The sequence below is a fragment of the Lepidochelys kempii genome, chromosome 10 (genome assembly GCF_965140285.1).
Source record: "Lepidochelys kempii isolate rLepKem1 chromosome 10, rLepKem1.hap1, whole genome shotgun sequence".
Lineage (NCBI taxonomy): Eukaryota > Metazoa > Chordata > Testudines > Cheloniidae > Lepidochelys > Lepidochelys kempii.
Window position 1 is genome coordinate 15,538,951 of NC_136389.1, and position 123,936 is coordinate 15,662,886.

The following is a 123,936-nucleotide window of genomic DNA, read 5'->3' on the forward strand; positions in this document are numbered from 1 at the left end:
TTTAAAGAGATAGAGGTGTGTGTGTTTGTGTGGGGGGGAATTAACAAGTTTTCCTTAATTAAAACAAGCTGTTAAGCTTGAAGACAAACTCTTTCTAATTGAGAATATCATTTTCAGAAAGTCATTTGCAGGAAGAGAGGCTCGTAATGGGACTGAGTCTGCAGTCTAGACTATAGAAGGGTCAGAGCAAGTTTCAGGGACATGAAAATCACTCTTGAGACCAATGAGCCCCACCACCCCCAATTCATATGACCTCTAATATACAAGAATCCTGAATACAAGTAGAACTGAGGAGTCTGCCATTGTGTTAATGTAATGATAAGAAGAAGGAAAAAGAGAACAATAGTGTCAGCTTTTCCACTGGTGTAAATTGGCATATCTTGTTTGACTTCAGTGGAGCTATGCTGATTGGAACCAGCTGACCAGAAATTCTAGAAATAGGAGTATTAAGTTATTCAGTCCAATGTCTTGCCAATGCTGCCTTGTTCCCTATTGTACATTTACTACAGTTTCATATAGTCTAGTTTTAAATGTCCAAGGTTATGGGGTTTATGTCACTTCTCTTTTGAGACAGTTTATATTGCTCTATCAGGAAGATTTTCCTGGTACTGCCCTAATCTTAATTTCATCTCAAACCTGCCAATTACTTTTTATGAGTCTAATATTCTTCTCCATCCTTGATGTTTACACACTGCAAATATTTGTAGACTGTTCTAAACCTTCCTCCCTCAAGTTAGCCCTCAAGAATAACCTCAGGGTGGAGAGTGAAGCTTAACCGTTTAAAGAAGAAATGTGCCTAAAGTGGATGCCAGTGTCTTAATCCCATTCACTCTGCAGAAAGCTTCCGCAATGAACCCCCAACCCTCTCACCCCTTTCTGTTTTGAAAAAGCTCCCTTTATTGCTGCCACTCCAGAGCCCTTTACCTTAGCTATGGGTGGAGGAGGGTATTATGTACCATTGCAGTCTTTGCACAGCCCTAAACTTAACTCCGGTCTCAGGGACGTGCGGGGCGTGGCCCTGCTGGACTGGGTAAGGTACTGGACAGGGACTCAGGAGATCTGGGTTTGATGCCCAGCCTGAGTGACTATGAGCCAGCAACTCACTCTCGTTGTGCCTCAGTACCACGGGCAGAACTGGCAGGGGCTATAACCCTTCCCTACCGCCCAAGTGCTGTGAGGATAAGCCCATTAACCTTCCTGAGGTGCTCAATTACTGCAGCGACGCGGGAGAGTGGCCCTGCCGTGTCGTGTCGTGTCCCCCCGAGGGGAGCTCGCCTGGCAGAGTTGTTCGTAGCCCTTCGCTGGCGTGGTGCCCGTCGTGCCCTGGGGCGACTTTCCCTTTTTCTCACGGCACCACACAGCAGCTCAAAGCTCGCCCAGCACGAGGGGATGGGCTGCGGCTCAGGTGAGAGCGCGGAGCCGCCCACCCCACCCTACCCAACCCACCGCCGCTCCCGGAAGGCCCCGCCCCGCCAGCGGGCCCTGCCGCGTCAGACGGCCCCACCTCGCTGGCTCCGCCCCGGGAGCGCTGCCGGGCTGGGCTGGCTGGTTCTGCAAGTTTGACAGTTTGGGCGAAGGTGGCAGCGGAGCTGTCTCTGGCGGGACTTTTCTGGGGCGGCGGCCGGGCGGAGAGCGCTGCCCCCCCCCCCCCCCGGCCCGAGTGAGGGGCAGCGGAGCAGCTCCCTGAGGAGAAAGTTTTTCCCGCCGGCCCCCTCGGCCTCTCTGCCGGATTCTCCGGGGCCGCAGCCGCCCCCTTCCCCTTCTCTGCTGCCTGAGGCGCTGCCGCCGCGTCCGGGGGCACGATGTCTCGGGATCCCGGTGAGGTGAACAAGCTGACAGAGAGCACCTACAAGGTGAGTAGGGCCGGGCCGGGCCGCGGCGAAAGGGGGCGCTCAGGGAGTCAGCGACATAACCCAGTCCAAGGGGCAGTCCCCTCCCAGGGCAGCTGGGGCACCATCCCCTGCCTGGGCGCACACGTACTCCCCTCCCTCAGGGGAGAGAGCAGCTGGGGTATCCCTGCCTGGGCGCACACGTACTCCCCTCCCTCAGGGGAGAGAGCAGCTGGGGTATCCCTGCCTGGGCGCACACGTACTCCCCTCCCTCAGGGGAGAGAGCAGCTGGGGTATCCCTGCCTGGGCGCACACGTACTCCCCTCCCTCAGGGGAGAGAGCAGCTGGGGTATCCCTGCCTGGGCGCACACGTACTCCCCTCCCTCAGGGGAGAGGCCAGCTGGCACAGTAAAGGTCACCCTTCAGAAACACATCAGTATAAAACTGACTGGTTCTCAATCAGGGGTACACTTACCCCTGGGGGTACGTAGAAGTCTTCCAGGGGGTACATCCACTCATCTAGATATTTGCCTAGCTTTACAACAGGCTACATAAAAAGCACTAGCAGAGTCAGTACAAACTAAAATTGCATACAGACAATGATGGGTTTATAGTGCTCTATATACTATACACTGAAATGTGAGTACAATATTTATATTCCAATCAATGTATTTTATAATTCTATGATAAAAATGACAAAGTAAGCAATTTTTCAATAAGAGTGTGCTGTGACACTTTTGTATTTTTATGTCTGGTTTTGTAAGCAAGTAGTTTTTAAGTGAAGTGAAACTTAGGGATACACAAGACAAATCAGACTCCTGAAAGGGGTACAGTAGTCTGGAAAGGTTGAAAGCCACTGATGTACAGCATACTTGCATTATTCTTCCTTTCTAAACAATATAGGAGAACTCAGCATACCCAGGATAATGATTATAGTCCTTTCATATGCTACTCCCAAACTGTCAGGATCTTTTACCTTGATCAGGCTGCTACTAAGCAAGTTTTTTCCATGAGATGTTTACACATGCCACAAAAAGAAGAGTGGGGGGGGGAGAGTTTAAATAAAACAAAAAATTTCAAAAAACTTTTATGGTAACACTAAGGATATTTGTTTGACTCCTTGTAGTTTCACGTGGAGAACAGTATAGCATTAATTAAAATATTTTGTGCCATAAGTGTTCACTTTTTTCAGCTAAGCTTATGACTCTTGCACTGTTTTGGGTTTTGCTTTTGTTATTTAATCTATGAAAACATTATGGTTGTGGGGTATACATACCCCAATATGACTACTGTTAACCCAGTTTATGGCAAGTGTGTTTATATGTATGCTTATACACATAACACTGGTTTCAGAGTAACAGCCGTGTTAGTCTGTATTCGCAAAAAGAAAAGGAGTACTTGTGGCACCTTAGAGACTAACCAATTTATTTGAGCATGAGCTTTCGTGAGCTACAGCTCACTTCATCAGATGCATGCCGTGGAAACTGCAGCAGACTTTATATATACACAGAGAATATGAAAAAATACCTCCTCCCACCCCACTGTCCTGCTGGTAATAGCTTATCTAAAGTGATCATCAGGTGGGCCATTTCCAGCACAAATCCAGGTTTTCTCACCCTCCACCCCCCCACACAAATTCACTCTCCTGCTGGTGATAGCCCATCCAAGGTGACAACTCTTTACACAATGTGCATGATAATAAAGTTGGGCCATTTCCTGCACAAATCCAGGTTCTCTCACCCCCCTCCCAAAAACCACACACACAAACTCACTATCCTGCTGGTAATAGCTTATCCAAAGTGACCATTCTCCCTACAATGTGCATAATTAAGGTGGGCCATTTCCAGCACAAATCCAGGTTTTCTCACATCCCCCCCACCCCCATACACACACAAACTCACTCTCCTGCTGGTAATAGCTCATCCAAACTGACCACTCTCCAAGTTTAAATCCAAGTTAAACCAGAACATCGGAGGGGGGGGGGTAGGAAAAAACAAGAGGAAATAGGCTACCTTGCATAATGACTTAGCCACTCCCAGTCTCTATTTAAGCCTAAATTAATAGTATCCAATTTGCAAATGAATTCCAATTCAGCAGTTTCTCGCTGGAGTCTGGATTTGAAGATTTTTTGTTTTAAGATAGCGACCTTCATGTCTGTGATTGCGTGACCAGAGAGATTGAAGTGTTCTCCGACTGGTTTATGAATGTTATAATTCTTGACATCTGATTTGTGTCCATTTATTCTTTTACGTAGAGACTGTCCAGTTTGACCAATGTACATGGCAGAGGGGCATTGCTGGCACATGATGGCATATATCACATTGGTGGATGTGCAGGTGAACGAGCCTCTGATAGTGTGGCTGATGTTATTAGGCCCTGTGATGGTGTCCCCTGAATAGATATGTGGGCACAATTGGCAACGGGCTTTGTTGCAAGGATAAGTTCCTGGGTTAGTGGTTCTGTTGTGTGGTATGTGGTTGTTGGTGAGTATTTGCTTCAGGTTGCGGGGCTGTCTGTAGGCAAGGACTGGCCTGTCTCCCAAGATTTGTGAGAGTGTTGGGTCATCCTTTAGGATAGGTTGTAGATCCTTAATAATGCGTTGGAGGGGTTTTAGTTGGGGGCTGAAGGTGACGGCTAGTGGCGTTCTGTTATTTTCTTTGTTAGGCCTGTCCTGTAGTAGGTAACTTCTGGGAACTCTTCTGGCTCTATCAATCTGTTTCTTTACTTCTGCAGGTGGGTATTGTAGTTGTAAGAAAGCTTGACAGAGATCTTGTAGGTGTTTGTCTCTGTCTGAGGGGTTGGAGCAAATGCGGTTGTATCGCAGAGCTTGGCTGTAGACGATGGATCGTGTGGTGTGGTCAGGGTGAAAGCTGGAGGCTTGCAGGTAGGAATAGCGGTCAGTAGGTTTCCGGTATAGGGTGGTGTTTATGTGACCATTGTTTATTAGCACTGTAGTGTCCAGGAAGTGGATCTCTTGTGTGGACTGGACCAGGCTGAGGTTGGTGGTGGGATGGAAATTGTTGAAATCATGGTGGAATTCCTCAAGGGCTTCTTTTCCATGGGTCCAGATGATGAAGAGGTCATCAATATAGCGCAAGTAGAGTAGGGGCTTTAGGGGACGAGAGCTGAGGAAGCGTTGTTCTAAATCAGCCATAAAAATGTTGGCATACTGTGGGGCCATGCGGGTACCCATAGCAGTGCCGCTGATCTGAAGGTATACATTGTCCCCAAATGTGAAGTAGTTATGGGTAAGGACAAAGTCACAAAGTTCAGCCACCAGGTTAGCCGTGACATTATCAGGGATAGTGTTCCTGACGGCTTGTAGTCCATCTTTGTGTGGAATGTTGGTGTAGAGGGCTTCTACATCCATAGTGGCCAGGATGGTGTTATCAGGAAGATCACCGATGGATTGAAGTTTCCTTAGGAAGTCAGTGGTGTCTCGAAGGTAGCTGGGAGTGCTGGTAGCGTAGGACCTGAGGAGGGAGTCTACGTAGCCAGACAATCCTGCTGTCAGGGTGCCAATGCCTGAGATGATGGGGTGCCCAGGATTTCCAGGTTTATGGATCTTGGGTAGTAGATAGAATATCCCAGGTCGGGGTTCCAGGGGTGTGTCTGTGCGGATTTGATCTTGTGCTTTTTCAGGAAGTTTCTTCAGCAAATGCTGTAGTTGCTTTTGGTAACTCTCAGTGGGATCATAGGGTAATGGCTTGTAGAAACTCGTGTTGGAGAGCTGCCGAGCAGCCTCTTGTTCATATTCTGACCTATTCATGATGACAACAGCACCTCCTTTGTCAGCCTTTTTGATTATGATGTCAGAGTTGTTTCTGAGGCTCTGGATGGCATTGTGTTCTGCATGGCTGAGGTTATGGGGCAAGTGATGCTGCTTTTCCACAATTTCAGCCCGTGCACGTCGGCTCAACTTTGTGACTTTGTCCTTACCCATAACTATTTCACATTTGGGGACAATGTATACCTTCAGATCAGCGGCACTGCTATGGGTACCCGCATGGCCCCACAGTATGCCAACATTTTTATGGCTGATTTAGAACAACGCTTCCTCAGCTCTCGTCCCCTAAAGCCCCTACTCTACTTGCGCTATATTGATGACCTCTTCATCATCTGGACCCATGGAAAAGAAGCCCTTGAGGAATTCCACCATGATTTCAACAATTTCCATCCCACCACCAACCTCAGCCTGGTCCAGTCCACACAAGAGATCCACTTCCTGGACACTACAGTGCTAATAAACAATGGTCACATAAACACCACCCTATACCGGAAACCTACTGACCGCTATTCCTACCTGCATGCCTCCAGCTTTCACCCTGACCACACCACACGATCCATCGTCTACAGCCAAGCTCTGCGATACAACCGCATTTGCTCCAACCCCTCAGACAGAGACAAACACCTACAAGATCTCTGTCAAGCTTTCTTACAACTACAATACCCACCTGCAGAAGTAAAGAAACAGATTGATAGAGCCAGAAGAGTTCCCAGAAGTTACCTACTACAGGACAGGCCTAACAAAGAAAATAACAGAACGCTACTAGCCGTCACCTTCAGCCCCCAACTAAAACCCCTCCAACGCATTATTAAGGATCTACAACCTATCCTAAAGGATGACCCAACACTCTCACAAATCTTGGGAGACAGGCCAGTCCTTGCCTACAGACAGCCCCGCAACCTGAAGCAAATACTCACCAACAACCACATACCACACAACAGAACCACTAACCCAGGAACTTATCCTTGCAACAAAGCCCGTTGCCAATTGTGCCCACATATCTATTCAGGGGACACCATCACAGGGCCTAATAACATCAGCCACACTATCAGAGGCTCGTTCACCTGCACATCCACCAATGTGATATATGCCATCATGTGCCAGCAATGCCCCTCTGCCATGTACATTGGTCAAACTGGACAGTCTCTACGTAAAAGAATAAATGGACACAAATCAGATGTCAAGAATTATAACATTCATAAACCAGTCGGAGAACACTTCAATCTCTCTGGTCACGCAATCACAGACATGAAGGTCGCTATCTTAAAACAAAAAATCTTCAAATCCAGACTCCAGCGAGAAACTGCTGAATTGGAATTCATTTGCAAATTGGATACTATTAATTTAGGCTTAAATAGAGACTGGGAGTGGCTAAGTCATTATGCAAGGTAGCCTATTTCCTCTTGTTTTTTCCTACCCCCCCCCTCCGATGTTCTGGTTTAACTTGGATTTAAACTTGGAGAGTGGTCAGTTTGGATGAGCTATTACCAGCAGGAGAGTGAGTTTGTGTGTGTATGGGGGTGGGGGGGATGTGAGAAAACCTGGATTTGTGCTGGAAATGGCCCACCTTAATTATGCACATTGTAGGGAGAATGGTCACTTTGGATAAGCTATTACCAGCAGGATAGTGAGTTTGTGTGTGTGGTTTTTGGGAGGGGGGTGAGAGAACCTGGATTTGTGCAGGAAATGGCCCAACTTTATTATCATGCACATTGTGTAAAGAGTTGTCACCTTGGATGGGCTATCACCAGCAGGAGAGTGAATTTGTGTGGGGGGGTGGAGGGTGAGAAAACCTGGATTTGTGCTGGAAATGGCCCACCTGATGATCACTTTAGATAAGCTATTACCAGCAGGACAGTGGGGTGGGAGGAGGTATTTTTTCATATTCTCTGTGTATATATAAAGTCTGCTGCAGTTTCCACGGCATGCATCTGATGAAGTGAGCTGTAGCTCACGAAAGCTCATGCTCAAATAAATTGGTTAGTCTCTAAGGTGCCACAAGTACTCCTTTTCTTTTTACACATAACACTGTATTGCAATATGATCCACAATGCCTTAAAGCTCTTTTGCCGTAAAGAGTTTAAGATTTATTTTTTCTTTAGCAGAATCAATAACTTTAAGTGACCAGTAATTCATATAGCTCATTTTGATAATAGGGTATTTTACTGCTGGTGTTTTATGAATAGTGATTCTCACTCTGGGCTGAAGCCTAAAAATGTTTAAGCACTTGAGTAAAGTTATTGGCATGGGCCCCAGTCTGGCAATCGGATTCACACAGGTCCACACATGCGGTGATCCTGAGCCCCAGCTAGGCTACAAATCAGCAGAGGAGTCAGTCTTTGTGGATCTAATTTCATAAATGGGGCCATGCTTAATTGTAGGTCTGGATGCTGATTAGTTATGTATAAATTCATGTATGGGGTGTGAAATTTTTCTTCAAAAATTTTTTAAAATTTTACTTACATCATAAGTATATGCTAAAGCTTGTAATAAATCAACATCTATAAGATACAAAATCCATTTTGTGAAAATGTGTACACACAACCATAAATGAGCCTCATGCAGAAGTATATGAACTATGAGTGACAGTCCAACTCTTAATTTTTTAAAAAAAATCACACACACCTGTGTATTGCTAGTTGCAGAACGTTTTATTTCTCTACATTAGCTGTACATACTTATTTTGAAACTCTCTTCTCCAAACTCAGCAACTACCTATATTAAAAGTCTCTATACTTAGAATTTCTGCATGTGTCTTTATTTAAACACACTGAATTTAATCATACTGAGTCAAATCCTGTAATCCTTACTCAGGAAAAACTCTTTAAAATCAGAATTTTGGCTGAGAGATGAGTGCAGTATTTGGCCCATAATCTTAGTTTTGCATACTATATTTTACCAGACAAAGTGCTCAGACTTGCAAAAAACACTTGTTAATCAAGTTACATATGTGCATTTGCAGCTTTGAGCCCAAATGAAGGATTTCTAGGTTTCATACAAGATAATATATAATAATAATAATACATTGTCAAGGTATGTTTTCATAAAACAGTTTTAAAAATTGACTGTTTATAATCCCTCAAACTGTTTCTGTAAGGTTATTCCCCCGCCGCATTTGTTTTGTTACTCTCACACTTCAGGCTGATCCTACAACCTTTTTTTCTTGCAATTAGTCCAGTTGTGTTGGAATCATGTTGTGTTTTCTGTTTGATCACTAGGGGCAGGAGTGCTGGAACATTTGTATAGTGGGGGTGCTGGGAGCCACTGAACTAAACTGTAAACTCTTTTTATGAGGGAAACCGCTTCAAGTCAGACAGGGGGTACTACCGGACCCCCCAGCACCCCTAGTTCCAGCACCTGTGACTAGAGGGCTTAAAAATACCAAATTTGGGCAAAATTACCATTGACTTTATTGGAAGGAAGATGAGGTTCTTTGTGTATAAATAAAAGCTCTCTCCTCTACACTCTATCTTGTCCTGTCTCTTACATAATCTCTAATATTTGTGATATCACAGTTACCAATATGGGCCCTAAATCAGCAAACCCTTTACTCACACAAGTATGCCTATTGCTAATAGGATAATTTTCTTGAGTAAGTTTGCAGGAGGAAGCTCTGAAAGTTAATTATAATGTTACAAATGCTGGATTGTGACAGGATTACAGGAACTGAGGAATGGTAGGACATAGGGCTAGCAGGACCAGTTATCGGCTTTCATCCTTAAAAAAAAATCCTAGCTTGAAGGGGAACTGAAAGAGATTGGAAAAGAAAAGGAAAATTAAAGGTTCTCTTGCTTGTCTGTTTCCCACCTTGCCTCCCTTGTCGTGCATTAATAGTACTATCCATGCTATTGGATGCCCTTTAAATACATATTTATTCACTCTGTTTGAAGTTCTTACACATATTTACCCAAATAATCAGATTGGCTAAAAGAGGAGTTGACAAGGTAGACTGTAAATTCATGTTTCTTTGGGGTATTATTTGTGTGTTAATTTAGCAATATAAAAAGAAAAAGTGAACACCCCAAAACTAATCAATATTGTTATTACACCGCCACCCTAAAGCCACAAATCAACAAAAGCAAAGAATTTCAAAGTTAAGATTGACACTTAATCTTGCCCTCTTATTCTTTACATATTACATAGCTTTTGAGTATATGATACACTGGCACATGCAGGATGAAACTTGAGGGTGTGGAAGTTCGTGATTTAAAGGCAGTCACAACCTTCCTCAGAGCACACAACCCTAATAATTTACTGGAATGATGTTGTACCTATGAATCAAGAGGCTCTGCAGTGAGAGTAGATACTGTGTGACCCCAGGTAGACTGCTAGGCCATTCACTTGTTGGAAGGCCACTACAGTCAATGTGACTTCATGCTAGCAGCAATATAGAGAAAAACTGCCCGTGAATCATCTGATTGCATACTATGCAAAATGATAACGAAGAAAGCATTGAATTAGAAAGTTATAATTCCATTTCTATGTTCTTGTGACTGCACAAGACACTCACGATGTGCTCTTGTGGCTTACGAGGTTTCCAGAACTCTTGATGGGGTGATAGTTCCTATAGTTCAATGGTGTTTGTTATTAAGCCTTGATTTAAAACTGCATATAACTGTCCTGAACGCTATAGCAATAATTCTAAGTGCATATTAGGCAGTTTTTAAAATATCCTGTTTACTTAGGGAAGTGTTAGGTTCTTCTGGTAATGTATGGAATTACTAAATAATACTTTCTTGTAGACAGTCATGGTTTGTCATGTAAATATGTAATTATATATGCATAGTTAAGAATCTTGACAATAGTTACTTTAAATTCCTTTAAAAGAAAAAAGGACCAGTGACTAGATTATGGACTGCCTGCCATATTCATTTTAAAAACAAATTAAAATCAATTTAAGAACCTTAAATGTGTTTCATCAAACCAATTGTCTTGTACTACTGAAACCTAAAGTAAATTTGTTTTAAAAATGTGTTTAAAAAGGTAAAAGACACTCCCAGGTTGAGATCTGGAGTGCCAAGAGCCAAATTCCACCTAAATGTAAAATATGTATCTGTATTGACTACAATGGAGTTGTGCCTACTTAATGCTTCATTTGGACCTAGATTTCATCCTGGGTCACATGTTCATAACCTCCTGAAAAATAATTTATATTTGAAACATACTGATGGACAATCGCTTTAATGTGTTTCTCCTTTAAATGGTAAATGTTTGGCAAACTGACAATCAATCATAAGATCTTACCTGGTTTGAATAAACATTTGGATCTTAATTTTTTCACTTTGTTAATTTTGTTTTACACCACTGCAATTCTGTTCATTAGAGTGGAATTATACCAATATAAAATGGGTTTAGGACTTGATTCTGCACCCATTGACATCAGTGGTAAAGCTCCCATTGCCTTCAATGGAACAGGTTGAGACTCTTAATGAAGATGAGAACAGGCCTAATTTTATTTGTTTTAGAGATGTAGTATGATCACGAAAAAAAAAAAATGTTTTGAGCCCAGTACACTATGACTTGTTTTATGTATGTTTATATATGACTCCTATTTGAGTCAATTAAAGAAATCTCAAGGGGATTTCCAAACATAAAATTGTTATATTAAAGGATTCTTCTAAATGTAATTTGCAGTTATTTTAAATATGAAATAGTACATGTAATCAGCCCAATATAAATATTTAATAACTACTAAGGTATGGCTCAGTCTTGCTATGACTGAATATCTAACACTGTAATAATATGAATAGTAAGGTTTACTAAATATACAGCATGTGTGTTTGTGTATAATCTATCGATTTTTTTGTTGGTTAAAGTGTCAGCAGGATGTAAACCTGAAGCTACAGGGACTCTGAGTATTGTTTAGCTGTGTTGATACCTGCTGAGCTATTGTTTTGAATAGGTGCATTACAAAATAAAAAGCAAAGCTGAGCATTTACAGGAAAGAACTCCCACAATGGGTCTCATTTGTTTTGAAGGTTAAAACTGTTTATAATAGTAGCAGGAATTGAGGAGTGAGTGAGTGAGTGTTTTATATTACAGAGAGAGAGAACACGTGTGGAAATGCAAGGTTAGTTCCCTTTTAATTCTGGAGAGTCCTAAGCACATTCAACTCCCATTAACTTCAATAGGAGTTGAAGGCGCCCAGCAGTGGACTCTATTACAACTCCATATAATTGTTTCATGAATGACCACAATATATTTCTCTCAAACTCTTTCATGGCAGGTCGTTTTGCCTTTTTGCTGTACTTTGCATAAAAAGATGTTTCCTGATGGCTGTTTTGAATAGGTGTTTCCTCTTAATTTCCATTCATCGTAAAGCTCAGAGAGCTGTATGAGATGGTTATATGCCTGTTGTTCTCTTCTATATGGTTATATGCCTGTTGTTCTCTTCTAGTTAAGTATTTTTATGAATAGATAAGAGGCATTGTGGTACCAGAGCATAGGGCACTAGACTAGCACGTAGGAGACTAGGGCCTGGTCTACACTGGGGGTGGGGATTGATCTAAGATACGCAACTTCAGCTATGAGAATAGCGTAGTTGAAGTAGATGTATCTTAGATAGACTTAGAATCACTTACTTTGCGTCCTTGCAGCACAGGATTGACGGCCACGGCTCCCCCGTCGACTCCGCTTCCGCCTCTTGTAGTGGTGGAGTTCCGGAGTCGACGGCAGAGCGATCGGGGATCGATTTATCGCGTCTACGCTAGATAAGATAAATCAGTCCCCAATAGATTGAGCACTACCCGCCGATCCAGCAGACGTGGCCTACATGGGTTTTTTCACTTCATTTGTTTCCTTTCCCATCCTTTGTGCATGTTGCACGCTAACTGGCCCATGGAGCAAGCACTAAAAGATCTATAGTGCACATTAAGGTAGTACTGTTTGCATGTTAAATGCAGTCCCATTTCATTGGGGGATTTTTAGTGCATGCCAGAGGGTCCACATAAGCCAGTTAGTGTGTGATGCGGTGGTGCACATTAGAATTTACACTCCCGCTGGTGCCAACAAAGGCCACATCGAGACTACAAACATATTGATATAACTACGTTGCTCAGGAGTGTGAAAAATCCACACCCCGAGCGATGTAGTTATACTGACCTAACTCCTGGTCTAGACAGCACTGTGTCAACAGGAGAGCTTCTCCCGTCGACATAGCTACTGCCTCTCACGGAGGTTGGTTAACTGTAGTAACAGGAGAAGTGCTCCTGTCAGCATAGTAGTGTCTTCACTAAAGCACTACAGTGGCACAGAATATCTTGGTCTGAAGGAAAATGCTGCTGTTCTCCTTCCACTTTTAGAAAAAGAAAAACAGAAGTGATGGTTGTACTTGAAACCAATTTTAACTCATTCTTCACTTTATAAATTAACTAGGTTTCATTGTTGATTGATGCTTTGTAAAAAAGGCTTCTTTTTTTTCTTTATGTTGTCTGAATAGCCTTAAGATGACAATCTGGGTTTTTTTCTTCCCACATTTTTTACATTTTAAAATGTTCTTATCACATTCTCTTGGTCCATGCATATACTAAACAGACATACGTTTGCTAGTATATTACCAGTACAGCACACAAAAGTTTAAGACTTTTTCATTGCCATCTGGTCTTTCTGTTAAACAGAAGGTGTTTATTTTGAACACCTTGATTTTCAAAGTAAATCTATTTGAATAACATCTAAAAAGATGCCAGTGCTTCAGGTCAAACTCCTTTATTCAATTACTATGCAAGTTCTCAAATATGTAATGATCCTTGTTTGTTTCTGGTGGTTTATAATGTAGCACTGTGGAATTTGTAGATTTACTTTGCAGATTTCAGAGTTTATTAGAAGGTCTTTTTTTCTAGGTTCTCTCAGAACCCGTAATACTTATTTTTGTAAAAGCCTCTATTATTTTTGTATTTGATGTACCATATACGGAAATATGTCAGAAAATGGAAAGGTTGATTATATACAGAAAAGAATGGACTTGCAGAACAGATTTCAGTAACATATGTATAAATTGAAGTTAAAACAATTAATAGAATTTGTTGCCAGTATAAGATCCCCCCTCCCCGCCCCCCGGCCCCTGCTTCCAGCTTCTGGGTTTCCTATATAAGCCATCACCGAACAAAAAATCTGAAAAAGATGGGAGATTTTACATTGAAACTGCTTACATTTTAAAACTGTTCAATTTAAATTTGATAGTGCAGAACTAATACAATATAATTTTATATTTCTCTCCATTTCATTTTCCTTCACCTTTGATATTTGAATTCTAGCATTGCTTTGGCATAATAAGTGCTTGTAGAGTGCTTGAGGTAATTTGAAATTATAAACATTGCAAAATCTCAGTGATTCACAAAATAATTTAGCACTATATATATATTCCAAATAAAAGTATATATTGTGAAGATTAATTGCTCAGTATTTGTGGATATCAAGAGAAAAATCCTTTAAAAGGGGAATTGTATTTAACATACAAGGGGAAAACAGTCATAATATTGAAGCTACTTAGCTTAAAATGACCAGTAATATGATAAATGTAGCCAGTCCTGTGGTGTTTGCTCAGGCATAGTCCTGTTTACATCATTGGAAGTTTAGCAAGAGTAAGGAATGCAAGATCAACCCACTCCTCTTTTTGCTTCTTTACCTTTTCTTTTTAAACATAAATGGGGTAATTATCTGAATTACAGCTAAACCACAACCACATAAATCCATAAGACTATCGTTCAAGCAACCTACCAAGTAGCTAAACACCGTACCCAACTTTTTCAAAAGTAATTAGTAATATTGCATGCATTTTATTACCCAATTTGAGACACTTTTAAAAGGGCCAGATTTTCCAAGGATGGATGTTCTGAAAATCAGGCCTCTTCAAGGTGTCTCAGCTCTTGAAACTGAAAAATCAGTGGCCACTTTTGAATATCTTGGTCTGAAGGAAAATGCTGCTGTCTCCTTCCACTTTTCGACAGAGGGGAGGCATTTCTAAAATTTGGAGTGTTTAAAACTGGATCTCAATGGATGGTTACTTTTTCTAAATTGGACCAATGCAGCTATTTTCCTGAATTGTGAATGACAGTTTCACAATCTCTGCCACTTCACCTGTTATAGAATTTGGTGGTTATGAAGGCAGACATGTAATGTGATTTTTGGATTTCTAGTCTTAGTTGCTCCAGCCAAGATAATTGTAACAATATTCAAAAGCAGCTGTAGTGGGAGTTTTTTTGTTTCATTTTGCCTTGAAGGAAGCCAGTAATTCTCATTTTACTTTTCGGTGGAAGTACTAACGCTCAAATTGGGCTGACACCATACAGTATATTGAGCTTTCAAATTGAATGTGTCAACTGGTCTTTCAAAATACCATGCTGCAACACACGCACGCACGCACAAAAAACAACCTTTCAGCAGGCCCATCACTATATTGTTATTGATTGGAAGGTGTTAAGTCATCCAAGTCACTTGTCTAGTCAGAAAACTCAAAAGTATTTTTTGTTTTTGAAGGAATATCCAAATTCTGAATAGTAGCCAGTATTTTTTCCTTGTCTTAAAATATTTAGGTAGTAGTGGAGAAAAGGGATTTCCCTTCTCTCCTATTTCTCCCTCTCTCCCTCATTAAAGAAGGATCTGTGTAAACTTTAGTCTTGAATATATGAGCACTCTTACCAAGGTTAGAGAAAAGGTCAGATTCATCTCTGTTTTAAGTGAGCACAAATACATTGAAATTGGAAGTGTTACACTGCTTAGTCCAGAGGTTAATTTTGCACCGATATCCTAATCTAACATCCACAGTAGCAGATTTTCAATATCTGCCTTGCACCTGAAATTAAAATCTGGACCTGTATGTCTACACTGCAATTAAAAACCCACAACTGGCCTGCATCAGCTGTCTTGGGCTCACAGGGCCAGGGCGGTTGTTTCATTGCAGTGTAGCTGTTCAGGCTCTGGCTAACGCCCAAACTCTGCAACGCTCTTCTCTCTCAGGGTCCCAGAGTTTGGACTCCAGCCCAAGCCTGAATGTCTACACTGCAGTTGAATAGCCCCCTAGCCCAAGTCCCACAAGCTCAATTCAGCTGACACGGGCCAGCCACAGGTTTTTATTTGCAATGTAGACAAGTGCTGGCTTATGCTGTGGTGACTCAAATCAGCTTTTCTGTGTACTTATTGCCAGCACTGAGTTTTCTTTGTTATAATATGGCTTTTTTTCTGATCATCAGAATGTTATGGAACAGTTCAATCCTGGGCTACGGAATGTAATAAACCTGGGGAAAAATTATGAAAAAGCTGTTAATGGTAAGTCTTGCTCATTTTTAAATTCAATTATAAATTTAATAACTTTTTATTTAAATTTATATGATATTTCAAGATATTAGAAACTATATATAAGCCTAAATTCAATTTTGCATGTTAAAATCATAATTTCTATTAATTTTAGGTTTTGTATTTTTCTTTAAATCAGTGAAAATAAGATTTAGGCTGCAGTGTTTGCATCCCAAACATTTTACCATAGTACTACTGCATGAAAAATAAAGTGAAACAGACTAATCAATTTTCATTATCCAGGCTTAGTGGAAATGTAAAAATAATATCAAGGTTAAAAAAATTAGATGTTTTTTGATATTTTAAGTATCTTTAGAAATACATGGAAAAACGACCTGTTCCTGCCAACTCTTATTCACATAAGTATTCATTTCCCATGCAAATAGCCCCATGAGTTCAGTGGAACTACTTGCATGAGTAAGGTTTGCAGGATTGGACTAGATTTTAAAAAATTAGACAGTGTCACTTTTAAAATCAGTTAAAATTGAAATAAGTGAATTAGTGTCCTCGGACCCTATCTCAAACTTTTTCTCAAGTGACATATATCCATTGACTTTAGTGGAACTATGTGTATAAGAATTGGTTTACAAGAGTGTTCTCTTGACCCTGCGAATTTGCTTAGAGGGACCCTTTGTGGTTTGCTCCACTTCTTTTACGTGGACCTATGGAACAATTTGATACCATATTAGAGAGCTGTGGACTCCCTCTATAATATGACCTGATTCAAGAGGCTGAAGGTGTCTGTTGCTTGTCCTTTTCATTTGTCACAGTGCTAGACTTCATGAACATGTCAACTAATGCTTTATGTCGGTTATGCAGTTTCTTGAATGGAGGCAGTACCATATATGACAACAATATTTAAACATTTTGAAAAGGTTTTCGTACTTGCTATTTTGATTCATTGTGTACTGCTCACTAACACTTTGAAAATGCAGCTCAAACTCTTACTGCTGCCAAATTCTACCAGTATCCATTTTAACAAAATATCTGTTTGTAACAGTGGTATAAAATGTACCTGGTTTGTACAGCAGAACTGGAGAAGTACATTGCTGTTATGTACTGTGTACCAGGAAATGTGTTCTTAAGAGCAGGTTGATGTACCAGGTCTTGTATGTATCCTCAATTTAATTTGAATGAATGTTTAATCACAACAGCTGATGAGCAACTAGCACATTATGGGAGCCAACAATAGAGATCTGATAATTGTTGTTTTATGTAAGCTGTAAATGGTTTAAATGGAGCTGTAACAAGGAGTAAATATTCTGTTCCTACGCAGTAAAATGTATCATGACTTCTCACATAAATCAGAATTAAACGGACAAAGAGTAAAACTTTAAATCGACACACAATGTTTCATTAACGTTTTTGTGGACACTGTGGGGTTACATAAGTCTCCCTTTCTTTTCTGAATTACAAGTTACCAGTCATTAAACAGGTGAAGAGATTATATAGTATGTTTTCCTCATTAAAAACAACCCAGCTGTACAAGCACAGAAAAACCTTACTTTTAAAAAGGAACATTAAATAATTTAGATTGCCTGTATTGCGATATAATTTAACAAAAGGCAAACTCCTGTTCACATGCTCAGTCTGCTCCAAATCATTCAATCATATCTGGAGAAAGTGGTGGAGAAATTTTAAGTTATTGCTCGAAAACAGAATTGTGGCTTCCAGTCTGAGAATATTGGATTTAGATCAAGCACCATACTGATCTCTTGGACTTCTGTATCCTGTAGTCCAGTCAGTGAGGCTAATTTGGCAGCATGTATTCAGAAAGTTTGAATACTAAACCCCTGTGAAAGATGGCCTAGAAAGGAGTGAGAGACTGCAGGGACCTGGACCACAGTGAGAAGTTTCTCATTTTCATGCAAGAAGCAGGAAGCTTTTGCCTCAGGGCTACTTCTGTAGCCCATGCCCTCAGGATGCTTGATGATCCAGTGCCTCACTAGTCCATGTGGTGAAAAGAAGTTGAATCTATAGCTGGTCAGAGCTTAGCACAGCTTGTAATGTGTCCAGTTGACTCAAATCTAGCCCTCAGGATAGTTTTGCTTTCATGGAAAGCCATAAATAAAGAGATTGGTAATGGGGCAAGAAAATTGGCTCAGACCCAGACTGTGAAAAGTACTGATCAACTCCATCAAGAGTTGGAAAGTAATGGGCATTACCTATCAAAAAATTAAGTTGTAGTGTAGGGGAGTGAGACCAGGAACTGAAGGGGATCCTGTAACCCCTTCAGGGCTTGGCTCAAGGACAACTAGCCAATGTAAGGACAACTTGATGTACTATGGGATAGGCAATGACCTCACTTTTAGCTAGGGTTGCCACCCCTCCAGGATTGTCCTGGAGTATCCAGGAATTAAAGATTAATTAAATGTGATGTGATGAAACTTCCAGGAATACGTCCAACCAAAATTAGCAACCGTACCTTTTGGCAGTAAAATTATGATTGGCTGGCTGGCTCACTGCCCTGTGTCTTCTCCCTGGTGTCCCCAACAAGAGTATTCTGAGGTCAAAGGAGATGGCCTGCTTGGATCGTACTTGGGGGATGAAAAGCTTACTACAACAAAAAGATAAAAGGAAGATGACTTTCTGTCTCCTTCAAAAACAAACTGCTCCTCAAAGCACGTGCATCATTTCCACTTGTAAGAATATGACCAATTCTTGCCATTTCTTCTTAACCTCATGACATAAAAGTCTGATCCAGAAGCCCTGAAGGTGCAGCGAAATCAGATTTGTATGTTATAAACTACTTCTACATGTGTAAGCAGTTGTTCACTGCTAGCCCTTCTCCAGTCTGAATCTTGCTGCTTCAGTGTTCAATCTGTCAAAACTGGCCCTACCATTTAAATCAAATGCACATAGTAACATGGAAATCATTAACAGGAAATAATTGAAACCACTGTGACTTTATTATTATGCTTAATGTTTCCTGAAAAACCTGAACTCGGTTGTGTTGTTTCCAGCCAATATGCAATAAAAGTAATCAAAACATTGTCTTAAAATCAAGACAGTTAAAACTTTGTCACATCTTCTCAGAGAACAGGAGTTTTCTTGTACATTAGGTCAGTCCTTGTGTCTTACAGCAATGAAAGTTTTCCAGCTTCGCCTTTTAAATTTCTATAATGCCTGTTGCCTAACAAATGTGATCATGTCAAACATGCAGGATGCGGTTTGTTTTGGAGTTGTGAATTCACTGACCAAGAAAAGGTGAGAAATGTTAATTGACAGAATTTACTAAATATCAATAACAGCCCTCTAGCTGAATTGAAATGGTTTGAGTCCAGCTTTAGTGCACTGTAAGTACTGCAAACCTGGAAGAATTTATAGTATATGCTCACTTTCAGGTTGCTGTTGCATCCTGATATGCTTTGTCCTGGGAATCTACATTTTCCATAGCAAGTTGCAAAGGAGAGGAGTTTTCAAGGAGCTTGCCTTGTTTAGACTAGCAAATGAAGGGTCAGAGGGGATATGATTGCTCTTTATAAATACATAATAGGGGTAAAAATCAAGATAGGAGAAGACCTAATTAAGCTAAAGGACAATGACGGCACAAGAACACATGTAAAAACCAGCCATGAATAAATTTAGACCGGAAATTGGAAGAAAGATTTTAACTATCAGAGAAGTGAGGTTCTTGAACAGGCTTCTAATAGGACCGGTTTGGCAAACAAACTGATTAGTTTTAAAATGAAGCATGATAAGTTTGTGAACAGAATTATGTGATGGAGTTGCCTGCAATAGCAGGGGACTGGATTTGGGACTGGTAGGGACCTCCTGGCTCATCATATTCCTGTGTAGGAGAATTTACATATGAAGAAAGAAAGAGTCATTGTGGCATCTAGAGTCAATAATGGGACAGTATTGTAGTCACATAGATGTTCAAACAGGCCATCACTTGACACATTCTTCCATAGGATACCGTAGATTTGTAGAGTTTCCTGTTTTTAAAAAGGACCTAATTAGCAGCCAATAGCTGTTGGGTAACCTGTATGATATGAGTTGATAGTCTCAGTCTAGTTTCAAGTGAACCTTAGTTCCGACTAGTTTCTGTGTGTTCATGAGTAAAATAAGATCTAAACACATATAGATATAGGTATTTTTTTGGAGACTGAAACTAATTCTTTATTTGACAAAATCCTTGATTGACAAATTATACGCAGACAGTACTTCATACAAATCTTCCTCAGATCTGTCCAAGGAAGTGGAAATATTAACTTGAAATGTTGGTAGATATTATGCTGTATGGCTAATTCAGGCATCTTACTTATTGTCTCAGAAGTGTTAGTGTCACCAGTTGAAAATAAAGATGATAATGCCAAATCTGACTATCTAGCATTCCAACTCTAAGTAGCATAAATCTCCTTAACCTGAAAGATTAAGTTCTTGAAAGATTTTTCAAGTCCTATAATTTAAAGACTCCAGAATGCCTTACCAGTTAAAATGAAAAACATCAGTGGCATTATAGTTCTGGAACTATATTTGGTAACCTAATTATTATTCTGGCCATAGAGAATCCTTCAGACATTTTCTAAATGCTTAGTGACATTATATGAGCTGGAAGTATGTGATGATTGCAGGTTAATATTTGTAATATATTAATCTCTATGAGTACCAGTCCATGTGCTACAGAAAAATTAAGAGTAAAATATAAAGGTCTAGCAGATTGTTGTGACAGTCTGCACCCTTATGTTCATCCTTTCTACAAGAGGATGATAAATTTTGTACAAAGTATGCCTGTGGGGTATCATTTGAAAACTCAGTCTGCTGAACACCATTGTCCTGGTAAAATGTGACAACATTGTACGTAAAGTTATAAGATTCTAATGTATGATATTGCTGAGATATGTTCCATGTCTAGAAAAGCAGGCACAAACCAGTTCCTTAGAGACAATAGGCAAACTGATGCCTTGGCATAATCAGCATAACCAAATGGAATGTTAGCATAATCAAATGGACCGGCACCTGGTTAAGTGGACACACTGGCAGGAAGAAGGATGTGAGCAAGAAATTTACAGCTTGGCAATGGAACAGCTGGAAGTTCCCATCTCCCCAGATCTGCTGAACCCCAGCTGGAGACGATTATCAAAGAGGAGAAAAAGATATAAAAAATGAGGAACAGGGGCCCCAAATCACCTCTCACCTTCCTTTCTCTCTGCCCACGACATCCACAATGCCTGAAGGACAAGGAAAGGAGCCCTGGACTGGGGGATGGGTTGTGGCTGGAAAGCATCCCACCAGGAAGTCTGCAAATGAACATGGGTTGAGAGAGACTTTTGCTTTGAATTCATTTAACTTGTCAAGTATTGGTTTGTGTTTTACCTTTATTTTTTTGTACCCAATTTGGACTTTTATGTTTCATTACTTGTAATCACTTAAAATCTTTCTGTAGTTAAACTTTTTATTTAAACTAGTGTGTGTTTGCATTGAAGTGTTTGGGAAACTTAATTTGAGATAAGATTTATGGATAACGTTTTCTGTAAACGAAATGACGGACTTTATATGAGCTTGTATTGTTCAGAAGGAAAAAGCTGGACAGTACAAGATACACATTTCTGGGGGAAGTCTGGGATTGGGAATTTGCTGGTGTCACTCTGCAGTATAATTCAAGGGTGGCTGGCTGGCTGAAGCACTCTTGCAGCATACCTGGGGGTAGTTCACATGTTGGAGGCTGTGTGAGCAGGCTAGGAGTGGTTGCTCTCGCAGCGAAACAGTGTAAAAGGCACCCCAGGTTGGAGAACTGAGGGGACACAGCTGTCCAACATTCCAGATTGTATCCTGGGGAATGGCACAACTACACTTGTCATTAATATTGGTAGTCAGTACTGTTGGAAGTTAAGGGTGCCATTGTATTGCCTGTTAATAGAACAATAACCTTGATGTGATTTCATAATAGTCCATATGTAAAACAATGGTTTTCCGTGAAAATCCTACTTAGAGAACTGGTTGAAGAAAGTCCTCTGAGCACAAATTACAAGAGATTATTTGATGGTGTTTCATTATTTGTGTATTAAAAATGTGCAGAATTGTATCTATGGAACCTCCCTTCAAATGAGTAAAAGGTTTAGGATGGATGGTTTGGTTCATTCAGCTACTCTTGATAAACACATTATTAGTTGGATGCTTCAGACGTACTGAGTAGCAGTGAAATGGTAAACATTTTCCACTGGTAGTTTGTAATTCATGCTCACTTATCATAGGGCAATTACAGACCTCTCTTGGCACTGATTTAAATTATGTGGGATTAGTTCTTTTAAGAAGAGTGCCTTGCTTTTACTGTCATCTGTTTTTTGTGCTATTCTGTCACAGCAATTTAGGTGTCTGGAATAATTTACATAATAACTTTCTGTTTAAGGTAACTGCGTTTTATTCTCCATTCCTAAATAGCAACTCTGGGTAGCCAGGTTTAGTTATAGGGAGGTTCTGTGAGGGTAAGAGGAGAAGTAATCTTTCCATGTGCCTGGTCACGCTTGTGATGCCACTTCACAGGGCATCACTGGCTGTTGAAAACACACAGCAGCAGATCTATCAGCCTTTCCCCAACACTGGCACTCCGGGATTATAGCTTTCTTGTAGATTTCCCTAAAGCTTTCACAGCACATCTTCACTACATCTGGGAACTTCTGCAGCCATGGAGAGGGAGATGTGGGGGGGGGGGCAGAATTTGTTCCTAGAAGACCAGTTGTGTCATCTTCAAAGTATTGCACCACATTGTGAGTTGTCAGTAAGAAAAGCTATTATTGGTCACCTTGTTTACTGATTTAATTCATGCTGATCTTTTGTTTCCCTATGAATTTTATGTATTTCCAGCTGATACAGTGTTTGATTTTTTTGATAGGTGATGGTTAAGCTTTTCTGTCGAATCTTAGGGTATGTCTACACTATGGAATAAGGTTGAATTTATAGAAGTCGGTTTTTTAGAAATCGGTTTTATATATTCGAGTGTGTGTGTCCCTACAGAAAATGCTCGAAGTGCATTAACTCGGCGGAGTGCTTCCACAGTACCAAGGCTAGAGTCGACTTCTGGAGCGTTGCACTGTGGATAGCTATCCCACAGTTCCCGCAGTCTCCGCTGCCCATTGGAATTCTGGGTTGAGATCCCAATGCCTGATGGGGCTAAAACATTGTCGCGGGTGGTTCTGAGTACATATCGTCAGGCCCCCCTTCCCTCCCTCCCTCCGTGAAAGCAAGGGCAGACAATCGTTTTGCACCTTTTTTCCTGAGTTACCTGTGCAGACACCATACCACGGCAAGCATGGAGCCCGCTCAGGTAACCGTCACCATATGTCTCCTGGGTGCTGGCAGACGCGGTACGGCATTGCTACACAGTAGCAGCAACCCATTGCCTTCTGGCAGCAGACAGTGCAGTATGACTGGTAGCCGTTCTCATCGTGTCCGAGGTGCTCCTGGCCACGTCGGCTGGGAGCGCCTGGGCAGACATGGGCGCAGGGACTAAATTTGGAGTGACTTGACCAGGTCATTCTCTTTAGTCCTGCAGTCAGTCCTATTGAACCGTCTTATGGTGAGCAGGCAGGCGATATGGATTGCTAGCAGTCGTACTGTACCATCTTCTGCTGGACAGGCAAGAGATGAGGATGGCTAGCAGTCGTATTGTACCATCTTCTGCCGAGCAGACATGAGATGTGGATGGCATGCAGTCCTTCTGCACCGTCTGCTGCCAGCCAAAGATGTAAAAGATGGAGTGGATCAAAACAAGAAATAGACCAGATTTGTTTTGTACTCATTTGCTTCCCCCCCTCTCCTGTCTAGGGGACTCATTCCTCTAGGTCACACTGCAGTCACTCATAGAGAAGGTGCAGCGAGGTAAATCGAGTCATGTATCAATCAGAGGCCAGGCTAACCTTGTTCCAATAAGAACAATAACTTAGGTGCACCATTTCTTATTGGAACCCTCCGTGAAGTCCTGCCTGAAATACTCCTTGATGTAAAGTCACCCCCTTTGTTGATTTTAGCTCCCTGAAGCCAACCCTGTAAGCCGTGTCATCAGTCGCCCCTCCCTCCGTCAGAGCAACGGCAGACAATCGTTCCGCACCTTTTTTCTGTGCGGATGCCATACCAAGGCAAGCATGGAGGCCGCTCAGCTCACTTTGCCAATTAGGAGCACATTAAACACCACACGCATTATCCAGCAGTATATGCAGCACCAGAACCTGGCAGAGCAATACCAGGCGAGGAGGCGACGTCAGCACGGTCACGTGAGTGATCAGGACATGGACACAGATTTCTCTGAAAGCATGGGCCCTGCCAATGCATGCATCATGGTGCTAATGGGGCAGGTTCATGCTGTGGAATGCTGATTCTGGGCTTGGAAACAAGCACAGACTGGTGGGACCACATAGTGTTGCGGGTCCGGGATGATTCCCGGTGGCTGTGAAACTTTTGCATGTGTAAGGTCACTTTCATGGAACTTTGACTTGCTTTCCCCTGCCCTGAGGCACATGGATACCAAGATGAGAGCAGCCCTCACAGTTGAGAAGCGAGTGGCGATAGTCCTGTGGAAGCTTGCAACACCAGACAGCTACTGGTCAGTTGGGAATCAATTTGCAGTGGGCAAATCTACTGTTGGGGCTGCTGTGATGCAAGTAGCCCACGCAATCAAAGATCTGGTGATATCAAGGGTGGTGACCCTGGGAAATGTGCAGGTCATAGTGGATGGCTTTGCTGCAATGGGATTCCCCAACTGTGGTGGGGCTATAGACGGAACCCATATCCTTATCTTGGCACTGGAGCACCAAGCCGCCGAGTACATAAACCGCAAGGGGTACTTTTCGATAGTGCTGCAAGCTCTGGTGGATCACAAGGGATGTTTCACCAACATCAACATGGGATGGCCGGGAAAGGTACATGACGCTCGCATCTTCAGGAACTCTGGTCTGTTTCAAAAGCTGCAGGAAGGGACTTTCTTCCCAGACCAGAAAATAACTGTTGGGGATGTTGAAATGCCTATATGTATCCTTGGGGACCCAGCCTACCCCTTAATGCCATAGCTCATGAAGCTGTACACAGGCAGCCTGGACAGTAGTCAGGAGCTGTTCAACTTCAGGTTGAGCAGAATAGTGGTAGAATGTGCATTTGGATGTTTAAAGGCACGCTGGCGCAGTTTACTGACTCGCTTAGACCTCAGTGAAACCAATATTCCCACTGTTATTACTGCTTGCTGTGTGCTCCACAATATCTGTGAGAGTAAGGGGGAAGACGTTTATGGCAGGGTGGGAGGTTGAGGCAAATCGCCTGGCTGCTGATTACGCGCAGCCAGACAACAGGGCGATTAGAAGAGCACAGGAGAGCACGGTACGCATCAGAGAAGCTTTGAAAACCAGTTTCATGACTGGCCAGGCTACGGTGTGAAAGTTCTGTTTGTTTCTCCTTGATGAAACCCCCCGCCCTTTGGTTCACTCTACTTCCCTGTAACCTAACCACCTGCCCCTCCTCCCTTCGATCACCGCTTGCAGAGGCAGTAAAGTCATTGTTGCTTCACATTCATGCATTCTTTATTCATTCATCACACAAATAGGGGGATGACTACCAAGGTAGTCCAGGAGGGGTGGTGGAGGAGGGAAGGAAAATGCCACACAGCACTTTAAAAGTTTACAACTTTAAAATTTATTGAATGCCAGCCTTCTGTTTTTTGGGCAATCCTCTGTGGCGGAGTGGCTGGTTGGCCAGAGGCCCCCCCCCCAGTGTTCTTGGGCGTCTGGGTGTGGAGGCTATGGAACTTGGGGAGGAGGGTGGTTGGTTACACAGGGGCTGTAGTGGCAGTCTGTGCTCCAGCTGCCTTTGCTGCAGCTTAACCATACACTGGAGCATACTGGTTTGGTCCTCCAGCAGCCTCAGCATTGAATCCTGCCTCCTCTCATCACGCTGCTGCCACATTTGAGCTTCAGCCCTGTCTTCAGCCTGCCACTTACTCTCTTCAGCCCGCCACCTCTCCTCCCGGTCATTTTGTGCTTTCCTGCACTCTGACATTATTTGCCTCCACACATTTGTCTGTGCTCTGTCAGTGTGGGAGGACAGCATGAGCTCGGAGAACATTTCATCTCGAGTGCGTTTTTTTTTCTTTCTAAGCTTCACTAGCCTCTGGGAAGGAGAAGATCCTGTGATCATTGAAACACATGCAGCTGGTGGAGAAAAAAAAAAAGGGACAGTGGTATTTAAAAAGACATTTTATAAAACAGTGGCTACACTCTTTCAGGGTAAACCTTGCTGTTAACATTACATACATAGCACATGTGCTTTTGTTACAAGGTCGCATTTTGCCTCCCCCCACTGCGTGGCTACCCCCTCAACCCTCCCTGTGGCTAACAGCAGGGAACATTTCTGTTTAGCCACAGGCAAACAGCCCAGCAGGAATGGGCTCCTCCGAGTGTCCCCTGAAGAAAAGCACTCTATTTCAACCAGGTGACCATGAATTATATCTCACTCTCCTGAGGATAACACAGAGATAAAGAACGGATGTTGTTTGAATGCCAGCAAACATACACTGCAATGCTTTGTTGTACAATGATTCCCGAGTACGTGTTACTGGCCTGGAGTGGTAAAGTGTCCTACCATGAAGGACGTAATAAGGCTGCCCTCCCCAGAAACCTTTTGCAAAGGCTTTGGGAGTACATCCAGGAGAGCCGCGAATGCCAGGGCAAAGTAATCCTTTCACATGCTTGCTTTTAAACCATGTATAGTATTTTAAAAGGTACACTCACCAGAGGTCCCTTCTCTGCCTGCTGGGTCCAGGAGGTACTGGCTCCAGGTCCAGGGTGAGAAACAGTTCCCGGCTGTCGGGAAAACCGGTTTCCCTGCTTGCTTGCTGTGAGCTATCTTCTTCATCCCCAAAACCTGCTTCTGTATTGCCTCCATCTCCACTGAAGGAGTCAAACAACATGGCTGGGGTAGTGGTGGCTGAACCCCCTAAAATGGCATGCAGCTCATCATAGAAGCAGCATGTTTGGGGCTCTGACCCAGAGCAGCCGTTCGCCTCTCTGGTTTTCTGGTAGGCTTGCCTCAGCTCCTTCAGTTTCACGTGGCACTGCTTCGGGTCCCTGTTATGGCCTTTGTCCTTCATGCCCTGGGAGATTTTGACAAAGGTTTTGGCATTTCGAAAACTGGAACGGAGTTCTGATAGCATGGATTCCTCTCCCCATACAGCGATCAGATCCCGTACCTCCTGTTCGGTCCATGCTGGAGCTCTTTTGTGATTCTGGGACTCCATCATGGTCACCTCTGCTGATGAGCTCTGCATGGTCACCTGCAGCTTGCCACATTGGCCAAACAGGAAATGAGATTTAAAAGTTCGCGGTTCTTTTCCTGTCTACCTGGCCAGTGCATCTGAGTTGAGATGCTGTCCAGAGCGGTCACAATGGAGCACTCTGGGATAGCTCCCAGAGGCCAATACCGTCGAATTGTGTCCACAGTACCCCAAATTTGAGCCAGCAAGGCCGATTTAAGCTCTAATCCACTTGTCAGGGGTGGAGTAAGGAAATCGATGTTAAGAGCCCTTTAAGTCAAAATAAAGGGCTTCATCATGTGGACGGGTGCAGGTGTACATCGATTTAATGCTGCTAAATTCGACCTAAAGTCCTAGTGTAGACCAGGGCTTAGAAGGGACAGGTATATCTGAATCTACGTAGCTGCTCTTCACTTAAGAAATGAAGAGAAGGCCTTTTTCTCCCTTTTGATACAATTTTTGGAAGTCTAAAAATTGAGAAGTTACAGAAAGATGTTTTCAAATTAGCTCATTCCATTCTCTCTCTCACTTGATAGGGTTGTCTAGTGAAGCTTTTTTTTTTTTTTAAATTTTACATAGAACTGGAAAGACCAAATATAGTTATGTACTGGGAATTTGCCACACACTCACCTTTTAGCCAAACATATCCTATTAAAGTAGGATGGCACAACAAAGACAGTCTATGGCAATCTTTAGTATGTTGTAAACAATATCTAGTATAAAGTGTGGATATATAGACTCTTTTCCTGCTTGATTCATAGAATGCCCATGACAAGAGATTTTCATTCTTGAACTTCTATCCTTTTAAAAACTACTTTGTGGCCAGTATGCCAGAATCAAAGACTTGAGAGGGGTTTACCATGATCTTAATATGCAAGAGTTTAATACAGAAATGGGGGGGGGGGGAGGGAGAGAATATTTACTCTGTACTAAACTCACATCCACAAGAGTATTTCAAATTGTGGTCAGAGAACTTGCTGATCATGAGTTGCTGGTGGTTCTTATTTCTAGCTGTTAAAAATCACATTAAACATCTGAAAGTACTGTCTGAGGACTGGAGTTTGCTTCTATAGGATCTTTCACCCCACTCAATTTCATTTTGTGCTTCTTTAGAAGTACTTTACCTGAAATATCACAGGCCTTCTCCCATGTAGTTTCAAGTATTTTGTTATAGCTTTTGACCTCTAAAACTACTTCTTCATTAGGAGTTGCAAGGGAGTGGTTAAAAATTATCTTCACTCTTGATATTTGTCATATTTTCAAACCTTTATAATTCTTTCCTAGCCTGAAGTTCAAGAGCCCCATAACTGCTTTTAAATGCAGGTTTTCTGTGTGGTAACATGCTTTGCTATTTACTGAGTGATGAGGCCAGTCAGCTGCAATGCTCCATACTCATAAGACTTTAAAATCCATTTCAATTCAAGTTGAATAATCCAGTCAATGGAGTATAATTTTTCCATGTGTCCATTAATATTAATAAGAACTAAGAGGGCATATGAATCTAAAGAAAGAAAGGACCTGTGTTTTTTGGTTGTACAGTTATGTTATGTCATTTAAAAACATATGCTTTCTGGGAATTCTATATCCTATTAATAGGTGTGAGTCATTTACTATTACTGGGGGCTGATCCCGCCCCTGTTGAAGTCAGAATTTTTCCATTGATGTCAACAGGCGCTGGACTGGACTCGGAGAATACCCTAGAATAATTCCCAAAAGTTAGAAAGCCAAGTTTGTGCAACCCATTTGAACCCCAGGCAGGCACTGTGAAAATATCCACCCTTTCCTGGTGGATGGTAATTCATAATTTACTCAATTTTTTAAATGCCACACAAGCTGAGTACTCTTGTTTTCCCTATAGCTATGATACTGGCTGGAAGAGCATATTATGATGGTGTTGCAAAGATTGGAGAAATAGCAACTGCATCTCCAGTTTCTAAAGAATTGGGTAAGTAAAACTGTATATCACATTTCATTAAATTACAGCTTAGGATACTTTTCCTTCCCAACTGGGGGCTCACTGAACTAATTAGATTTTAACAGTTAGGCACTGGAAGGAGCTGCTGGGATGAGGGAGCTTGTAGAAGCCTCTTACTGAAGGGAGAGTTGGGGTGACTGCTCTGCCTAGAATCCTTCACCTTGATACTGCTAAATTACCCCTCTCAGAGACTTATCAGATGGGCTCACAAAAATACTTCTGAAGAGCAAAATGTATCTTTGGAATGCACTAGATCAGGGGTTCTCAAACTTCATTGCGCTGCAACCCCCTTCCGACAACAAAAATTACTACACAACTCCATGGGGGGGACACCAAAGCCTGAACTATCCTAAGCCCCACTGCTCGGGGTGGGGGTGCCAAAGCCTGAGCCCCACTGCTTCAGGTGGAGTCAAAGCTGAAGCCAAAGGGCTTCAGCCCCAGGCAGGGGGGCCTGTAACAGGAGCTTTATCCGTTGGCCCTGGACCCCAGCAAGTTAAGCCAGCCTTGGTGACCCTATTAAGATGGAGTCACGACCCACAGTTTGAAAACTGCTGCACTAGATTGTACCAGTGTCAGGTAGTTTCAGTCCTAGGAAAAATGCCCATCCACCTCAATGTCTTCACACAGTCCCATTTCAAATTTCACAAGCTGAACACTTTTCTGTGTTGCTAAATTCAGTATAACTCTTTGAAGGAAGTACACTTAAATTTTTTTGCCAACTCATGTTGCTTCCCTCCTTGGTTATGAGTTTAAATGGGAAAACAAAAAACTACCTTCTCTAGTTCTTCACTCTTGCTTTTTGCAGGCACATACACCTCTGAAAGAGTTGACATCAGGCTAACCAGGAAGCCTTTTGTAGGACCCTCTGATTTTTATTACAGAGGACTGAACAAATCCCAGAATTTTACTGTATTGTGATACATGAATTCCCTGTGAGTCACCTGATTATTCACCCAAACATTGTTGAAGATTTCAATGTTCCTCTCAAGTCTGTTTCTAGGCTAGGTCATGCTATTATCTGACTCTATATCTTATAGAGGAGCAACTTAAAAAAAGTTCAGAAGCAGGAGGAAATGAATTAGGGATGACGGACAAAGATTACCAGTAAGGAAAAATTAAATTTAAAAAAAAAAAAAAAGAGGAAATCCCCAAGAGTATTCACTTATTTTATAAGGGAAATCAAGACTAACTAAAGGGTTAGCCACAATACATTAATCTTATTGTATATGGTGGGTAGAAGGAAGGGTCTACATAAACTTGAGACTTGTATTTAAATTTTAGATGTACTATTTTTTTTTTACTTCGTACCTTAGCAAAATGGTATTTGTTTAAAGAGGTGTTAAATTTTAAACTCCAAAGATAAGATGATGTTTTTATAAATGTCACAGTTCTTCCTGGTCTTGTGTACCTATAGTTGTGCATAAATGTATTTTTCAAAGTTTGTAGTACTCTGTTACATAGCAATGGGAAAAAAATTTCATATTAGATATGAATGTTGGATTTTGGATAACAAGATTGGGGGTGTGTTAGCACATGATACATTAAGAACAAGATTTGATAGTCATCTGAGCAACATATATTTGAAAATCTAAACCCTACTTTAAGCTTTCTTCCATAATCTTATATAGGTATTAACAATATTCTTTTTGAAGTTCAGCCTTTGAAAGAGACCTAAAACTCCAGGAAATATTAAAATCTGTGGTAGTATTATTATAAGTTTCATAAGATTCCTGCCATTTGAGCTAAAATTCCAAACACCCTATCAGTGTTCTCCTTGTTCTGCTAGCAGTGAAGTCAATACTAATTCTACGAATACATCACCACAAATATTTCCATGACAACTGTTTGTTTTCAACAAAGGATTATGACTTCATTGCAGAATCAAGCCAGAGAAGGTGTGTGGTAAGAGAAGCACTATGATACCTCAATATCCTTTAAGCAATACAGAAAACTAGTGACAGAATTGGTCTGTTTTTTTAAACTATGCTGTAATAAGAGTCTCCTTCTCTAAAGTTCTATATATAGAAGACAAACAGGGAACTCATAGCTCTTTCTCCTGTGATTTTACTTGTTAGTACAAGGATCCAACTGGTGAGAGGAACTGAATTTTTTTTTGTAATATTTCTATGGTCTAAGATGGTAAGAGTTAAGCTGTTCTTGAGAAGTGAATGTTGGTTTCTTTGTGTTTGTTCATATTTTCTTGATTTGTTCTGAAGCCACCATTGTGTGACTCTTCACATTGTATGTTCAAACTGAGGGAGTGGCAGAACAGCAAACAGTAAAAAGCAAACAGTTCCTGATATAGTAGTTTTCTTTTATTTGCTTTGTAAGTAAGTCTAGTTGTTATAGTTTCTGTGCTATAGTACAAAACCACAAGAATTTAAAAATGCTATTAATTGTGTAAAAAAGCATATAAAAAGACAGTAGCTAATAAAAAAAACTTAGTTATGCCTTTGCTAACTTTATTCCTTTTAAAGAACTGATTAGAAGGTACAGAAAGTGTGCCTCTACAGAACTTCAAATGGCTTTTCCTCCTTTTAAAAATATCATTGCTAGGTATTCTAGGGCTAACTACAAAATTTATTTGCAGTCCTTTCTTTAGTGGAGGAGAGTCTACAAAAGATCTGAGTTTTGAGCGCTCCTTATTGACACTGAAATTATGTTAATCGTTGGACTAATAGCCTATTCCAACCAAGTAATTATGAAATGTGTGTATTGGAAGTAGGGTTTAAGAAGTTCATTCTGACAGTCACCAGATTCAAACCCCGAACACTGCACACAAACACTTTATAGTTGGTATACAACATCATCTTTATTTTCATTGAGAAGATAGAAGTCAAACTGGAAAAAATTCAAGTCTGATAAAGTACATGTTGTAGAATACAAAAGGTCAGAACACTGGAAGAAGTACTGTAATACTTTTAGGAAGTCTGAAAAAATAGTTCTCACATTATTAAAAAGCCCTATAAACAACACTGAACCCTTTCAGAGACAAAGGAGTATACTTTTTTTTAAGCGGGTCTCAGGTGATGTGGTATCTTAGCCTTTAACTGTGACACATTCTTCAATAATTGCAAATATGAGAACATGTATAAAAAAGTGAGGTCAAATTCTGCTGTAATCTACCCTTTTGTAAAAAAATGTTGTGCAATTCCACAATTTTAGTAGCTACTCTGGACTTACACTGATGTAATACAGAGAAGAACCAGGCCTCTTGTGAGCTTCCTCACAGATTTGCCAATACACTCTATTCTTGACCTGCAGGACCTCTACCATACAACTTTTGTTGTCTTCCACAGGCAAGGAAAGCCAATTGTGACTAATTGTGTTGTGGTTTGGTAACGTGCGTGTCTGTTTGTGAACTGGTTTCTCAGAATTTGTTTCACTTGATTAGAGGTGAACTGGCGTGGTTTATTAAACAAATAAAGCTGTTCTAAAGGTGACCTGCAAAGGTAAAGGAAAAAATTCCAGTAACTTTATCAGCATGTGCTGGCTACATCCAAATGTCAGCCTGAGAGGTATTCAGCACATTTTACTTTCAAGTGTTAAAGGAAATACTGTAAGGCCTTCTCTGTCTTAGAGAATGGCAAAATTCCCACTTATTTCTGTTTGAGCTGGTCTTCAACATAAACAACATTTATCAAAATATGCCTCATTCACCACCAATAGATAGGATAAAAATAACTTTAGTCACTTCTAAAATTTTGGTTTTAGGTGCCTCTGTACAGAAGCCCAACTTGGCACCTTAAAGGGGCCAGATTTTCAGAGGGTAGGTGCTCAGGGCTTTCTAAACAAAAATATCAGAAACTTATAAAAGTGTCTTCAGTAGGGCACCCAAATATTGAAACACCCAAAATTAGTCACTACTAAAAATCTTGGCCAAAACTACTGAAATTTTGTATTTGAATGTAAAAGGATGTTTTTACGATCCCATGTCATAAAGAAACAGCCCTGGTCCTACTACCAACTCTTAGTAAATGGAAGTTTGCTTCCAGAGGGGGAGGAGGTGGTTTTGCTTTTCTTCTGTGGTTATGGCATCACCTAGCATCTAAAGGGATAGTAATGTCATCAGATGATGTAGGAATAAAATAGAATTCTAAACTCAAGCACTGGCAGATAAAGCCTTTCAGATAATGTTTTAAATGGTTATAAAATGGGCTTTTCTAGTTCTGCTATATCCATTTTGATATGGGGCAACCAGAACTGGATACTCTATTTTAGGTGTGGGTGGACCATGGATTTACATAATGGTATTATGATATTTGCTGTCTTAGTATCTGTCCCTTTTCCAATAGTTCCTGTTAACCTTTTTGACCACTACTGCACATTGAGCTGAAAAATGTTAGGCTCCCTGGAATGGTGCAGAAGACTGGACTTACAGTAAAGGGTATACAGTAAAGAAATTTAGTGACAGAGTATAACCAAAACTACAGAAGATTTAGGGAGGACAAAATACACAGAGAAATGAGAACAAAAGACAGAATGTAAGTGAAATCAAACTTGGAGGTAGAAAACAGCTGTTTTCTTGAGATGAGAGAACAAAACGATACAGAATCTGGGGAAAAGCTGGACAGAAGGTATAGAGGCTTCATACTGAATATTTTAGCACTTCTCAAGTCAATATGAAGCTCTCAGATTCATTTGCTTCAGAACAGTTGAAGTGAAACACCACAATAGTATGCACTGCCTTCTTACTTTACAGTTTAATTACCAAGGCCTTAAAGGTGATCAGTACGGACCAGATCCTGCAGTTTTTGCAAATTTAACCTGAATTTGTACCTATATCCAGTATACCTCGAGGTATACTGTAAGACGAAGAAAGGAACCAACTCTTGAAAGCAATGTTGAATTAAAAAAAGAAGTCACATGAACTCTTCAAATTGTGACTTTACAAGTACTTAGAGAAGCTTTGAGAATTGAAACCTGTATTTAAAAAAAAAAGACACAGCAGCATTTGTTCATTCTGTTCCTGAAACATAACAGCTGTTTCTCTGACAGGTCTCTTGTTCAGACCATGAAATTATCCTTTACACAACTGTGCTGCATTTTAGTTTTTTAAAACCAAATACTTCAGTATTAAGCTTGGTATAGTAAATATTTGGGCTGGTCAATAAAGAATATTGCTTGGAATTGACAGTTTTACATAGTAATTTGTATTAGTGTTAAGTGTGTGGATATACTGAGGGACACATTTAATATTTTACTAAAAACAAACTCTTTGCATATCTTATATGTGCTAAAACTGTTTCCTGGGGGTAATTGTGCAAAGTACTATAAGAAGCAATGAATGATTCTGGAACTGTGTTATTAAATTACATACTTGTTTACACTTATGATTTAAATGAACATTCCTCAGACTCCTTGGCCTTCTACAATCTCCAAGTTGTAGTTCCCTCAGAGTTTGGCTGCTCGCACTAAGGGCCATAACCTTCCATTGTTACATGACTAGAACCCACATTGAGCCAATGAAAGTTTTGTATGAAGATTGATGAAAAGATATGGTGCTTTTATATTTAGAGTGAAGCTTAGTTTGATTCAAGTGAGTTTTTTAAAAAAATAGAACTATTTGATCCTCTGGCTTATTATAACTATTGCAATAATTTTCAGTTGAAATAGAAGCAATAATATTTTTAGTAAGATAGTTTAAAAAAGTGTGAGTTGGATACTTCTGTGAAATCCAGATTACAATCTTTTTTAAAAATCTCTTCTCAGATCTAACTAATCTGGGATGTTAAACAGCACAACAAGTGTTTATCATTAGCGAATGAAGATTGTGTGATTCTGATAGTTTCACTAATCTTTCAAAAGTGAATAGGATTGTATTTGCTAATATTGTAAATTCAAACTTTTATTGTAGTCTGTTGTGATGTCAGACATGAAAATGATACACTGAAAGGAAAGTTCTTGAAAATCCAAATACATGTCAGTTCTAATAGGCTTTGTTCTGCCTCATCGCTTGTAGCGATCAGGAACTTTACTTACAAGGAATCTTGAGCATGTAGAGAAGCAATTCCTATCCAACAATTTTAGAAATAGTACAAACTAGAAAATAAGTTGTCAGGTTTTCTTTGTTTGTAAAAAAACACACACTAAAGGGGGTATCCTTAGTTAAAACAAAGGATGAAGTTTATCCTTGAAAAATTCCCATTTTACACCTTTAATGGAGGGCATTAGCTTCTTGAAACATTTACCCAAAATGTTATCTTGCCATTATTTCCATCATACAGATGACTACTTTTTTCCTTTCCTGAGTAATAAGCAAGACAGTTACTTGAGCTCTAACCTAAAAAGCTGGAGAGTTAACTATCTCCACACCTACCAGAATACACTGCTTAGGTATCACTCATTAGTGAGAGAGCCAAGCAGAAAAAGAACAGTTTGCTTACACAATTTGGGCCAAATTCAGCCCTGGCTTAAGTAGGTGCTTCTTCATTGATTTTACTGGAGTTGTGCCTCATTAAGCCAGGGTATAATTAGACCCTTTGAACTGTAATCCTGTTTCACCTGCCTTAGAAAGCTAAGCACGGAGTGCCCTTTTCTTTATTAGCTCATTGACTCTAAAGAAAAGCCTATAGGTTATCTGGCCTCATCTCCCTGCTAGCACAGGACTTCTCTTCTGTTGTATAATGACAAGCATTTTACTATTTGAAATAAAATGAGTTGTGGACAGACAGGCAAATGAAGTGATGCCAACAAAAACTGAAGCACTCCAGCACCTCAGTCAACTGAAATTTCTGGAAAAAAAAAAAAAAATCAAAAGTCTACCTGCTGCTGTAGCACGAGTTACTATATAGGACCAGCTCTTTTTAAAAAAGGATTAGTAAAACAGAGATTAAGGAACACTCCTAACTCAAGTTAAATTTAAACTAGCCACTAACATTTTTCTTAATTAAAAAAAAATTAAGGAAGCTACAGGAAGCTATCTTGAAAACGAGATACAAAGTGGGTCTGAAAGAATAAGTTTTACTGTCAAAGTGTTTGAAATTGGAGTTTCAAAGTGGTTGTACAGCAAGTTTAAAATTTTTTTATTAAGTTAAACCAACTGTGTTTACACATTTGCACTCATCTTAAAGTCCAAAAATTGTGTCATTTTGTATTAAATTGTGACAAATAATTGTCAATAAATTCCCTATTGGTGACTCATTAATATGAGTCACCCAATATTTGTACTGTGTTCTCTGTTTTTTCAAAAAACAAACAGTGCTATGGATAATTATTTTCTTTAGAAAGAAAAATGTGTTGATGTAAGTGGCATATTATGGAGAATGAATTACTGGGTTTTCGAGAGACTTTTATTCCTCTATGGTTATTTGGCTCAAATGTTGTCAGATTTTTGGCCAAACAATAGTGTGCAGGTGTAGGGAGAGAGAGAGAAAATACTTCATCCAGACAAGTATGTGTCCATACACCACCTACCAGTTAGATATCCCATCATCATCGCATGGCTGACCTCTGTTTCTGTAAGGATAAGCTCTTCATTTTGTACTTAAAACACTCTTGTCATGACTGATCTGGTATCATACTGTATCCGCTTATAACTTCCAATCCACAGTAGATAATGCAAGGGGTGGGGGGGGAAGAGATGCAGGCTTCCTAGATCTTGTCTTCCAAACATGGAAGCACAGCTTGGTTTTTTCTCTTTTCCTTTTGAGGGTTCTACTTTACTTGGTCATTCAGAATGTAAAAACATTTTTTTTTTTTATAAATAGGGCTGTCAAGCAATTAAAAATGAATCTTATGATTAATCACACTGTTAAACAATAGAATACCATTATTTAAAATTTTGGGATGTTTTCTAAATTTTCAAATATATTGATTTCAGTTACAACACAGAACACAAAGTGTACAGTGCTCACTTTATATTTATTTTTGATTACAAATATTTGCTATGAAAATAGTATTTTTCAATTCAGCTCATACAAGTACTGTAATACAATCTCTTTATCACTGAAAGTTGAATTTACAAATGTAGAATTTATGTACAAGTAGTAACTCCATTCAAAAACAAAACGATGTAAAACTTTAGAGCCTACAAGTCCACTCAGTCCTACTTCTTGTTCAGTCAGTCCCCGAGACAAACAAGTTTGTTTACATTTGCAGGAGATAATGCTGCCCACTTATTGTTTACAATGTCACCTGAAAGTGAGAACAGGTGTTCACATGGCACTGTTGTAGCCAATGTTGCAAGATATTTAGGTGCCAGATGTCTTAGATTCATATGTCCCTTCATGCTTCAACCACCATTCTAGAGGACATGCTTCCATGCAGATGATGCACGTTAAAAAATGTGTTAAATTTGTGACTGAATTCCTTGGAAGAGAAATAGCATGTCTCCTGCTGTTTTATCTGCATTCTGCTGTATATTTCATGTTATAGCAGTCTCAGATGATGACCCAGCACGTTGTTCATTTTTAGAACACTTTCACTGCAGATTTGACAAAACGCAGAGAAGGTACCAATGTGAAATTTCTAAAGATAGCTACAGCACTCGACCGAAGGTTTAAGAATCTGAAGTGCCTTCCAAACTTAGAGGGATGAGGTGTGGAGCATGCTTTCAGAAGCCTTAAGACCAATACTCTGATGTGAAACCTACAGAACCTGAACCACCAAAAGAGAAAATCAACCTTTTGTTTTTGAGTGCAGTTATGTAACAAAAATCTACATTTGTAAGTTACACTTTCATGATAAAGAGATTGCATTACAGTATTGCATGAGGTGAATTGAAAAATACTATTTCTTTTGTTTCTCATTTTTATAGTGCAACTATTTGTAATAAAATATAAAGTGGGCATTGTACACTTTGTATTCTGTGTTGTAATTGAAATAAAAATATTTGAAAATGTAGAAAAACCTCCAAAAATATTCAATACATTTCAATTGGTATTCTGTTGAACAGTGTGATTAAAACTGATTATTTTTTTAAAATCACGATTAATTTGAGTTAATCATGTAAATTAACGGTGATTAATTGACAGCCCTAATAAATACACCAATTCTGGCAAAAAAGTAGTATAGGTATTTTTGCTTGGAGCCTTTCCCTTCCTCCTTTTTTATTTTGTATATAACAAATTGATGGAAGTTTGTGTAGCCGTAGGGGTTATGTGCAGAATTTTCAAACCTGCATCTTTAAATGTAAGCAAATAAGTCCATATTTAGTCACCTAATCATTGCCCTGAGTTTTAGAGATGCTGAGCACCTAGTGGGAGCTACACATATTCAGGAACTGTGGGAAAAAAAAAAAATCAGACAGATTGTATTTCAGCAACTAACCAGATTTATGTACTTAAATTAAATCCATGAACAGGTTTGAGAGAAAGTTATTTAAGATTAGCTGTCTAGAGGAGCTGAAGTTTTGCATTGCTCACATGAGGCATGTGCTTTGTAAGAACCTTAACAGGTCCCTACATTATATGCCACCGCAGAACTGGAATGTTTCTCTTTAGATAGAGGTAGCTGTGTACATTTCTGTCAACTAAAGGTAGCACACCCAAAAGGAGCCTGCAGATGGTGCCCATGTATATCCTCCAATGATGGCCCAAGGAGCCTACTGTTCAAATCCTAGCAGCCAATTTCTCAGATTTCAGAAGTTTTCTCCAAAATTGCTGCATAGATAGACTAGGAACGTTTCAACCAAATAATGACCAGAAAGCAAAAGAAATGCATGATCCCTCATTGCATACAATCATTGCTAGCAGGATGAGATCACAAGTAATAGAATACAGCCAGTGAATAGTCAGCGAATCATACACTGCAGTTAGCACTGGAAGCTAGGAAATAGCGTCAGCCCTCATGTTCCAGGCTAACATCCGCAGCGAAGCAGGACAAACCACCACTAATTTAAGCCTAAAGTACCCCTCTTCTTCCTTCAGATTATGTAATCCTTCCCTTCCTAAAACACAGAGCACAAGAAGTTCTGCAATATGGGCACCACAAGTGATAGTGGGGAGGGCACTTCAAGGGGTGCACATGCTTAGAAGCTTCTGCTACTACAGCTGGTTCTTTTAAGGTTACAGGAGAATTATGTTTGTTCCATACACAGCTGCATTGTTTTAACTTCAGTTTTAAAACTTCCATTATGAAACTTGAATTTTATAATGTTGGTAACTCCTACAGCCATGAGAAAAAAAAAAACAAAAAGCCAAGGGATAGACTGTGTCCTTCAAGACAGCCCACTGAGACCAACTCCAGGGACACTGATGTTAGGGAAGAGAGTATTAATAGCAGAGAACACAAAAAGAAATTGGCACTGCTACTCAATATGAGAAGGCATGTAATGGACTGCTAAAGATTTTATTCTATAATGTTAAACAGATAACTGGAAAAATGTGCTAGCTTGAACAACTTCTTAAGAGCCCCTACAATCCACACTCTAAAGTGGGCTTTCCTGGCCCCAGTGAGAGTGCTGTGGGGTAACGAGTAGCCTCACCGTATACTGTCCTTTGTTTAGTGTCAGGGTGGTTAATTTAAAGATATGCAGATTTCTTAGGCTGTACTAGTTAGCATATTCACCCCTTTCTGACTCATTTCTATACACACCACATCCAAGCACCTACTGTACATGCACTCATGTATGAACCCTGACTGTACAGACCACAGTACAATGCATCTGTAACCATATGTGTGAAAAGAAAAGGAGTACTTGTGGCACCTTAGAGACTGACCAATTTATTTGAGCATAAGCTTTCGTGAGCTATGCTGTAGCTACGCTGTAGCTCACGAAAGCTTATGCTCAAATAAATTGGTCAGTCTCTAAGGTGCCACAAGTACTCCTTTTCTTTTTTCCTTTTTCTTTTCTCTAAGGTGCCACAAGTACTCCTTTTCTTTTTGCGAATACAGACTAACACGGCTGTTACTCTGAAACCTGTCATATGTGTGACGACTCCTTGAAGGTAAAACAACAAAAAACCTTAACACACCTGCAATGGTGTATATTAATCTGATGCCTTGGGCATGATTTGTGGGTAACAGCAAAGACACTGAACGGGTGCTGTCTTGTAGTGTGTCTGGCTGTGCTGGATAATTGTGTTATATATGTTAGTCTTGTAGGCATCTTGTTTGCTTGGCATGTAAACCATAGGAGCCAAACAAACCTTTGGTGTGTTCCTTGCTTGCATATATGTACAACACACTGACTGGCCAGTGCCCAGGTCTAGTATATTTAGATGCAGGTTTTCACATTGTGGCTTCTGTTCCCTCTCGCAGCTCTTTGAACTGTGAGGCTTGTCCAAACGGGGTGTGGTCACATATTTAGATTGGGGTATTGAGTGTCATATGCAGCGGGCCACTCCCACAGATCTGTACATATGTCCATTGTTGGCCACATCTGATAGTATGCGTTTCCTTCCAACATTATTCTGCTAATGCATAAGGGAGTAAGTAACTAATTACATATACATATAGAATGACATTTGAGCTTTCATTATATTTGTGTGCTATTGAAGCTTCTCTTGCAGGGGAGAGTAATAGGGTAAAAATAGGAGACCTAGATGACACCAACTAGGGTGCCAATTTTGGCTGGATGTATTCCTGGAGGTTTCATCACATTACATAATCTTTAATTAAAGGGTAATCTTTAATTCCTGGAGACTCCAGGACAATCCTGAAGGGTGGGCAACCCTAACACCAGCCCTGGAGAAGGTCACTGAATATATGTATGTGATTGTCCATATGTTTTATTAATAAAGAGATGACAATATTTTAAGGCCTATACAAGACACAAAATATAGACTGTTCTTGCCTGAGGAATATATGATCTAATCAAGAAATTGTGGATGTCGGCCATTACTAATGGAAGGCAACTTCTTTAGGACTCTACCAGTTGAGATTTTACAATATCATTTGTGTTTCATTAATTTCTTCATTTTAGAGTTAAGAGGTTTCTGACAATGCTGGGACTGAGAAACTGATAAGATAGGCAGAGAGCTCCAATATTAAAAATTGGACCAGACCACCCAGAACAGAACCACATTATAGCTTATAGGTACCATTTCTGTTTTATTTTTTAAGCACCGGAAACCTTCAGTTCCAGCTATTAACTATGCTTTGCCTGTTCTAGTCTTCTTGCAAGAGTAAAGACCAACTCACATGTTTAGTATTCCTTTACTATCTGCCTAAAGAACAGCATGGCTTCATGCAGGCATGTTCAGACCTATAGTGGTGTTGTAACTTTATTTTCTATTTGTGCCTGATTTGTGTAATCATTACAGCCACAACAAGATTAGAACTCAGACATTGCTCAACAAAGCCATTACATATAATGTTTTCAGGGCCTTATAAAAGGTCAGTCTTTTATATACACATGTATTAATGTAAACTATTTCCTGTACACTTTAAAGACTGCTACAGGCATATTTTTGATCAAAGTTATTAGCAATGGTGTGACAGGTGGAAAACAAGTTTGCCATTTTTCATCCATTATTTATAGTGCACCTGCTTTGTTTGTTTTTTTTAACATTAAAATTAATGCAAACTTACCAATTGTTTAAAACAAGTTTAATGTTCATTTACATCTGGTTGATTAACATTAGATAAAAAAATATTAGTGTAAAACTGATTTTTTCTTTTAAAAGACATACTGTGGAAACTAACATAGGCCTGGTCTTGCTGCGTGGTTAGTCCATCAAGCAGTTTGTCTGAATAATGATTGAGAGATCAAACCATAGTGGCAAAAAGCTGAGTTAACAGAAAATTGACAGAAGGAAATAAAAACATTTCCTTTTCAGAATGTTGTACACATTGTTGTGTACACAATGTTGTACAGAATGTTGAATGTTAACAAGTATCTTTCACTGATATTTAAAAGTAGTAAGATTGGTTTGGGGACAGTGTTCTTAAATTGGATAAATGGAAAGTTTAGTAAAGTCTTCATTATAAATATTTTATTTCTCTTGCGAGTAGTTGTGTGGGAGTGACTATTTGTAAGCAGTTCATCATGATTATATTGTATGTAAAGCATATTAGTTAAGAACTTTCATTTTCTTTATTTAAACCACTTAGTAGGTCAGGCCTAATGAAGTTAGACAGAAAAATCCATAAAATGCACATTCAACCCTTTCTTCAGCATTGATTTTCATCTGTAACTTATGTAAAATATTCTGATTGATCTGTCATGTAGTACCAACTGAGTTTTATTAGTTACATGTAGCTGTATTAAGCCCCCTATAAGCTTCCCCAGGTGGTAAGTCATGAGCAACTCCTTGGGCCATTTAGAGTATGTCAACACAGCTGCTGGGAGTGAGTTTCGCAGCCCAGGTAGATGGACTTATGTTAGCAGATTTCAGGCTAGCGTGTTAGAAATAACTTTGCAGAGGTAGTTTCAATGTTCAGGCTCAGGCTGGAACTTGGACTCTGAACCCCACATTCCTCCCTATGCTTTACAGCCTGAGTCAGAACATCTACATTGTTATTTTTAGCATGCTAGTGTAACCCACACACTTCCTGGGTGTGGTGTTCTGTCACATCTAGTGGCACCGAGACCACATAAAGAAAGAGATTAATGAGTCTGCTCTACAACCTAAGGTAACAGCCAGTTGGCTTTTAGCTCATGCAGTAGAGGCTCATGTACTAAGCTCCAGAGGTCCCAGATTCAATCCTGCCCACTGATGACCAGGGTCTGTCAGTGTTACACAAGCATAAACCCTGCAAACAAAAGCTTGTCAACCCAGGCTGCAGGACTTGCTCCCAGCAGCTGTGTAGTCATACTCTTAAATGTTGAGAGCATTAAAGTTACAAAGTCAAAGCACGCAGAACTAAAGAAAAGCCAGAATTAAGGTTAGTTATGCAACTTTAATTCTGCCCTTTTAGGCAGATACATTAGGATACTCTGTCATTGTATACTGTTCCCCAGCCACCACCACATGGTCATCAGGGTTTGTACACAGGACCTTCAAATCTACAGCCACTTCCACTTGAACTATAGGAGTAACTGGTAGAAGAAGTAGGTTGTAGTCCCCTGTTGGGATCAGGCTTTAGAGTAGATGTATAGCCCACTGGTAAAGTGTGTGTCACAACAATTTGAGAGACAGCAGAAGAATTTGGGGTATCAGGAATCCTTGGCTGCATTCATAACTCTTAGAGCAATGTGTAATCTAATTCCTAGGAGTAGTGGTTAGAATCAGTATAGTCAATCAGACCTGTGTGGTATGAGTGAATTCACAGCAACTCCAGTGTTATTTGGCTGTGTGGCCACTCTTACTCAAGCTAGGCTACCTCAAGAGAAGTAACTAGAGTGTAGGTAAGTCAATTTTGCAGTGAAGACATTATCCTTAGTCTAGTCCCCTTCAGTCTTTTAAGGTAGGTCTACACTGCCATTAGACACTCCTGGCTGGCCTATGTCAGCTGCATCAGGCTTGCAGGGCTCAGGCTAAGGGGCTGTTTAATTGTGGTGTAGATGTTCAGGCTCTAGGACCCTGTGCAGTGGGAGGATCCCAGAGCTGAGGCTGGAGCTCAAGCCTGAATGTCTACATCTCAATTAAACAGCCTGTTAGCCCAAGCTTCATGAGCTTGACCCAAATGGCACAAGCCAGCTGTGGGTTGTTAATTGCAGTGTAGACCTACTCTTAGAGGTGTAGAAATTCCTCAAGACAGCAAAAATAATAAAAATTAAGAATTGTAAAAACAGTTGTACTTCTGTTTTTTGTACAAGATATTGAGAGTTTGGTCAAATCGGGCATATGAAAAGGGGTGTATGTGTGCACAAAGAGATTACTACTCCCTTTTGCTAGAAGAATTTATTGGTGGGGGGAGGGGTTTAATGTGGAGGATCAGCCTTTTACTCATCTCAATCAAGAATGAAACTCTGTAGAAAGAAAAAAAGAATAGCAACAGGAGCTTGTCACCTCCAAATAACACTGGAGCCCTACCCACAAAACTAGTAACAGTAGCTGTTACAATTCTGCTTGACTTGCTGTTGAATACTGTAGCTTTGTCTGGACATTGAGCCAATATGCTTAGTCCCAGGCAGCTTCCAGGGCCTTATGGATTTAAGAAGGTTGTGGATCTTGTCTTCTGAACCAAATTCAATGAGATTTCCAAATATTTTAAACGTTTTAGATTTTTTTGTAATAAAATAATTACCTTACTAAAGCAACCCACAGCTGATTAAAATAATTCAAAAATCAGAGAGTGTATATGAAATTAAAAATGTCTGAATTTATCCCTAGTTCAAAGGAGATGAATTGTCTGAGAGTTAATAACTTGTTAAACAATTCAATTTAGAAATACTTATTTGAAACATGGTGGCTAATGTAACTTGAGAGCAAATTTTGAGAAAATTATTTGTGAACCAGCTCAATACAAAGCTCTTCTACAGTTAAAGGGATGCTTTCAGGATTTTGAGATTTATATTTTAAACCAATAATTATTGCAGCATTCTTTAAAAAATGAAGGCCACCTACTTGTATTATGTGTTCAACTGCAAACAAACCAGACAACCTATGCTACAATACAATAGGATTTTTATACCAGTTTGCATTGAATGAAAAGGATAGTAAGGCTTGTGTATTTGACTCCATTTTAATTTACTGTAATTTTGCCAACATTGAAGAGACTTAAAGGGCAATTCCTGAAAGTGCTTCAGCACATTATTAAGTTTACTTTGATAAAAATCAAAACTTTGTTGATTATGAGAATGACACTGTAAGAGAGTCGGTCATTTCTAGAGTGCCCCCCTGCCTCAACCCCATGGCTCTGCAGAAACCTCCCTTCCTCTGCTCTCTTGGATTCATCAAGAGCTCACAAAAAGCTTTCATAAGTCTAGTAAGTACTTTCCTTCTTGGGGTCTGATTTATTAAAGTTGAAAACAATTCAGACCATTCTCAGAGTCTCAAAATAATTCAAGCAGCCATTCCTAGACACTCCTACCTGGAATTCTTCCACCAGCCTTTGCCTACCTTTCCAACTCTCTGTGGTTCAAAGAGGTCACGGGGCAAACCTTGTCTTCAGGCGCTCTCTTGGTTTTTCAGGGTCTCTGCAAGAGCCTTGCTGTTCCCTGGAGCTTTCTTTGTACCAGTTTCCAACTAGGGTTAGCCTGGACTAGCCCCTCCTTCATAAGGGGTCACTCCTCTGTTCTAGCTCTCTGCCTGTCTTGCTTTTGATCATCCACAGCCTCAGGCCTCTCTTTTTCTCACTCCTAGAGGCCTGGTTTTGTCACATGACCATATGTCACATGATTAATTCATTTCCTCCACCTGTGGAGGCAAATAGGTTGGGGGGAGGGGGATGACAAGGGCCCATTTCCCCTTAAGGAGCCATCTCCCTTGTGACAGGCACCATTATAAACTAAACTATGGCCCTCATTCTGCAGTAGAGTCTGTTAACATGTACTCTATTGCTTCAGTGGGTTTCCCCTTGGGCATATGGGATTTAGGGTTGCCAATTTTGGTTGGAAGTATTTCTGGAGATTTCATCACAAAATATAATCTTTAAATAAAGCGAAAAAAACAAGGAGTCCTTGTGGCACCTTAGAGACTTAACAAATTATTTGGGCATAAGCTTTCGTGGGCTAGAACCCACTTCATCAGATGTATGAAGTAAAAGATACAGGAGCAGGTATAAATACATGGAAGGATGTGGGTTGCTTTACCAAGTGTTAGGTCAGTCTAACGAGATAAATCAATTAACAGCAGGATACCAAGGGAGGAGAAATAACTTTTGAAGTGGTAAGAGAGTGGTCCATTATAGACAGTTGACAAGAAGATGTGAGTAACAGTAGGGAGAAATTAGTATGAGGAAATGAAGTTTAGATTTTGTAATGACCCAACCACTCCCGGTCTTTATTCAGGCCTAATCTGATGGTATCTAGTTTGCAAATTAATTATAGTTGAGTCTATTATACTATTATATACTATATACTCTATACTATACTAGTGTGTGTGCGTGTGGCTATACTAGTGTGTGGGATGTGAATACAGTGGTCCTTTTGGTCACACCATCTTCATGCAATAAATCTTTCCTTTGAAAGGGTGACAAACTTAACACAGTTAGTAATAACATTTGTTTGTTTAGTTATATTTCTTTGATGCACCCTTTATCCTATCCACATTTTGGGGGACTAATGGCTTCAAAGGACTTTACTTTCAACTTTCTTTCACAATAAAATTCTTCCTCTTGGACAAAGAGTAATTTATAGAAGGGACTGATCCTAATATAAATGGGACCTAAAAATACTTGTTAACTTTGTTGTCTCCCATTGTAGCCTATGACTTAGATACAGCCTCTTCTTCACATGTCTAATGAAATAAAAATGGTGAGGTGCTTCATATTTAAGGCACTAGAACTACCATGGATGAAACAACAGGAGATGGATGAATGAAATAATTTAGGTACTTGAAGACCACTCCCAACATATTGGAAAATATGTGTTTCCAGAATGGTGTTTCCAGAACAATCTGCCTTTAATAGAAATAATACTTAAGTGTTCTCCTCAGCAAGTAACATATATAATGTGTTTATTAATTCTGGTGTAGGCATTGGACATTTTCAAAGCGTGTTCAAGTGGCTTACATAGTTTGCATAATATGAGTATTTGTTTATAGGTAGGCTCTTTAGTATTAAAAATGTTCCATTTTTGTCTTTCAGTCAAACTAATTCTCATATTAAGAACAATTAACATAAGCTAATATCATATACAAACTTTTAAATCAATATGTGTGACCACACCAGGGGATTGCATTTTAACTAAATCAGCTTGTTTAATGGTACAAAAACAGTGTGTAGACCAGCCCTAAAGAGGAGTGTGTTTATCCATAGGCTCTTAAGGTGAGGCTCCATTTGTCTCTTCTAAGAAAGTTTCTTTAAAGTGCAGGTCTACTCTGAAAACGAAGTACAAATGATTCAGATTTTTTTTCTTTTTGTGCATAGAGTCATATCTGTTTGCTTTACTGAAATAAATAAGTGTTTTTCATGCTAGCTTTGCAGAACCAACACAGCTAAGATTAAGTTAATGGGATTCTATTCCATTTTGTGTTTCATCAAGAGAATTGTTTACTGAGTTCCGATTCACTGCACTTCTGTAAACCCATGTGATGGGAATGGGATTGCACAGGTGTTACTAAGGGAATGAGATGGAAAGAGGCCAGCTTGATTCTCAAAAGCCAAGATGAGTTATCAGAAGTAATTGTACATCAAGCACATACAATTCACAAATTAGCACGGTAGTGCCATTCTGACTTGTCAATTTTCAGAGTACAACTACATTTGGTGGCTCGGTTCCCCCACCTATAAAATGGGGAAAAGATTGTTTCCTTTTTGTGAAACAGTTTGAAATACTCTGGTAAAAGGTACTGTTGTACATTTTTTGAGGTAGGGATTATGTCTTCCTCTGTCTCCTGTAGAGCACTCGGCACATGCTCTGTAAATATAATGGCTTTTAACTTTACCAATTTTCATCTGCAATACTAAGAAAATGGGGCAACTACATGTGAGCAGTTTGAGTCCATATTTTTTCCCCATGTAAATATCCATAAATCCTAAATTTTTAAAGGTATTGAGGTGCTGCTTTGCTCAAAGTCATCAAAAGTTACTTAGGCACTTAGGAACCTAATTCCCATTGACTTTCAAATTATTTTAATCGATATTGTTTTTAATCTAAAAGTATGCCAAATTCTTTTTAAAGTACCCTTTAAAAACACAGGGCCAAGTTTTGAAGTTAGTGGAAGTACTCCAGATTTATATCTGAGGTAGATTTTGGCCTATAATTTGGCCACGCATCTTCTTAGATCACAGTGCACTTACTATGGGTTTTTGCTCCAAATGTTGACTCAAAACATGAAACAGGAAATGAAATGGGTGAGCCAATACATATGAGTGATGCTGGATTACTGGAAGCAATGAGGGGATTCTAGCATGAAAACTGGTTTTATATCTGGAGTGAAGAATACAAGGATTTGCTTTGGTTGAATTTGCTTAAAAGAGGAAAAAATGTTATACAACAGATGGTCACTAATCTTTAAAAATATTAATTTAAAAATGTACTCGTGTATTTTGTAACCAATACAAATATGAAGAAAATAAATTTGTAAACTAAACTAGTGCAAGCTTTTAAATTAACATGTAATTTTTAAAATATTTTTTATTTCAAGATAAATTTTGGCAAGATACATGTTGTAATAAGGGTGAAAAAATGTGTTTCTAACTAAGTATTCAGACCCTAAAACTGAGGGCTTACAGTCAGCCTGAGTGCTGTTTCAGACAAGAAAAACAACATTCACATGTCAGGTTTTCCATTCTTGACACACCAGGTGAAAGGGTTGTTTTACTAAGCATTTACACTGTGGTGGGAGGGGAAACCCAGAGGATGGGAGTGTAAAAGGGTGATGAGAGAGTGAGCCAGCACCTAGTGTTGTTGGATAGCTGTCAGTACTTGGAGCTCCAAGGTCTACTGCATTAATCTTTACAACGCCACCAGCCATTAGCTGTGGCAGCAAATTCACATGCTGTCCGAGAGAGTGGAAGTAAGTTCTTAAAAGAAGTTAGCACAGGCAAGTTTAAATGCCCTTTAAAGTAAATGTACTGTCAGTTCTTTTTTTCCCCCACCCCTTTCATTTATATGTTTTCAAACATTTAGTTTTAAGTGTAACCTTAAATTTGAATTTCTTGTTTTTAAGTTTCTTTTAGCAATATTCTTTTCCCTTTAAGTTATTGATAAATGTCTCCAGGCTTTCTCCAGTTTAATCTAGTTTTTTGTTTGGGATTACCAGTCTAACATGTACAATATCTTTGTGATGATGGAGTTCTGTTAACAGGAATACTACAGGAGAGTGCATCCACTCCTGAAGTCCTAAAATAACAGGCTCACTTGCTCATGCCATCTACTTACCAGACGTGCTTTTATGCAACTGCACTGTATTTACTTTTTCTATTGCATATAAATAACCAGTTACTATAGCAACTCTCACTTCACATGGTATTTACCCCTGCACGCTGTATTAACTACAAACAGAGAATACCCAGAGAAACAATCACAGCATTCTGTCAGGTGGATGTAATGACCCAGAAAAACAGATACATGAAAATCCCCTTAACGATAGCCCAGCTCTCCCACCCACAAGATCTGGGCACAAAGGGGATCCTCCAACTGGGGATCTCTTTCCTTCCAGGAGGATTGGAGCTCAGCTATCTCCATAGCATTCTTCTCTCTCCTTTTTCCAAATCCCATGAAGCAATCCGTGCAGCGGATGGAGACTGGGTGGGATGGGGCAGACATGGGCAGTCCAAGAAATAGGGGGAGATGCACATCTTTCCCCCTGAAAAGATTGTACACCCCATATTTTACATTATTTAGCACCGGTTCCATTGTGCTCCGTGTGCGAGGTGTTTTACAAACCCAAAAGACATGGTTTCTACTTCAGCCTGATTTAAGACAGACGTAAATTGAGCATGGCAAACAATAAGGAAGGGAGGATAGGGAGATAGGGATATGAACAATACATTCACACACTTACATAGGCTAGCTATGTCTGCAGCTTGATGGTTCCAGATCCCTTAAATGTAGTCTGGGGAGAAAGGTTTGTTTTGTTTTGGAGGTTGTTGTGGGAGGGGGTTGTTTGTATTTTTGTTCTCTTTTGAGAGGGATTGTTTTCTCTTGAATGCCTTTGTGGATTTTGCCCTGGTTGGCTGATTTCATGTAGTTACAGCAGTTATAGAAGTGGGTCTAAAGGAGGAAGGACGAAAGGACAGTGGCTTTGCTGACTAGTCCAAGGAGGGAGTTCCATGCATATAGGGCAGTAGGCAAGAAAACATGGAGACAGGTTCAGTGTTGCTTTCACATAGATAATTGATTGTTCAAGTCGTGTGTGTAAGCTGCTTGGTAAAACTGTGGCCAGATAAAATTATTTTGTTCAGGATAAGATTGCTATGATTAACAATTGCAAGAAGGTGCCCTGCTTAAATTCTTAGTTCACTTTATAATCTTAGTTATAAAAGTATCATCCCACGTCTACTGTGTGTTGACAACTTCAAACATCTGTAAAGAAACAAGAAAAAGGGGTGTTTGTTTATCCACAGGACATGTTCTTATAGAGATTTCAAGCACAAACAAGATACTTAATGACAGCCTAGAGGAAAGTGTAAGTATTTTTTTACTCTAACCTTTTTGAAATAAAAAAACAGTTTTACTTTAATTTTAAATAACCCTATTATCACTTGCTTACTTTTAAAGTTCAAAAAATTTCATAAAGAGATTATATCTGAACTGGAGAAGAAAACAGAACTGGATGTAAAATATATGAATGTAAGTACACTGAATTAAATACCAGAAAAGATCATATATTTATTTGCATTGTGTGTAGCCATAGCAACTGTTTGTGTCTTTTTAAAATGATAATTTACAAAAGGAGCATACATAGAATTTGATCTTTAACTACTGAGGGACGTTTTCAACTTCTTTGGTTTATTTTATAAGTTATTTTGTAATGTACAACTATATATTAGAGAATATTATCTACATCCTAAATTTAAAAAAAAAATCTGTAACATTTTTCATTTATTTTAATTGTAAATGAAAAACCTGAGAGTGAATTAACAGTGGAATTTTGTTTTGAACTAGATTCTCCAACATGAAGAAAAATAGTTGATACATTTGTAGCTTTAATGTTAATCATCATAACAATACAGTGGATTTCTTAGCTGCCCGCATAAGTGCTCTGATAGTTGTATTGTTGCATGCACTGCAAGATACTTCAATGCTTTGATTGCAGGCAACTTTAAAGCGATACCAAACAGAACACAGAAGCAAGTTAGATTCATTGGAAAAATCTCAGGCTGAGCTGAAAAAAATCAAAAGGAAAAGTCAAGGTGGAAGAAACGCAATGAAATATGAGAATAAAGAATTTGAGGTTAGTGTACTCACTTCTCTTACTTATTGGCTTTTCTCTTCTATCCAGTTTAGGGAAACTGGTCAACAATAGAAAACTTACAGCTGTTAGTTCAAGTTTTCCTGAATCCACTTTAGTGCAAACTGACCTTGATTGCTAAGCCTGCAATATATTTAGTTATCATATAGCAGGGGTGGGCAAGCATTTTGGCCTGAGGGCCACATTGGGTTTCCGAAACTGTATGGAGGGCCGGTTGGTGCCTCCCCAAACAGCCAGGCCCGACCCCCACCCCCTATCCAACCCCCCCTGCTTCTCGCCCCCTGACGGCCCCCCCCCCGGGACTCCTGCCCCATCCAACCCCCACTGTTCCCTGACCGCCCCCAGAACCCCCGCCCGTGACTGCCCCCTGTCGCCCCATCCAACAACTCCTCTCCTTCCTGACTGCCCCACCGGGACCCCTGCCCCCATTCAACCCCCCTGTTGCCCACTCTCTGACCGTCCCAACCCCTATCCACACCCCCACCCCCTGACCACCACCCCAAACTCCCCTGCCCTCTATTCAACCCCCCACCGCTCCCTGCCCCCTTACTGCACTTCCTGGAGCACCGGTGGCTGGCGGCGCTCCAGCCCGGCACTCCACCGCACAGCACAGAGCACCAGGTCAGGCCGAGGCTCTGCAGCTGCACTGCCCGGCAAGAGCTCGCCGCCCCGCCGCCCAGAGCATTGCGCCGGCGGCACAGTGAACTGAGGCTGTGGGGGAGGGAGGAACAGCAGGGGAGGGACCGGCGACTAACCTCCCTGGCCAGGAGCTATGGGGCTAGGCAGGAGGGTCCCGTGGGCCGGATGTGGCCCATAGACCGTAGTTTGCCCACCTCTGTCATATAGAATAATTCCTATATTAGTTATTTGGCAGCAGTTAGACAGAAGAACTTCAAAGCAGTGATTGTTGCTTTTGATTTTTCCCAAGTTATTTTGGGTTAAGGAGATTACTAGCATATGTAATAAAAAAAAATGACATTGAGGTTTATGGTCCAATCCTATACTCCTTACATGGAGTCCCACTGATTGCATTACGCTTTTGTAGAATCAAGCCCTGGATTTTGTTTTTAACGTAGCAGCTTCTGTTTTTGTACTAGCAATTAATTATGGGTTGTAGTAATGGCATTTGGATTTCTGACTACTGGATTTATAATCAGCCTCAAATAGTAGGACATCTGAATACTATTACCTGTAGCCACAATTAATTGTGACTTATTATGTATTCCAGTACATACAAGGGTGAATTCTTCACTCTGCCAAAGCAAGTTCAGACACAGTGAGGGGCTGGGTGGGTGGGTGCGGGGAGGGTTGACAGAGGGCCAGTCACAGCTCCCTGATTCTGTTCCAGAAGCTGTGAAAGGCGACAGGATGGATCACTTGGTGATCACCTGTTCATTCCCTCTGGGGCATCTGGCATTGACCACTGTCGAAAGACAGGATACTGGGCTAAATGGACCGTTGATCTGATCCAGAATGGCCGTTCTTCTGTTTTGCCTGGCCTTGGCATAACATAAAGCTGCAGGGGGACAGCTTTAAGTGATGCTGTTGGCAGAAGACCATCTACCAGCAGAAAATCAGGACTAGTGGCGCCTCACTTCATCGCACACCCCTCCCCTTCCTTCCACTGACAAACTCCCTCTCTGCCATTCTATCTCCAACCCCCACCCCCTTTACACAAATTCCAATGGAGCAGGTGGTGTCAGCAAGTGGCAGAGTAGGTGCAGGAGGTTCCAGTATGCTACTGGGGGACATCGTGCTGCCATCTTCGAGGGGAGATGTAAAACTTAGGACTGACTATTTGTGTTCATTAAAGATCACCTGGTAATCTTTGTAAAAGATAAACTTTGTAACTCCTTTGTGTACCAAAACAGTTGCCTGTAGTAACAGTAGTGGGTGAAGTTAGACCTGTGTGTAGTTGATCTATCAGTTGGAGTTTTTGAAGTGCTTTGGAAACCTTTATTCTGAAAGGTGTTACGCTAAACATAATATATTATCACTTAGTAGTACCTGTCCTAGGATCCTATAAAAAGCCTTGCCATTTTGATGCAAAATAAAAAATAGTAACATTGTTAAAGTAAACACGTAGATTGTGCTGTTGCTTCAAATAATGGTACAAATTTTAATGTAAATGTTTTGTATGTAAAAGATATACACAAATACTTGTTTATTTGCAGTTTTCTTTGCACTTACTTCAGTCTTCATTTCATGTTACTTATTCTTTTAATTTTTTTCTTTATCTCCTATTTTCAATGTTTTTTCTTTATAAAATAGTTGAAATTTTAGCCAAGTATATTGAACATAATGTTTAGCTACAGCTTCTAGTTATTTGTACAATAACCTACATTCAGTAGAGGAAGGATTGTCTTGTGGTTAAGGTACTAGACTGGGATTCAGAAGATCAAAGTTTAATTCCCGCCTCCAACATAGACTTCCTTGATTACCTTGGTGAGGTCTCAATCTGTCTGTGACTCAGTTCCCCAGCCATAAATTGAGGTAGTGATAGTTCCATACTTCACAGTGGTTTTATGAGGATAAGTTTGTTAATATTTGTGAATCACTGATGGACTATATTGATGGGAGCCCAAAGACAGGACCTGTGGGATTTAAAAAAAAAAAAAAAAAGTCAGATAATAGATAACATCTGAAGTTTAAAAAAAAATACACAAATTGATTTGTTCTGCTCACTTTCTGCTACTCTGAAGTAATCTTATGACCTATTTCAGTTCTGTGTAGAGGCTAGAAGTTCTTTCCCTTTGCTACTGCACTGTATGGATTTTGGTTTTTTTGCCTTCTAATACGTGGAGGATTACTGGCAAACAGTCAATTTTGTCTACTTTGGTGGGCATACTAAGGATAAATAATTATCTGAAATGTAAAAGATGTTTAAAGCAAAAGTTTCATGTTCCTTTACATACAGGAATTTAGGTTACTAGATTTCTTAAAATAATCCCACAAAGGAACAAGATATGCTTAGATAAGTAGAGTTGTGTAAGAAAAGTCAAGCTCATGAGTAGCCTATGCATAATTCATTATTAATTTATTAATTATTATTATTTAGTATTTGAAAACTGTGAGTTCTCGACAGAGTGATATTCAAAGATTTATTGCTGAAGGTTGCAGAGAAGCTCTACTTGAAGAAAAAAGAAGATTCTGTTTTCTGGTTGACAAGCACTGCAGTTTAACTCAGCACATGCACTTCTATCATAAACAGGTCAGTGTGGTTGGAAATCTAGGTAGCATGAATGCAAACAGTCATAGGGCCTAATCAGATGAGGTAAAACTCATAGAGCATAATGAGGTGAGACAAAACTCATTTCCTTAGTGTATGATGAGGTCCATAAATGATAAAGATAATATAAAATACATTATGTAGCTCATGAAAATTTTATTTATTTAATAGAAAAATGTTTTCAATGTAGTATTTTCGGTTAGTAATCCATTACCTCTTGTTGTAATAAATTATGACCAGAAACCAAATATTATTGAAAGATCTATGGATTGACAGAATAAATATTCCAATATCTCAGTCTTGAAGTAGGGCAGTTATTTCTATCACATAGCATTACTTTAAATTTGTATCTAAAGACTCCCTAACAAGAGTATTTATATTAGGCTAAGAGGCTATTTATATTAGGCTGAGACACGTACAACCCCATATACTTCAAATGAGTTTGCACTAATGTAATTAAAGGCAGAATGTGCCCCTTTACAATTCAAACGTTTTAACCAAAAAAGACATACATATTATGTAACTTTTTTTATTGGTTACAGTGTGCAGATTTACTTAACTCCAAGTTGCCTGGATGGCAGGAAATGTGTAGTGATGCCACAAAAGTGCCAGAAAAAGTTATGAATATGATAGAAGATATGAAGACGCCTGGTTCCACTCCAATCTCAGGAACTCCACAACCTTCACCAGTGACAGAGAGAAATAGTATGGTATGCATTGGTTACAAGTTCTCAAGGTTGGATTGATTTCCCTGATCTCTTCATGTACAAAAATATTTGGACTCAAAAGCCATAACAAACAACCAGAATTATGATTCTGGAATGAGTTACAAATTGGAACCTCAGTCCAGTAAATAGATGCATCAGGTAGATTCTTGTATCTTCACAAAGCCCCATTGACTCCAGTGAATTCTGGGTTGCCAGGAAAAAGAAGCCATAGGCTCTCATGTTCAGACCCCTATTTGTGGGGAAAATAATTTTTGGAAACACTTGAGTTCTCAACTAAATTGGTAGCATACAACGGTCATAATATACTTGGAACAGAGGACACCTATGTGTACTATAATTTACTTTGAGAGTATTTTTTCTGAATTAAAAAGAAACCTAAGTTTCTATTTTCAAATGATTGAAAAGATAATGGTGATTATATATCTGATGAAATATATAGCAACCAGAATGTAACTGAATGGAATACTTACGTTAGAAACTAGGCCCCAGTCCTGCAACTGGTTCTGTGGGGGAAGGTCCTTGCACCCATGTGGGTCCAGTGGTAGAGGACTCTTTCAAATTTATTTTTTTCCAATCAAAGAAGTTGGGCAGCTAAGGACCTTCCAAAATTTGAAGCTTGTATAATTTAAGAATATTTGGCTATTACCTTTTAGAATTCAGTGCTGCAAGTAATCTAAGAGGTCCTTGTCATTTTGTTACTATGATAACATTATCTTAATAAAACTTTGTGTCTGTAGGTTGGAAGAGTGCCCCCTGCTCCTACAGTTAGAGCATTTACTAGTCCTTTAGTTGACATGTTTAACGATCCACCAGCAGTTCCAAAGGTTCCTTCGGAAAGATTAAGTAATTCAGCAGGTGAGTTTTTACTTGTTGAAATGTTATTTTAATATAGAAAATGGGCTTCACTTTTGTTTTGCTACTGATATACAATAAATACAAATGACATACTGTGCTATCTAGCAAAAATTAGTGTTGCTGTCTTGCTGTCCAAAGTAGTCACTATACGATATATCTTTGGAGTTCCAGCAGGAAAATCCTAGGGGAAGGAAAAATTGTCTTTCCAAAATTTTAGTGATATTCTTGGTAAAAAGATATTGCAGTAGGTAGCTGTCTAATAAGAAAAATTAAAATACTGAAGGGGGAAGAATGTTTTGTGGTAAAAGCACAAGTCAAGAGATCTAGATTCTGTTGTACTCTCTAGAGCCATGTACAGATACAAAATTTGTATCCACATCCGATCCATGATCCACAAACATGGTCTGGATACAGATATCTGCAGATATAAAGTGGATATCCGCAGATTTGTAGGGCTCTATCAATCTCTGCCAATTACTTCCTGATTTATTGTGATCAAGACTCAAAGTGGGATTTTCAAAAGCACTTAATGTTTCACTTCAGTGGGAGTAGATTTAGGCTAACAGAGTCTTTGGAAATCCCACCTTTAACCTTCCTTTGCCTTAACTTCCCCAACTATAAAATGGTGAAAAATAGTAGTGCAGTGCTGTAAAACTCTTGAGATTCTCTGATGAAAGTGTTTTAATATCATCCTCATGAACTACAGTATTTGGTCAGTCACATGACTGTCACTTTGCATTTTTGGCATATTGATGTGCCATTTTGTAAAGCCAAATGAAAATGGCTAGCATTCTAATTTAGCTTGTTCTCTCTTAATCTGAGTGATTATTTCAGTGCATCCAAGTAGTAAAAATGAACAAATATTGCATTGTTTAAAAAGGGTTCCAAAAGTAGTTTTGAAAAACAAGTGTGAGGGGAAAATGGGTCTACTATTTCATTGTTTCTCACTGCTCAAATGGAAAGTCCCATTAAGATTTGGGAAATCCCATCAAGATTAGGGTATGTTGTAGTGGTGTTAAAACATTACCTCCAGATTATATTCTGCTTGTTAGAAAAAAACCTAGGGCAAGAGCTTAAGTTAAGGAATGCACAAAATTCTCCAAGATAATCAAAATAATGCTTGGCTCTTCTGCTTTGGTCAAACACACACAAACCATTTACTATGTATGGTAGTTATGTCATTGACAAAGATTTGAGACATCCCTGTCATCACATTAATGGCCTGATTTTTCAGTGGTGTCAAACACCTGCAACTTTCACTGACTTCAACTGAAGCTGAGTTCTTGTTACATCTGAAAAGTCAGATTTTATAGGCCTTTAATTTCTGAACACAGTTAAAATCTTCTGGAACCGGAAATGATAGCATGTAAGGTTTCTTATCAATGTATACTTTAGCTACATCCAGTCACTAGAGGAAACCAGTCATGGTCATTATATTCTGTACATGTTTTACATTTACTAATTTAGAGTTATTGCACTAGCCATAGTATTTCCTATACTTAGCAGAAGGAATATTGTGGTAATGTTAATTATTTGCAAATGGCAGTTGTGAAGATTTTACTGTAACAGGACAATAGACAGTTTGGAAGTGCTGTTTGGTGGAAATTTTGGTGCTGCTGCTTTTCTCTTTTTAGGTACCTGTTTCACTCGGTTACCCTGTGGTTATTGTTATATTGATTTTTTTAACAGATAATTCAGACGATGCCAGTTTATCACATTCAACTTCTGTTGCCACAGGACTGAACATAATGAAAAGGCAGAAAGTAAAAACTATCTTTCCGCATACTGCTGGAACTAACAAGACATTACTTAGCTTTGCACAGGGAGATGTCATCACACTTCTTATAGCTGAAGAAAAGGATGGATGGCTTTATGGGGAACATGACTTTACTAAAGTGTAAGTCAGTCAATGTATTACCTGATTCCAGCATTAGAGGGACACATGCATTTTATTCTATTTTGTCTATTTAAATTGTCAAGTCGTTTTTTGCTTCCCTGCTCACTGTCATTGATTGGGAATTCTGAGAGAAGTGTTCAGCAACCAGGAAAGTGTTACTGTGGAGGCAAATTTGTCATACAAAAAGTAGTATATATACAAAATCCCCTGAAAACAATATCACCAAAAGCCACACATAAAAGCTAAGTCTTCATCCAGCCTTGTTGAGCCTGCTCTTCCATACAGTGCTATCAATTTAAAAGTATAAATACTCAAGTAAATATATCAGGTTGTCCATTTTTTCCCTTTTTACAGGAAAGGATGGTTTCCATCATCATACACAAAGCTACTAGAAGAACCAAGTGATGAAACAGTACATGTTCCAGTGCGAAGGTAATATTATGGGGTTTGTTGAACTGCTTAAAGATCTTTAAACTTTACAGAAACTCTTTGTCCTAGTGATGCACACAGCCAGTTACCTAGTCCTGCTCTGTTCCCAGAGGTGGAAGGGTGGGTGCTGCTTGTCGGCGACTGATGAAAGAGAGAGAAATCCTTCCAGAATGCACTCGGTGTAAATCCTCCTGTCTTCCCCACTCTCTCCTCCCTGGTGCACATGATGGGTTGGTCTACTCTGGTCACTTCCTGTTCTCCCCCTGGGCTCCACTCAGTTAAATCCATCCCCCTTTCTCCTCTCTCATAATCCAAATGCAGTAGGAACCATTAAATGAGTCTCTCCTGCTTTTTTCTGCTGGCTAGACAAAGACCCACCACATTCTGTTGAGGTGTTCAGTTTCTAATAAACTTTTTTTCTTCTTAAATTAATTTCTCCTAGAGTTTTATTGTTCAGTAATATGATCTATACTATACATATTTTCGAACATTATATGTTCTTTCTCATATGCCTTGATTACACACCATCTTCTTTCACCAAAGACCCATATCTATTAAAACACTTTAAGCGCAAGTAGTCCCACCGAAGTTAATGGAACGACTCGTGTATTAAAAACTAGGCACATGTTTTTATGTTCTTTGCTGGACTGGGGTCCAAACCAGTATCAGTTGTTGTTTTAATTAAGCTATTATGTGCTTTTTTTTCCCTTTTAGCGCTGCACCAATCAGAAGTATCAGTTCTATAAATATAGCAGAGAAAGGTGGTGTTGTACTCCCCCCACCAGATTATCTGGGATCATTGCAAAGAGGCACAACTTCAGATATGAGAGTAGATTCTTCCAAAGGTACTACTGTGGCCAGACCAGAAAGCACAACTCCTGTGAGTAAAATGGCACTACATTTAATCAATTATATGGGTCCAACTGTTCTTTTCCATCCTTATCATTTGTCTGGCCATCTGACTGAACTCCTCAGAGGCTCAGTGTACTGTTTACTCTTGTTCACTCTTGAACACCATGTATACATGTGCCTCATCAGCCAGCAAACCTTTTTTGTCCGGGCATGGTGTAGCAAGCACTCCTCCTTTAGCACCCCCTGCTGACAGCCATTGCAGTCCCATGGTGGGGTACTTCTTGCAACTCAGCCCTCCAGCCAGATCACAGACATTTCCACGCCTTATGGGATAAACCAATAGTCCAACAAGTAATAGTCCATCAGCCTTACACTGGGCCTTCAGTCCAACTCTGGACTCACTAGCCCTGACCACTGGTATCCAGAAGTTTCAGTAGTCCTGACCTGTGCACCTTCTTCAGTAGGCTAGTAGTGGGGACAACAGTCCCACTCCCTCCCTCCCTCCTTCTCCCCTGGGTTCCAGTCCTGTGCCTTTTAATAAACAGTCACAGCCTGACTACACAGACCCCTTGCTCCATCCCTAGACCACTTCCTACCCTCTTCCCCTGTTGAGAGCCTTTGCCATAGCTTCTTCCCAGGATTAAAGTGTATCAGCTTCTCCCTCTCCAAATCTCTTCCACAGGCTCACTGCAGAGCTTGTTAGAACTGTCTGTCATCCAACTGGTTCTGTTGCAGGAGAGTTTGCTCTACCCCCCTGACAGGGCAATCCCTATCCCAGCAGGAGTCTTCCTGCTCCCCGCAGGCCTCTTCACCAGTACCAAGAATCCTGGGCAGACTTCCTTCCTTTCACTTTCCTTCCAAAGAGCCTTGGACTCCCAGCAGCAGCTCTACCTTCCTTCACGGAGGCTCTGTCTGTCAGCAGTCCCACTCACCTCCCTGACTCCAGCCAGGCTTCTCTTGTTGAGAAAGCCAGAGATCTGCCAGGTTCAGCTTTTTTAATTTCCCCCCACCCCACACGCACACTGCAGGTGTAGCCGGGTGAGGCTGATTGAGCCCACAGCTTACATTAACAACATCTGCCCCCATCACACACCCCTGGTGTCAAAGTCTCAGCAATTGCTCTCAACAAATTTTTTTTTTTTTTTTTTTTTTTGCCAAACTGTCCCCACTGTAAGAATTATTTTTCCTGAAGTCTAATTTAAACCTTTTCCTTTGGAAGCTCAGGCTACTACTTATTAAACTACCTTTAACCACCTGAAGTAATTTTTACTTTTCACTGTTGTTATACAATACATCCTCTAATCTACATTTACAAGTTCATCTACTTTTCTCTAAAACAGACATACCCAGTTTCTCTTTGTCATGCATCCCTGTCATTTTATCAAATTGGTTACTCTTTATTTAGATTGTTGCTAATACAAAATAAGCATTTAATGTAAACAATTCTGTGTTGTTATTTCAGTTCAGAAAGTGGAGATGCTTCTTAGCATGTGTAAAAAGGATAGATAGATTAGACAGACAGACAGACCCATTGTTTTTAATACATTCAAAAAATAACAATGTAATAAACGTTAAAAACTGACATCTTATTTTAATTGCTAATCAATAGCAGACAGGCCTAAAAATAACAATGCCAAAGTTAATGTGTGTCCTTGGAGGCCTGATCCAATGGCCACTGAAGTCAGTTGGAGGCTTTCTATTTAGTTCTGTTGACACTGGATCAAGCCTTTTTAGGAAACACCACTTTTTTTCCATTTCAGTCCTTGTCTTTCAGCTAACGTTAAGAAGGGAGAGGAATTGTTTAGGCGCATACCTAGGAATAATATGATGATTTTTTGGAAGTGAAATTGAGGCTGAATGTTGAAAAAACTTCCCAGCACTGGAAGATATTAAACACTTGAATAAAATCTCAAGGAAGGTGATGGAAAACTCATCACTTACGCCATTTTAAAATTATAATAGTCCAAGCAATTGAGAGTAATGAGCCACATTCTGCCTTCAGAAAGATCTGTGCAACCCCATATAAGTAAATGGTATTGGGTGGGTATAACTGACAGCAGAATATAGCTCATAGTCTATAAAATAATGCTACACTGGCCAGGGGGAGTATTTAGACACACACATTAAGTCCCATACCCTGCAAACACGCACGACTGAATGGACTGCATTTTTTACCTATTCATTTGTAAGCCTGGTAGTTTAGCCATTAAATCTGAATACAAACGATGCATGCTGATTGCTGTATACCTAACTCTGATAAATGATTTTGCGCAGATTGTTTCCAAAATTCCTGAAACAGAATACATGCTTTGGGGAGAAAAAATCTGCTTTAATATAACAGTCCATAAGGCAGTAGTTGAAACTCTGCTAAAACTGAGATGCTGTACCACAGTAAGATGCCAGACTTGATAAGTGTATAATTCCAGAGTGAGTTTCTTTAAATTCCATATTGCATACCATTCTGTCACAAATGACTAACTAAACAGAATTCACATGTAGTTACTGCACCAGAAATAAACAAAAAACTAGTAGGACTGAATTAAATATTTTATAACTATTGTAAATTTAATTAGCACTTTAGGTGTCATGTTTGTGCTTGCTAAGTGATCTGTTGGCATATATAGTAGTAATGAGAATGCCCTTGTAAATCTCATACTGTGGCAATGTGAAATATGGAAGTCTCAGAACATCCTGCTGGGAAAGTGAAAAGCAGAAACTGAAAGTTTGTTACATCTTTTTGATTAATATTAAAATATTCAGTTAGTGATCAATAATATGTACATGATAGTACTTGAGAGCGGTGACTTTCAGGTGGCATCAGAAAACTATAATCTTTATCAAAGAGGTCTCTCTCTCTCTCCTTTTTTAATTAATCTGTTAATATAATTAGATATGTGCAAGTCCTTAGATATAATGGTGGTAGGCACCTTTTTAGATTGGACAAAATAGATTAGCCTATATATTTGTGTCTGCATATATATATTTGTGGTTCTCTGTCCACGTGTATCTCAAAAAGTGGAGAATGAGCAATATTTCTGGAGATTTATGAACTAGTAAATGCTAGTTTTAATAATGATTTAATAAACACTAAGTAAATGTTATAGTGTTATTTTGAAGATATGAACTCAGGCAAAAAGATTTAAATAAAACACGTTAACCAGTTATAAATACAAGTTATGATGACGTATCTGAAAGTTGGGTTATTTCCTTTAAAAATAAAATAAAGGAGGGAGCATTTACATATGAAATAATGAAGTTTGACAAGCCCAGAAGGGGAAAAATTTATCTGAATTCTCCTTGAGGAAGAAACAATATTTCTTTGAAGAATTAATTGTCATAACATGCTAATCCAAATTTTGATAATTTTTTTTTTAAATAAAACACATGACCTACAGTATATGACTGATTCCTTTAAAGAATCTAAAGATTTGCCAGAAGTTCAGCTAGCTAGGTCTCCTGGAAATGTCCTCTCTTACTGCATATAGTTTCCAATGCAGTGAGCTTCCCTTTGATGTCTTGCTTTGGAGTTCCACAAGAATATCCATACATGCACAAGAAGAATTACTTGTAGTGACAAGCCAAAATATATATCACTTGCAGATGCAGAAACTCAAAGATTTACTACCAAATGAGAATGTTTGATAAATAATTCAATACTTCCCATGAAAAGTAAATGTCTGACTCTTGCAAAGGCTATGCTATGAGCTGGGGAGTGATTCCCCCGGTTGCGTATGCATTCTTGCGCTAGCTCTCAGCGAGATAGCAGTATAGTCACGGCAGCAACAGCGGAGTCTTTGGTCTAAAATAGTGCTTTTTTTTGAGAGTATGGATTTTTTTTTTAATTGCTGTTAAAGGGCTAACTGATTATTGCCAGTACATGGTGGCATTTGCTGCTGGTTTTGTTTTTCTGATGTGGTTTGTGTTTTATGTATCAAAGATGCCTAGACCTTGGAATAAGCACCTTTATATGGTATTTATGGATTTATAAAGGGAAAAATTTAAAACAAATGGTGCCTCATTACAGTACACATACTGAAACTGATCTTGACATTAAAATACTGACCTATGATATGCAATTAATAAAAGGGAATTTTAAAGCCTATATATTTAAAATATTTTAAAATGTGATATATATCCACTTGTGCATGACTCTCCTACCTATGTATTTATTGATTTTCAAATGTTAATTTGTTATGTGGGTATAAAATAGGGGACAGATCCTAGTCTATCCACCAGAACTACAACCTTAAATAGAAAACAGTAATTGAACATATTATCTGTTTGCTTATATGTCACTTCTCACAAGGCATTTAAGTGTAATCTTAATGTTTACATTTCAAAAATATTTTCAGACTGGGAAACAGAATTAGTTATTTAAAAAAAAAAATCCAAATATTACTTCTCCTTTCTCCTGGCTTACATGTTCCTTTAGGGCTGAACATTGCTTTTTTGGGGGTGCATGACCATTCCTTCAATGTAGGAGTGATGGTGGTGCTACAGCACCCCCCAGGCTTGAAGTGGTTTCCATCATCTACAGGGTTTAGTTTTCTTCAGTGGCTTTCAGTACTCCCACTATCAATTGTTCCAATGCCACTGCTTCAATGAGCAAAACAACAATTTATACACTTAAGCATGGCTACAGCTCCGAACATTGTACATGTAAATGTTCTTCCAATAGCCATAGTGCATTTGTTGTTAAACTCTGTAGACAGTTATGCTATTTCTTTGTTTGCTTTTGGATTTATTATTAGATGTGGTAAACAGCTGTTGCCAGTGGTGCAAGTAAAATCCATTTCTTACTGGTATGGGGTGGGGTCACCAACTAAGGAGGGCGTGTGACCTCTGCACGTGACCCTCTGTGTGACTCACCGGCCCACCCCCAGCCCAGGGCCCCCATGCTTTCCCCGTCCCCTCCCCATGATCCATCCCATGTTACCTGTCCTCCTGCTGCACTGGGGCAGGGCTCTCCCAGGAACCACAGCGGGGAAAGGAGCAGAACCCCTAACCCCACCCCCTGCCCTTCCACGGAGCTGTCTCTCCATCTGTGTACTACAGGCTCAGCAGCAGCCCCGCCAGAGGATAGTGCTGGGGAGGCGAGGCTGGGGGCGGGCGGTATAGCCGCCGGAGCAGTGCCGGGCTGCCACTGCTGCCCCTCCCAGCGGGGAAAGGAGCAGAACTCCCAGCCCTGTCCCCCAGCCCTCTTCTCCAGCGGGGCTGCTGCTGTGTCTTTCCAATACTCCATACCAGCTATAAACAGCTTGCTGGTACGGTGTACCAGAGCATACCGGCATACTTGCACTGCTGGTTGTTGCTGACCTGCCAGATGTTTTCTTTATTTGGAACAGAAGATGTGACTAGCTGCTATATATTTCAAGGAGGAAAAGTCATTCATAAATTCTATGGCCCATACATACTTGACGCCTTCTTACTAAAAGAGTACATCCAGATTGTTCATTGAGTGCTCTGAGCAAACCATTTTCTAAGCTACGTTTGAAGCCAAACTTCAATAAGTGGTTTTACTTACTTACAATGATAAGTAATTAGTTCTATTGCATAGAACTGTATGACCTCACTACCATGCAGGGTTTCTAGGGTAACTTGCTCCCGTGAGAATAAAACTTCTTACACTCCATAAAATCAATTTCCAAAATAATAAGATTTATATTCTAGCTTTGGGTGAATTTGTAAATCAACTACAGTAGAACCTCAAAATTATGAATTGATCAATCAACACACACCTCATTTGGAACTGGAAATATGCAATCAGGAAGCACCAGAGACCCCAAAAAAAGCAAATATGGTACAGTACTGTGTTAAAAAAAATACTGGGAAAGTTTTGAAAAAAGATTTGACAAAGTATCTAGGAACTTCCAAAATGATGATGTGAACAAAGCATTGACATTATGAAACATTTGCAGTTTTCATTTTTGGATAAAGAATAAATGAGCTTTAACAATTATATAATGTCAGAATTATATATTGGTTCATTTATTCTGTGGCTAACTGGTGAGTCCTACTAGATCAACGTGTCCTTTGACGATAATCACGTTTGCAATAGTTTAAAAGATTTATTAGCCCAGGGGAAGTTGCTAAGCAAGCTGTACAGTGAGTTCTTTGCCATGACAGGGAAGGAGGTGACTTACTGTAGTTCTGTTAAATTATTGCATCAGTAAAGTTGTCTCAGCAGCATTGTGCTGTGTAGTTTTTCATATGGTTAATTTACCTCTGGTGACTTTTAGAGACCATTCATTTTAGGTGATTTTTTTTAAAAAATCACTAAACATAACGATAGTGTCCCCTGTGCTGTCATTGCATGGAAAAACCCAGAGGAAGAGCAAAATCACCTGTAAAATTCTGGTATGTTCCCCTTGGGTAGTTAGAGCTGCATGCTCCCCTCAGAGGAAAAGATGGGTTTATAGCCTCTTAGAAAGGAGAGAGGGGCACTACAAGCAAGCTCTGTAGATACTAAATGTACATAGGGAAAAGTGAGTTCCACAGTTCCTGAGGATGTGATCTTCATCACTTCTGTCTGGGGTGCCCCTAAGGCCTGGCAGCAACATTTCTGCAATGCCCACTTGCTGTCCCCAACCTTTTCTACTCCAGAAGGGATAGAGTTGTAGAGAGAAATCACCGCCACTTACATTAGAAGGGAAGCCAGCTGTGGAGAGTCATGCCTGCTCTATACCCCTTGCCTACTCCAACTCCTTCCCTTAAAAGAACCCACAAAACCTCAGACCAAGTGGAGCTCACACTGAGGAGCTTGCACATATTCAGGGAAAAGGAGAGCACTTACTGCCTGTCCCTCCCACTTCTGTGGCAGTTTTTTTTTTTAAACCCCTTTCCCTGTGAAGCCATAGAAACTGGCTCCATGTAACACCAGGCTGATCTAGAATGTTCCGCAATATTCAGTTAGTGTTCAAATGGAACAATATACAACGGTATGCAATTTATACTGAAGCACAGTTTAACTCATTGAAGTATTTTGACTTACAAAGAGTGGATAGCTTAGTGGCTTAAGTATTGGGGTTTTGCTTCTGTGTTCTTGGTTGAAAGCTGAGGCAATGAAAGTTACTTTCACTTCATGAAAACTCTCACAGACCTTGGGAGGCAAGCCAGTGCTCGCTTACAGACAGCCCCCCAACCTGAAGCAACTACTCACCAGCAACTACACACCACACCACAGAAACACTAACCCAAGAACCAATCCCTGTAACAAACCTGTTGCCTACTCTGTCTCCAAATCTACTCTAGTGACACCATCAGAGGACCCAACCACAAGCCACACCATCAGGGGCTCATTCACCGAACATCTACTAATGTGATATATGCCATCATGTGCCAGCAATGCCCCTCTGCCATGTATATTGTCCAAAACGGACAGTCTCTATGTAAAAAAATAAATGGACACAAATCAGACATCAGGAATGGTAACATACAAAAGCCAGTAGGAGAACACTTCCATCTCCCTTGACATTCTATAACAGATTTAAAAGTAGCCATACTTCAACCAAAACAAAATTCAAAAACAGACTTCAAAGAGAAACTGCAGAGCTACAATTCATTTGCAAATTTAAGACCATTAATTTGGGCTTGAATAGGGACTGGGAGTGGCTAAGTGAGTGAGTAAAACTACACTACAAAACTACAAAAGCAATTTTCCCTCTCTTGGTATTGACACCTCCTATTCAGTTATTGGGAATGGACCACATCCACCCTGACTGAATTGGCCTTGTCAGCACTGGTTCTCCAGTTGTAAGGTAAGTCCCTTCTCTTCATGTGTCAGTATATTTATGCCTGCATCTGTAATTTTCACTGCATGCATCTGAAGAAGTGGGTTTTTTACCCACGAAAGCTTATGCCCAAATAAATCTGTTAGTCTTTAAGGTGCCACCAGACTTCTCATTGTTTTTGTGGATGCAGACTAACACAGCTACCCCTCTGATATTTCACTTCATGGGGCAGAAAGATTCCTTACAGAACGATTACATTTAAAAGGATTAGTATAGCAGTTCAGGTTTTAAAAATACTTCATTTTGATGGGAGGGGAGGCATGGCGTGTTTGTTTCATAACAAGCAACCCATGATTCAGGCTATGATACACCAAGGTATTTAAACACTTCAAGGGTGTGAGCAATCGCATTGACTTCAATGGGACTGCTCATGCACAGAAAGTTAGTTATATGCCTAAGTACCTTGCTGAATTGGGGCCTAAATGAGTATGGATCCCTAAATACCTTTTCACCCATACTGGTGAAATCAGAATCCATACATCTAGATTTAACTATGTTGATACAACTGTTTAAGGTTTTATAGACCCTTGTTTACCAAACCAATTTTCTTTCTAACTGTTGTATACTTAAAAAATTAAACACCTAGAATAGCCATGCAAAGGAAATGCTTAGTGTAAACCAAATGAGGACTGGTTGACAATCCTGTATTCCTATAATTTTATTCAAGTGTGTGTGTATATTCAAATATAAAACAGTAATTTTTCATATTAGTAATGGCAATTTTTCATCATCTTTGAACTGCTTTCGTTCTTCTGTTGACAACTGTTACAAGCAACATGATTGTTTATTCTACAGTATAAATTTATTGAACTGATTTATGCATTGACTTATACAGTTGATTTAGTATAATTTTTCTCCCTAATAGGCAGTATAAAGGGGAACAAGTTTAATGGCCTCAAGAAAACATTGCAGATTTGTGTCTGAAATGTCACCGCTATGATAGCTTTCCTTATCTCAGCTGTAAAACTGACTATTGTAGTAACATTATGGCAGTGCAACACTGCCATCTTTTGGGTAATTATCTGAACTTCACAACTGAATATGGATTTCAGGAGGAAAAGTAATGTACAGTACCAGATAATTTTAGCCATACAGTAATATTTTTGTCTCATATTTAAATGTGACCACGAATAGTAATGAAATGGTAAAGATATGGCTATTCCTTTTTATTGTCTCACACTACTACAGATAGTAGAGAAAGCACAGATCCATGTAAAAATTATATTTTTTTCAGTGCAAAAGTGTAATGGAAGGGTCTGATTTTGAACTCAATCCATTGTAACTCTGCAGTAGCTACACTGAAGTAAATGCAGATAGACTAGCGTGCAACCACTATAAAACAGATCAGAATTGGTGCCCTACTGTTTTTAATTTCAAACCTGCAGTTAAATTGGGTGATGTCTTTATGTTTTACATGATTTCACAATGTATCAAGCAGATATATCGATTACATCCTGTTTATAGAAATAACATTTAAAATATGCATTTGTATTCTTACAACTGAGCAGGTCCAGACCAGCCAGTCATGCATTGGTGTCTTATTGAAATCACTAGCATTTTACAAATTGTGTGTTATGTTAATGACTGCTGCAAGTAATGAGGCTCATAAATTTAGAGGAATGAATTGTAATATGCTGCGATAGATAGATATAGCATCTTGGGATTCTTAACCTGTCAGATCAGTAGATTTCTCCCAACCTATTTTAGAATCTTCTTTTACTTGATTAATTGTTTTTGTTCCAATGTGTTTTTATAACTCCTGATTTGATCTATAATATGCAGGTAACCCGTGCAGACCTTACATTTGAAAACAATAGAAGGGTAATAGGGTGAAGATCTCTGCGGGTCTCCATCATGTATTTGACTTTTTTATTTAATGTTCTAAGTTTGATATTCAAGCATTGGTCTTACTGTTTTTTCTTCTCCGTACCCCTCTGCATTTGAACTGCTATTGTCCCTTCCTGTTAACTGAGTATTTCATTGTGCAGCCAGATAATGTGGAATGGTGAATGTTGGGAATACTTAATTTGTTTAAATATAAAATTATTCTTGACTATCAAACAACTGCAAGCAGATAGCATATCTTTCTAAACAATTTTCAGAATTGATGTGGTAAATTGTATAACACTGATAATAGCCTCTCTTTTCCTTTGCAGAAACCGGTTATAAATGGCATTATAAAACCACCTTTCCTAAGGTATGTTTTGTTCAGCTTATAATTTAATAAAACAAATGTTAAAATAACAGGCTAATGCAGTAATAGTTGGTCGTTATCTTAAAAGGAAAATAGATGTCCATTTTGCAGTTTCCCCTACTGGGCAGCAGTAAAATAGCATGGCACACATTACAAATCAGGCTTTCACTTAGGAGCAGGCTGATGATCCCTTCTGAGGGCAAGTCTACACTGCAATTAAAAACATTGTGGGGTCCTCCAACATAACAGGGTCCTCGAGCCCGGGCTCCAGCACAAGTCTGAACATCTGCACTGCAATTAAACAGCACCTTAGCACAAGCCTGCATCAGCTGGCACAGGCCAGCCACAGGTTTTTAATGGTAGTGTAGACATACCCTGAGAACCTTTGCAGTGTAGCCATATTACCCCCCCTCCCCCGGCACAGGGGATTGGTCCTTCTGTGGGGAATTAGCCCCAGTGAAGCCAAGGGGATTTTTCCCCTTACATGAAAGGTAGCAGGGTCAAGCTCCTAGTTTGGGGTTAAACAGAGGAAACAAAAGATTGGAAAGAAAAAGCAATGAGAACATCACTCCTGCTTCAACCAGTTTTAAGAAAGTCCCAAATACAGAAAGTGAAAGCTTCTTGGGCTACACAGATGAAAAAGAGTTTGCTCTGTTAAGAGTCCTCAAATTGAACCCATAAAAATATTTTTCATTCTAGTTAAGTTAAAAATAATTGTAAAGTGTCTTGGAGTTGAAACACTCATTTCATTCTTCACGTAAGGGTCAGTGCAGAGAAGGAAATGTAAATTTTAGTCTTAAATTGTTGCACAATACCATTTTACTGCAGCATTTAATTCCTAGTGTGTTTTCTAAAAAATTCAACCTTGGGGAAAAAAATCCAAATAACTCCCTGAAACAAGTGCATGCATACGATAGCCTCCATTCAACCAAGTACTCAAGCATATACTTAAATCCATCCCTATTCAGTAAAACACATAAGCACAAGTACATACTTAAGTGTTTTACTGAATGGTAGCTTATGAGAGTTACTTTTTAGTCATGCTACCCATACACCTTGTCTTGCCCTCACACCTGTAGTAATTTCATATTTCTTTTCACAGCGGAGAAAATCCTTTTACCACTGTGAAACTCCGACCAACAGTAACAAATGACAGATCAGCACCAATAATTCGATGAATATATCATTCATGAAAATATTTTTACTCCCTGTAAACACTATGTTTAGCAATATGATTTACAAAGGCTGTTTATTTAAATGTAACTAGTGTACATTAGGAGAATATTGAAGTGGATTTCTGATTTTAAAACAATCCATCTGCATTCTCAATGAGATAATTGCTCTGGGTTAAAATGTTTGAGAACTTTGGCTTGATTTTACACTACATGCCTTTTTTAGGAAGAAAGTTGTGAAAGTCTGGGGGAAGTTTGAATACTGTAATTACCTGCATACTTAATATTTTATCAAAATGCTCTGTTATATGGAAAATACCACAGATAAGTTTGTGTTTAAGTCTGCATATATGATTTAGTAGATATATAAAAGAAAAAACTGCATTTTTTTAATAAAAGGAACAATGCAACTGTTGCCTTAATAATAAGAGTATAAGTTTGACTGTATAAAATGATTATGTATTCCATTGTTTTGTTTAAGATAGATGCCTTAGGTTATAAATAAATATTTATCCTCTAAGAGCTTAGACAAATGTAGTATGCTTTGCTTGATGTTAAAATGCAAATTATTTATCTGAAGTATCAGTATAAAGCTACTAAAATTATACAAAGTCTGACTTTTAGTTCAGTAATGTTCTACTCTGAAAAAGGAGTATTATTGTTCTCATGAAATAACTATTTAAAGTGTGAAAAACACACCCATTTGCAGTATGGTACTATCCTAGTAATATAAGTAAACATTTTGTTGCCTACACCTAAATAGACAGTACACCTTCAAGTCACAGAAATTCAAAATGGAAGAAATTTAGTTATCTTGTCCATTCCCCTGCAACTGCAGGATTGTTCTGAACATTGTATTTAAAGGGGTATTATTATATGGCTATATTTAATAATGTTACAGGCTTGGTGGTCTGACCACAGAAAACTGAGTTTTAATCATGGTGATATTGATACTTTGAACCCTTAAATCCTCATCTGTGCCTTTCACCCTACTGCTCCAAAGTCTAATCTCCTAAAAGAGGCAGAGTCGGGCCTTCTCATTTCTGGTAAATAATGACCAAGGAAAAACCCTAGTGCTGAAAAGTCAGTAGCCACCTACTGCGTGGTTTGTTTCACTCTAACTCTGTTGACCCAGTGATCCACCACAGTTCTAAGCAGCACCATACTGTCAAGGTGCCATTTCCCAGATAAGTAAAACAGATTTGACTATTTTTGGTCCTTAAAATCCCATTGTACGTTTTGCAAGAGTAGGGAAATCTGCATGAGAGTACTGGTCCAATTCAAACTTATTACATTTTGCTTTGTGTTCCTATGTTAGTCTTGTTGTATCACTTGGCTACCATGTTTAGTCACTCCCTTGGAGAAATTGGTATATATTGTTTCTGTATGCTGTAAATAGCCAAAATTTCAGAGTTAAGTAAAGTATTCTTGTATCTAGTTTGTAAAGTGCTTTGCAATCCTTAAGCATTAAAAGCCCTATAGAAATGTAAGATTTTGAATTTGTACTCATGGATATTGACTCATCAAGGTTCCCTCCCCACTCTGAACTCTAGGGTACAGATGTGGGGACTAGCATGAAAGACCCCCTAAGCTTATTCTTACCATCTTAGGTTAAAAACTTCCCCAAGGTACAAACTTTGCCTTGTCCTTGAACAGTATACTGCCACCACCAAGCGTTTTAAACAAAGAACAGGGACAGAGACCACTTGGAGATGTCTTTCCCCAAAATAGCCCCCCAAGCCCTACACCCCCTTTCCTGGAGAAGGCTTGATAATAATCCTCACCAATTTGTACAGGTGAACACAGACCCAAACCCTTGGATCTTAAGAACAATGAAAAATCAATCAGGTTTTTAGAAGAACTGTAATTAAAGAAAAGGTAGAAGAATCACCTCTGTAAAATCAGGATGGAAAATACTTTACAGGGTATTCAGATTCAAAACACAGAGGATCCCCCTCTGGGCAAAACCTTAAAGTTACAGAAAACAGGAATAAACCTCCCTCTTAACACGGGGAAGATTCACATAAAATAAAAGATAAACTAATCCACCTTGCCTGGCTTACCTCTACTGGTTGCAATATTGGAGACTTGGATTAGGATGGGTTGGAGAAGATGGATTTCTCTCTTGCCTCTCTCAGTCCCAGAGAGAGCAAACACGTAAACAAAGAGCACAAACAAAAGCCTTCCCTCTTCCCCCCAAGTTTTGAAAGTATCTTGTTCCCTTATTGATCCTTTGGGTCAGGTGCCAGGCAGGTTAGCTGAGCTTCTTAACCCTTTACAGGTAACAGGATGTTGCCTCTGGCCAGGAAGGATTTTATAGCACTGTATACAGAAAGGTGGTTACCTTTCCCTTTATATTTATGGCAGCTCTACTTTGGAAAGGTCAGGTACAGTGATCTGGAAAGAGATTTGTATAAAAAGCCATCTAACTATGAAACAAATAGGTAATGATCATTTGAAAAGTCCGAGGGGAACAGGCAGAAAGGTAAAACGAAGAACACAAACTGCCATACTGAACTGGATCAGTGGTCAGTCTGTTCAGGTTACTTACTGTGTTGGATAGTAGCCAACTGGCAAATATTTCAGCAGATCTAAAGATGCTGTACTGCACCAAATTCTGCAATATTAGACCATAGAGTCTGACTTCCTAACCATATGGTAATCCACTTATGTCATCACACTTGAAAAACCATTGGCCCACATGAACCTTTTAAAGCTTTGTTAATAAGCAGCCTTATCCTTTTATCTGTGACACTCACCTGTGACCTAGAAGGTTGCTAGGTGATCTAGAAGGCAAGAATCAAGCTCTTGCCAAACACGGAATGTATTTTTGTACAAAGATGGCCCTGCGTCATCTCTGGTGGCTGTGAATGGGTAGTTATAGCTTCTGTAATTTTTCAAAAAGAAGGGACTAACGTGGATGTCCTGACCAATGCTCCCACTCTGCCTCTGAGTATTGGCAAAGGCCATCTCTGCTAGCATTAAACACACTGTTTGAGCTTGCATAATCACTGCCACCAGAATCTAGTTATTATGAAACACTTTGGAATTCCTGGAGTACAGAGTACTTTTTATAAAGTATAGTTTTGTAAATAGTGAACATGTCTATTCCCAGAGTCAGTTTCTCAGAAATGGTTAAATTATATAAGAAAAGGAAAAAAACCAAACAATTTAATGGAGAGTGAATTTGTGGGGGGGGGGTGGAGGGTGAGAAAACCTGGATTTGTGCTGGAAATGGCCCACCTGTTGATCACTTTAGATAAGCTATTACCAGCAGGACAGTGGGGTGGGAGGAGGTATTGTTTCATGATTTCTGTGTGTATATAAAGTCTGCTGCAGTTTCCACGGTAAACATCTGATGAAGTGAGCTGTAGCTCACGAAAGCTCATGCTCAAATAAATTGGTTAGTCTCTAAGGTGCCACAAGTACTCCTTTTCTTTTTGCGAATACAGACTAACACGGCTGTTCCTCTGAAACCAATTTAATGGAAGTAATCTTCACTGATCTGTTTTAATACTCAATTGGTGGTCTTAAAAAGTTATGGATGCAACAGTATATTTCATGGGCCTGAACAATGACAGTATGTTAATAAGCAAGAGAATGTGCCTCCTGCAGAGCTTACTGATTTCAGACACCAAATAAAATACAATACTGATTAGCCACTTTTTAAAAGAGCTTACATATTTATCAAGTAGCAACACAATAGGGGTAGCTTTAGTTGCTCTATCATATATAGTCAGCTTGATGAAGTACACTCAGACATTAGCACCGCTGCCTTGGAAAATACATCACTGTAGAAGACTTCTATTAATATCTGGTCCATTAACTCCTTTCCCACTAAGGCGAGATTTTTCTGTAGTTACTTTCAAGAGTATTGTGAACTCTGGTGTTCAGTGTCTGACAGGAAGAAACAACCAGGAAAGGGTTATGGTGTGCCTGCCTGTCACATGATTCAGCAGAGGTTTAAAGCAAAGGGCGAATCCTCCTTTTTCCGTGGCAGAGAGGTGCAAGGGGAAAGCCCCAGAGACCCTGCAGCCGGTTTGGTCAGAGAAGTAGCTTTGTTGTACATTACTTTGAGTTGTGTTCAAATAAATTTGTGCCCTGAGACAAGGGTCTAGAAGATTTTGGTGTAGTCTTAGTTCTTTGCTGGGCTGAGAGAGCCCACTAGCTTAGCGTCCAGAGTTGCTGTGTCCTCTACCTGCGCCTGAAAGAGGTCTGTCTATTCTGTCAAACTGTTGAGGGATGTTTAATTTTAGCCCATTATTCTACATGAGACCTCATTGTATAAGTACCTCTATTAGAGATTCTTAATGTGTTTATTTTTTTATAGTTGTAATTCTTCCCCCATTTCTTAGCCAAAGTATATCTGACATTCAGGAAAGATTAAAATGAGTCTGGCTCTGATTTTATTGCTCATCCTCAACTTCTGGACCTGCATATTTAGCTATGAGGAACTCACACTTAATATTAAGATGCTGTCAGAGGGACTCCATGATGTGCCTCTGCAGCCCAAAAATTGCAATGCTACTTAAGATCATAGCAAAAAGCAGCATTTCTTTACAGGTTTTATCTTCCCCTTAATTGTTTGATTATTCTTCCATACCCTAAAAAGGAGATAAATACAAGTTTAAATTTAATCTGATCCATTACTTTCCACTCATGTTTCTAATCTGTCTTGTTTCCTTGGTATTATTTCTGTCTGTTTTTACTCCTCCCCACTGAACTTCAGATGACTACTGAAATTAGTTGGAGCATTTCCATTGGACTTCAAGGGACATTGGATCAAGCACTTTGAGAGTTTTTATTTTAAATCAGTCATATCAATGAGGTTATTAAATAACCTGATGCTTTTTCCACTTTACCTTACATTTACTACCCCAGCTATTTCAGTCCAGCTGCCAGTCTCACTTAGCAAGCCAATGAGATTTGCAAGATTGTAACTTGAAAGCATTTGATATTGGCTCAAATCACCATTTTTCAGAGATTAAAATAGATCAGATCATGCCAGACAAGTTTTTACATCTTCATGGCTGCATTGTCATGTCCAATTTTCTTTTGTGCATTCTGTTGCAATAAGGAAGAGGTAAGTTACCCCTTTTCCTATTTAGAAAATGTAAATTATATATATAGTCATTGCTACACTTGCTTCATGTCTTCTGGTACTGCACCTCATCCTGTGTATGTCGGGAGGGGGATTTCCGTAGTACAAGCAAGTTCATTAGCTTTAATGCTTTAGGGTATATTTCATCAACATGAGTCTCTATGGAAGAGTACCATACCAAACTTTGACAATGTCTTCTTAGTGATTTAGACAGGTTAGGTTATGTATTTCTAAAAAGTAGTGCCATTAGTTGCATACCATTCTTAATAGATCTATTTACTGCTGTATTATCTCCACCTCCATATTTGTGAATATCCGTTCTGTTACTCACATCTAACAGATTTTTTTTGTAGTCCTTCAGTTGCTATTTTGTGGTCTCATCTTTTTTCTACTTCTTGTAAAGTATTCCGAGAGACTTCAGGTCTTTGAAGTGAGAAAATACAACAGCATATTTTTAAATAGGGTCTTGAACTTCCCCAGAATTTTCCAACTTGTGCAGGTTAGTATCTCTCTACATACCTTCCCTTCCTGAAATAAGTTTCTAGTACTTCTGTATCCTGTGGAGCATATAGTCAGAGCTAGTCCAAACAAAAATCCAAAAACATGATTTGAGACTTCAAGAAGTTTGGACCAGCTTTATAGTTGGTCAAAAAATGCAAGAAGTTGACATGAGTATTAGTCTTTCCCTCCACCCTTTTCAAAAATTTGAAAAAAAAAACGTTGACCAGCACTGGTCCTCAGTCCCAAGCTGCCCCAATAGTCTCCAGAACAATAGATCACTTCTATGATTAGAATCGCTACTTTCTAGATTTCTCTTACTTTAAACCTCTGGAATTTCACAACACTGCAGCTAGTATGATGACTGTATGCATACAAAGTTTATGGTTTTTAATCTGCCTATTAACACCAAGGACATTAGTGATTAACCTTTTTTAAACAAAAAGGTACATGCTGAAAGTGTGCATACACAGAACCAGCTGACATGAAAGAATAGGTTGATACAAGATTCAGCCTTGCCACAAATTGTGAAGATTGCAAAAAGAGAAGCAGTTTTATTTAAGTTTAAAGATGCCATTCAACACGGAAACAAGGGGGGTTTTCATGTTTTGCAATGCACATGCTCATAAAACCGATTACGTTTATCACATGCAAGACTATAATTTCATCACACTTTACAAAACAGGTCTGTAGCATAATCAAATAAAGTGATTGTACATGACATTTACATTAGAAACAAGTACTACAATAGATGTGGCCTCCATAAGCCTGTTCAGGTTGATCCCTTAACCAAAAGTTGCCCCACAGTTAGGACATCTTCGTTGCCTCAGAGCAAGACAAAACAGAATTCCAATGGGAAAGAATACGATGGCACACAAGACACCAAGACAGGTGAAGGTGTCCTCCAATACACCAACTCTGTAGGAGGAAAGAAAAAGAGTTAAGTCACAAAATGCCTGCTGACACTGTAGGCACAGCTGGCAGCTCTTCCTGTTAAAGTTTTCCCGCAGTTTATAAGAAGTGTTTTCAGTTGCTTATAAATTGGCCAAATTAACTCTCTGGGCTGAAATTTTACATGTCAGGTGTCTGCTTGAGGTTGAATTGTTCTGGGAAATTTCAGCCAAAATGGTTCAGCTGTTCCTGTGAACAAGGAAAAATAAGTTTTCCCCTCATGTTAAATTCTGGAGGACCTTTTCTTTGAGAAGCTATAGCATTCTCATGTTTTGGAGCAGGAACCTGACATTTGACACTGGATTGCCTTTGTGCTAAGGATGTGCCTGTTGCCAGCCTTTTGAAAATCTGCCCAATTTTGACCAAGTTACCAACCTTTGGGGGGGGGGGGAGAGAAGGAAAAAACCTGCAGTTTTCATGTGGTTAGTAGAAACTTGCTAGACCTTTGCAGCGACAGTCCCCAAATATTCTGTCCACACTGGGCATGCTCCAGCCTAGGCCTAAGCAGCTGTTTCCTTGCCCTTCAGGATGCCTGCAATTGCCAGACCGGGGGAGGGAAGAAGTAGAAGACGACTGGGATAAGGAACCTGGGGAAGACGAGAACTGGAGGCTGACAGGGCTTGGAGCCAAGGAGGGAAATGGTAGACTGGGAACTGAAGGAGAGGAGAGAGTGGAATTGAGAGCCAAGGAGGAAAACAGGGTGGGGAAAGAATAGATAAGGAGCATGGATGCAGGGGGAAAACTGGACTGGATGGGTAAGGACACTGGGACAAGGAGCCAGAGGAGGGGAAAAGATGGGACAGGACAAAAGGGATCAAGCTTTGGAGAAATGGACAGAAGAGTCTATGCCCACTACAACACACTCCCCATGGAAGCCAAGATTTCCAAGTCTTACCATTCCTCTGCTGTTAGTGAATATCTGTAAAAGCCACCGGCAAGGTATCTTATCCCCCTCCAGTGCTGTTCCACAAAGCTACTACTGTTATCTGTTACTCCATTTGCTCAATTGGCAGAGGTCTGTGAGGTGAATCTAGAGCTTCAACCCTGGTAATGAACCGTGCGTGTCAAAATGGTGCAATACAATGGAATTTGTTTTTTTTTCAGTTTGCTTCAGAGCTAGGGAGTTGAATGTAGTTGTGTATACAAAGAACTGTAAGGTTGAAAAAAAAATATCAAGCATTTAAAGTTAAGGTTAATGTTGGCATTTCCTGTTTGTGTAACTGTATTTTGGGCTTCCTATCAGTATGCCTTGTAATAGTCTAATTACAACACACTTTTTTCCACAGGACCCCAGCCTCCTTCAGTGCACAGGAAACATTGCTCTGGGGATGTATCAGTTGTATAAAGGAGGTGGTTGTCCATAGACTCCCTGCCTCATTTACTGAGGAAGTTGGAAGGTATGCAGTGAAGGAGGCAGGTGATCACAGAAGAAAAGAGAGAATATTCTGATGGTTAAAGTTGCATGCTGACCTGGATTCTCTCTCTACCATTGCATTCCTGTGTGATGCTGGGCAAGTCACTTAAGCCAAACTTTTTACAGTGCTGGCCTTCAGAGCCTACGGTCTGAATTGTAGAAACGCTGAGCACTCACAGCTGCAAGCCAATGAGAGCTGTGCCTGACTCTATAACAGTGGTTCTCAACCAGGGGTCTGGGCCCTCCTGAGGGACCACGAGCAGGTTTCAGGGCCAGTATTAGACTCACTGGGGCCCAGGTCAGAAAACCAAAGCCCTGCCACCTGGGGCTGAAGCCAAACCTTGATCAACTTAACTTTGCAGGGCCCCTGGGAAATTGCCCTGCTTGCTACCCCCCAATGCTAGCCCTGGCTTTTATATGCAGAAAAACAGTTTGGGCACAGGTGGGCCATGGAGTTTAAGAGCATGTTGGGATGGCCTCAGAAAGAAAGAGGTTGAGAACCCTGGCTCTATAATGTTAAGTACACTGGGGGGGGAGAGGGGAGGAGAGAACAAATTCTAGGTGTCTCACCCAAAATTACTCGAAATGTTTGACCGTAATCTATCTATAAAATGGGGATAAAAACCCCCTCATCTAAGAGATTTGTGAAAAATAGTTCATGAAGTACTTGGATAACATAGGGGTGAGCACCATGGAAAAAAATTCATGAAGAAATTAATAATTCAGTCTTCCGAGCCAGGTTTGAGTAGAGTGCAGTAAACAAGGCATGGGGCCATCTACTGAATGAGGGGGAAAAAAAATTGACTAGCTGCTCATTATTTCAACACTGTCCATCCTCTGCACTGAATAAAGCAGGGGTCCTGTGGAAAAAACAGTTGTCATCTAATTAACAAATCTATCATAATGCAGGAGCACAAAGAGACCAGATTAAGTTTGCACAGGCAGCCTCAGTTCTGGCATTTCCTAATTTATGAGCCCGTGACTTTGCAACCTTAATACTCTTTGAATATACTTTGCGTGTAATTAAATATATTTATATTGCAATAGAACCCATAAACCAACCACAGACTCCTGGACTCCAAGGCCAGGAGGGACCATTGTGATCATCTAGTCAGACCTGTATAACACAGGCCCTAAAACTCCCCCAGAATAATTCCTTTTAAAACTACTGGAGCATCTCTCAAACAGCCAACCTGATCAGGGCCCTACAGTGCTACGAACTATACAAAGGGGCAAGATTCCTCCTCTACAGAGCTTCGAGTAAGCGACAAACAGCATGGAGGCAATCAAATCCATACATTTGGATTTTGTTAGAGTCAAGTATTGTCATCTATCCCTCAACCTAACCATCACTAGCTGAAAAAAATTCTCATAGGCACTGCAGCACAGTTTCCAGGATAGGGTGTACTTATTACATGTTTTGCACTTACGCAACAGTATCTCAGAAGCAAGACTAGAACAGACCCGTGTGTTGGTCAGGAATGTCCTACGGGGGGGGCCTCATTGTGGCAGACCATGTACGCATAGAGAGTTCTGCCCAGAGGGCTCAATACACAGACAAGGGGTGGGAAGAGGCAGATCTCTATTTTACAGATCAGGAACTGAGGCAGAGATTAAGGGGGAGATTTCAGTCACAAAATGGTAGTTATGTTCTTAACCGCCATTTGTGTCTTTGAAAAAAATCTCCCCTTAAGTAACTTGCTCCAGGTCAAACAGTAAATTCATGGCAGATCCACAGAATTGAGCCTCCATCTCGCCAGTCCCAGTCCAATACCTTAGCCATACAACCTTCTTTCCTCCCCAAAGAAGGTTAGTGCAATTGATCCATGAGGGCTAATTCGAGGTAAGTGACATTAGTGGGGTAGAGTGGGGATGTGGGTGGGAAGCTTGCCTGCATGCCAGACTCTTAATCAAACTGAACTGATTTAAAGATATGGATTAGACATTGCCATAACAAAGCCAGAGAAAGTGTAAACAGTTATACTCGAGAAGAGGTCAAGTCGCTGCTCAGGAACAATCATAATCAATGCAGGGCAACTAAAATGAGAAACAAGTGTAGGCCCCAGGCTTGCAAAGACTTACATACACATGAGTAGTGGGGCCTAAAGTTATGCACATGCTTAAATCTTTGCATAATTAGGGGCATTATTAAAAAGCAGCATGTGACTAAGCGCATAATTCATTTAGAGCAGATACTATCAAAACAATTCTGCTGTAACATGTTGATTTTAAAGCAGCTTGTGCCAGGTGTTTATTTGTTCAGTGCAGAGTTTCATTACAGTTTGGCTTTAAACTGTTGCTTTGATAGCTAACAAGGCACCAGTGTCCACCACCCTATGTGACCAGCTATAAAAAAAATCATCATCCAAGATGATAATTTATGCAAAAGTTTCAGGCCAGTGTGAGCAGTCCAGCTGTCATCCATAAAAAGGTCTTCCCAAACAAAATGAAATTGCACAGTATCAGAAAGCTTAGTCAGATGCTCTTTCCCTCTTTGTTTTAGGGAGGCTTATGGTTCACATATGTAAATAAAGCCTTAAACATATCACAGTTTAGCATATGTAACAGTGAAGTGATTTAAAATATATTTTTTTTAAATTTTAACTCAAGTTGAGGCTTTGTAAAGTTAATTTGAAAGTGTGCTAATCGCAACTTTAGTTCGTTATAAATTTTATTCTACATTATAATTTTAAAAAAAACACCAGTACCATTAGTAGGACCTCATTTTAATTTACCAGACTATTCTACATAAAACAAAAATGTAGCTAGTTAAAAGTTCTGACACGATAAACACTTCTTGTATACATTCTTAACTTTACTACCGACTCATTGAGGCCTCAAATAGACATGTAACTTTACTCACAGGAATAGTTCCACTGATTTCAAATTGGACTATTTACCTGCTTAGTTAAACATATGTATATTTATAGCATCAGGGACAAATTGTACTTTTGTTAAAAAAATTTAGTGGCATAAAATCTGTCACCTCAAAAGCAAGTTGCTTCAGTGTTAATGAAATATTAACCATTCAGTATTAGTTATTGTGAACTTTTCTCAATTCCAAATACACACAGGATAAAATATGCAAAAATAGTAGCACCAGAATTGGGCTCCTGAACCCCTGTTTAGGTACTGAAAGGTGGGATTATCAAGGAGGCTTAAGTGATTTAATTTAACTTTCATAGCTGACACTGTGCAGATGTGCCCTTAGGAATGTCTACACTGCAATTAAAACCCCACAGCTGGCCTGTGGCAGTTGACTCAGGCTCAGGCCTGTTGAACTGCAGTGTAGATGTTTTGGCTTGGACTGCAGCCCAAACTCTGGGACCCTCCCACCTCACAGGAAACTAAAGAAATGAGTACTCAACATCCAATTTGGCAACATGCAATTCTAATTTAAAATGTTTTTCAAATTTTAAATCAAAGTTATTTTTAAATTGATCCTGCCACTGGACACAAGCACTTCGTTGAAATTTTTATTAAATATTTTTATACCTTGCCACTCTTCAAATCCTACAGTCCTGGCAATTCAGTCCTAGTGAAAATATTCTTAGTAAATTGCACATGACCACATGAGGTTTCAGTATTTAGTTCCTAAGTAGTCAGCTGATTGACAAGGATGTTTTTCAAGATTTGCTTTGGTTTTGCAAAAAAACAAATCTAAATTTGCTATTTAAGACATGTGATCTTCCTGCCTGGAAGAAAGTCAAATGACAAGGAGATATCACAGTTAGAAGCAGTACTGAAGTCATTTTTCTTAAATTAACAGTTGTTTTGTACATAATTCCTTTAGGGGAAGATTTTCCAATGGCACAAAGAGCAATTTGTGTCCAAGCTTCCTTCCAATGCATTTACACTTTTCTAAACTGCAGCAAAATTCCAAAGGGGAAAAACAGGGATTGGGTTGTTACTGGGTATCGTTAATCTTCCTTTGGCCCATCCTAGCACACTTCAAGCCTAAAAGTCAGCTACACCATGCCAGCATATTCCTCCAGCTTCCAATGCAAAAAGGAAAGACAATCAATTTAGAATCTTCAGACAAAGGTTAAGCATTAATCCACCATGTTGTACAGGCACCTAATGGCTCTTCCATCTTCCAATCATAGTTTAAAGTATTGCTGTTCAATCTAGAACTAGAACTTAAACGATCATCCTAGAAAACTGAATACTTGTTTGGTTAATTAACGATACAGGCTCAAGCCCTCATACCCACTCCACAAACCATAGGGTTAGTTCAAGTAGTCTCCAGCCCAGGGGTGGGCAAATTATGACCTGCCAGACATTTTAATCTGGCCCTCGAGCTCCTGCTGGGGAGCGGGCTCTGGGGTTTGCCCCACTCTGGCACTCCAGCCAGGGAGCGGGGTCTGAGGCTTACCCAGCTCTTTGTGTACCGTGGCTTCATGTGGTTCCTGGAAGCAGTGACACATCCCCCCCTCCAGTCCTGCGCGTAGCATGCTGCTCCCACCCCAAGCACCACCCCTGCAGCTCCCATTGGCCAGGAACCATGGCCAATGGGAGCTGCAGAGACGGTGCCTGCAGATGGGGCAGCACACAGAGCCACCTGGCCAACAGCACGCCTCCATGTAGGAGCCCGAGGAGGGACATGCCACTGTATCCAGGAGCTGTGGAGGCAGCACCTGCAGATGGGGCAGCTTGCAAAGGTTTCTGGTCATGCCTCCAGGTAGAAGGCAGAGGGGAGACATGCTGCTGCTTCCAAGTCCTGCTTGAGGTAAGTGCCGCCTGGAGCTTGTGCCTCCTCCCACACTCCAACCCCCGGCCCCAGGCAAGAGCACCCTCCTGCACCCCAAACCCCTCATCTGCAGCCCCACCCCAGAGCCTGCACCCCAAGCCACAGCCCTCACCCTCAATTTCATGAGCGTTCATGGCCTGCCATACCATTTCCATGCCCAGATGTGGCCCTCAGGCCAAAACGTTTGCCCATCCCCATTCACACAGCTGCAATTCATCTTCATCCTGGTCCTAAACTGCTTGGAGTGGGAGAAGGGCAAGTATCTGTCCCCGTCCCAAACAGAAATTAGTGTTCATTGCTCCCATTTGGAAACTAGACCAACCAGGATGGCACATCCCCAAAAGCTCAGAGACCAAGCGAGTTTGCAAGATGCTATGGAAAGTACCACACCACACTTGATAGTCTAAACACTACAACCACTAAAGCTTTGCAATCCAGTGGCGAGCAAACCCACTCCCAGATGCACGCCATAGATCAGACACAGAGATTAAGTATGAAGACTGGAAAGTAGAGCACAAGTCATACATAGACAGCTAGGCTGAAGGAGCTCTCACAAGCCTTTATTACCTCTGAAGGAAACCAAGAGACCATTCTAATCAACAATAGAATATACCAAGTCAAATTAGGAACCACTTAATTCAGCTTGCCTATGTCCAACCTCTAATCTCTGTATTATCGCACCATGAAAGCTCATCCTACTTCACAGAAGAGATATGGAATCTCCACTAGACAAAGCAGAGTTTAATAAAGGTGTCCTCATCACAGTTTGGAAGCTCTGAAAGCAATCAAGAATGCCCAGGCCACACCACACAAAAAACAAACGAACCAAAAAAAAAAAAAACACCACATTTCCCCTCATGGCTGGTGACATTCAGATCTATACTGCCAGACACCAAAGCCTTCCGTTGCCCCGAAGGGCACTATGGAATAGGCTCTACTATAGCTCTTTAGTAGGAATCAACCTCATGAATGCTGTCCTGCCTCCAGGAAATCTGGTTTCCATTTCTAGATCTGCCACTCAATCAGTGTGACCTTGGACACAGGCTCTGTGCTTCAGTTTCTCTTTAAAATGGGAACAAATGATGTTTGGAAATTTTATCCAATCAATCCCAGAGCATTTTACTAAGGAACATAATTAGCATTATCTAGACAGGCCAGAAATAGCCAGGAAAGAGTGCAATGAAGATAGGCTGATTTCAAGCATCACTTCTTGAATGAAAAGTCTAGCTAGAAAAAGGTCCTGTCTCCCTGCAATACATAACACAGCTCAGTCTTTCACTGGGCCCTGAAAGAGAGCACACAGCAATCTCCCCATCCCAACAGCAACATGATCCTGCAAGTACTCCATAGCTGCTAGTACAGTCAGCAGTGAAGCCAGCTACATTCAAATAAGCTACTGCTTCATGCTACTGTAAAGCTTTTGGTACGTCTGCTTCCTGTAACTGTCTGCACACTCCCTAAAATGGTCACAGATCTGCTCTGGGAAGAGGATGTGGAACACAACACACTCTACAAAAAGAAGAGGATTACAAGTCATATGCAAAAAATGACTATGGACATCGATCACATAGGGTTCTGACCAAAAAAAAAAAAAAAGTGATAAAGCTACATGCCAGCATTCACACCACTGTGGGACGACAGAGACAGACTTATTACCACGGAAGAAAAGATTCATAGTTTTGCATGTGCAATCAATTAGGTTTTTCATCAGCAGCACTTCAGCTTGGGAAATGCTGATTAAAAAGCCCAAATACACACAGGGCTATTATCTTAGAGACCCACGTGCAGGCTTTACAAATTACAGGAATAAGTCTCAAAGATGCATGGATTAACAACAATGGTTTCTGCTACTGACCTATTAGAAAAATCCAGGTGCTCAGAACGGGCTTCCTGTTCCTATCCCCATTATCAACTTGCCATAGGAATGCCTGGGTGGGGACCTGTCTGTTGCCGTTTTCCACCCAGCCCAGATGCACGTCCCTTGGGTGGGCCACGTTGAAGTTGCACTTTCTCCCACACTGGATGTGCTTTTTTGGTTTATAGTCAGTCTTTGGTTTAGTGCTTTTCTTTCTATAGCTAGTTTTCTATTGAGGTCGGCAGCAGAGAGAATGAGAATAAGGATTTTCAGTTCTAGTGCTTGGCTTTAATACAGAGTGTTCTCTCCGAGCATCCAAAAAAAAAAAAATGACATCACTTCTGAAAATCTCAGCCAAAGCCTTGAACTTTCAGATTTAGGCAACAGTAAATTGGACAGTTTCACTAAATAGATTGAAATTATAACCTAGGTTTAGCAACTGCACTTACTTGATTTAACAAGGTGTGTCCTCTTGGACTCCCTTGCACAAAAGAAAGCCAAAAGGAGTGGCCTTGATGTAGTGTCAAAGCATTATTTGACAGGCAAGGAGCCAGTGTGCTGAACTGTGTGGTTTCACTAATGATGAAGAGCAATCACAAGCACCTATTGTATAAGTTAAACTAATGGAATGAAAGAGGAGGGGGAGCTAAAAAATGCAGAGTCCACAAGCAATTCTTCTGTTGCCTACAGGGTCTACTGAAGTTTAGTTTCTTGAATAGCTTAGGAAAAAGCCATCCCCCTCACCTCACAAACTGCATTACAACCCAGGGGCATTTAGACAGCACAATGTGCCTAACACCTAAAATGTCAAGAACATTTTAAAAAGGAGGACTTGTGGCACCTTAGAGACTAACAGATTTATTTGAGCATAAGCTTTTGTGAGCTACAGCTCACTTCATTGGATGCCTTTAGTGTTTTTCCACTTGTAGCTCACGAAAGCTTATGCTCAAATAAATTTGTTAGTCTTTAAGGTGCCACAAGTACTCCTTTTCTTTTTGCGGATACAGACTAACACGGCTGCTACGCTGAAAAAAGAACATTTAAGTTATTCAACATCAGCACCTGGAAAGCACTCATGACATAAGAGCTGACTGACCCAGTCACAGTAAAAAAGTTTCCACAGTAGAGGCAATGCTAGCAGTAATTATTTGGGGCATTCCTAGCATCACACCCCTAAGTGCACTTCCTCCCTGGGAACAGAGTGAGAAGGAAAGGTGGTCCCTCAAGTGGTAGCCCACAGATTCACCCTTGGGGCACATGTGCCACGCCAATCTTTTAGCCTGCAGCATCTGGTGGGGCTACACCTGCACCCGCAGTACCTGGTGCTTGGCTGCCCCAACCCAAGGGCACAAAGTGCAGTGCAGGTACAGCAAGGTCTATTTGCCAGGTCTGTACTGCAAACTTACATCTGTAGAGCTAAATCTCAGGGGTGTGAAAAAAATCCACACCGTAGTTACAGCGACCTCACCCCCTGCGTAGACAGCACTACATCAACAGGAGAGCTTCTCCCGTCCACATAGCTGCTGCCTCTCGTGGAGGTGGAATACCTATGCCAACAGGAGTCCTCCGGTCAGCACAGGTAACGGCTTCACTGAAGCGCTACAGCTGTGCTGCTGCGGCCTTTAAATTGCTGACCCTGAGGGCAGGTTTACACCTAGTTTTCCAGTTGGGTTTTAATTTTTCCTTTTTTTTTTATTTTTTTTTTTATAATTTTCCATAGTTCGTTAGTAGGTTTAGAATCCTGCCCCGGCCCTTACCCCAGAGTAGCAGGACTCACACCTTTATGGCAGAAGCTAGATTTACAACATGCCCCTCAATGGGCATGATGTGTGCTTTTTTTTCAGATGAAGGGCAAATCCCTGACCACTGCTCCATCAGCCCCTCTTTTTCCAAGCAGCCTCAGAAGCACTGCATGGAAGCTTGCTTTGGTGCAAAGACAGACAGACATAGCTAAGGCTCGATCCTCCCTCCAGTCCAGTAGCAAGCCTGGGCTACCAACCTCCGACTCCTTGGCAATCCCTGGGAGCCCTGGCTGCTAACCTCTCAACACAGCCCCCGATCACTTTGCCTACTCTGTCCAACAACCTCAGAGAACAGTCAGATCCTAGACCCAGTCTCAGCATTGTTGCATCTGACAGCCTGGATGCTGGCTGGCTGCCGTCTACCAAAAGAAGCTGTTCAGCTGAAGTTCAGAACATTCTGCTCTAAAGCAGGAAAGCCTCAACGAAACCGACTTACAAAGCTAAAAGAAAACCGTTTTCTGTTTGGGCATCTCAGCACCATTTGTCTCTCGACACCAACCGCAGCAATATTGGTCTATGCAACGATCTAGGCTTTATTAGTTCCATAGGGTCCATCTAGCAGTGATATCTGCACATTACTCACCTACCCCAGGCCACACTGTTTTTTCACCCTACAGTGGCTAGATTCTTTAAGGGACTCAAGCATGTCCCTCGCTTCCCCACCCCCTCTCCAGTTTGGGAGCCCCTTCTTTCTTGGAACCTCAGTACAGTGTTAACAGGGTTGAAAGGCCCTTTGAGCCCTTAGCAACTTGTTCCCTATCCCACCTATTAACAAAGGCTGCCTTTTTAGTAGCCATTATAGCAGCTGGAAGGTTAAAAAAAGATTCAGACCCTTGGGGTGAGGGGGTGGAGAGCTCCCCTTTTACTGTGTTTCATACGGAGTGGTTCACTGTCAGGCCTGATCTAAGTTATTGCCTCAAGTTCCATATTAACCAATTTTTTCATCTCCCAGTTTTTCTTCCCCAAGCCTCATTCAACTCCAGAGGAAGCCAAACTTCATACAGTTAAAGGTAATAGGACAGTGCCCTTACTACACCAACAGCACAATCATTCAGGAGTAAACCGAGAGCCTCTGTTTGTGGTCTCTGCTGATAGAGTTAAAAGGTCAGGCAATATTCTCACAGAGATCATCAAAAGAATGTTATGAGCTAGCCAAGTTAGAGCTCAGGCAGCCTCTGTAGTCAATTTGAGAATATCCCTATTTCTGAAATTAGTAGGACAGCTTGTGGAGCTCAGTCTACATACTTACAAGACACTGTTCTTTGGTAGAGGCTTCTAGATCAGATGGCCATTTTGGTAAGGCTGTCCTGCAGCCGTTGTGTAAATCAGAACTCCTACTATCCACCTCCAAGCAAACAGACAACTGCTTGTTAAGTCAGCAAGGGTGGAATCCGCGTGAACAATCACTGGAAGAAGTAAATACAGTTGCTTCCCTTAGAGCAAGTGTGGCTCTTAGAGATAAGGTCACCCACATGGATTCCACTACCCAGCCTTCTTCCCCACTACTACTGAGTCCAATTCCTTCGCCAATACAGAATCCCAGAGGAACTGAGGAAAATGGTTGGGCCTGTTCTTTGCCCTTCATTCCACTGGGGAGCAGGGGGTGGGGAGAAGAGGGAGGATAAGATGATACCTAGGGCACAGGCACAACCCCAACAGATGCTGCTGGGCAAAAAATCATCCAGTGCACATCCACACCAAGAGTGCATTCCAGGTGGACAACAGACATCTCTAAAAAGAGTCCCTCTAAAGAACCCTTCAGACCTTGTGGTTTTGCCCAAGACGGGGGGGGGAGGGGGGTAAAAGGGACAGACTGCCCTTTTATTGTAAGCAGGAAGTTTAAAATGGAGTAATTAACAAATGCAACTGCTGCACTTGCACAGTGCTACAGAACTGGCCTGCTGCAGCCTAATTGAAGTCACGGAAGGCGTTACTCAACAGCAGCAGAATGCAGCCTCCTGCACTTCACAGCAGGGTTGTTTTTGTTTATTTTAAAACATAAAGGGCCTTGTCTACACAAGACTTAAGATTTCCCACCATTGCAGTCCCAACAGCAAGACACTGACACATCTGAGCATTGGCCAGACTGGCTGTGAGTAGGTTGGAGTGCTGTAGTTAAGATGCCAATATCAGGACTACACTAGCACGGCCATTAGCAGTCAGCTTTAAGAAACAGTGTCTATGAGACAGGACACAGCTGAGAGAAACTGTATGACTAGGGATTAGGAACTCAACAGCATGTTTCTTGGAAGGAGGAGTGGAGTTTAACATCCATCTCCTGACACGTAACAGGAGGAAAGGTCTGTGTACAATGTTAGCCCTTTCACTGCGACATCTTTGCCATGGGTCCAGTGCCCTTTGACTCCCACTACTGTAATCCAATTCTGTTCCAGTTCCTTAATTACAACTAGTAAAGAGTGTTGTAATTGTCACATACACAAAGCTGGAAGGAACATCTTTTGGGAGGAGAGTCAGCTAATGTGTCAAATATTAAGACAGGCAACCCACAGCTATTTGGACAAAGCTTACAGGGAAGGGGAAAGAGGGAACACAGAAATAGAGGGCCAAAAACTGCAAGCCTAGGTGCTTGAAGTTAGAGATATTTGTGTACTTACACATGGATCTGACCAGATTTATAGAAGTACTAAGCACTCACCAACCCTGAAGTCAACAGCAGCTGGCTCAGGACTTCTGGAAGTCAGACAACTGTTCACTATTTCCCTCCTGGTTAACTGTGCAACTTATCACACACACTAACTTTATGGCCTATGATATGCCCCTACATTGTCTAGAAAGACTGTTGCATTGGGGTGCTTCAATTTTAGGGGACAAGCATGCATCCTCTGGAGAACAGAATGTTGAGCTCCATTATAGGAGTCAATAAATAAAATGACTTTTGAAAAATTACACACTATGTTTAAGGTTCTGACATTTCCTGACTGTGCATTCTTAGCATGACACTAATGCCATCTTTGGATTTCACACACATTCATTGTCCCCATCCCCTATATATGCATTTTCTGTTTCATTACAGGAAATGTCAGTTTCCTGGTTCCCTACACTTTGCTAATTATAAATGTATTCTCCCTCTCCCCCCCCCCCCCCACTCACTCATGCATCCACCCCCTCTGTGACCTGTGTGCCATTACCTTTAATTATAAAGGGAATAAGCAGCCTAATTCTGAGCTAGCCTTAAAAACCAGACACTACGATTAAACCAATACATAAGCAGGACTAATCAGGGTATTTCTGGTCAGCCCTAAACAGCTACAAACTTCAGAGTTGAAGGCTGCAGTCTAAGCTATTACAATTAATCTTCTTAAGAATCAGCTCCTATAGTCCAGTTCTGCTACTAAGCAGATGTCCTTGATGCAGTCAGTAAAGTTGTTTTAAGCTCCCTTCTCCCCTACATGAAAGTTATTTGGAGGCCATTTTTTGGCAGCGCAAAATGCCCAGTACAACCTTTTACCAATAAATGAAACATTCATTGATCCATGCCAGACATCAGACACAGGGACAAACCAATCAGTGAGAGAGCAAGACATAAGTGCCAGGGACAAAGAAGAAACATGGATTATAAATTAAGCCAGTTGCATGTGGCACTTTACCACTTGGGGAACATACTGGAGCACACCATGCTGCGAGGACTTCCTCATAACACAATTATTTCAGGATCAATTCCCACAACAGAAGCTTATCTGTAGTGATATTCTGACTACATGGACACTTGACATGGCATTTATTAGTTCAGGTCATCTCCTAATCAGAGATGGAACATGCCTAGGCAAACTGTCTTTTCTTAGCCTGTTACTACGTTTAGAAGGGGAAGCTACTTTTAAAAGGAGTTACAGAACACCACTATTTTAGTCCGTTCCTTAGTCAGTAAGTTATTCTTCATCTTAGATAATAAATTACAGAGAGTTACTGTACTCAATCTGAAGATTAATCCAGCCAAAAGTAATTTTTGTCCTACAGCATAATCAGCTTTAATGTGGTTTAAAAAACGACACCACTCCTAGGGTCTAAAAATAAAAAGGGAAGATTTATACTACAGCAGAGTCTCACATTTAAGCTACACTACACCTGCTCATTCGGTTCGGAAAAGTAATTTAGTTTCAAAGGCTCGTTGAGGAGAATGATTAACCTTTTGATAAATATGTTAGCTTGAAAGAAAAGTCTCTGAACATTAACATCTTAAACACATTGTAAGAGCCAGAGCTGCCCTGATCAAAGATACCAAGTACACAAAAGTTACTACAATTTAACACACACTTGGCACTTTTAGGCTGAATATTTTAATCAGTCAAAATATCTGAGTTTGTAACAGATAGTGCTACCTAGGCTTCCCCATACTTTAGGGAATATCCCGAGTACTGAAAACAAAAAATTGTGATTTTTGACACAGCTGAGCCCCCTTCTAGATAGGCCACCTCTAGAATGTCAATCCCCACCCCTGTAACTCCTTGGCCTCATAACAGAGACTGCCAATAAGTGGGCCAATTAGACAGCACAATCTTTGCAAGATGGATACCTGCCTGCTAGGAACAGGCCTGAGATTTAGCTATTCATTTCACCTAGCCTGTGTACAGCCAAACTTGGCTGATCTTTGGTCACTTTTGTCCTGAGCAAGATTCATAGGCGTATCCAGTGGGTGAAAAGCTCTGTTCTTCCTTACCACAAGCTCCCATTACCACAGTGGTAAAGCCTGTGCACACTGCACCAATTAGACACCTGGATAAAATGTATTGCAGCAACTTCTCCATCAGCTCAGACTGAACAAAGGAAGAATTCATCCACACTACAGGCTGGGACCTAAATTTCTGAGGCATTTTATAAAATGCCTATTAAGTGATGCACTCATGCAATTAACAAGACAGATGTCTGAAAATCATTTTTATTAGCAAGAGATCTAATTGTTTAAATTTATTTCTCTCAAACCAGATAGTCCTAGGAGGATGAATATCCTAGCAGGAAATACAGAAATATCTGTGCTCAGCTGTCTTTTGTGAACCTACTGAGTGCTAGTATCCCCCTTGTATTCTTTTCTACACTCAGAAAGCAGGCTTGCTTCTACCAGTGGCATGTGTTTGGTGCAGTTTTCTTAGAGGATTGGGAAAGACTTTAAATATCCAGGTGGACAACTGCGTCATGAACAGCAACTCCAAATGACAGGTTTATGGCAACTGCTAGATTTGCCATATCAAGGTTTTTTACTTGAGCTTACATAACGCTTTAGCGCGTTCCTTGTCCTAACCTCTCCAGCCATCAAACTACAGCAGAGCACCACTGCTAACCCTTAACAGGGATGAATTTGGTCTCTGCAATTTGTGTACACAACACAGCACATTTTTACTGCATGCTATGCAATACAGTTTAGTGAGCTACTTAGTTTTCAATCACATTTGGATCTTGTTTTTGCAGCAACTTCTGTCACCAGCTCCTATTCCTACTGGGTTCCTGGTTACAGCATCAATCTTAAATAGAATTCCAAAGGGACTTCACTTCCTACAAGGTGCAATAACATGATTATTGCCAATGTCAACATAGTCACTGCATACGTGAAATTCACATTTGCCACAAAATGTAGCAAAGGACTGATGTGAGAAAAAATTTACGCTCCTATTTTTCTACTTAATAGCTATTTTCACTTTTTTGAAAGTCTGTGTTAAATCTAAATAAATGCATTTTTGCTGAGGGGAAAAAGGGACGCATTTACAGTCTTCATTCATAGAGTTTCCTTAGATATGCCACAAAAGTGGGTCCTTTCTGATGTTAAACGTGCAGAAAAGCCTGGAATCTTGAGTTTATTCATAATCAGATGCCATTTTGTACAATTTCATTATTCTTTCTCTCAGGAAGGAGGCACTTGGGTGAAAGGGGCAACAAAACCTAAGGGAAAGGTTGGGTGAACCTAAGGGAAACCTTGGGTGAAAGGGGCCAAAACCTAAGGGACAATATCCTTCAGTCCAGACAAGCCTATACAGGCCAGGGAGTCGGGGAGCAAAGAAGAGGATTAATACAGTTTGAATACCACTTTACCTCATCCCCCAATCCTAAAGCAGCCCTCAAGGCTGCACAAATTTTTGCCCAATTGCAACAGCTCCCAAGTGGCCATTTCACTAAGTAGTGAGTGATTACAGCAGTACTCTAGCCACACATCTTTCACCGTCACTGTACCCAGGAATGCAAGGTGGCAGTTTACAGCTGGCAACCCCAGCTCTACGCCACCAAGAGAATCCCCTACTGGTCCAGATTTAAAAAACAAGCATTTGCAAACATTAGGCCAAGAAAAATTACTTGCATTGGTTTTCTTAAAATTTGTTTTAAAAAGAAATAAATTCCCTTCAGTTTGTCCCAACCAAACACTGCAGCACCAAGAAAGTAGAGAAACTGAAGAGTATTTAAGGCTATGTCTATACTGCAGCTGGGAAGGTACCTCTAACTTCAAGCAGACAGAGACACACACTAGCTCTGCTTGAGCTAGTGCGCTAAAAATTGCGGTGTGATCGCAGGAGCATGGGTGGCAGCCCAGGCTAGCTGCTTGAGCGTACACCCAGGGGGATCAGGTGGGTTTGTGCTCTGGCAGCTAGCCCAAGCTGCCACAATGCTATTTTTTGTGCGCTAGTTCAAAACAGAGCTACTGCTTGTCTGCCTACCCATGCCGCGGAGCACACTGTCCAAGGAGCAACGTAGACAGGCATTTCTTAGTTAGGGCCAATGAGTGACTGCATGGCAAGAAGCTAGATTGGTGAAGTTTGCAGCTTTAAGCGGTTCTTGGGGATATAAAATGGTTTAAAGGCAGGACCAGATTGACAGTATCCCTTGAACATTATTTCAATTGCAAGCAGTAAATGATTTAATTGACAACAGATTCCCAAGAACGACACATGCTGCTCAGTATTCATTAATGTTCTAGATATTGGGGTTGTGGTGGGGAGGACAGGAGAAGAGAGACAGTTATGCCTACACAGTGCCTAACACAAGGGGAAGGTGGTCTCTAGGCACTACCATCATTGCATTAGGAAACGAGCATAATGCATTGCAGTGTCACTGCTGAGCAACTAATGGTTCTGCATTGCTTCACAAGCACTGGATCCTGCTGAAGATCTAACTAAAGAATGACCTACCATGCCAAGGTGAGAGAAGAAATGCACAAGAGTTACCTCACTGTTTGCAAATAGCATCTGTATCCCCATCACAAGGTGGCAGTATTTCAGATTTTAAAAAGTATAACACACACCACATTATGGCCAGTTGGGTACACTACTTATGTTGATCACCTCTAAGGTCTGGGCACTTTTATTGAGAGGTGCCTAGTTTTAGATACCCATGTTTCACAATTTCAGCCTTTAGTCCTTCCTTCCTGCAGCTAATGCATCATGCTATGATAATCACTCAGGATAGTAAGACTTGTGGCAATAAGTAGAATACGATCTCAAAATATATCCAGACGGCAGGCAAGTACTGTATGTATTTGATCTTGCTGAAGTCTGGCTTCTGACAGTGCAATGTTCTGGGTAGGAGCAACTTTTGTTTGGATAAGCAGCATTTACACATATACACCCACACCGTGATGAAAAAGTTATATCCCACAGCTATGCCTGAAGATGCTAGTTCATCTCATGATAGTGAGAACCCTCATCATAAATTATGTTCCCCTACCCACCAGCTGCAAGCAAGACAAATCCACAAACATTAATAATTTTGTCTCTCTCTTAACATGGCAGGACCTTTCCGGCAACACAACTTAGTGTCATGAAAGGAAAGCTAGCTTTGTGGAGTTTGGGTTTTATATTTACAATTTATGGTTTATTTTAAAAAAATTGCCTTAAACCATTTTATATTAGTTACCCACATCCTATACAGTGCAATATATGAACACACATGGGATACAACATCCCCTCCCATTCAGACAAGTTACAATCAGCTAAAATGCTTAAGTGTGGGTCTTAAATCTGCAAAATGAGGGCATTTAAAGCTAGTCTCTAGAGCCTCAATAACCCAATTTGTAGTGCTAGTACAAGCACAGAGTCAGCGTACCAAGTGTATCACAATACACACAGTTCAGTATCTGGGAAACCCCACAAAGATTAGTGTGCCCACTATGAGATTTCCTAAGAAAGTCACTATCAAAAATGGGTGAAATATCCAAAGCCACATCCTAACTAGATTACTGGATTAATCAGAGCACATTTACACTCCTCTAACACCAGTTTTACACTCAGATTCACAGCTATTGCAGGGAAAAATCTAAAAGTACTAAACATAACAAAATCAGTGGCAGTTTCTCCTGTCTAGAGTCTGAGTCAAACAATACAGCCAAGGGTATTAAAGCACAGTTCATCTTAGCATCATGATCTTGTGGTTCTTTCTCCAACCCATCATATGCTACAGTACTTGGTTGTTGCCAATTTATGCTATCTTTAGGATACCGAAAAGATGCAACTGGGCCAAACATCTTCAAGGACCAAGGAAAGACCAAGACATACCAACTTAGACCAGTGGTTCTCAAAAAGGGGTATGCATACCCCTGGGAGTACGCAGAGGTCTTCCAGGGGGTATGTCAACTCATCTAGGTATTTGCCTAGTTTTACAACAGGTTACATGAAAAGCACAAGTAAAGTCCGTACAAACTAAAATTTCATAAAGACCATTACTTGTTTATACTGCTCTATATGCTATCTCAGTGTTTCTCAACCGGTGTGGGGGAGGGGGGGTCACGATTTTGTACTTATATGGTAAAAATGAGAAAGCAAGCAATTTTTCAGTAAGTGTGCTGTGACACTTCTGTATTTTTAGGTCTTGTTTTGTAAGCTAGTAGTTTAAGGGAGGTGAAATTTGGGGTACACAAGACAAATCAGCCTCCTGAAAGGTGTACAGTAGTCTGGAAAAGTTGAGAACCACTGGCTTAGACAACATCTCTGTGAATACATTTTTCAGGCCTAGGAACTAGGAATAACATTGCTGCAGTCCTTGAAAAGTGAAGGATTAAAAACTCTTCTCCCAAATTAGCTAAAGGCAGAAAGGATTCAGACAAGAGAGCATCACTTATGTCTCATGGTGGAAGTTCCATGCTTCCCAGAATGGACTGAGCTTCCATTCCTTCTCCCTGCACACAACCATCCTCTTTTCTGAAGAGATCCCAATACAAGACTATCAATCCCACAGCTGGTCAAAGCAGGAGTAGTTAAGGTTTTGTATTCTACTGCCCTTTCAGGACACTTACACAGCTTTTACCACTTCTGATGCCAGGAACACTATAGCAGTTCAAGCACTTCATTAAAAAAAGGCCAAGAAGGTGCTGACATGGCATCAGCCTATCTCTGGCTACAGTTACTGGTCCCAACGGTTCACTTCCTACAATTGAGTATGCCTCTTACAGAAGCTAAAAAGGGCCCTGTAGAGTAATCATTGTATCTTGGAGTAAATATATTCTCCCTCTCAACCCAATCATTTTTGTGGGCTGAAACAGAGCCTGAGGAGTTGAAGGAAAGGGACTCTCAGGATCCTACCTCAGAGGAGACTAAGCTAAAATTTCTTGCTCCTATCCTCTGTAGAGAATAATCAGACAGTGGAAAAGCAGCATGCTGAACATTGGATGTGTCCATCAGAGAGGCAAGTAGGCACTTTAGAAGAGGGACTCTATTTAAGCAAAAACTTAACACTGATTTCTGCAAGGCTCAGACTGCTTCATTTTATCAAATCTGCACCAACCAGTATACCACACATCTGGACCAAACAGTGATCACCTCCAAAAGTCTGAGCAATGCTCAGCACAAGGATGGTGTTCAAGTAAGTTCCACTGCCTAGAGAGGGATTTTCCGCTAGAGGTTACATTTTCAGATCTGAAGCTTTCAAGGAATCCTCTATACCATGCTGAGCGAGTTACCAACAGAAAGAGAAACAAGAACTGTATAAAAATCTGTAAGAGGCCACTGATGTTTAATCTAGTGCAGAAGATTCACTATTTTCATGTGAAATTCCCTTTCAGATTTACAGGTTTTAAGGCATGAGGGGACCATTATGATCATTCTTGTCTGACTTCCTATACAGAAAAGGACAGAGGAATTACTAAGTGACATTCTATCAAGCTTTATTTTCTGGTTAAGTTACAACATTTTTTAAAAAGACCTCCCATCTTGATTTAAGAACTTGGAGTGACAGAGAATGCACCACGTACGTTCCCAACTAAGCAGTCCAATGGTTAGTTACCTTCACTGTTAAAGATGTGCATTTAATATCTAGCCTGACTTTATCTAGCTGTTACAATTTCACTCTAAACTGATGCAGTTCAACAGCATCAGCCCTTACACAGCATTCTAAGAGCCTCCATCTTTTGGACCCACCTTTCTAGGAAGAAGTCAGACTTAGAAGGCAGGCTCTGACTCCTCACAGTACAATTCCGTTCCACAAAGGCCAGAGGATGCTTCATTCATATCATCTCATTACTGTGTTGAGACTCATTAGAGCATTACTCTAGCACAACAGTGCTTGATACCACTTGTGCTATTCTGATGGGTCCATCTCCTAAGCATGGATCTCTGAATAAAGGCCCAATCCTGCAAGGTGCTGCTCCTGGGCAAGATCCTGTAAGTACAGCTCTCATGCACTTCAGTGGAAGTTGAAGGAGCTCAGCACCCCACAGCTGCAAGTGTTATAAAGATCATAAAGAAAGCCCAGGATTTACCTCAGAAATGATCTGATCTCATCACCTGTTGTGAATATGCCCCCTCTCATATTCTTTTGGAGCTGGGCTGACCAGAACAGAATGCGGAATTCCAGGAGAGGAAGCATAATGAATGTATATGGTGGCATATGTCCAGTATTCTCTATCCTTTTCTTTAGAGCATCCTAACTTCTCTTCAGTGAAGAACAGTGGTTTAATAATAAATAATAATAAAAAGGGCGTTTGGTCTTATTAATTAGTGGAGGAACTTGCAATTAATCTTTTCTGACTCCCAGGCTCTATCTTGGATTAACACCTTGCTGCAAGCCCCCTATGTTTTTAATCTGACAACTCTTCCGCAGCAAGCGGACTTCCACACTCCTAGAATCATCAATATTGTACCAATACAAACAAGAAACCACCCCTGCCAAGAGAGCACTGCCCATTACTTCAGCCATAGTTTAAGTAAGTAAAAGGGAAGGAAAAATCCCAGGTTTTCTTCATCAACCTAGAGAAGGAAAAATCAACAGAGCTGACTAGGATCCCACATGTGGATATCATGTAGGAGTCCTTTCTATGGCAAGGGTAGGTGACAAAAGGGACTATGGTCATCACCAAACACAGTAAGTTTCATTCCAGTGTTACGGCTGAATGGGATGACTGACAACATCCCACCACTACTTTATATATAAATATTCAACTAATTTCATTTTGATATTTAAAACCAAGATGTTTATGGTTTCAAGGCCAGAGATCTGTAATTTATTTTAAAACGCTGAAAAACAACTGGAGAGAACTGTACCTGCAGGCAGGGCAACCTCCAACCACTACAACGGAGGTGGTGGTAGCTGGCTGTTGAATGATGGTGTACATATTAGGATAGTTATGCTGTGGTGGTGGTGCAGCATATCCTAGAACAAACAGAAATGCAAGTGAACCTTTCGTCATAAAGTGTTTTTTTTTTTTTTTAAAAAAACAGGTAAAGGACACAATGATTCCTTAGACAATGGTAACTTGGGAAGGTAGATTTCATTTTCCACAACAGAAAGACACTTGGTATCATAGGGTCAATTCTACAGTAGAAGCACTTTGCTGGTACAGTATAACTATAATGGCAAAGAGCTCTTGGTGTGTACATATCTTATACCAGCAAAACTGTGCTTTATAGCTTATTCCAGCCACTAACCCCCTCCCCAACAAAACAAACTATATAAGCAAAAGCACAATTTTGCTGGCTTTACCATGCATACACAAAGGCAGAGGTGGGCAAACTACAGCCCGCGGGACCGTCCTGCCTGGCCCCTGAGCTCCTGGCTGGAGAGGCTAGCCCCCGGCCCCTCCCTTGCTATCATTCCCCCCCGCCGCCTCAGCTTGCTATACTGCCTGTGGTCTGGCCTGCCATTCCTGCCAGGCAGCGCGGCATCATGGCTGGCTCCGGCCAGGCGGGGTGGCTGCAAGCTCCTGCTGCTCTGAGCAGCATGGTAAGGGGGCAGTTGGATAGGCGAGGGAGTCCCAGGGGGCCTGTTGGGGGGGGGGGGGGGTTGGGGCAGTCAGGGGACAGGGAGCAGGGTTGGATGGATCAGAGGTTTGAGGGAGGCAGTAAGAGGTCAGGAAGTGGGAGGGGGTGGATAGGGGTCAGGCTGTTTGGGGAGGCACAGTCTTCCCTACCCGGCCCTCCATACAGTTTCACAACCCTGATGTGGCCCTCAGGCCAAAAAGTTTGCCCACTCCTACACTAAGGGTTTATAACAGCACAGCATCTCTTCTTTCCTCTTCCTTCCCACCCCCGCATCCAGGGGCCAACATACTATGTCAACAGAAGTCTCTAGATATGGCCCAAGATCTGCTTAACATAAACAAAGCAACAGAACTGTAATCTGAATAAGACACTTAAAAAAATTCATTGTATGAGACAAGACTGTGGCCCCAAAGGTGTATTCCTCAGGACTTGGGAGGACACATACCAGAACTTGAATCAGAGATAGAGTTAAAACAAATCCTTCTGAAGAGGACATGCTAATTAGCACGTCTTTGCAAAATTGTTTCATAGGCCTGAATACCTAATACAATTTCACAGTCTAAAATGTACATAAGGCTAATAATTAACTTCAAAGATTTTGTTTTAATGTTACTGGAGAAGAGGATGAAAAAACAGTTAACTGAACAAAAAGGTCACAATTTTTAGTTTTAGGCATCCAAACTGGTGGAGACAGGATGCAGTGTTTCTCTGGCTGCCAGGCTGAAAACTTCCACATTAGTTAAACTGTGACTAATATACAATAGCAGGAGTGGAGAGAAAGAGGTAGAACTAAGGAAATGGATGAGAAATCTTGAAAACTGATAAATGAAATTGCTTGGAAGACCCAACCCAGCCAGCAAGCTTGTGCATGTTCTAAAAACTATATTTAGAAAGCATAAACTATTTTACAAATCATTACTACAGAAGCCTCAGAAATGCAACGACAACAATTACAAGCTTGTTGTTTAGCAAGAGACTATGCAATGACATATCCTGCCATATAGAGAAACTGGGCTATTATGACATCAGACGATGAGGTGCCTTACACCAGCCAAGTAGTGATGTTTTGGGGAGTTTCTTAATGAATAAGGGCAAAAAACATTTAATTTACGGAATCACAGGAAATCCATTAAGTGTACTAGCAAAGAAAAAGTCAAAAATAATTCTTGGGTTTTTTGGGGGTGAGCGTGCTGTGACTGAGTAAATGGTAATCAAATGTCTATGGTCCCAGGCCTGAAGGCACGTACTTAACTTTATGCACTGTGAATAGACCTATTGAAGTCACTTGGGACTACTCACAATGCATGAAGTATATGCTTGAGTCTTTACAGGACCTGGGGTTAAGTACCTACTTGACACACTAGTTTTTCCTCAAATGTTGGGGGGGGTGGGGATAGGGAGAATTTCCACTGAGAAATTGCCAATACTGTAGTCTAGTTTTGTTTCTTTAACTGGATCCAAGTCATGCTAAATTTCATAGTCAACAGAAAGGGTTACACTCAGTTCCAGGGACATTTACATTAGAAAACATCGCATTTAATCAGAGGAACAGAGGGAATGTGTGCATGGTAAATTGTAGCTTTGGGAAGAGGAAGTCAAATGCCAAGTGTTAATGTGTGCATCTTTGTATGAAGTCCTGATAATTCCATCCCTCTTCAAAATAATGGCAATACAGTATCTCAGCAGTTAATGACAGCAGAACACAAATACAGCTAGGTAAATAAAAAAGGACACACATTGTGCCCTACAATCAGTCTTAAGTGGGAAGAAGAGAGCAGCTTTTATAACATCTGGTACTCCTGACCAACCTGTTTTCTACTCCAGCTTGAGTATTAACCAAGTCACTGAGGGCAAACATACGGTTTTTACGGGGAAGTGGCACACAACCGTTTAGCAAAGAGACTGTGAATTTCTCCTGCTACAGCCCAATGCCATGGTTTCATACACAAGCAGCTAGGTTTTGGTATGACATGCCACAAAACTTTTTCCAAGAGAGGTAGTGTCTCCAGCAACCAGCCCTTCTATTGGCACGGCCAATGTAGGATATTTAACTCGATTTCAACAGAAGAGCTTGTTCGACTTGCAAGCCCAGCCAACGAGAGAGAGGCTTCTGCAGACTTGCCTTCTGCACGGCAATTCCCGGGCTTACCATGACTCGTTTCATTGGCGGGGAGAGGAAGGGAAGAGGGAGGATTTGCTTGCAAAGCTTTAGTAACCCATTTCCCCTTTCCACGTTAGTTTTTCACTCGCACACGGCAACAGCCGCCAGAAAGACCCCCCCCACACACACACACACACACCCCCCGCCGGAGTGGAGCGACACACCAAGCCCACCGCGGCGGGGCTTGCGCGCTGCGCCTCGCAGAGTTCCGCAAAGTTTGTTTTGCGTCTCACATCCCCACCCTGCCCGGGCCGGAGCCAGGGGCACGCCGCTTAACACTCAAAACAGGGCCCTTGGCACCACCGCCCAGCTCCGGGCCTCGCCCGGACCGCGACCCACCTGCAGGGGCGGCGGCGGCGGCAGCAGCGCTGGGGTAGGGGTAGGGCGGAGGAGGCTGGAAGCCCGGCTGAGGAGGGGGGATGGCCCCGTAGTTGCTCTGTCCGAAGTCGCCCCCCTGCGAGGCCGGGGTGTAGGCGGGGGGCCGCTCCTGCAGAAGAGGCTTGTTGTCCATGCTGGGGCGCGGCGGGGGGGGGAGCAGCGCAGAGACCCCGCGGGGGGAGAAGAGGCAGCGCCCCGGCGCCCAACTTTCCCTGTGCCGCCCCCCGGCCGGAGGGGGGGGGAAGCGAGCCGCTAGCGAGGGTCTCTCCGCCAAGCCAGCCGCCCCCGCACCCAGCGCATCCGCGGGGGGAACGGAGCCCAGGCGCCCCCAGCCAGGCGGACCAGCAGCAGCAGCAACGTGCCCGCTGCCGCGGCGGCTCCCAGCGCTCGGGCCAGTCACAAGACTGAGCTCACGTGACGCGACTCTCTCTCTCCCCCCCCCCCGCCCGCTCGCTCGCTCGCTCGCTCGCTCGCCCGCCCTCCTCCTTCGCCAGCGATCAGCGGTGACTCTCTGGCCGCCGCAGGAAACCCGCCCTTAAAGGAGCAGCCCGCGCGCCCGCGCGCGGCACCCACCTGTTCGGCCCCGAGCCGCTGCGCGCGTGCGGCCAGGCTGGGTCCGCAGCACGGGGTGGGAGGCGGGGCTCAGCCTCCTGAGGGGAAGGAAGGCGGGCGCGTTGGCACGGAGACCTTTGGGGGTTAGCGTCGTGTCAGTCAGGGTGGGTCAGAGACAAAGCAGCTCGCGGATTTTGTAAGGGGAGGGGGGGGTTCGTTCACTGGGCAGATATCAATATTATCCCTCCTATTGCAGGTGCTCAGTGCTGTAGGGACAAACTGGGGGACACTGTCCCTGTCCCCCAGAGCACGGCCAGGCTGAAGGGATTGGGTGGCCTTTGTTGCAGTCTCTCAGGCCCCTGGCGCCAGGTTTAAGAGCACACAGGCCATGACATAAAATAGCACATCCAGCAAATGAATCCTCACCCCCTAACAAAAACACACCAACCAAACCACTACAGACTGAAAAGCTAACCCCAGGACGAAGGGAGACTGTCCGGCTGTGGATTCTTTTTCAAAGCTAGGGGTTTTGGGTTGGGGGGAGGGGGTTGTTTTTATGGTGATGTAGGATTTTGTGTGTGTGTTTCGCTGAGACACCATTTAAAAAAATCTCAAACAAACCCCAACTGAGATCCTGCCCCTGTTGCAAACTGACAGCTTGCATCTGCCAAAACATAATGAAGAATGAAAACCATCACTTTATATTCCTTATCCAGTTGATCAGAGCCAAGGTTCTCATCTCACTCTGAGCTGGAGGGAGAGCAGGACCCAGGCTCAAGTCTCTTTAAATCAAGAATTGGAATGGAAGGGAGAGAGGACAAAGACCACCCACCCACCCCCATCCTGCAATTGGATCCACTTGGACAGACTCATGCAGAACCCTAATCACTTCAGCTGGACTCCAAGCAGGTGTAAGTGTCTGTACAGATCTCATGGCAGGATGGGGAGAAAGGCGGCAAGACCAAATCAGAAATAGGGTGACCAGACAGTAAATGTGAAAAATCGGGACGGGGGTGGGGGGTAATAGGAGCCTATGTAAGAAAAAGACCCAGAAATCAGGACTGTCCCTATAAAATCAGGACATCTGGTCACCCTAAATCAGAAATGAAATAAAGCCCTTATCCTCCAAAGACTTATGCACATACTTAAATCCGTGCATTGGGAGAAGTACCATAAGAGTCCAGAAAGAAAAAAAAAAGAGATTTGTGGGCGTAGGGAATGAATGGAAACATTTTCTAAAGATGAACAGTTATAGCAAATTTGTTCTAAGGAAATACTGTGAAGAAAAGACATAAGGTATAAAAGGAAATGAGTAGTGAGGTGTAGAAGATCATTTTACCTCTGTATTTGGGATTGCTGAGACCAGTACTGGAATACTGTGTCAAGTTCTGGTGTCCATAGTTTTAAAAGGATGTTGAAAAATCTAGAGGGTATAGAAAAGAGCCAAAAAATGACTGAAGACCAGAGATAAAGGCCTTACAGTGAGAGCTAAAGAGTTTGATCTGTTCAGTTTATCAAAAAGAAGACTGAGGTGCTTTGATTACCTTCACAGAGAGAAAATACTGGGTATGAAAGGGTTTTTTAATCTAACAGAGAAAAGCAAAACAAGAACAAATAGCTGGAAGCTGAAGCCAGACAAAAATCAAGTTAGACACAATTTTTTAAAAGTGAGAGTGATTAACCACTGGAACGAAGTACAAAGGGAAGTGATGGACTCTCTGTCTCTTGGTGTCTTCAGATCAAGAGTGGATGCCTTTTTTGGAAGATCTGCTTTAGACAAACACGCCTATACTGAGCCCGATTATTTGTAACTGAGTGAAATTTAATAGCCTGGGTAACATAGGAGGTCAGACTAGATGACCTTTGTTCTAAGGAAACAAAGCTTTCTGTCCTTAAAAGCTATGAAAATCTATGAGCTGCTGGAAGAGAATAAGGAAAGTAGGGGGGACGCAAATACCGAGTTGCTTGCTTTCCCCAGTACAGTAACCTGAATCAGTGATTTCTTGGTGCTTTGAGTACTAGTAGTTATTTTTGAAATCTTAAGTTCTTGACTGTTGTCCCTCCCCACCCCCTGAATGTATCAATCACCATCAATTTCTATTAGATACATGTCTGGGAATGTTTCCATCACTCCAGATACCTAGATGGGTCCCATCACAGCAGTAGCTAAGTTCTCCCAGACATTTAAGGACCTATCCTTACAACACTCCTGTGAGGTAGGGAAGGATTACCCCATTTTATAGCTGGAAAAACTAAAAAGCGAAGAGATTAAGTGACTTGTGCAAAATCAAACAGGAAGCCTTTGACACACCTGGGAATGGAGGCCAGATATCGTGAGTTCCAGTCTAAGACCAGGGGAGGGAGGGAGGGAGGCATGCGGGTGTGCCTGCCTTTTTTTCCCCTCTTCCTCCAGACTTGCAAGCCTCATTAGGAGGAATTCAGCAGTGATTCTGCAGCAACGTTTACAGGCTCCTTCCTGCTCTTGGTGATGAAGGATTTTGCTCATGTGTGTATGTGTACATGCTATGTGAAACCTTAAAAGCCTTGCTGAAACAAGAACACAGCATAATCCTTTCTCATCGGGAACAAGGGCACTTCCTTAAAATGAATGTCACGTGGCACGGAGAAGACTTCCTTCTAAAGAGTTGAAACTGAGGAGGGCTTGGAAAAGACACAAGAGGGAAGGGAAATTTACTAGATAGGGCTTGCCGGAATGTTGAGGGGATATTTTCATCCTCAGTGAAATCATTTTTCTTGGAGCTATTAAATTGCAACAGGGGCTCTGTCTCAACCTGGAAAATTTACATGAGAAAGATGCCCAGCACATGATGAAAAAGATTTTAAATGTCCTATTTGTGAAAAGCCCCTAGCAAAGTCCATCATGAGGGAGAGACTTTAAAAACTGCCTTAAAGTGAACCCCATGTGATTCAAGCCTTGGCAAGGCATTTCCCCCCAATTACAGCCAGGAGTGTTCCTGCAACCCCTAGTGTAGATAGGCACCACCATTACTTCTACTGGGGTAAGCTTCTCCTGTGCAAATATTGGCCAGGCCTTCCTACACTAGGGGTTACTCTCAACTTTCCAAGATCCTCCCTCCACCTGCCCACAGAGGGAAAGATCAGTGCTGAGCGTGACATCCGGCCCCATGCTAGCTAAAAGCAGGGCAAATCTCCAGCCTAGACGAGGTCTGAGTCACCTTCCCAAGTGAGTGAGACTTGGTAGCGCTGAAGAGCAGGGGAAACAGCAAGATAGGTGTCAGGAAGGAAGACAGTTAAATAACAATCCCGCTCCATGAGCAAAGGCTAGGAAACTTCAGCTCCCTGAGTTCTAATCCTGGTGCAGATGCTCCTTCCCTCAGTGGCCTTGGACAAATCCTGTACATTCTCTGCCCCATTTCCCCCCATCTGTAAAATGGTGCTAATAATAAAGTACCTCACAGACTGCAAACACCATATAAATTATGAGTATTATTAATGCTACTTGATAAAATCATTTTCCTTATAGATTCTAGCTCTGTTAAAACCCCGTGATGATAGTTACTTCCTTCTGACCAGATGTGTACGGTATGCACCCATGAAATGGCACTTCGGTCTCCCCCTGCAGAGAATCTACAGACTCTGACTGAGGTTGAGAATCATGCCAATGCTCAGGGGATACACAGCATTGCCACAGCTGCCCTAGACACTGGTTATGTAGGCTCTTTAGAAGTGCTTATGTGATGCAAACAAGCCCTATACTAAAATGTAACCATGTAAAACCTTCCGATGGGTCTAGCATCTAGCTGTTTATTTCTACAGAATTTTCCTCTCCTTGCCTCCATGCAGGGCCGTCCTTACCCATACACAAAGTACGCAGCTGCGTCGGGCACCAGGAAATTTGGTGCCCCAAATTTCCTGGTGCCCAACGCAGCTGCATGCTGCTCCAGCCCCTGCCGCATGGCCCCCACCCCTGCTCCGCCCCAGCCCCGTCCCCACTCCACCCCTTCCCCAAAGCCCCCATTCCTGCTCTGCCCCCACTCCAGCCAGCCCTTCTCCTGAGGACTGCAGCAGGGGTTGGGCTTCCTGCACTCACCAGAGGTAGTAAGTAGAGCGACCTGGCCCCAGCCCACTCTGCTCCCCTGGCTCCCAGCCATGCAGCCAGCAAGTGCTGCGGGGCGATTCCCCTCTGCCCCCCAAGGCTGTGAGCCAGGGGAGCAGAGCAGGCTGGGGCCAGGTCACTCCACTTCCTCCAGGAAGTGGCCAGCCCCCACCCCACGGAGGCCTGGGGCCCCACACAGCCCCTCCCACCCCCCGTGGGGGGACTGCGTAGGGCACCAAAATGGGTAGGGACGGGTAGGGATGCCTCCATGTTGAGTGAAAGCTGCCACACTGAAACAACAGCAATGGAGCAAGGCAGTGCTCTGCATTAGGCACCAGGCTGTAAATAAGGGTATGTACGTCTACACTGTAAAAACAAAACAAAACACACAGCTGGAGCCTGGCTCTGAGACCCACCCTCCTCACTGGGTTTCAGAGCCTGGGCTCCAGCTGCAGTGGGAACATCTTCACTGCTCTTTTTACCTCCATAGTATGAGTCCCACAAGCCCGAGTCAGTTGAGAGGCTCAGAGACTCGCTGCCATGTTTTGCGGGGGGAGGGAGGGTTGGCAGTGGAGACATACCCTAAGAGTCTTCATAGGGGATTCGCCTGCTCCTAACTTTAACATTATACTGTGTCTTGGAGGAGCAGGTGAAGGGTGAGCCAGTGCATGTGTTAGCTGGCTACAAACCAGAGATAAGTTACACAAAGGCACCACACTCAATATTGTTGATTTAGTTTCACCTCCAAACTTCTCATTTATAACAAGCAAGAGGAAACTCTGCCACTGGCTTATCATGTGAGCTTCTTGGGCAATACTGCACACTAGCATCACGTGGATGTGATCGTGTCTGGAGACATGGTTTCAAAATCCAGGACTGTAAAAAAAACAAAGAGAATGCTCTGTGAACTTTTACTCCACAAAGGCACCATCCTGTTCCCATCGAAGACAATGGGAGTCTCTCCACTGACTTTAATGAGAGTTGGACTGGTCTAGGAGTTAGGGGGACAGCATAATTCCCGAGTACTGTACAAGTGTAGCAGTTCCACACCCTCCAACGGACCTCAAGGAATGACACTCGGGATATAAATAATACTTCATCTTTATATAGCACTTTGCAATATGAATGAATCTCCACAAAACTCCGAAGGGATCGGTTTAGAACAGAGAACAGTTGTACTGTTCATATTTTTACCCAAGGGCAGGGAAGTTTGCCTGTAAAGCTTGTGTTCCTGAAGGATAATCAGTCCTGCAGGAAACAGTGGATATGGTCAGACGGTCTGACATGCGAAGCCTCACGCAGATGAAACAAACAAGAGGAGCTCTAAGCCTAGCAAGGCAAAAGTAAACTGCAAAAGGGGGAGGGAATGACTTTTCTGGGCCCATTTTTGGCAAACATTTTCTGCAGCACTGTTCCCTTTTTCATCTGCACTTTTTTTCACCAGGAGCTAAACGGACCCCCAAGGGACCAGAATTTAGTCCTAGGAGAGTCAGCCAGACACTCCTTGTGTCTGCTGAGTGATGATCCAAACTGGGAGGCTCTTCTATATGCAGACTTCTCCCTAAAGCATTTCATGCACACATAAGACCCTGACACCCCCCACCCTGACTAGAAGATGAGAGCAAGGCAGATGTATTCTGCCCAATTCAGGTTTACGGTGAGTATTCCAGTTCAGCTTGAAAGTGGCTTGCAATTAAAAATAATTGAATTTACACCTCTCTTTACTAAGTCATTAGCATGCATAGAGAAGGCTTGCAAATGTTTTTTGTTTGTAAGTCTCTTTCCTGCTTTTTTATCCTATTACACACGCCAGCTCTTGTCTATCCTATTTTATTGGACTCTGTGGGCAACTGGAGAACAAGTGGGATCATGACCTCACAAATGACAAGAGATGGAAATTTGAGCAAATACAAAGGGGAAGAAATTTTATTTGGACTACTTGAGGCAGATTGTGACCCTCTTGCTCACAGCAAACAGAACCGAACAGTATGAGTAATCTCATTGAAGTTGAAAAGACTCCTTGTGCAGTAAGGCATTACTCAGCCCTGGTCTACACTAGGACTTTAGGATGAATTTAGCAGCGTTAAATCGATGCAAACCTGCACCCGTCCACACGATGAAGCCCTTTATTTCGACTTAAAGGGCTCTTAAAATCGATTTCCTTACTCCACCCCTGACAAGTGGATTAGCGCTTAAATCGACGTTGCCGGCTCGAATTTGGGGTACTGTGGACACAATTCGATGGTACTGGCCTCCGGGAGCTATCCCAGAGTGCTTCATTGTGACCGCTCCGGACAGCACTCTCAACTCAGATGCACTGGCCAGGTAGACAGGAAAAGAACCGCGAACGTTTGAATCTCATTTCCTGTTTGGCCAGTGTGGCAAGCTGCAGGTGACCATGCAGAGTTCATCAGCAGAGGTGACCATGATGGAATCCCAGAATCGCAAAAGAGCTTCAGCATGGACTGAACAGGAGGTATGGGATCTGATCGCTGTATGGGGAGAGGAATCCGTGCTATCAGAACTCCGTTCCAGTTTTCGAAATGCCAAAACTTTTGTCAAAGTCTCCCAGGGCATGAAGGACAGAGGCCATAACAGGGACCCGAAGCAGTGCCGCGTGAAACTTAAGGAGCTGAGGCAAGCCTACCAGAAAACCAGACAGGTGAACGGCCGCTGTGGGTCAGAGCCCCAAACATGCCACTTCTATGATGAGCTGCATGCCATTTTACGGGGTTCAGCCACCACTACCCAGCCGTGTTGTTTGACTCCTTCAATGGAGATGGAGGCAACACGGAAGCAGGTTTTGGGGACGAAGATGATGATGATGATGATGAGGTTGTAGATAGTTCACAGCAAGCAAGCATAGAAACCAGTTTTCCTGACAGCCAGGAACTGTTTCTCACCCTGGACCTGAAGCCAGTACCCCTCGAACCCACCCAAGGCTGCCTCCTGGACCCGGCAGGTGGAGAAGGGACCTCCAGTGAGTGTACCTTTTAAGATACTATACATGGTTTAAAAGCAAGTATGTGAAAGGATTAATTTGCCCTGGCATTCGGGGCTCTCCTGGATGTACTCCCAAAGCCTTTGCAAAAGGTTTCTGGAGAGGGCAGCCTTATTGCGTCCTCCATGGTAGGACACTTTACCACTCCAGGCCAGTAACACGTACTCAGGAATCATTGTACAACAAAGCATTGCAGTGTATGTTTGCTGGCATTCAAACAACATCCATTCTTTATCTCTCTGTGTTATCCTCAGGAGAGTGAGATATCATTCATGGTCACCTGGTTGAAATAGGGTGCTTTTCTTCAGGGGACACTCAGAGGTGCCCGTTCCTGCTGGGCTGTTTGCCTGTGGCTGAACAGAAATGTTCCCTGCTGTTAGCCACGGGGAGGGTGGAGGGTTGAGGGGGTAGCCACGCGGTGGGGGGAGGCAAAATGCGACCTTGAAACGAAAGCACATGTGCTATGTATGTAATGTTAACAGCAAGGTTTACCCCGAAAGAGTGTAGCCACTGTTTTATAAAATGTGTCTTTTTAAATACTGCTGGCCCTTTTTTTTTTCTTCTCACCAGCTGCATGTGTTTCAATGATCACAGGATCTTCTCCTTCCCAGAGGCTAGTGAAGATGAGAAAGAAAAGAAAACACACTCGTGATGAAATGTTCTCTGAGCTCATGCTGTCCTCCCACACTGACAGAGCACAGACGAATGCGTGGAGGCAAATAATGTCAGAGTGCAGGAAAGCACAATATGACCGGGAGGAGAGGTGGCGGGCTGAAGACAGGACTGAAGCTCAAATGTGGTGGCAGCGTGATGAGAGGAGGCAGGATTCAATGCTGAGGCTGCTGGAGGACCAAACCAGTATGCTCCAGTGTATGGTTGAGCTGCAGCAAAGGCAGCTGGAGCACAGACTACCACTACAGCCCCTGTGTAACCAACTGCCCTTCTCCCCAAGTTCCACAGCCTCCACACCCAGACACCCAAGAACGCGGTGGGGGGGCCTCTGGCCAACCAGCCACTCCACCACAGAGGATTGCCCAAAAAACAGAAGGCTGGCATTCAATAAATTTTAAAGTTGTAAACTTTTAAAGTGCTGTGTGGCATTTTCCTTCCCTCCTCCACCACCCCTCCTGGGCTACCTTGGTAGTCATCCCCCTATTTGTGTGATGAATGAATAAAGAATGCATGAATGTGAAGCAACAATGACTTTATTGCCTCTGCAAGCGGTGATTGAAGGGAGGAGGGGAGGGTGGTTAGCTTACAGGGAAGTAGAGTGAACCAAGGGGCGGGGGGTTTCATCAAGGAGAAACAAAGAGAACTTTCACACTGTAGCCTAGCCAGTCATGAAACTGGTTTTCAAAGCTTCTCTGATGCGTACCGCGCCCTCCTGTGCTCTTCTAACCGCCCTGGTGTCTGGCTGCGCGTAACCAGCAGCCAGGCGATTTGCCTCAACCTCCCACCCCGCCATAAACGTCTCCCCCTTACTCTCACAGATATTGTGGAGCACACAGCAAGCAGTAATAACAGTGGGAATATTGGTTTCGCTGAGGTCTAAGCAATTCAGTAAACTGCACCAGCGCGCCTTTAAACGTCCAAATGCACATTCTACCACCATTCTGCACTTGCTCAGCCTGTAGTTGAACAGCTCCTGACTACTGTCCAGGCTGCCTGTGTACGGCTTCATGAGCCATGACATTAAGGGGTAGGCTGGGTCCCCAAGGATACATATAGGCATTTCAACATCCCCAACAGTTATTTTCTGGTCTGGGAATAAAGTCCCTTCCTGCAGCTTTTGAAACAGACCAGAGTTCCTGAAGATGCGAGCATCATGTACCTTTCCCGGCCATCCCACGCTGATGTTGGTGAAACGTCCCTTGTGATCCACCAGAGCTTGCAGCACTATTGAAAAGTACCCCTTGCGGTTTATGTACTCGCCGGCTTGGTGCTCCGGTGCCAAGATAGGGATATGGGTTCCGTCTATGGCCCCACCACAGTTAGGAAATCCCATTGCAGCAAAGCCATCCACTATGACCTGCACATTTCCCAGGGTCACTACCCTTGATATCAGCAGATCTTTGATTGTGTGGGCTACTTGCAACACAGTAGATTTGCCCACTTCAAATTGATTCCCAACTGACCGGTAGCTGTCTGGCGTTGCAAGCTTCCACAGGGCTATCGCCACTCGCTTCTCAACTGTGAAGGCTGCTCTCATCTTGGTATTCATGTGCTTCAGGGCAGGGGAAAGCAAGTCACAAAGTTCCATGAAAGTGCCCGTACGCATGCGAAAGTTTCGCAGCCACTAGGAATTGTCCCAGACCTGCAACACTATGCGGTCCCACCAGTCTGTGCTTGTTTCCGGAACCCAGACTCGGCGTTCCACAGCATGAATCTGCCCCATTAGCACCATGATGCATGCATTGGCAGGGCCCATGCTTTCAGAGAAATCTGTGTCCATGTCCTGATCACTCACGTGACCGCGCTGACGTCGCCTCCTCGCCTGGTATCGCTCTGTCAGGTTCTGGTGCTGCATATACTGCTGGATAATGCGTGTGGTGTTTAATGTGCTCCTAAGTGAGCTGAGTGGCCTCCATGCTTGCCTTGGTATGGCGTCCACACAGAAAAAAGGCGCGGAACGATTGTCTGCCGTTGCTCTGACGGAGGGAGGGGCGACTGATGACATGGCTTACAGGGTTGGCTTACAGGGAATTAAAATCAACAAAGGGGGTGGCTTTACATCAAGGAGTATTTCAGGGAGGACTTCACGGAGGGTTCCAATAAGAAATGGTGCACCTAAGTAACTGTTCTTATTGGAACAAGCAGGTTGGTCTGGCCTCTGACTGATACATGGCTAGATTTACCTCGCTGCACCTTCTCTGTGAGTGACTGCAGTGTGACCTAGAGGAATGAGTTTCCTAGATGGGGGAGGGGGGGGAAGCAAATGAGTACAAAACAAATCTGGTCTATTTCTTGTTTTGATCCACTCCATCTATCTTTTACATCTTTGGCTGGCAACAGACGGTGCAGAAGGACTGCAAGCCATCCACCTCTCATGGCTGCTCGGCAGAAGATGGTACAGTAGGACTGCTAGCAGTCCGTATCGCCTGCCTGCTCACCATAAGATGGTTCAATAGGACTGACTGCAGGACTAAAGAGAATGACCTGGTCAAGTCACTCTAAATTTAGTCCCTGCACCCATGTCTGCCCCGGCGCTCCTGGCTGACGTGGCCAGGAGCACCTTGGACATGACAATGACGGCTACCAGTCGTATTGTACCATCTGCTGCCACAAGGCAATGGGTTGATGCTGCTGTGTAGCAATGCAGTACCATGTCTGCCAGCACCCAGGAGACATACGGTGACGGTTACCTGAGCGGGCTCCATGCTTGCCGTGGTATGGCGTCTGCACAGGTAACTCAGGAAAAAAGGCGCGAAACAATTGTCTGCCCTTGCTTTCACGGAGGGAGGGAGGGAACAGGGGCCTGATGATATGTACCCAGAACCACCCGGAACAATGTTTTAGCCCCTTCAGGCATTGGGATCTCAACCCAGAATTCCAATGGGCAGCGGAGACTGCGGGAACTGTGGGATAGCTACCCACAGTGCAACACTCCGGAAGTCGACTCTAGCCTCGGTACTGTGGAAACACTCCGCCGAGTTAATGCACTTAGAGCATTTTCTGTGGGGACACACAAACTCGAATATATAAAACCGATTTCTAAAAAACCGACTTCTATAAATTCGACCTAATTTCGTAGTGTATACATACCCTCAGTGTGAGTAAAAAGAACACCGCCTCACCCTATGATTTACATGTTTGTTTTTGTACACACTGATGTATCTCAAATTCTTGACAAATACTTAGGAGACAAGTTCTCCCTTTTTTTAAAGATACAAACAGTTTCCACTGATCACTGAGAAAGCTCCCACCTCATTTCTCTTATCCTCCAAGGAGTCCTCTAGCAAAAAGTAGTAAGAAAAGACTTGACATTTCTGACATTTCTTTAGGAACAAAACAACCAAAACCACAATTCCTTTATAAACCCCTTTCAGGCCTTCTTTGTGTATCACAAAGAATGAAAATGTCCCAAACCCATTTTTTCCCCTACCGTTGGTAGACCTTTTCTAGAATCTAACTTTCCCTGAAGCCTGGAATGGTAGGAAAATAGAGATTTCAACAAAGACTTGAAGGTGAGTCATATCCTCTCAGCCTCCCTCTCTAATTGCTCTTGGACCTCTCTCTCTGTATTTTTCTTAATACCATAGAAGGCAGAAATTTCAGAGCCTTTGGATGAAATCACTTCCTGCCAGCCTGTGACTTGTTAGCTTTCAGTTTTGTTTTCAGTGCTGCGAACCAGTTTCTCAGGAGCTGTTGTGTTGCATTGCTAGACTGATCTTTTCCAGTTACCCATGGAAGAAAAGAGGTGATTCCCCACTTTTACAGGGGACAGTTATAAAGGAATTTATAATAATATGCCTCAGGGTTCATCCAGATACTGACCCCTTCTATGACCCTTTTCACCACTTTGGCAGTGCAAACAGACCGTAAAGCTGATTGATTCAGCTAGCTGAGGATTCCTTGGTTCAGGGGAGTCCTTAGATGGTGGAGAAATGACACCTAATGTTTTCCAATTGGAAAGAATTTGTACATCTAAACCAGGATTTTCAAAGACACCTAAGGTATTTGGATGCTCAAGCATGCGAATCACTTAAGAGTCTTCGAAAAATCTCATCCCTTATTTACTTGTCATTGTTCATGCCACTTACTTTTTGCATTTCTCTCCTGTTGGACAATGATACTAACTAGTCAGTTCCACCTCTGTTTATAGTAATTTTCACTTTCCTGCCCTAGCACATTGCTGCAAGTGTTTGGGTTGCCGGCCTGAAGGAGAATTGTTTTCTCTTAAAAACTTGCCACTGGGATTGTTTTAGATTTTGTGCAGACATTTTTCTGTAATGGTCTTAGGTTTCATTAAAACTTCATTCTATAAAATCTACATTTGTGGGCAAAATTGCCCTCACAGTGTCCTTTCAATTCTGTAAGTGTGTCTAGTGACTATGATAGGTACATTAAAATTACAATAGAAATGACACTTAGCAAAGCTATTGGTATTTGAAAATCATATAGTGAGTATACGCAGCACATAAATAAGAAACAGTGTGAGCAAAGCAAAAAAGCCCTTCAAATAAATAGTTATCTCTACCCCCAGATCATCTTTACTGTCTTCGTAAACACTTCATTTCCTCTATTTTCCAGTTTTTATATTCACCAGACATTTAAGATTTTTCTTGTTCTATATTAAGCAGCAGATGTTGTTAGACACTGACCAAAACTGCTCTTTTTATGGCTAATTCTGATCTCTTTATACCAGTGTAACTCCATGGAGTTCTTTTACACCAGCATAAATGAGATCAGAATGGAGTTTACATATTTAAGCCCACAAAATACATAGTTAATTGAAGTACCAGGCACATGTGCAAGTATTTGAATTGATCTCTCAATGGGTCATACGTACCAATATTCAATTGTGGAGAAGCTCCTTTTGTACCCTTTTTGTAAACAATAATCCAAATAAATTTGAAACTTGATAATAAGTCATCTCAAAGACTGATGCACTGAAAATTCAGTAAAGTTACTTAGTCCTTCAAAATCTGATACAGAGAGAAATAATAAGAGTTGGGTTAAAATTGCTGGAAACATTGATAAATATCAACTAGATGTTGCAGGGGAAAGCAGTATGCAATGCAATAGAATATAACCAGAAAAATCAGGGTTTGGTCCACAATGTTGTACTAACAAGATGAAGAATTGTGAAGAATACAAAGCCACTCACAATTGTTCTGGAACCACAGAATAAACTTTATAAAACAGATGTTTAATCCTTTATACTGTCTGTGTGGAGAGATTCAGTGTCATAAAGACAACCTGATATATGGCTTTTGTTTTATAACTCCCAGTATGTCCATAAATCAGTCGTTGGTCTCAGTGGCTATCGATAGTGCCTTCATAATAATAACAATGAGGAGTCCTTGTGGCACCTTAGAGACTAACAAATTTATTTGGGCATAAGCTTTCGTGCGCTAAAACCCACTTCATCAGATGCATGGAGTGAAAAATACAGTAAGCAGGTATAAATATACAGCACATGAAAAGATGGGAGTTGCCTTACCAAGTGGGGAGGTCAGTGCTAACGAGCCCAATTCAATTAAGGTGGAAGTGGCCTATTCTCAAGGGGTGAATATCAAGAGAGGGAAAATTACTTTTGTAGTGCTAACGAGGCCAATGCAATCAAGGTGGACGTCGGCCATTTCCAACAGTTGATAAGAAGGTTTGAGCATCAGCAGAGGGAAAATTACTTTTGTAGTGACCCATCCACTCTTGATTCAGTCTTGATTCAGGCCGAATTTGATGGTGTCCAGTTTGTAAATTAATTCCAGTTCTGCAGTTTCTCGCTGAAGTCTGTTTCTGAAGTTTTTTTGTTGAAGAATTGACACTTTGAAGTCTGTTATTGAGTATCCAGGGAGACTGAAGTGCTCTCCTACTGGTTTTTGAATGTTACAATTCTTGATGTCTGATTTGTGTCCATTTATTCTTTTGCATAGAGACTGTCCAGTTTGGCCAATGTACATAGCAGAGGGGCATTGCTGGCACATGATGGCAAAAATCATATTGGTTGATGTGCAGGTGAATGAGCCCCTGATGGTGTGACTGATGTGGTTAGGTTCTGTGATGGTGTCCCTTGAATAGATATGCTGACAGAGTTGGCAATGGGGTTTGTTGCAGGGATTCGTCCCTGGATTAGTGTTTTGGTTGCGTGGTGTGTAGTTGCTGCTGAGTATTTGCTTCAGGTTGGGGGACTGTCTGTAACCGAGGACTGACCTGTCTCCCAAGGTCTGTGAGAGTGAGGGATCGTCCTTTAGGATAGTTTGTAGATCCTTGATGCGCTGGAGAGGTTTTAGTTTAGGGCTGTAGGTGACGGCTAGTGGCGTTCTGTTACTTTCTTTGTTGGGCCTGTCCTGTAGTAGGTGACTTCTGGGTACCCTTCTGGCTCTGTCAATCTGTTTCTTCAGTTCACTGTTTCTGTTTTCTTCATTTATAATAACAGCTGAACAGAAAACAGTTTCTATGAGAATGGCTTTCGGTCCCATCTGTAAATCAATTTTCAATCCTGGATATGATTTATATAAATGTTGCAGCTCAGATGCCTTTTTCAGCAGCTACATCTCACAGAGGTTAATAACAATTCATAGTAAGTACAATCCACACAATATGAGAAGAAGGTTTGCAAGGTTGTCAGTCAGAGAAGCTAGCTATAATTCTGTATATGACTATCTTGTTCCTGAAAGGCATAGTATTTTTAATTGAATTCTAGGCTCTCATGCCAGCATTTCAGCCTGCACTTGTCCTTTGGATCTTCTACAATCTGGAAAGAAAACCAGACACCTTTAGAAGTTAAAACTATTAAATTGCCTTGCCCTCCACAGAAATATTCCTAAAGCAATTTATAAAGTACTTTTAAACACTCTCTTTAAAATTAATAGTTTGAATTATATATTAAATGTACATACAACTCGTATAACCCATGACAAGTAGGGAGATATATAAATGGTGCATTAGGGCCCAGTCCTGCCACAGACAGAGCAGGATTGCGCCTTTAGTGAGAAAACAGTTTTACACAAGAGAGACCCCACTGACACTAACATGAAACAAATCAGGACTGTAGCGGGTCATAAGCAGATGTGAAAGATATGTTCAGTAGTGAGGACAGCATAAAATAAAGAAAGGAGAGGACAAACAACAACAAAACCATGTTGGGTGCTGTGTGTGGGTGTGTATTTATCGCTCATGAGAGGTGCCAGGAAACTGACTTGAGTGACATCCTGGCTCCACTGAAGTCAATGGGAGTTTTGCCATTGACTTCAGCAAGGCCAGGATTTCACCCTGGGACTGCACAGTTCTCTATTTTCCATAGGACAAGTAGAACATGAGTTAGTAGCCATCCAAACGTCTCTCTACCACTGTGGGCCAAAAGCTTTTCCAGGCCTATTCCATTCTTGGTCTCTTTGCTCTGACTGCCAGCAAGGATGACAGTTCATGATAATTGTGCTGGTGTTCAGTGACAGTTACCCCCTCAGAACTGGACTGAGACCAGGTGCTCTCTTAATGTGGGCCACTAGTTGGTAATATTGTAGCCATATACCATCCTTCCAGATTTGAACTTCTGCAGCATAGACAGGTGGCATCCTACATCATCCCCTCATGGCCTGGAATTGCCTTGAAGGCACATTGCCTCAGTTTCCCCCTGAATTTCCCCAGAATAATCTAGTCACAGCCAAGGTGTTTGAAACAATATTCCCCCTTTCCTGGTCTAATTTATTCAATACTATTCAGTCCTCTTTCTGCTCACCCCTCAGGTTTAGGGTTTCCCAATCCTTCTTGGGACTGTGGCTTTAAGTCCCAGCCTCCCTGCCTTGCAGACTCAGCCCCCTTAAATTAAGAGTTTCACAATCCTCCTTCCTGGAACTGCAGTTTTAAGTTCTGGCCTCCCTGGCCCACAGACCTCCCCTTAAGTTCAGGGGTTTCCCAGTCCTCCTTCTTAGGGTCTATGTTGCATTGCCCAGCCCTGCCTGAATTCCTTCCCCTTAAACAGCTGCCTCAGGCTCAGCAACAATCCCTGCCTGTGCTTGGAGCCTCTTTTTGATTCACCTGCCCAGGCCTCTAATCAGGATCTTAGTTCTTCCCAGGTTGGCCCAGTAACCACCTGTCTATGCTTGCAGGGAGAGAAGGGAGCCTTACCCTGCCCACTCTACCAGGCTCTTGGTCCTAGGCCCTTAAAGGAACAATGGTCTGGGAGGCCCTAGACCTTCCTTCAACACTAACTGCTCCCTGGAACCATCTTCCTTCCTCCCAATGACTGCTTCGGTCATACCAGACACTTGGGATGGGGTAACTGGCCTCTCACACTACCTTAAATGGACAGCACCCCATTACACCCAGGTTCAAGAGGTGAAAGGCTCCATATCCCAATTATCCATCTCCTGAGTCATCCAATGTCTCACACAATGTTAAGAATTTTTATAAACGATGGATGAGATTCCCCACCCTGCTCCAGTCCTTTTACACTGGGTAAAAGCTCCAGAGCCGCATAAAGAGACCCTAAAAGCCTTGTCTGTATCCAGCCAAGGGAGGATTCCCCCAATACATGCACTGCAGAGACAGCCATAAGGCTGTCTTCCAAGGACTCCACCGTGAGTCCTGGTGTAGGAACATGAGATGGGATGGGATTAGGAGCAGAAAGATTGTGTCGGGGTAGGTCAAGAGCACACAGCGCTGCAGAGATTCCAGGCAGTGTGGTAGCCAATGGGGCAGTCCAAAGAAACTGCTGTAACTTAGATAGGCCCTCAGGGCTGTCTAAGTTACATCAGGAGCCTCTCCATACCCTGAAACAGTGCAGGCTCAGGAAGGCACAAAGGCCACCTTAGTGCCCCCTATCCCCCACCAATCCCCAAAGCTGTCAGTTCTATGATGCAGCTCTTAGGGTATGTCACAGCTAAAAATAACAGAGTGGCCGCAGCAGCAGCATAGGTGGCAGCTCAGGCTAGCTGCCCAAGTATAACCCCACCACCACCTCCTGCTTCCATGGGTACCTGGCCACCACAGCCACAATGCTGTTTTTAGCATGCTAGCCTGAGCAGAGCTAGCACATGTATGTCTACTTACACAGGACATTACACCTCTCCACTGCTGTGGAGACATATCCTTAGGCTTATCCTCCATGACTCTCTTACAAGAAATAATTCCTCACTTTTACTTTCGATTAAAAACAATTTTCACACACGTAGTTAGATCATATTCATACACAATGCTGCTGCTAAAATCATTGGGCCTGATTCTGATCTCACACCACAATAAATCAGGAGTAACTCCATTGAAGACAGGTGTAAGTGAGAGAAAAATCAGACCATTATTCTGCTCTTACTGTTCTGACCATGTCCTTTTCTTGGATGGATTCCTCCACTGGTCTCCTCTCAAATACTACAGCTAGTTCAAAGTTCTCATCCTTCCTCTCAAGACTCTGTACCACTCCACCTTGCCTACAGATCTGATCTAATTTCCTTTAGTTCCACTCCACTGCCGGCACTCCTATCTAACCTCCTGCTAAACAATCGTTTGTATCCTGAATCTACTGTCGTCTTTGTGGCTTCCTTCTTGTTACCCCATGTTTGGAACTTCTGTATCAAGGCAGGAATTCACCACTGTGCCAATTCAAGGCCTATCCGCCACTTAAGAAAGACCATACTTATTTGTTTTCTCTCCTTTGCATTGCTCAGAGACATGGCCATTGTCGGGGCATGTGGTACATTACGTGACTGGACTCTACTGTCTGTCTCACTAAGTGAAATGTAGCAGCTGTCTGACAGCACAAAGCAACAGTACACTATAGTTTAGGACAGGAAGTGAAGCATCCTGTATCCAATTTAAACTTCAGGGCAAATGTATGAAAGAATGGAATTACCCAACATGGAATTTGTTCAGTACAACTTTCCCCAACTCTAATGAAAAGTGTTATGGGATTTTAAGGACCACAAGTGGTCAGAATAGTGGTTTTACATCTTGTCCAAAGGATGGCACCACCGCGCAGAGCTGTCCCTTGGGTACGGCGAATCGGGGCAACCACTCCAGGCCCTGCTTTTTGGCCATGTAGACCATGCCGGGCGCAGTCGGTCCCGGAAGTGACAGATTCGTCACTTCCATGGCACGCCCCGTATCCCCGTAGGGATGGCTCTGCCACCGTGCACTGCCAGCAACGCAGAGCCCTAACATTATGCTCTCTCATTGCTTCTGTAGTGACTGAGAAATGCAGTAAACACAGTACAGTACTGAATCATCAGCACCCCTTCCTTCAGCCCCTTGAATTTTCCACTTAGGTTACCCAAATTACTGTCCAGGATTGTCTCTGCTTCCCCTATGAATGGACAACCCAAGGTAGCACGGCTTCTGGCCATATAAACGTGCAGAAACATTACCTACTGTCAAGGATATCAAAGCATGAGGAGGGAATCCATTGTTTATTTGTCTGTCCTGTTAGTACCTGCTTGTTCCTGTCTTGATAGAAAGAAAAAAATTTAGAAAGAAAGAAAAGAGACTAACATGACATCTTACTTTCTAATCTCTTTACTTACCCTCTCTTCAGAACAAGTCACTTACAAAACCTTTCACCGTTAATCCCCCAAAGAAAGAAGTGACTATTTAAAAGAACAGTTCCCTGAAATGGTCTGTGATCCAGCTGTCATCTAAGGATTGATCTTGGAGGTGCTGAGCATCCTCACCTCCTGCACTTTGCAGGATTGAGCCCCCAATCATCCCATATAAACTGCATCATCTTTTCAATATAAACTGCAAGCTCCTTGAAGCAGGGATTTTCTTCCTCTGTGTTTTGTACAGGGCCAAGCACACTGATGGCACATAATAAATCACAATTAGGCTTCCTCAGTTTTCATTTTCAATCTGACACTGCTTCTCATTGCAAGAGAGGAAGCTCATTACTTTCTCAAAGCAGGCGCAGCACTTTACAGTTAGGACGTAAGATCAAGTGCAGTATTAGTTCAGTATTTGCTGCCCCTTGTGCAAAGCTACCTCATTATCCACTCTCAAACCCCTCCTCATAATTCTTCTTTGCCGTGATCCATTGTTTACTTGACAAAAAAATTGACAACTGTTCGGCTCCTGGAGTGCTGTGACTACTGCCTATCACTAGCATTGTTTCCTTGTATTCCCTTATCTGCCCGTATCTATCTGTTGTCTCTTTTCTTATATTTAGATTGTAAGTTTCTTGGTGACAGAGGCTTTTTGTTCTGTGTTCATACAGTGGCTAGTCTAGGGATCGGCAATGTTTGGCAAGCAGCCCGCCAGGGTAAGTCCCCTGGCGGGCTGGGCCGGTTTGTTTACCTGCCGCGTCCGCAGGTTCGGCCGATCGCAGCTCCCACTGGCCACAGTTTGCCACTCCAGGCCAATGGGGGCTGCGGGAAGTGGTGCAGGCTGAGGGATGTGGTGGCCACCGCTTCCCGCAGCCCCCATTGACCTGGAGAGGCAAACTGTGGCCAGTGGGAGCTGCGATCAACCGAACCTGTGGACGCGACAGGTAAACAAACCGGCCCAGTCCGCCAGGGGGCTTACCCTGGTGTTCCGCGTGCCAAACGTTGCCGATCCCTGGGCTAGCACAACGGGGTCCTAATCCATGCTCTGGCTCCTCATAGACTTTTAGGTCAGATGGGACCACCATGATCATCTAGTCTGAATTCCTGCACATTGCAGGCCACAAAACTTCACCCACTCACTCCAGTAATAGATGCATAACCTCTGACTGAATTACTGAAGTCCTCAAATGATTTAAAGACTTTAAGTTAAAGAGAATTCACCATTTACATTAGTTTAAACCTGCAAGTGACCCATGCCCCATGCTGCAGAGGAAGTCGGAAAAAAACTGCCGATCTGACCTGGGGGAAAATTCCATCCCGACGCCAAATATGGTGATCAGTTAGACCCTGAGCATGTGAGCAAGACTCACCAGCCAGACACCTGGGGAAGAACCTGTAGTCACTCAGAGCCCTCCCCACTAATGTTCCCTCTAACTTTTGACAGGCCATGTGCGCAAAAAATTTCTTCTGTGCAAATTTTTGAAGCAGAGTTCAAATTTGTACGCCATGAAGCAAATGCGCCCAAGCGAGTAAAATGCTTATATATTTAAAAAGTTTTAATTTGCAATTTGTCAATTTATATGGGTTTTCAGATAGAGACATCATAAGTAAAAAAAGAAAAACAATAGTTTGTTTTAAATTTAAAATTTTCCTAAAAAATATCAATAAATGATTATCAGCAAAGAATAAGATGTAATTACAAATGCATTTTAATTTCCTTATTGGTCAAAATGTCAAAGACTGCTAAACTAACCTTACTGTTTTTCCCTGCAATCTTTTTCATTTGCCCATTCAATATAAACTCTGTCCAGATCTATCAGTCCTCCATCGAACTGGTAACTCTTAATACACATCAGCATGTCCAAATGATCTACAGTACTTGTAAACGATTCCATAATTTGTTTTTTAGAGTGTTCATTAAGCTAAAGCCATACTCACAGTCTGCACTTTGATGCTAGGAATGTTCCTCCAATATCCATCAACTTTGCAAGATCCTGAAACTGTTCATTCTGGTGAGCAAATGTCACCATATCCGGGAAACTTAAAACCAATTGGCTTTTGATTCTTTCGGCTACTGCAAACTTGAAGTCATTGTACTGACTGACTATAACAATCTCTTCAGCAAGAAAGTCTTTGTATTTTGAACATAGGGATTTGACCTGATGAATTCCAAAATTGAAGTCACACTTAACTATTGCTGCCCAATCAAAAGCGGACGACTCCTGGACTTCATCCTCTGGAAACCTGTCTGCCAAATGTGCACACAAGATGTTTATGAAAGTTATTATGGAACTGGTATCAATTTCATTATTTCCTTGAGAGCTCATATCTAAGAGAGCCTTAACTTTGTCACTTTGAATCCATAAGACTGAATCTCCAAGGTACTGTCTTCTGATCTTGCTCAGTTTACCTCAGGCAAGGTGAAATGCTTCAAGAGGTGTAAGACCCCGTTTCTGGAGCAGTGTGGATAGTGAAGCCAGCTCTGACAAAACATCATTCAAACCTTCTAATGTTATTTGGTATTCCATGGTATTCAGCTTTTTGTGGCAGTATTTAGAAACTGGATCAGTATCTTTGTCTTGCTCAAAAATATTCCAGAAGAGGATTATAGTTGCGAATAATTGCTCGAAGTGCAAAGTGCCTCGATAACCAGCGCACTTCATTGAGTGGGCTGAAAGCCACTGACTAACATTCAGAAGCATCCACTATTTCCTGAAATTTGCATTTTCTTCTGGATGACCGACAGAACACCATGTAGACAGTTCTCATTAAGGTTTCAATGTCGCTTATTAGCTTGACCTCTTTCCATGCATCGGAAATCCCCAAGTCTTCCCGGTGTGCAACGCAATGTTGCTGGACTAAGTGTGGAATATCATGTTTCAGCTGAGCCACCACGCCATTGAGTTTGCTCAACATCATGGAGGCACCATCAGATGTGAACATCACCATTTTCATTAGATCAAGTTGGTGTTTTTTATAAAACTCTTTGATTGCAAATGGCCATGCATCTGAAGAAGTGGGGTTTTTACCCACGAAAGCTTATGCTCAAATAAATCTGTTAGTCTTTAAGGTGCCACCGAACTCCTTGTTATTTAAAGTAGAGTATCAAGTATCTGTTAAGGGATATATCAGTGCTTTCATCAACAGCTAGAGTATGAAACTTTGTCGATGCTATTTCATGCACGAGGTCATTTTGGACAGTTGATAATTTCAAGAAATTCAAAAGCATAATTTTTACTTCTCCAGCTTGATGGTAGAGGCACATACTTTTCCATATGGTCATTAACATCCTAAACAGAAAGCACTGAACTGTTCATTTTAATAGCCAACAACACACTGTCAATAAGTACCTTGATTTCTTCTGGGTTTGAGCGCTTGCGTTCAAGATTAATTTGCCTCCTCTGCTTTTCAGCTGGACTTTCAAGAATCATGCTAAGCAATCCGCTCCATAAGGAAGGGTTTTTGTTTCTAAGTCTTGTTACACCATCTATATGAGACTTACTTGACAGATGACGCTTTAAGAAATCCAACTTCCATACATCGTTCCGCATTCTTCCTGTTGAAAATTCTCTCGAAGCTCTGGCATCTCGACATTATACACAAACCACTCCGTTGTCCTCATCATATGTGACTATTTCATGAAGTTTAACAAGTATTACACTATGTGACTTCGGTGTAACCGTCTCTATAGTCTCATCCAGCCATCCAGATTTAAATGAAGTCGCTGTTCTTTTACGCTTTAGACCTCTAAACAGTGACATTTTGGGATTGATTTTTTTACCAGATTTATTTAAAATTAATACTTCTATTATATGGCTACTATTTCAATGTGCTTAACAGTGTGACTCGACAAAAGGGCAAACGGGAGATCATTCAGATCAGGATACCGGAAGTTTGTGCACAG

The 123,936-nt window shown here is 41.5% G+C and overlaps 2 protein-coding genes across 4 annotated transcripts; one reads left to right on the forward strand and one right to left on the reverse strand.

Moving 5' to 3' along the window:
- The first annotated feature begins 1,517 nt into the window (after window positions 1-1,517).
- Window positions 1,518-70,619, forward strand: BAIAP2L1 (BAR/IMD domain containing adaptor protein 2 like 1). Of its 3 annotated transcripts, XM_073362129.2 has the most exons (14): window positions 1,518-1,853; window positions 15,804-15,879; window positions 29,001-29,087; window positions 50,121-50,182; window positions 50,275-50,346; window positions 50,813-50,950; window positions 54,027-54,179; window positions 54,740-54,907; window positions 55,663-55,780; window positions 57,470-57,677; window positions 58,032-58,109; window positions 58,821-58,986; window positions 68,905-68,945; window positions 70,045-70,619. In XM_073362129.2, exons 1-14 carry the CDS (start codon window positions 1,803-1,805, stop codon window positions 70,118-70,120), a joined length of 1,494 nt encoding a protein of 497 aa, XP_073218230.1. In that variant the 5' UTR covers window positions 1,518-1,802; the 3' UTR covers window positions 70,121-70,619. The 3 variants fall into 3 exon arrangements, with proteins under 3 accessions (XP_073218230.1, XP_073218231.1, XP_073218232.1); XM_073362130.2 differs by lacking the exon at window positions 29,001-29,087; XM_073362131.2 differs by lacking the exon at window positions 58,821-58,986 and having other exon boundaries at window positions 70,045-70,133.
- A 5,619-nt stretch (window positions 70,620-76,238) lies between these two features.
- On the reverse strand, window positions 76,239-101,626 carry BRI3 (brain protein I3). The gene is made up of 3 exons (XM_073362132.2): window positions 101,171-101,626; window positions 97,954-98,062; window positions 76,239-76,631 (listed from the first exon to the last, which is right to left on the reverse strand). The coding sequence occupies exons 1-3, from the start codon at window positions 101,340-101,342 to the stop codon at window positions 76,499-76,501; spliced, it is 414 nt and encodes a 137-aa protein (XP_073218233.1). The 5' UTR covers window positions 101,343-101,626; the 3' UTR covers window positions 76,239-76,498.
- Window positions 101,627-123,936: the final 22,310 nt, after the last annotated feature.

Bases quoted from the DNA above. Each gene is read 5' to 3' on its own strand.
- BAIAP2L1 (XM_073362129.2), top strand. From the start codon at position 1,803: ATGTCTCGGGATCCCGGTGAGGTGAACAAGCTGACAGAGAGCACCTAC. The intron at 29,088-50,120 runs GTAAGTAAAACT...GTTTATCCACAG, and splicing joins TCCAGTTTCTAAAGAATTGG to GACATGTTCTTATAGAGATT. The intron at 57,678-58,031 runs GTAAGTCAGTCA...CCCTTTTTACAG, and splicing joins GAACATGACTTTACTAAAGT to GAAAGGATGGTTTCCATCAT.
- BRI3 (XM_073362132.2), bottom strand. From the start codon at position 101,342: ATGGACAACAAGCCTCTTCTGCAGGAGCGGCCCCCCGCCTACACCCCG. The intron at 98,063-101,170 runs GTGGGTCGCGGT...TGTTTGTTCTAG, and splicing joins CGCCGCCGCCGCCCCTGCAG to GATATGCTGCACCACCACCA. The intron at 76,632-97,953 runs GTACAGTTCTCT...TTCCTCCTACAG, and splicing joins GGAGGTTGCCCTGCCTGCAG to AGTTGGTGTATTGGAGGACA.